Source organism: Gordionus sp. m RMFG-2023, chromosome 1 (assembly GCF_954871325.1).
Source record: "Gordionus sp. m RMFG-2023 chromosome 1, tfGorSpeb1-WG-v2, whole genome shotgun sequence".
Taxonomy (NCBI): domain Eukaryota; kingdom Metazoa; phylum Nematomorpha; class Gordioida; order Chordodea; family Parachordodidae; genus Gordionus; species Gordionus sp. m RMFG-2023.
In genome coordinates, this window is record NC_088775.1 from 64,155,991 (window position 1) to 64,300,169 (window position 144,179).

The following is a 144,179-nucleotide window of genomic DNA, read 5'->3' on the forward strand; positions in this document are numbered from 1 at the left end:
AATGCAATAAGTTATAAATCAGGGCCATAAATACGGTTGGGCAACATTTCAAATAAGTTTCTGCCAGCCTACCCGCAACGGACTTTTTTTTTAATTCGTTTAAATTAAAATAAATTGTTCAAAAAATAAGTGTAGATTTGAGAGACATGGAATCATGCGAGCCCAAAAAGGCAAACACCAATAAAATCAAAACTATTTTAATATTTTAAATAAATATTAAATCATTATACTTACTTTAACACTACTTATATAAACGGAACACATATTCATTTTTACAAATAAAAATTTCGGGGATGGATGAGCCTTACCCTAAGAAAGGTTGAACTTAAACATGAGGTTATGGTGATAACTAAGATTTGTTCGTATTTTGATGAAAATTATATAACTTATAAAATATCTATGTACTTGAAAATAATATTTAAAATCATAATTTCTGCTCATTATATAAAATTAAAAATTGATGGCTCAAAATAGTTCAAACCCTAGTTTTTCTCGCTTATACATAAAATAGTTATTAGGTTGTTTTAAAAAATTACTTTTCAAATATACATAATTAGTGTTGAAATATCCGATTTGGGTCGATTTAAAAAAAATGCCTGGTTACGATTTTAGCCAAATAATGTTACGCAGGCCTATAAATTTTGCTCATAGATAACAGAAAAGTTTGGACCTCTATTTACCAAATCTTGAGTCTTATATAATACTCTTTTGGCTAAAATTTTGACCAGACCGTTTTTAAAAATAGACCCGAATGGGGTCTTAGTAACACTAACCATAATATTGTGTTATAAAAATTTTAAAAATATATAATTATTTATTTACCTTTTGTAAATTTAACTATTAAAGTTTATACTAGACTAAAAAGGGTTTGCAAGAATCCCTGTTCTAAAAGAACACCAGTCACCTCTAATATGCAAACTTTATCATCTAATATAATAGCATAATCTTAGAGTTAGTTATACAAATAACTATGTCCTAATATAGACTAAATATACATATTTACAAAAAATAGCCCCTCCCCATTGGTACCATCTTGAAGAAAAGATTATAAGATAGAGGTCTGTATAATATATTAGAATATTCAGAATTATAAGAATTCTTTTTTTTTCTAATTTCAATTAGTGTTGTTAAACGGATCGATATAAGCCAATTTTTAAAAACGGCTAACTCAACAATATAGCCAGGAAAATTTTGCCATAACGTCGAGGTTTCGCCAATAGATGTTCAATCCTATGTGCCATCGATGAGAAAAATCTTTAGACTTGCATAATATATTTCTGGATAAAATATTGAGTTAGCCGTTTTTTAAAAATCAGTTCAAATTGACCGTTTAACAACACTCATTTCAATTATTTTATTTATTTTAAAAAATACAATGATATATTTATAAAAATAAATAAGAATAAGAAATCCGTCATGAGTTCCAGGTAAAATTAAATAGTTCGCGGGACAGAATTTATCTAAATTTTTATACTAAAATCTTAAAAAATTATAGCCTTGAGGATCTAAAATAGAACCTATTAGGATAATGAAAATTTGATGGGTCGTGATATTTCTGACTTATGACCTTTCAGTTGTTTTAATAGTATCATTTGGGTTAGCTGAGAGACAGATGAATTCCTAAATGAATTGCTTACCGAATTTGTAAGAATTTGGAGCTAAAAACAGATTATCTTACTTTATTTATAATCAATAGTTAGGCACATAGGCGTAGTCAGAATTATGCTAGACGGAGGGGAGGGGGCTATTAGGTTGATGTTTCTCTACAAACTTTATTAGAGGTCTTTAAGACCACATATTGCAAGCATTTGGCTATGTTATATTTTTTAAAGATATTTTGGGCTTTCACTTTTTTTATAAAAATGCCTTTTCTCTAAAATTTTGAATTATAGTCATTATTTTAAAAAATTATTAACTTTTACTTATCTTTCTTCAATAGTGATACAATGTATACATTTTTGTGGGAGAGGGAGGTTATGGAGGGGGGGGGGGTGTGGGGGTGCCTCTAAAACTATTAATCGTTAGAAAATTAGTATATATCGTCAACTGATCATCATAGTATTTATTCTATATCCATTTTTTTAATTTTTCAGAAGAGCATTTGAAAAATATGTTTTCTTTTATTTTAAGAAGGGACCTGAGTGAACAGAATTGTTGCACTTGGGGTAAGCTTTTATAATTTTCTGAATAGCAATTATAACAGAACCTTCGTATTAAATCGCGAAAAAGAAAACCGAACAGATATAATTTTTTTGAACCTGTTTTAACCTGTTTTGTTTATATATAAAGTGTAAATTAAAGGCCATCAGGCGCGTAACCAATGGGGGAAAGGGAATATCCCCCCCCCATAGCAAATTTGCCTGTTCTCGTAAATATCATTTAAGCTAATAAAAAATTTCCCCCTACACACCTTGCCCCCCCCCTTCCTCATCTGAATTCTATGTATTAATTAGAGTGTTGGTAAATAAAATTCATGAAATATGCCCCTTATGCAATAAATCTACAAATATTACCAAAGCCAGAAAGTTTCATATCCATGGTCTCCCATCCTCCAGATGTCGAGGTTCAGGTCTACCAAGTATAATGCCGATCCTCCTCCCTTCAGTCTATTAAATCTAGCCAGCCCTCCCTTTCCTATTGGCGCTTCTGATTTGTCTCCCAATCAACAAACTCCCAACATACAATCATGGGCCAATAATTTTTTATCTCTACCCAACTTTCTTACCATATCTCGCATGCCACGGGGTGCTCACAATTCTTTTGCAGACTCCTTCAACAAGTTAATCCTATTGACAGTAAACAATCCGGGAAACTTTTCCAATTGGAAAAACATACTATGTTTTACCAATCTCATCCTTAAAATCCCTGATAATAAAAATATCCTATTATCCAAACATATTAAATCATCTATATCCCTGTTCAACCCGGATTCCAAACAAACCACTACACCTCGTAACTTCCTTTCAATCCACTTTCCATTGCCCGGGGCTAAAATAGTTTCAAACAAAATAAATAGCCTTAATATAAACTCAGCTCTCCGGACTATGACCTCTGAAGACTCCTTAGCTCCTAACAATGAGTCTACCTTATAAGCTCTGCTTCTAAAACACCCTATATGTGATTCAGAATTTGCCTTCTCAAGCCAAATCGATCATATAGCCCCCGAAATCAGTATTGATGAGACAATCAAAGCTGTTAGATCTTTTAAAAGAGACTCTTCCGGAGGTCTTGATGGCATTCGTGCTATCTTCATACAAGACATTTTAAAACCCAACATTTCTTGTAGAGCTCTTTTACAGAACCTTATCAGGTTACTAAATATAATTCTTAATTGATCCCTCCCATCACCTATCCTTCCTATTCTCTTTGGCGCCCGCCTTATCGCTCTCAAAAAAAAGGATGGGGGTATTCGCCCAATAGCTATCGGGTCGTTTTTCCGTAGGACCTTTTCTAAGATCATCGCTTCACGAATAAAGGAATCCCTTTCTTCATTCTTGTCGCCACTTCAACTTGGGTTTGGTGTTCCTGGAGGCTCTGAAATTTTCGCCCACCTTGCTCGTTTAACTATAGCTAACTGTATACTTGATGACGTGGTCCTTAAACTGGATTTCAACAATGCATTTAATATTATAAAACGCCAACACTTAGTTCCTCTATTTTGCAACCAATACCCCGAATACTCTACATACATCCTCCACAGCTATTCGAGTCATTCTTTTTTAAAATACAATGATAATTTAATCGTATCTCAGGAGGGAATTCAGCAAGGTGACTCCTTAGGCCCAGCCCTCTTTTGCATCGGAATCCACAAGATTATCCAGGATATTCATTCTAAATCTAACCTTACTTTAAATTCCTGGTATCTTGATGACGGCATTGTCTCGGGCAACCTCTTCTCAATCATGTCCATTCCCCTCATCATTGAGAATCTCTCTCATATAACTGGACTAACTCTTAACCTCCCCAAATGTGGGATTTGTTTCTTAAATCCCAATTCTATCCCTTCAGACATGGCATTTCACGTCATCAACGTAAATGAGATGACTCATCTTGGATCACCTATAGGAGGTGAAAAAGCCATCGAGACATTTTTAAACAAATCCCTCAATAATTTATCCCAAATTAAATACATTATTTAATTACCTCCCAGCCCATCAATCTTTTTTTTAATAAAAAATTATTTCAACATACCTAAAATCCTTTATGCCCTGAGATCCTCTTCGATCTTTAAATGCCGTGACTTGCTAGTTTCTCATGAAACCCAAATTAAGGGTCTTCTTGAAAACATATTAAACCTTAAATTTTCCAATTCATCTTGGCTTCAAGCCACTCTTCCCAGCAAATCTGGTGGTATTAGTATCCGATCCCCGATACAACTTTCCCTCTCAGCCTTTATCTCATCTCGTCTTGTTGCACAATCTATAATCGACAATGGATCCACTCCTTCAGACACTGACCTCTTACAGGCCTTCACCATCTGGGACAGCAACTGCTCACCCACCCCTTGTCGTCTGGCTTCCAGCATTCAGAAAGATTGGGATGCTCCTCTGATCGCCCGTTCCGTTGAATGCCTTATTTCGAACAGGCCCTTTGAGAACAATCACAATATATATGCAAGCTCAGGTTACGAATGGCTCAAAGCCATCCCCAGTTCAAACCTTGGCCTCCTTTTGTCAGTAGAACAGCTACGCATTTCCATAGCCCTCCGCCTTGGCTGTAATTCTGTGGTTCCTTCCATTTGCATCAACTGTGGCTATCCCATCGTATCGAAAGCCTACCATCCCTTGCACTGCAAGTTCTACCATGGACGACAACCGCGCCATAAATCTATTAACAACATCCTCCTAGCTGCTCTTAAAAAAGTTAATATCCCATCCACCCTCGAACCAGTGGGCCTCTCAGACGAAAACGCCATACGCCCCGATGGCATATCTCTCATTCTCTGGACTAATGGTCTTCCCCTAGCCTGGGACTATACCTGTGTTGATTTTGCCGCCAAGTCCAACCTCTCATTTTCTGCCATCGAAAAGGCCGAAATCCTAAAAAAAACAAATATGCTTGCCTCATTAATACCGTGTTTATCCTTATCGTTACCAATACCCTAGGCATGTTCGGAAGTGATGCTCTCAATTTCATCAAAATATAGGAAAAAAAAATGAGACAGATCTCAGGGGACCTCAATAAAGAATTTTACCTTCGTCAGCAGATTTCCCTGGAAATCTGCCGGTCCAATTTTTTAAGCATTCACTCTTCTCTAGGGTGATTTGCACCCTTTTTTTAAACATTTTATAATTTTTATTTTATCCCATTTCTCATTTATACATACATATTTTTTATTCATTTTTATTAGATTTTTTATATATATTTTTTTAATTATAATTCGTAAATGAAAAATTTGTGAAAATTTGTTACTTAAATGAAACTATATGATACATTTTTAAAAAAATATATATATATCATTATAAGGAAGAATTTGAACGAAAAATTAGTAAAATAACAACTTATAATTCAAATTTTTTTTAAAAAAAGCATTTTAATTTTTAAAAAAAAATGAAAACCCAAAATTATTTTTATAAAAATCTAATATATCCAAAGGCCTACAATAAGTGGATCTAAAGATCTCTAATAAAATTCATGGGGAAAAATTCATCTAATAGTGCCCCCCCCCCAAAAAAAAAAGAAGAATCCTTACGCCTATGAAGACCATATATTTAATAAGTAACATTTCCTGTTGAGTTTATATAATTTTTTTACGATGATTTTTAAAACTTCGCTAAAATTTATATATTTTTTCAAGAATTTTTTATTGCATAGCGGAAAATATACATTACAATTATAATTGACAAATTTTATTTTAATTAAATATTGTGGAATTTGGAAAATATATTGATTATAGGTTCAATTTTCAGTTTTACCGATAATTCTTAAATATTTATTATACTCTGTTTTAGTGTAAAATTCCTGGCTTGAGGATTAGAGTGCTACATTCGATAGTTTCAAAAATTGTGTTTATTTGAAAACTATTGCTAATTTACTTTATTAAAACATAATTGTATTTCAAACTTTTACTGCAAATATTATTTTTACATAATCAGAAAGATAGCACTTCAATTCTCTAACGATTAAATGTAAATAATGTAATTATAATATTTACAATAAATACTTGATAGTATGTACAATCAAATGATGTTTCAAAACAACTTTCAACTTTCTAAAAATATAGAAGATGGATATCTGTTAACACATGCAGCATACAAAAATAATTGTGCCCTTTTGAAGAAAAATTTTGCCAATCCCAATTTTATAAGTAAAAAATTAATTTAATTTTAAATTATTTACAACAAAACGATTGAATAGGATTATATAGTTTAAAAAGATCACAGGCGAGGAATATATTTTATAAATTTTGTTCACTCTCCGATATGCTTTCATCTATATTGCACAAAGGGATGCAATCGAGTATAAATGAATGTCGATATCAACTTCAAAATAGAAGATGGAATTGCCCGAGGATAGATTTACTTAATTCAAATGGAATCATAAATCTAAGTTTATAGTTTAATTTATCAAACAATATTTGTGTATTTATAGGTAAGAACTTTTGAATACAAGTATGATAATTAATTACAGGATAAGTTTAAGAGTTTTATTTATTTTAACTTAGGTGGGAGTCATAATTTTTTCCTGAGGTAATCGAATAATATTTTATAATGTCGCAATACTTTATTTAAGAAATAAAGTTTAATGATGATTATTACTATTTTGATATTTCTAGTGATAATTCATTTTCATCATGCTTGCAAGAAGACAAATAAGAAGTATAATTTTATGGGCTGGTCAAACATATTAAATTAACTTCTATTTAAGTATCCAACTCTAAAAATTTATTCATAGCTCAAATTTGTTTTACTAATTTTTGTTTTATGTCCAATATCTATTGTGTATCGTTTAATATAGGATTTTAATTCCATTTTTACGTGAAATTAAAATAGGGTCAAAAATCTATACTTATGGGACTCCCATTTTACAAACATGGCGAAATTCATACCAAATCACCAAAAACTTTTATTCCCAACTCGATCATTTAGATTTTTTGTAGAGTATATGTTACAATGGTTACTTTGAATTTAAAAAATCACCAATTATTTAATGGGATAACTTTAAAGTTATATCTTTTCCTAATATATTATACATTATTTGGTGATAGAGCTGGGCAGGTCTTCCGGAAAAAAGAATCTAGATAGATATCTTTATATAAAAAAATGGATCTTAGATACAGATACTAGTATCTTATATAAAATCTCAAAAAGATACAAGATAAAAGATACTTGTATCTTTTGCTAAGAGCATCTTAAATACAAGATAATTTTACAAAATTATCACTACCAATTAAATTAGAATAGTTTAAAATACAATTTTTATTATTTATTTGTGAAGAACATGCTTATAATAAGAAGCAATATTTACAATAATTAATAAAATATTTAATGACGAGTTAATTATAATAATCAGGCATTTGAATGTTTTACCCCATTCATAGTATAGTCAGAGGGAGACTAGTAATTTTAATGGGAGTTGAAATATTAACTTGCAAAAGAGTATTTAAAATAGATTAAATAAAATCATTATTTTATAAGATAATCTATTTTTCATTTATCACTAAGCCTTTGCTGTTTAGGTGTATTTAACATTGTGCCAATTAAATAACCTTTTACTGGAGCTGATGAAGGGATTGCAGTATTTATTTTCAAAACATTTCCTTTATGGAAGGATACTAATTAATCCCCTCTAATGTATTTCGATGGTCTTTAACATAATTTAAAACCTCCAGCTCAATATTATTTGTATTATTAAACTCAGCAACATTTGTTTCACCAAAAAAAAAAAAAAATCATCGTTAAATCATTAGTGTTATCGTTTCAACTTGATTATATTTTACTGGTCTACATTTAGGGATTCTTTTGGTAATATTTTTTATCATCTGACTCAATCTATTAGTTCCTAAAATATGAATGATGATGCCAAAAAACCCTCATTATTTTCATCATCATAGGAAAAAAATTTCTTAAAACTTTTGCCCATACCATCTTGAACAGCTTTTAATAAGGCTAGATAATATTGCAAACTTAAATTTTTAAATATACATAATTCCTTTTAGACATAAATAGTATGGACAATTATTCTACATAAGATGTACTACATTGCCCTTGTAGTTTGTTTAATGCAATTATTCCTCAATATAAACAATATCCGTTTAAATCATTTAATTTTACACCATATTCAATAAATGACTTGACAAAATTGGATGTATTATCCAAAACAGTAGCAATTAGTTTATCAGAAATCCCATTCTCTATAGACCATTTCCATTAACTATACAATTTTATTCTTCTACATGACAATATCTTGATTGCCTTTCAAGAGTTTCTCGTGTAATCTTTAAAAATAAATAAAATATATATATTGACCAGTGAGCTGAAAAATTTCCTCTATTCTTCTCTGCAAAGGCCTCCTTGAAGAAATTTTAAATGATCCAACATTACTAAGAATATCATAACAATATTTATCTATACGTAAATTATATAACTTTTCATCTTTTAAAATTCAGACTGTTCATGTAAACCCTTGATAATAAATGCACATATCAACTTATCAATGGTGTTTTTTAAATTCGCTCTCCTATAAAATTTATAGGAATAGTTAATATATAACAAACTGATACATATTTAGATATCGCCGGGGTGGCCTAATGGGTAAGATGTACGCTTGGAAACAACTTTCAAGTTTTTCTTCGATGACTGATGTGTAAAGACATATGGTATGATGAATTTCGGAGCTTAGAGATGACACCCCGGTCACCGACAGGCCTGGACAGCCGGGTGCTAAGGATACCTGTCCAATAAAGAAAAATGAAGAAAACAAATGGAAATATGAATAAGATAGGGCGTTCCCTTCAAGCAACGCGCAGGGTGTAGACCTCCATCTTGTGAAAAGTAAAGTAAAGGTCAAAGCAAAGAAAACAAGATTAGCAAGTTTGAATATTGGGACGCTTAAAGGTAAGACGAGAGAATTGACATCAATGTTGAACAAGACAAAGGTTGACATAGCGTGCATACAAGAGACGAAATGGAAAGGACAGAAGACTTTGATGATTGGAGACGGGTATAAATTGTACTATAATGAAATCCTCATTTGTAGAAGTCAACAGGATCTCTGATAGACTAATGAAGATAAAACTCTGCATTGGTCAATCAATACTACACATCCTTTCATTATATGCTCCTCAAACGGGTTGCAAGGGAAAGATTTTAAAGCTTTCCTCGATGAAGCTGTAATGGAAATCCCTAAGGATGACCGTGACTTAATTGCGCATGTGGGGAAAGCAAGAGATAGCTACAAAAGGCATCATGGTGGTTTTGGATATGGAGAAAGAAATGATGAAGGAGAGCATATACTGAAATTTGCGCAAGCCTTCGACCTTGCCTTAACCAACACCTACTATAGGAAAAAGGATAGTCATTTAATAACATACGAAAGTGGTACAAGGAAAACACAGATAGATTACATACTAATCTCTCACAGAAGATTAAAAGATGTAATAGACTGCAAAGTCATCCGAGGAGAAGATTTAATAGACACTGCCAAATCGACACTAGGCTTGACAAGAGGGCAACAAATCATACAAAGAACTATGGAGCCAAATCTATGGCATACGTTAACATGTACGAAGATCTACATACCAAAGAAGGGCAAAATAAATACAGATTAGCCAAACAGCTAGAATCTAGGGATATAAACGGAGCTCCGAAAGTAATCAAAAATAAAGATGGGAAATTGATAATAATGAAAAAGAAATAATGAGTAGATGGAGAGAATATTTTCAGGAGCTTCTCAACTTTAATCCGCACATACTGCATCTAGACGAACACTCCCCATGTCAAAACCTTGTTCAACCTATAACAGAAATAATCACATGCCTCAAGCATATGAAAAACAACAAGCTAGGGGTCCAGACGATATTCCAATAGAAAGCCTTAAAGCACTAGGAGATGATGGAATACATCTCTATACAATAAATACTTGGAAATGAAGAGGTTCCCCAAAAATGGAGGCAGAGCTATCTAGTTCCTATCTTCAAAAATAAAGGGGATCCACATAATTGTCAAAATTACAGGGGCATAAAACTAATTCTAAAACTATACGAAAAAATAATAGAAAAAAGATTAAGAGATATAATCGAAATAGGAGAGACTCAGTTTGGCTTTATGCCTGGAAGATCAACAACCGATGCTATCCACGCAATTAGGCAAATGAGTGAAAAATACAGGGAAAAGAACTAAAAGCTACACATGGTCTTTCTCCCCAAGAAAACCTATCTGGTGGGCGCTACGCCACAAAAAGGTTCCCGAAAAATATATAAGAATAATACAGGATATGTATATGGGCCATAAAACAATGGTCCGTAGCACAACAGGTACTTCAGCAGGCTTCACAATACATCAAGTGTCGGCTCTCAGCCCACTTCTCTAATAGATGTATTAGCAGTCTATACCTCAAACAGTCCCGTGGAATATGATATTTGCAAATGACAAAAGAATCCCAAAGGGAAAAATTTACAGTTCCATAATACAACCAACTATTCTATATAGTTCGGAAACATGGCCAACCAAAGAATCAGACGAGAGAAGTCTACAAACTATGCAGATGAGAATGCTGAGGATGATTGCTGGGGTAACAAGAAAGGATAAAGTGAGCAGTACAAGAATACTAAGTAGTTTAAAGGTAGTGTCCATTAAGGCTAAGTTAATGGTAAACAGACTTAGGTGGTATGGGCACACAATGAGAAGGCCTATGAACAACATAGGAAATAAAGTTAAGAGTTTGGAAGTGATGGGCAAACGTAAAAGAGGAAGGCCAAAACTCAATGGAGCCAATATAAAGAAGTATAAATTAGATAAAAGAGATTGTATTAATAACATAAAGTGGAGAGAGATGTTGAAGGAGCTTACCACCAGAAAAGGTGAAAGCTAAAGAGGAAAAAAAAACATATTTAGATATATATATATAATTGTTTGAAATGTTCCGAAATTTTTTTCGATTACCAATCGCTTGATATTGAGGTATGATAATACTTGGGAGTTTAGTTCTAATCACTTGTTTAAAAATTTAAGATAGTATTTTATTTAAGTTTAGTTAAAAATTTTGGGTTGATTTATTTTTTAATCAGGACAATCATATAGAATAAAAATCAAATTTTAAGATATAAAAGAAAGGGCTTTTTTATATGCAATTATGTCGAGTGGATTATCCTACGAAATTATTCGAGCTTGTCGCAAGGGAAATCTGCTAGCAAACGTTTGTGGTTGTAACAAAGTATCACTACTAAATGTGGACCCTGAAGTAATGCTGAATAACAGACACTCAATCATACAACACAAGAGTAATCTGATAAATAATTATCGATCACTACACAAATTTCTTAATAATGAAAGTTTGCATCACAAGAATATCATTCCTTTTTTGAAAAATGGAAATTTAAGAAGTATGACCACAAAAAAAATTATATTTCCCAAGAATATGAAATCTAGGAATGATCTAAAATTTTATCCAGAATTAACGGGCTTGGTTAGAAGACTTAAAGTTAAAAAAATTTACGCGGAAAATTTGAATATATACAGAAGGAACATTGGTACCAACGAATCTAAGGCAAATAAAAGTAAATTTAATCTTGTTCAAATATTTTTTTGAAATTTTTTTATTTATATCTAAAGTTGACAAAGAAAGAGAGTCAAGTGAAGAAATTTGGCAATGGGGTGGATGCTCAGATGATATTAATTTTGGACAAAGGTTAAATAAATATATTCTATCTTCTTTTGAGGATAGCAAAAATTTTGATGGCTTAATAAATATACACAATGAAAGAGTAGGACGAAAAGTATAAAAATATATCACAAAATGAATAATCAATCCAAGCTCATATTAGGTTTTAATGACAACGTTAAGCATAGTTTGCAAATGTCATGGAATTTCGGGTTCATGCGCTTCCAAAGTATGCTGGGAAAAACTCAGCGAATATAGAAAAATTGGCGATGGTTTATTGGAGAAGTATGAAGGTGCGATAAAAATAAAAAAGGAACGTTATTATGGCAAAACAGTGGCAGATGACACTCAAAGATTTTTATATAACAGTTTAAAAAGGCAAAATATCAGAGCTGTTAATTTTTACCTCCAAGATCATTTCACGATCAAAGAAACAAAAAAACAACTCAGTAAATTGTCAATAGGACCGTCAAATGGAGTTATACCCCAACATTATACAATATTTCGTTCTGTTAAGAGTATTCCATCAATACCAATTCCGCCGAGCAAACGAGATTTGATTTACCTCGAAGAATCGCCAGATTTTTGTGAAAAAAATGATGGTGTAGGAATTATGGGAACCCAAAATAGATCTTGCCTATACGATAACAACTCTTTGAATAGTTGCAATCTTCTATGTTGTGGAAGGGGTCATTATACAAAAATAATCAAGGTAGTTAATAAAAATTGCAATTGTAAATTCAAATGGTGTTGCAAATTTGAATGCGAAACTTGTATAGAAGAACAAATTGTTAATTTTTGCATGTAAAATCGATTTTTCAAATTATTTTAAAAATTGCAATTATCTTTATTAAGTGTTTTTTATGTTAAAATTGCAATTATCTTTATAAATGTTTTTGATGTTAAAATTACAATTGTCAAAATATTTAATTTTATGTAAGGTCGGTGTTTTCTATATGTGCAATAAATTTTAATTTAATTTTATTTAAATTAATATTCTAAATATTTGAATAAAAAAATTAATTATTAATAAAACTATTACATACAATAAATACAACCAACTATGAAAAAATGTAAATAAATATATTTATTCAATATTATTCCCATCTTGATTTCTTTCTCTTTTCACCTGTAGATGGCGTTGATGCTTTATTTGAATTATATGAGAGAGAATTCTTTGGCGCTTGTATAAAATTGGGAAAAGGATTGTCAGTGGCGGGTGATTTCCATTTAATATCTTGTTTAGACGCTTGGAAATGGTTTTTATATTGGGCCTTATTTAAAAAAAAAATTGAATATAAGATTTGAACTTGATTGAAAATCCATGTAATCTGAAATGCATATTATGCCATAACCTTATATAATCTAATTTTTATTATGATATTTCTAAGAATTAATATAATATTATGAAGTCACAATCAAATGTAAGGATGCGAAATAATCAATTATGCCAAGAAATGATTAAATATTTTTTTAACTTGAAAAGCAGCTTTGATATTGTTCACTCTTTCAGAACCAGGCCCTATGTTATTCGCCGTATTTGCCACGTGAGTACGATGGTCGCTAGGAAAGTTAGCGCTTAGATGTTTAGAGCCAATGTTTATCTTTTTTAATTTGCAAAAATAAATATATTTAAATTTTAAAAAAAATAATGAACCATGTCAGTTCCTTTATAACCCAAACCAGCTCCGCCTATTCTTTTGACGTTGTTTGTGGGTTTCCCATTTTTACCAAATCGAGTTTTCTTAAACCAGGCACTCTAAAAAAATATCATTTTATAAAATTGACAAAATAAAGGCACAAATGTAACTATCATTATTAGTCTATGTATATACAGAAACAAATAATGATTTTAAAATATATAATTATTAGATTAAAATAAAATATAGAAAAAAAATTGGCCTATTCATCCTGGCTTCGCAAGATAAATTATAAACCGAACAGTGGCGTAGCTACGGGGGTGGTTTTCGGGTTTGGACCCCTCCCAGAACAAATTTTTTTTTAGATTATACGTTTAAAAGACTTAAAAGTGACTTTATATCAAATAAATACCATTAATATTTATAATTTTCTGGTTTTGATGTTTGTGGAAGGATATTATACTACTATTGAAATTATTCTGGATAGTATTATTATAAAGAATAACATATTATTTATGCATTTTAAAAATATATTTATTATATATTGTCGAAGATGTGGTTATGATTTTTAAGATAAACCCGGCCAAAGGCCGGACGATTTTTATATGTATGGACCCCCTCTAAGAAAAATTCCTAGCTACGCCACTGAAACCGAACATCGATAAATTAGATTTTCATAAATTTTACTTTCATAAATATTGTATTTCAATATAAAATCCCATTTAGAGAATAATGTGTTAGTCTTAATTTATAAATCAAAAATAATAAATTATATCAATTAAATATTAAATATATTTAAATAGTAAAATCTCAAAATAAACGCAACTCAACATTCGTGTAAGATTTTCAAAGTTTGCATAATCTATTTTCATGTTTAATATTTTATCTGTTAATGTTTTGTGTTTATAATAATTTTTCTAAGTTACACTGCATTTATAGTAAACGCGTTATCTTCGTGCGTTGCGCTTTTAACGCAGCGTTATCTTCATGCGTTGCGTTTTTAAAGCAGCATTATTACAGTTTATTCAGTTTTAAATCCTAATTTAAGATAAAGCTAAAAGAGAGATAATTATATTATATATCGTATCGCATATTTTTTATCAACGCGTCGCAATATATGTTTTTAAAATTTTGTTATAGCTAAAGCTCCATATTTATAAATTTATACCTATTTATTGACTTTTTTTTTGTAATAAAGCTGTGTTTAATAACGCATATCTATTATGATTATTTAATCTAATCAAAATCGTTAGTAAGCTAGGAACTAATAATAATTTTTAAAATAATTTTTAATTGTTAATATATCTAGAATATTTTTAATATTGTTTATTTTTACTTCCATTTTCCAGAGAAGAAGAAATAGAAATAAAAAGGTTAAAAAAGGCACGAAAATATTAAACAAATAAATGATATTTTTAGATCAAATTGAAGAACGAAATATTAAAGGTTTTACATAAAATAACTAAATTGCAAGAATGTGTCTTCAGATGCAATTTCATTATTAAATTCTATAGATCAGTCACAGTTTATCTTTGCTGTACAAAAACCAAATTTAGAATTGGTTAAGGTGATTGATTTAGCTGAAAATATATACGAAGAAATAAATAGGATGAATGTAGATCAATATTTTCATCATATTTAGTTAAACGTTAAATTTAAAGACAAATCTTATGACGACATTAATCAAATCTTGACACGTGCCGATAAAATTCAAAGAAAATTAAAAATCACACTATAATAGTATTTGATAAATTTTTCGTATAATATTGTATTAGTTAATTAATTGTATACATGATAAGACCTTATAAAATTTGTTTTTAATTATTTTCTAGTCAATTATTGCAATTAATATATTCAATAAATTATACATTGTATGAAAATTTTATAAGCTGACGCTAGTTTCTAAAGCAAATTTTATAACAAAAATTATACTTAAACTTATATATCTAAAAAAAAATTCTTTATAATTTACAAAAATTAAAATAAATTGGGTTATAAACTTTATTTCTTTTCAAATATCCATAAGGGTAAATTACTAAATAAAAGCTAATAAAAAATCTTGATATGACTATTGAATTATGAAAGGTTTAATAAAATAGATGAAACCTCCCCCCACCCCCCAAAAAAATCCCTCTCCCAATACGCCTATGTGTATATCGCTCTATAAAAATTTTCTCTCAAATGTGCGGCTCATCCCAAATAAATTTCTCAACCCTCTTATAAATTTGTATGAAAAGTATTATATTAAATAAATATTACAAAATAATACCCTTTTGCTAACTCTTCTCTTCAAAATAAGAAGTGTAATATTACTTGAAGGGCCAACTCCATCAACTCCGGCGGAACAATTTGACTAGCGCCTTCTAGATTTCTAACTAAATGACCAGCAAACTCTTTATCCCTTTTGGTTATGAATGTTATGGCTAAGCCCTTCAGCCCTTGTTATAATATATTTTTATAAAAATAACTCAATTAGATCATTTAAAAAAAAATAGTATTAAATTCGTAAGTTCACTCATTTGACAAAAAAATGTTAAGAATCCAAAGTAATTTAAAAAATTTAAATAGAACAGTAATTTGGTGAATCTTTTTAACATAATAAATCCTAAGAAATTAAAATGGGGTTAAGAATTATAATATAACAGCAGCGTTAGTCGGGAGGGGCAAAAACGTGCTCAGCCCGTCTAGATAATAAAAGTAAACAGTCAAGATCGGTTTTTACAACGGTCTGTTAGGTCATATTGTTAATCTTTATTAATTATATTAAAATGAATCATTGTTCCTTGATCTATACCAAGCGGACCTAAAATCTCACATATTTTTAAAACAATCTTCGGTTAAGTCCGGTAATTGCAACATGATCCTGTCTTTGATATTCACTAAGACTATAAAATCTCGAAGCAAGATTTAAGTCAAGAGCCGTTTTTAGACCATTTTACAAAAAGTATGATTTAGATGGTTGTTGGAAATCAATTAAAATCACTAATTTAACTGAGAAGGCTAATTTCCACGGTAATAGTAAAGTAGGGGAGACTGGGGTTAGTCGAACCGATTTTTACAAAATTGGCTATAGCTCCTGGTTTTTATAGATAATATAAAAAATAATATATGACTAGATACCTAAAACTATACTCTATAAAGGTGGATTATAAAAAAATTTAAGAAAATAATCATTTTTTTTAAATTTTATTTTTTGTAAAGGTGAAAATTTTGTCCAACAAGCCCAATAGCAGGGTAGGGCACACCACTTCAAGGGGCTACCTAAACCATTGATTTTTTTAGACTATAATAAATAGAAATGCATTTTTATTTATTAATAATGATACGTATAGAATAATTTTATTGTTGAAATGTTCAAAATATCATAATATTAATAAATTGAAGCTAATTATATATAAAAATCGAAACTTAATTTGAGTTAATTTAATAAACATATTGGATATAAAAAAAAAAAATCTTAAGGAGAAATTATGACTTCTTGGCATAAATCCTAATTACCAATCATAAACAGCATGAAATTGCCTTTCTAAGATTTAAAATTTTTTAACATTATTAACTGCCATAATTTACGTGTATGGCTTAGCAAGCCTCGCTAGCTCTAAATTGACAAATCATGATTGAAATGATATCTAAACATAATAAATACTCATAAAACTTACCCAAATTATAGAAGAGTGTTTAAACTTTGCTATAAAATTTAATTTACATATAAATGATTATATATTTTAATAAAAATTAAAATTTTGTCATGTAAAAATCTTTTGAAAATTTCATCAAAATTTAATTTCTTAAATAAAATTTTTAATAATTATTTCAAAAGATTTTTTGTCTATAGATGTGAATAATAAAAACTATATTAGGATAAAATTTTAACCTTCTGGTGTATTTAATTTTAAAATGAGATTAAGTGGTTTGCCAAGCCCCGGGGTCTACCTAACCCAGTCTCCCCTATCTATAAAAATCATAGACTTTTACAAAAAGACAAATAGCAATCATCAATGAAAATTTAATTCAAACACATTCCACATTTAAAATTAAAACGAACATCAAGGTACTAAATCATAAAATGAGTTGAGGCTTATAAAATGTCAACAGTGTTCTAAATGTAAATATGAAGAGAAAACGAAGAGGGAATTAAATATATATTACCGGCCCGGCCTGTGCGTCCTACCCTGTGGGTGTGTGTATCAATGTCCCTAGCAATGTCATAGTTAATGACCGTTCTGACGTGCGGGATGTCCAAACCACGAGCGGCCACGTCGGTTGCTACCAAAAGTCGCATTTCGCATTTTTTAAAAGCCAATATAACGCGGTTACGCTCCATCTGCAACAGGTCCCCATGCAATAAACCCGCTTAAGACATAGATATATATTATAAGTAGAAAATGAATAAGATATATTATTCAAATTTATAATATTTTAAAAAATCGTTAAAGAAATAAAATATTTGAGTGTTTACATAAAAAATATTGATTTGATATGAAAGCCAAACTAATTGAAATAAATTTCACATCTCTCTTTAGACTATTAATAAAACCTTTGAAAAGGAGAACTATGCTCAACCTAAGAAACAGAGATTTGTACCCATATCTTAATAAATAAATCATTAATCATAAATATGAAATCGTTTTATTGAAGCACTTCAATTTTAGTGAGTTTAGAAACAAATAAATTAGAATGCTATTAAATTATTATGCTTTCTAATAAAACAAAATTTTTACTATAAGAAACATGCAACAGCAATGTTATGATTATTTTTCATTTTTTATAATTTCTACCCTAACGCCATATTTACAGTTACATAACTTATACTTACAAATAACTTGTAAAAATTTATTCGATATAATTAAAAATTAAATCCTCTAATAAAATTATTTAAAGATAAAAAAATATCAATAAGAAGATTGTTAATTTTTTCAAAATTCAATATATCTAGCCTAGCAATATAAATACCTTTAAAATCATTTTTTGCTAAATTAGAAGCGAGTTCCTCAGCGTTGATTTTCTTGGTAACAAATATAAGAACTGAACCAGCTGTAAAAATCAAAAATAGTAATTATAATTATACTGATATTGGGTTAGAGGTTGCACGGACAGGTTTGAGTATGGCTCGTCCGAATGGATTCAGTTCATAATCGGTATGGCAGACAAAAAAATAAGATCAGGACAGAGAGCCAAAACTGGTCCGACGCAAGGACGTGTACATTTAATTTCTGGATGTATAAAATCGAACCAAATCCGGTACAGGCCCGGGTGTTCCGTCTTTGGATCCGGTCAGTATTTTAAACATAATTTTTACTTTTTTTTAAAATATATTTTTACATTATTTTGTTTAAAATAAGTGAAATTAATAAACTAGTTACAACCCAAAAGAAATCATACCTAGATGAATAAAATATTGAATACTGCCCATTAATTATATTTATTCTACTGTTAAGATATAACTAATAAATTTAAATATATTATTATTGAATTAAATTCTATGTATAAGATAACAAATAAATATTTTTTTATAAGAACTGATACCGAACCAGAACAGATGAATAAATTTTATAGGATACTGTCCTGGAACAGGTAAAAAAATTGTATCCAGTGCATCTCTATCAATTTTTATAAATAAAATAAAATATTTATTATAAAACACACTTGATAGATATTTAACCAAATTCTGTTTTAAAAAGTGCCATTTTCCACTATTCTCAACGAAAACTTTTATTTGTTGAAGGACGTCCTCGTTAGCCTGTCCTACGTGCTCACCCTGAATTACTTTAATGGGGTCAATACATATATCGCGAGCCAGTTTTTCGATTTTCCTTTTAAATGTCGCGCTAAATAAAAGGCCTGTACAAACATAAAAAAGCAACTTTTATATAAATATAATTTTATTATTTAATATACTCTCCTATACTATATAATATTATGTAATATTTTATAATAACTACATTGAATTTTCTTTTTTATTCAAACATCCTATATTTTAATATGTATTTCAATCTAATAATTTGTGGTGTATTGAAAAAAGACACTATAAATTAAAAGAAAATAAATTTGAAAAGGAACACTATGTGATGTAAAAAATATAAACAGCGGTCCCTCCACCCCCAGGATAGTGCCATGAGAGATATTTTAAAATTTCAAATATCTTTTCCAACTCTTCTATTTTACCTAAATATTTTTAAAAAATGATAGACTAACGGGCCTAAGGACCCATTGGTGGAAATAAATATGGGAATAAAGTGAAAAGTCGTGGTACTTTCTAATTTTTGACCTTTCGGATGTAATGATCGGATTAACGTTTGGGTTAGAGGAAAATTGGGAGACACAAATTAAATCCCAAATAAGATGTTTTCCTTTAAACCAAGGAATGTTTGAGAGCTTATCTAGTTTTTCCCATCAGACAGGGATAAGTGAACGGGTTTCAGGAGATTTAGATAGTTGGTCAACCCTAATTTGTTCGTGATAAGTAGCTCCTAGAATATAAACAGGTTAGACCATGTAGACTTTTAGGATCAGAGTCGTTCCCGCACCCTTTACATTTATGGAGTAGAAATAAGTAACAGCCTAGTTAATATCCTATGGTCACCTCCAGCTCCTTGATATCAAGACTAAGATTGGCACTTAGGGACAGCTTCAAGTCATTCATGACCAGAGTTTTGTACCAAGTCTTTGAGGATTGGAGTGTCTTCAAAGGAGGGATTAGTCCCTATCAATTTCTCAAGGTTATCATCCAGAAGAGGGTAAAGAAAGTTTCTTTGTGCCAACAACTGAGGAAGAGATTAAAGGCATATTTTTTTTACTTTCTCTAAGCTTGCTATTATGGGAATAAGGCCAGGGATTCGAACGGAACCGGAAAAAACCCGAGTTTTTGAAAAAAAATTCTGAACCTGAATTCCGTTTAAAAAATTTCCAAAACCCCGAACAGAATACGGGAATTTTTTTGAACCCAGGTTCAATGGATATTGTTATTTGTAAAATTGTAAATACAAATATTAATATTAATAATTTAATGAGATTTTTTAATATTTAAAATTTATTTAAATAAACGGTATAAATCCTTAATTATTGTATATATTACATGATGATGAATATATTTGTGCGAAAAGGCATCTTAATAATTTATAGAGTAGCATTAAACCTATATCTCCGCCTATTTTATCTTATATGATAATAGTTCGGATGAAGTTATTGAACAGATTTAGATGAATTTTACAAGTTAAGGAAAGACAGGGGAAAATACTTAAAAGAGGGCCAACGATTGCAGAGGTATTGGAAAGATAATGATTGAATTTGGCGATTTGAAAAGATTGTATAAGAAGGAAAATATTTCCATTTTTGGGAGTCTGCTAAGCTACAGCACTCTGATTTATATATTTTATCTAAAATTTTATTTGAATTTAAATATTTTAATATTAGCGTTGAAAGATCTTTTTCACATTTGAAATTCATTCTTTCACTACATAGATCGAGGATAAGCAAACAACTCTGAGGTATGCTAACAAGTCTAAATAAAATTTTTAAAATTGATACATGACTATGCTTTGTATTTTTAAATATATTTTGCCTATAAATAAAATAAGAATTTTATTTTTTATACTTATGTCTAGTTTTTTAATTGATTTAAATATAGATTTTTTTTTATCAAATCAAAAATTCCTAAACCCGAAATCAAATCCGGGTTCAATAATATTCCCCTTACCTGAACCCGAACCACTGGATAAGACCATTTATCGGTGATCCTAAATAGGAAATTGACTCCCGATCAATAACCTAGAAATAATTAAAAATATTTAGATCCGTTTAAAAAAACTATATCCATATTTAAAACAAGACCTATCACTTTAGATTCATTTCAATGGCTTCCAACAAATTAGCACCTGAGAGTTCCGTCGTCAGGTACCAAAAGTTAAGGTCAAGATTGAATTTGGACTTCATATTAGAAACAACGTCATGAATTTTTAGGCAAAATAGAGTAAGCCTACCCCTTGCTGAATATACTCCTCAAAATTTAAAACCTTATCCCAAAAAGAATTCTGACCATAACAGGAATAAATTGGAATAGTCACTAAATTTTTCAAGAAATTCGAAGAGAAAGCAGGTCTATACAAGGAATTAAAAACATTTTTCTTAATTTAGTTACTTTGTCAGCTTCTTTATTCTCGTCATCAGTGCGAGGAGGTTGTAAGTAAGGTTGTGATTGTGAGTGCTAGATATAGATAATTGAAACTGACTGTACTTATGAAGGAAAAATTTATGTCTATATCTTCCACAGTCATCGGCACATATAGAATTTCTTAACCCTATTCTGGCTAACTTTAAGAAACTGGGATTAAGACACTCCAATCCTCAAATACTTGGGACAAACTCTGGGCATGAAAGGTTTGAAGCATTTCCTAGTGCCAATCTTAGTCTTTTGCTATCCGATGAAGAGTTGAGGGTGGTCATAGGATATAGACTAGGATGTGACCTATGTCTAAAGGATAAATGGAAAGGATGAAAGACTCTGATTTTAAGGGCATGGTCTAATCTGTTTATATTATAAAAGACGATTCAGTTGTCATAGAGCTATTAACTCTATAATCTAGAACAAATTAGGGTTGGCCAACTACCCAAACCTCCTGACCCGTTCAATTACCCCTGTCTGATGGGGAAAGACCAGATGAGTTGGCAAATATTCCTTAGTTTAGGAAAACACCTATTTGGGATTTCACTTGTGTCTTCTCTTTTTTTTCCATTTCAAGCTATTTTGGAATGCAAAATAAAAAATATTTAGGTCTCAGGAAGACTGCGGCTCGGGTGGCATTTTTTAAACCTATGCCCGACCCATTTCCGCCTAATTTAAAAAAAAGAAGCATATAGGTGAGAAATCGCAAACCATAAAATATAAATTTTATTCTCTATTCAATTTTCATCAGATTTAAACATTAAGCAATAATTTATAATTTAATGATGTTTATTATAATAAATGAATGAAAAAAAGAATAGTAAATATTTTCCATCTCCTAAATTTACTAAACTTTGCTTCTTTATTAAATTCATTTTATAATATGATATTCAATCAAGAATGAAGAATAAGAAGGAAATATAACATGAATATATTTCGAGTTATGGGCCAAGCCCATATTTAACTAATAATGTTACTGAATGGATAGAATATTGGTAAAAAAATATTCAACTATTGTTAAATGTCGCGAGCAGTTTTATTTAACACTATATATGGGATTGGGGCTTATCGGATAGGGTATCTTAGCAGAGAGAGAACTAGTGTTGTTAAATGGCTCGATTTGAGTTGATTTTTAAAAACGGCGAACTTAATATTTTAGCCAGAAAATTGCCTAAGCCTCGAGATTTGGTTGAAACTTTTGTGCCATCTATGAGCAAAATCTTAAGGCTTGCATAATATTTTTATGGGTGAAATATTAAGTTATAGTGAGCACAAATTGAACGTTTCAAAATGCTAATAAAAAAACGTAAACGCAGCTATGTTTAAATTGAAAGGTTAACTTTTATTTTTTCAATATGAAACGTTTAAATTCCAAACAAAAAAATGCTTGCCCTATATTTAAAGAGAAACAACGGAAGAAAGAGGTGCAAAACGTCGCTAATATATGTTAAAAAATCTATTTTCTGAATATATTAATTTAAAAGGGAATTTGACAAATTCCCAATTTTATAATTATACAAGAATGAGAAGATCAACCTTTTCAATATTCTCGGGTTAATATATGATGATATAAATCCAAAAATTACTAATTGTAACAAGCAAATTGATGCTGAAGACAGATTATTTGTTACCTTGAGGTAAATAAATTTAATTCATTAGTAATCATTTATATAAAAGATATATAATTACGAGTTTATACTTTGTACAATTAGCATATAGTTCAAGGATTTCAAAATCCTGTATAGACTACATTGTGAAATCGGTGTACACAGCAATTTAACACTTATATATTATATTAAATCAAAGATAATATTCATTTATATTATAATTTTAGATTTCCCTTCAATCAGGATTCCCAAATTGTTTTGAGGCAATAGATGAACATATCTTTATCAAGATCCCTCCATGTAGTGGCCTACAATTTTCTGACTTTAAACATAGATTTTCAATTAACCTGTTAGCCTTATAGATATCAACGGAAAATTCATTTCTATAGATGTAGGAGCATATGGAAAGAAGAGTGATGGTTGAGTATTTATATTTAGAAATAGCTTTCTATATATAGGTTACATTATATTAATCTTAATATAATGTAAAAATATAAATAATAGAATTGGTGTACCATACACCTAATCTGCCTGCTCCCAATCCTTTTCCAGGTTTTAATGATTGTAATGGTTGGGGGAGTATAACAACAAAGGAAAGAAGGAAAGGGAATTCAATTAGGTTATCACAGTTCGTTATATAGAAAGAATTTTTGTGGAAATTATTTAAAAAATTTGAGCTTCTGAGTAAGCCAATAGAAACTGACCTAGCTAGCATAGAAATAGTCATAAAAACCATCTTACCCAACTTAATCCATAATCAAGAAGGATCAGCTTCCAATATGATACAGGTACCACAAATATTTAAATTGAAATATCTAATTATTAAAATCATATATATTTATAATATTATTAAAATTATGTAAGCATCAAAATTCCATTCTTGCCTAGAGAAAATAATTCTTCTTCAATGGAATCAAATTAGAAATAAATTTAAGGAATATTTAAATTATTAAATTTGTTTATTTATATTGTAATAAAATTATTTATGAAAATATTTTATATTAAATTCTTTTATATATTTAATTTATTTAATATGCACAATTATGTTAATAAATGATAAAAATAAATTATTTGAATAGTATTATATAAAAATTTTATTAATTTTATAAATATATCTTGCAATATAATACAAAAATATAAAATGTCAATATAAAAAACAAAAATATCACATGTAAATATAAAATATATAATTTCACATGTAAATATAAAACAAAAATATCACTTTTAAAATACAAAAACATCATTAATATATAAATAATTTATATAATGCTATTAAATATATCTAATGCAGATTTATTGGTTGGTAAAGTACCATTTGTCTTTAGTTGATACGGGAATCTTAAAACCTCAATTTCAAATAATAGTTGGTTTTCTAAACTTAAAGCTTCTGCATCCTCTATAAGGTCATCAATAAAATGCCTAAATAAAATATAAATGAATTAGAGATAAAAATACTGTTTCCCAGATGGGTTTTCTTCCAATACATTTATTAACCTGTTAATATCCTTTGGCACTTTATGTTTTATCGTGTTTGAGGGTACACAACATCTTAAATGAAAGATGTTGATCTAACAACAACAGTCCATTGCATAAAATTTATCTATATTCTTGTGGTGTATGTGGGAAAGGAGTTGCTTAAAATTCAATCCAATGCACCAGATGCCATAAATGGGTGCATAAAAGATATAGCGGGGGAATAAAAGGGGTACATATTACTAATAACGTAAAAAATGATGATTTTGATATTGGCACTGGGTTAACCCTGAAGTTTTGCTATTTGGGCGATATGCTAAACGCAGATGGTAATTTAGATTCTGATGTTGCTGCAAGGGTCAGACAGGCATGGAAGAAGTTCAGAGAGATGTCGTCTATTCTAGCATAAAAACGTCTCTCTGAAGTTAAAGGGGAAAGTTTATGTAGGCTGTGTGAGGATTTGTTTAGTTTATGGTAGCGAAACATGGGCAATGAAAGCTCCCCAGGAAGTCAAATTGGAAAGAACAGCGATGAGAATGATTAGATGGATGTGTGGGGTATCTGAGAGAGAAAAAAAACTAGGAAGGAATTGTGAGCCAGAATGGAAATAAAAGTGATTGAAGCGGTAATGCAAAGAATTAGAATAAGATCGTTTGGGCATGTGGAACGTAAGACAAAAGATGATTAAGTAAAGAGATGCACCTTGATGGAAGTAGGAGGATCAAGACCTAGAGGAAGTCCCAAGATAACGTAGGTAAAGGTGAAGCGTATATGAGAAAAATGAATCTTACAAATATTGATGCTCAGGACGGTCATCAAAAATGGAAAGGAAAAATCAGAGGGGAAAGTTACCAACCTACGTAAACCTGGAAATCGCCATAGATGGAGTAAAAGAAATTCTAATAAAATAAAGATAAAACATTTTATTATAACTGCCATTTATAATATTGTAAAGGGGGGAATATAAATATACATTTTACTTTGACATAAATGCATATTGATTATACAATGACGAAGAAATCTACAATCTTCCATTAACGATCAATAAGCTGAAAAATTAAATTATGCTAAACAATATCAGCATTCAAAAAACTTACAGACTGGTTATGAGTAACAGAAAATTAGATTCATTCTGTATACAAAACGCAAAAACTCACATACCTTTTTATCCGGCACTCTTGTTCATTAAACACGATTTCCCTGCTTTTTGAACCCGATGGCCTCCCTAGTTCTTATTTAACTGATATTTAAATTTCAATCTTTTCCTTAGATATAAAACACTGGTATCAAAACCAGGAAATTCCAAGGTTAAGCTAATTAAATGATTATATTTAATATTCCTATATATTTATAACTGAAATCAATAACAGATAAATGTTCCATAAACGAATGTTTTTGGTTCCATATATCTAGTGTTGTTAAACGGCTTGTTTTGAGCCAATTTTTTAAAACGGCCAGCTCAATATTTTACCCAGAAAAATATTGCCTAAGCCTCAAGATTTCGATAATATATAGACCTTTGTTCCTTCTATGAGCAAAATCTTCAGGATTGCGTAATATTTTCTGGATGAAATATTGAGTTAGCCATTTTTTAAATCGGCTCAAAGCGAGCCTTAACAATACTAATATTATCTTGTCTGGTTCAATTATTTCAGCAAATCTTTTTGTACATGGGCTAAAAATATTATTGTATCATTTAATATAATTATTCTTACTGTTGCATCCATTCTATCACTTCAAAATTTAAAAACGCTTCAAAAAACGCAAGATATTTTGTTTTAATAAATAATTTAAAATACAAAAAGGAAAGGTGCCCAATTTAAAATTTTGTTTTTTGAAACGTAGTGTTTGAAACGTCCAATTTGTGAGCACTAATAGACCTTTTTAAAAATTTGCTCAAAGCTAGCCGTTTAACAAACTCTAGATAATATATAAAGATCTTTTTAGACATCACACACAAATCAATAACGAATTTAATTATTTATTAATGTCATATATTTTCAAACTTTGTCTATCAGGACGAACGTGATTAGTTATTGAACGAACTTGCGGTTCTAATTAAAATTATGTATAATAATTGTTATAAAAGGTATCTAAATCTTTAGACATTATCAGGGATCATAACTCATGTAATTTAATTGAAGGAACTTTCTCTCTCTCTCTCTCTTCCTTCTTTTTTTCTAGCTGACTTGGTATTTAAAGAAGTTAGGGCATATACGGGTTCAGAAATTTAAAATTGTTTGGGGTAGGGCATTTTGAGACCACAGACCGATATATGGGCAACCTATCAAACCCGGGGTAATATGAACTCGGGGGTTCGACCACTTTTAGAAAATCGGGTTTCGATTAAGTTCCTTTATCATATTTCCGCGAAATAGAGTTTAAAATTCCCGAAACCCGAATTCGGGTCCAGAACTCTGGATCACCGTTATTTTTTTTTATCTATATTAAATACTATGATTAGAAAATTATTATTTTTGTTTACCAAATCCTAGATCAAACATTCTATCGGCTTCGTCTAATACTAAATAGGTGACCTTCTCCAAGCTCATAGCCCTTTTTTTGATCAAATCAATTAATCGACCCTTTTAACCAAAAACCACAATATAATTTTAAAGCAATTCAACCTATTATATTTTTGCTCCATTTTAAAACAATCTAATAAAACATATTTACAGCCAACTTTTTCTTTCTTCAAAAAAATTACTTTTTCATAGACTCAAATAAGACTACTGTCATGTGTAAAAAGAATTCTTCAAACTGTTTATATATAAAAATATATAATGATTTCATTTAGGGGTGTACCGATACCACTTTTTGGAGGCCGATCCAATCCGATATTAAATTGATATCGGCCGATTACCGATCCAGTATCATATCTAATTTTGTAGTAAAGATACCAATGGTTTTAATTTTTAATATACTTTTTATTAGTATAACATCTATAATATATATACCATAACTTATGTCATTTAAATATATTATAAGATCAGTTTTAGTTTATATTCAATTGCAATTTTAAAAGTATATAAAATATTTTCATTGTTAAATCACTTTTATATAATAAGTAATAACATTAATCTATATACATAAGTGATAAACAATTATATTATGAAATTTGAAATAAATATTTAAAATATTATTGAAGATTTCTTTTTAAAAATACCAATATTTCCAATTTATCAAAGGTCAGCCTGCGGCGATGGTAACTGTCAATATCACCAGCTTCACTAAAAACAAATTCTGAAGAGATTATCGCACACTTTTATTAACAGAATGCGCAAAAAAAATAACAATATGGCAGAAAGTTTATTAATTAATTATAATTATTAAAAAAATATACATAAAAATGGATTTCGATTTTATTTATAAAAATAAATGATTTTAGATATAACTTTTTTTTAAAATTTTATTTTTGTTAAAGACGCCTTTTATATCGGATCGGATTGGAAAATTTTATAATATTGGCCGATAACCGATATTTTAAAATGGGTGAAATATCGGTACATCCCTAATTTCATTTGTTATCACTGTTTTATAATATAATAATATTTATTTTAAATTACCATTCTCATTTATTATATTCGTTTAAACCAACCCAATGATGCAAAATTTAGTATTAAATACTCTAAAATACGATACATTCATGCATTTTTTTTGTTTGATATTGCCAAACTCATATCCAATATACAGAAAGATTTAAACTAAGTTAAGTATAGCTTAACAATCCTGACTTATGAAGATAAGAAATAATAAATTTAAATATATTAAATTCTTAAGATAAATCCAAAGTGGATAAAACAAATAAATTTTAGTTATAAATTACCGGAGTGGCCACCAAGATGTCGCAACCAATTTCCAAAGCCTTCTGTTGTTCCCACATATTACCTCCCCCATAGGCACAAATAATTTTAAAATCATCAACAATTTCATTTTCATCGATAACGATACTATTTTTAACAGTACTATGACGAGAGGCCAAATAGGGGGTAAATTTTTTGCATTCTTGGTACACTTGTATGCATAATTCCCTAGTTGGTACGAGAATTAAAGCGATGGGACCTTGACCTGCCTTCAGACCTTCCTAGTTATTGTTATATATTTCGAGTTACATATTTTCCTTGTTTGATAATTTATATAATTATACACTTATTTTCATAATTATCTATTTACAGCTAAGACCTGCAGAGGTCAAATTTATACAACTTGGCCCGAATTTAATTTTATTATTATCAAACCTGGCATATGTTTTAACCCATCAATACTCTGGTGGGGTATATGAAACCCCAGGCATGCTAGAAATGATATTACATAAAAACGGTTAAATACTATGATCTGGATTCTTCGGTAGCTTCATCAAATATATCTTAGAATCTATATTCCAAATTTCATATATTTCGGTTTAGTAGTTTTTAAGATATAAGCATTTTGTGACTGGTTGGGGTTTGTGAGACCCCACCAGAGTAAATTTGTATGTTCTATATTTTTTTTATATTTGAATGTATTAGTGTAATTTTTTTTACAATGAAGAATAAAGATCAATATTATGAATTATCATGATTATATGATGGATAAGTTATTTTTTTAATTTTATATTTGAAATTTAAAAAAAGTAAGCTTTTTTTAAAAAATTTTGGCACAATTTATAATCCTCATCATCTTTAATCTAGGCTTAAGAAATAAAAATATATAAATATTTTATCAAGCTTAAGGTTAGATCTATTTCATATCCAAATATCAAATGAAAATAATGAATATTACTGGAGATATATACATTTGAAATTGGGGTCTATTAAACCCCACCCGAGTACTAACGTCATTTTTTTCACCGGAGTATTGAAGGGTTAAAACCATTTTTGCCCCAGTCGAAGTTATTCGTTTTATGCCCGACCTTAATTTTTAAAATTATGTTATTTTAAATAATTGTTAATGTTTTTTTTAAATTTATTTTAATCGGCCCAGTTCAAAAGTTGTCATAAAAATCGATTTCCCCAACACGAGTTTATAATTACTTTTTTTTACTTTCAAGTCTGGTCCAAATTTTATTATACCAAGGTCTACTATGGGCCTGCAAGTCTCTGATTTACAGACTTACATATCAACACATTATCTAAGTTTTCATCTCAACTTGCTTCAGCGCGTAATATTATAACATACGCTTAGCAGGAAAATCCCATCTATAATTTATATTGGACTAGAAGATTAATTTTAAATTAAAATAAATAAAAACTTTTTTTAAATAGTTTTACAAGGACTTCCTAATTTTTTTTAGTAGAATAAATCAAATAACTTAAATCAAAGTTATAGGAGAAAAATAAATTAAGGTTTATAAAATTAAAAACGATATTATTGAATTTAAATAAGAAGCTTAATAGCGTTTCCAAATTTTTGCTTCAAATATTCAGTTGGCATGGTCCAAATTTCTATAAAATTTTATTCATGCGTTTTATAATATTTTGTTTAAAGAGGCAAAGATATTAGAGTTTATATATTTTTTTAATATTTAAAAAAATTTTGAGAATTGTAAAAAATATGTTTATATAAAAACAAAATTTTAAAAAAATCAAAGAGATTTTAAATTGCTCGAATTCATTTAAAGTTTATATTTTGTTTTTAACGAATGAATAGATTTTATTTTGAATATACCTGATCCAAAATATGAATAATCATCGGTAAAATATAGGCCAAAGTTTTTCCGGAACCAGTTTTAGCTATCCCAATCAAATCTCTTCCACTTAAAATTATTGGAATTCCCTTTTTATTAAAATTTATTTTTATAAATAATTTGTTTATATGAAATAAACGTGAGGTTAAAGAAATAATATATAAAAATAAAACCTCTACAAGGTGATCATTCAAATGAAATAAACTTTTTGGTAAACAAAGGGAGTAATGTTTAGATAAAACATTTCTAAAATAATTGATTTAGGCAGGGCTACCCGACCTAAAAAGGTAAGATGGAGGTTTTACCATGTAGAGGTGCTTCGACTATATTTAAAATAAGCATCCTTACTATCTATGCTCTCGTTTATAAACTTTTAATATTTTAAATTTGTAACCCCTAAAAGAATTTAAAGGGTGCAGGTTATTAAATAAAATATCACCTGAGCTTGAATAGGTGTAGGTTGGGTAAATTCGTGTTTCCTCAATAAAGACATGATGCTTTGATCGAATCGAAAATGGGCGAAGCTACATACAGGCTTTGGGGGAAGAACCCCGGTAACCTATTAAAAATCCATTTTTATAATAGGACAAAATGTCCCCGGATTAAATTCCCATATATTATTTTATTGAATTGAGAAAAACAAATAACTAGTACCTAGAATAGATGTAAGATAAAAATATAAAATGGTGGAAATAAATCTAGCCCATCGGATTTCTCGGGTAGTTGGAAAGGACCTAATTAATATCTGTTATCTTATTAAAAATATACTGGAAAATATTTCAAATTTCGTCAGTAACAATATGTGTATTTTAATAAGGAGGTATAAAAATATATTAAAATTATTAGAATTTAAAGATATACGAATTAAAAATTGATAAGCGGGTTAACATATAATTTAAGTTAGTTATTTTATGCATGATATATAGTCTATTTAATATAGTCAAAGATACACTGATAATCATGGCATTGGTTGGTATCATCTCATATATTTTATTCTTTAATGATACCCTATTATTAAACCCTATAAAGGTTAGTTTAGTTAAATAATTTTTCGAGAACTAAAAATAAATTATCATTCAAAATATATCAAGTATTTTACAATTTATCGGAAAATTAGTTTTTTCAAATTGATATTTTTTTAAAATGATTTAATTACTTCTTTATATTAGTGAACATTTTATAGAATAATTTTAGCCGTGGAATTAAAATGTTAGCACATTATTATATATTTTTAAAAAAATTGATGAATTAATAAAATATGGTAAAGATTATGTATATTTTTTCAGTAATTTTTATTGCCAGATATCTGCGCTATCGACCCGATACCATAATCAAAAAAGTGGTAACACTATCAGTACATTTCTGAATATTGTATTTAAAATGAGAACTCAAATTTCTTATAATAAATTAAATAAGGACATATTGTCCGGGGACGATCTATCTTAAGAACATTTTATTTGTCCACAAAAAATTTATCCAGTAACGATTATAATTTGGTTTATTATTATCTTATACTCAAGAACATTTCATTTCTTATCAGGCCTGAATTAGCGCTAAAAAATTGCAAGTCTGGCCTAAAAATTAAAATTTTTGCCCAACGAGGTTTAAGTAAAGGCTTGGTTGGTCAAAATCCAATTTCTAGTGGGCTCTGATGTAGCCGACAGCCGGCCCATGCAGAGATCTACTTTCTATAAGCTAACTATTCCATCTTACATTAGGAAAATAAAAAAAAATTAAATTATTGAATGGCATGTTCCCTATAAACTTTTCATCTTATGCAGAATATCTCCGTAAAAAAAATTTGGAAATATTTGCTAACTTTTAAGAATTCCAATCTACAAAGCTCAAATAAACCTACTATTCATATTATTTTAACCTCTCAATTATCCTTCGCCTACCTTATTGATTTTTTAAAATTAATTCGTGGGAGCACTTGATTTCAAAGCCAATAGTATATTTAATGAATGTTTTTTACTTGAATGCCCAATTTTTGCTTTAGTTCCTTAACTTGGTCATCATTTAATTGTGCAATATCGGGTGCTTCTTCGTAAAAATCTTTGTTAAAGGCTTTATACTTTATAAAGGAATGGTCGATAGGTGGTAGCGGGTCTATTATCTGATTAAAGATAATTTTTTAAATGTTTTGTTTTGTCATTTTTTTTGCAGCATATTATATTTTTTATTCAATAATAAATATTTAAATATCAACCATCATATATTTTATAAACTTTTTCTTTTATTTATCAAAATATTTTTGCAAAAACGATGAGTCGTCAAATCGACCAAAAAAACGAGATTTTCGGACGGCCATCTTTAAAATGAACGAAACTTGGCCTGGTAGTTTTCTATTTTGTATAGTAAATTCAAAATTTTAGAGTGCTAGCTCAGCCAGACCCAAAGATATACAAAAGTCGAAATTGCGAAATGCGTCATTTCATTAAATCTTGTTTTTCTTAAAAATACTTAAGATAGAGTTACAAATTATATATCATTTTATAGCCCTTAACATTTTACATTGGAAAATATCAAAAAAAATTAAATATTCTAAATGTTTTCTTATTTCCGGTAAGAATTAAAAATTAACATTGTTAGGAACGGACTTTTTGGGAGATGTTATTATTTTATAGAAATGTTTATTACCTTTATTCTAAACTATTTAATAAAAAATCTCGATAGCCATTTTTGTTTTTTAATTTTATTTGAATTTTTATTATTTATACAAATAAAAAAAGATAATATAGATGATTAATATTTTTAATAAAAATATAAATTGTATTGGAATTAAAATTAAAAAATCAATTGAGTATAACCAATATGATGTTCTGGGGAGATATATAAGCAGGCAGTACATACAGTTAATTATTATTAGGACGCTATATTGTAAAATAAACATATTGTAAAATTTTATATTCAAACTATTATAAAAACATATCTCTTATTTTTATCCAATTTTATTTTGCGTTTATTAATAGAAATATCTGAGGCCATAATTTGTAGATATATCCTTTCACTTTTGTGGATCTACTATCGTTATTTTTTTTGATCAATCTATTCAGTAAAGCCAAGTAAAATATATTTATGCTATGACGGAACAGCTGCACAATATAAAAACAGAAATAAATTTATAAATATGTGTTATCATGAATCAGATTTTGGTGCAGCAGTTGAATGGTATTTTTCAGCTATATCCCATGGAAAAAGTCCATGTGACGGCCTTGGCGGAACATTAAAAAGATTAGCAGCACGTTCAAGTCTTCAGCGCACCAGTTCTGGACACATTTTAACACCAGTTAATTTATATCAGTTTGCAAAACAAAACATGCCATCAGTAAATTTTACATATATAACCAGAAGAGATTAAACTACGAAAAAGATTCAATTTAGCTCGCCCCATTTCAGGAACTCTGGAATTACATGTTGTATTTCCTTTGAGTTTATGTTAACTTAAATCAAAAATATATTAATATGCAGAGGACTTTCAAATTAACAATATCTCATATGCCGCTAATTTGTCTTTTGCCGATATTAAAGGATTCGTAACATATGTTTATGACGATTTTTGGTAGAAAGCCATAGTACTAAAAAAGAATGAAATTACTGGGGAGATATATTTTCTTTATATATTTCCATGAACCATCACCATCCTTCTTTTACCCCACAATTGAGGAAAAGATATGGTTGCCCATTAATCAAATAATGTAGATCGACGTACCTACAAATTATCGCCTCAGGAAATTCTATTAATAAGCGCAAAATGGCATAAGATTAAAACAAGAGGTATTTTTTACAATTGTTTGTATATAAAATTTTAAAATATAGCGTCCTAATAACCATATCTGTAGGAACTGCTTCCTTGCTTATTGTCACATGACATCATATTGATTATCTTCAAAAGATTTTTTAAATTTTAATACCAATATAATACATATTTTTAATATAAAAATAATCAAAATTTAAATAAAATTAAAAAAACAAAAATGGCTATCGAATTTTTTTATTAAATAGTTTAATATAAAGGTATTAAACATTTTTAGAATATCAGCACCCAAAAAAAACCCTTCCTAACAATGTTAATTTATTTACCGGAAATACAAAAACACTTGGAATTTTTTTTTTCGATATTTTCCAATGTAAAAATTTAAAAGGGCTATAAAATGATATATAATTTGTAACTCTATCTTAAGTATTTTTTTAAAAAAACAAGATTTAATGAAATCATGCAATACGCGATTTTCGACTTAGAAGTCGTATATCTTTGGATCTGGTTGAGCTGGCGCTCTAAAATTTATATTATATTAACATTTACAACATAAATAACTAACATGCCAAGTTTCATTCATTTATGAGATGTTCGGCTGAATCTCTGGTCGATTTATTAGAGATCTGCTTCTGCTGGTTGAAATTTTTTTTAAAAAAATCATATCAAGCCAGAAAAAATTTATAATGGGTTACAGGCTGGGCAATATATGGAAAAAAATTTCGGTCTGGGTCGGACAATTTATAAAATAGCAGGGTCTCTTTTTGTAAAATTTTAATAGGCCAGCAAAATTTTGATATATTTTTTTAAATTTCAGCAAATATTTTGATTATAATACTATTTGAAAATAAATTATAATATGCTTATTTTTTTGCATTTTAAGTGCTGTCTAACAAAAATACTAAATCTGAAAATAATATAGTAAATTCGCATTAAACAATTTATTTATGAAGATATAATTCCAAATGCACATACAGATACAAACAAAATTTAATATAAAGCCGTTTTTGTAGAAATAGATAGACATATAGGAGAGATATTAGAGGAAAAAAAATATATATATTAAAAAGGTGATGGCCGGAAAATTTGTATAAAAAAATAGAACAGACTGGAGTGGACTTTTCGTAAAACTTTAATGGTTTGCCAGGTCCGACTTTTAGTTTAAAAAATGGCCGGGCAAATTTAAAAAAAAATTGAAATGGGTTAGGCCAGGTAAAAAAACTACAACGGGCTGGGCTTGATAAAAAAAGTATTAACAAGCCAAAACAAGGCACGTTTTGAAATAAAATTTATTAATTATATAAAATTACGTGAGTTAAGAAATGTAAAATCCTTGAATAATTTAATCCCTTTATTGGGAGATCATTAAAATTATGATGTTCTGGTATTGAAGGCAAATATTGGCGAATTAATTTTTATGCAAATAGAAAACGATTTTTAAAAGAATCAATTCATAAAAGAAAACCTTTAAACGTTCGGGTACAATTGGATTTCCATTAGCATCATATTCTAATTGGAAATCATCTTCTATGTAAGCAACACCGGCCATTGGATTTTCTTCCATATATCTAAAAAACGATTCTTGTTCATCCTCATTTTCAATGTCTTCTCGAAGACCTCTAAACATGTTTTTATGTCATAGAGATTAAACATAGATCTTAATATAATGTTATAACGATATAAATAAATCTAATACTTATATAACTCAATACTCAAAAGCTTAAATTTTATATAAAAAATCAAAAAGTGAACTTTTTCAAATATTAATTAATTATTAACTTAAACCTAAACGTTTAGCGTATAAAATAATATTAATTAACCGTCTGATTCGAAAATATAAATATGGGGAGTTATATTTTATCTCAGAATCCAACATCTATACTTAACAAAATAAACCATTAATAAATAATATCAGTCTTTTTTTACGAGTTGTCTCAATTACAAAATATATAATTGGCAATTAACAAAAAAAAACTTGAGAAAGATTTTAATGACGATTTAATCTTGCTTGTATTAAATATAAACAAATTTAAAGAGCCAAGCAATTCGAACATAAAAAAATTTTGGGTCAGGCGGTGAAATTTATAAATAAAAAATCAGGCAGGGCCTCACAAATCTTTGATTTTTCGTAAAATTTTAAAAGCCAGGGCATTAAAATTTTGATATATTATTTTGAATTTCAAGCTAATATAATTTTAAAACAATTATGATGGATGGGGTAATAACAGATAGTGCAAACTGGTCAAATAAAAAAATTTAAATTTCTTAAATTGATAAAATAAAAAATGTCAACAAAAAAAATCAGGCACTTGTCTTTTCTTTTACTGGGTTGTATTTCTTTTAAATCTTTAACAGCTTGTTTCTGTATAAATAAATAACATTAAAAATAGATTATATAATATATAAATCATACAAACAGAAATAAAAATTAATAAAGAATAAAATAATTTCTAATAAAAATTACCATTGTTTTTTAGAAATATTATCTTGTCATAAAAATATAGTTATAATATCTTATCTTAAAATTTATGAATAATTATGAAATTGGGAAAGTAGCATCATGAATCTTTGTATTTATAATACTAAATATACAAATACTTTTTTGTATTTTTTTGAATAATCTATAGAATATTTAGTATTTGTATTTTAAATACTAAAGAATATAAAGCGTCTTGTATTTATTATGATTTCAGTAAATACAAATACTTTTAATTTTATTATCATAAATTGAATTATAATTATAAATGTATAATACATAATATCTATCTAAATATTAATTTGTATTCTAAGTTAAATAAAAAAAAATCAAAATCTTAATATCATTTTTTAACATGGGAAATGTTCTTACTGAAAGTGAAAGTAAACAAATTTTTTGATATCAATCTATCTAAATATTAATTTGTATTCTAAGTTAAATAAAAAAAAATCAAAATCTTAATATCATTTTTTAACATGGGAAATGTTCTTACTGAAAGTGAAAGTAAACAAATTTTTTGATATCATGGCACAGTAGACAATGTTTCAAAATCCAAAATAAATAATAAAATAAAAATACAATGCAATTGCTTAATTAAAAATAAAACAAAAATAATAAATTGAATGTTTTCAAACTCCTTCAATTTTATGCTCTATTATGGCGGTTCCACGTCTTTATAAAGAAACCATTATAGAGAATGTATTTTATAGAGAAACATTTATAGAGAAAACAATTATAGAGAATGCATTTATAGAGAATTGTTTTATAGAGAATGTTTTATAGAGAATGTTTTATAGAGAATGTTTTATAGAGAATGTTTTATAGAGAATGTTTTATAGAGAATGTTTTATATAGAATTAATTTATAGAGAATGATTTTATAGAGAATGGTTTTATAGAGAATGTCGATTATATAGAATGATTTTAAAGAGAATTACTTTTATAGAGAATTATTTTGTAGAAAATTACATTGTAGAGAATTATTTTGTAGGGAATTATTTTCTAGATCTTGATTTTATAGAGAAATATTATATATGGGACAATTATAGAGTTCAAAAAATTTATGCGGGATTTGAAAAATATATCAAAATTAACATTTTAATAATACAATTCAGTTTATTCGTTGTATTTTTTCTATGACTTTATTTGTTTCAACAATGGTTTTTTTGTAAAATCTTTTTAGTTCATATCAAGGTTTAGCTTGATTATTAACTCAGCTAAACCAAACCTGAAACGATTTGTTAAATATGTATTAACCGTTATCAAAGTGAATCTAAACTGAACCAACCATTTTTTAAATTTTTATATATTGCATTTATATGTCAGCTACCTAAATTAGCCTATAGAAGGGTTCTTAACTTTACCCTTATGGATATAATATGACGGACGAGAATCTTGATTCTAATTTTAATTAAGAAAAGGTTTTAACCAGTTGTTTGGGTAAAAAATATGTCACATTCCCGTTCGTTCTGCGTTTTAAGAACACGTTTCTAAATATAATTTTCTTTCTATTTTATTACACAAATTTTATTCATAAATCTTTTTAATATAGATAACTAAGAATTCATTAATCTCTAATAATACATATTTAGATGTATGCGATGGCTTTAATATATTGAGTGTCGAAAAGTGCCGATCTCTATTTGGGGTTCCACAACCAATATTTTTGATTTAATAGAAGCACCATAATTTTGTCCTACCTAAAAAATTAAAACCGTCAATTGAAGGTTTCTATATAAATTGTCCCATATATAATATCTCTCTATAAAATCAAGATCTAGAAAATAATTCCCTACAAAATAATTCTCTACAATGTAATTTTCTACAAAATAATTTTCTATAAAAGTAATTCTCTTTAAAATCATTCTCTATAAACAACATTCTCTTTGAAGTCATTCTCTATTAAGGACCTTCTCTATAAAATAATTCTCTTTAAAATCATTCTATATAATCGACATTCTCTATAAAACCATTCTCTATAAGCGAATGTATTATAGGGAACGCATTACCGCGAATGCATTATAGCGAGTATAATACAGCGAAAATATTATAGCGAATGCATTATCGCGAATGTATTAGCGCGAATGCATTATAGCAAATGTATTATCGCTAATTCATTGTCGCGAATGCATTATCTTAAATGAATTACATCAGTTGCGATATCGGGAATGGAGTTTGATGAAAACTACAATTTTATATTTATCGGCCTTTAGACAGACTTAGTTGAACCTGGAAATTAAGTTAAAGTCGGGCTTGGGTCTATTTTTTTAAAAAATAGGGTTAAGGCTTTTATTTTTTTGACTCAAAAAATATTAAGATTCTAAGCAATAAAATAGATTTCTCTAAAGATTAGGGTGAAGGAATTAAATTTTTATATTAATTGATTGTTTAAATATGCGTTTAGTTATATTTTTCAATTAAATTTGGGACAGGACAGGTTCAGGCCTAAAATTAAAAATTATGGCTAGACTCCTAAAAATAAAGATTTTGGATGGAGGTTTGGCCGAAATAAATAAAATTTGCAAGGCACTAAGAAAAAAGTTTTATTTAAAACATTGAGCCAAACAGATATTTAAACCTCGGATTTATATTATTCTTTGACAAAGCATTTAATTAGTGAGGGATTTAGTATGGACTTGATAAGCATTTTTTGATAATAAATTTGTATAAAGTTCTCTTATTGTTTAATCAAAAAGACAAGGTCAAAACTTATCACAACAAGACATGAAACAATATTCAGCATCATAGGTAGATTGTCGAATTGAATTGCTATCCATCTCAGTACTTAATTCGTGTAATCTCTGATGATGAAATTGCCACTATTGTGACTCAGGAATTGGGGAAAAAATAGATCATTGATTTCCTTAATTGATTCTTGCTAAGTTCTTGCTTCCTGACGAGTCTTTTTTCTAATTATGTGATCAAAGACAAAATTGTATAAAAATGGATATAGAAATATAATAAATATAAGTAGAGCTAAAATTGAATGAATTGAACATGCCTCATATATTATTAAAAATAACTTAGCTATTTTTAACACAAATTATAGTATATTTCCATTTCAGTTCAGTTGCTATATTTTATTAATCTGATGAATGTCATAAATTTTATTAGAGTGGCGATAATAGTGATTGGATGTTACTATCATCGCTGAAGATGAGAAAATTTAATGGAATAAAATATTTACTTTGTGAGTTGTACTTCAAGGAGTAGATACCTAAAAAATCGGAAGGTGGAAAATATCTCTTTTTTACATTTTCTATGCCTTCATATTTTTTTAATGTGTATTCTTCAAGACTAAAAGAGGTTTAGAAAGATTTAAAATAAAAGTTTTAAAGGCAAGCATTGACGGATATTAAAATTAATTAAACAAGCTGAAGCGAACTTATCATTTATGATTCCACTTTTTATAGTAGAAAGCTAGGCCCTATAAAAAATATATAAGTAAGATATCTGTCGCAGGAAGCGTAGATAATGAAAATCCTTATGTTATGCTGGAAAATAAAAATATTGCTTTAATCATGAAAATTTTTTATTAAGAAACACCCCCCCCCCTTCTCAACAGAAAAGTTTGAATAAATAATTAGCCCCATTGAAAAGAAGAAATTTAAATATTAATGATTATTATACTTGCTTATAACCATATAGACCGACTACCAATAATAAAAAGACGGTTAACCATTCAAACAATGTTAAACAGGACCTTTTACCACAGGGGAAGGGGTTATAACTCAAGATTGGCATTGAAATTAAAATGGGTAGTTTGTATTTGGAATTCCGTTGTTCTAGTTTTGATGTGGTATAGGAAATGAGTGGAGTGGGGGAAGAAGGGTGTAGTATTATAATATATGATGCAAAATCTTTTGATAATTAGGTATTTGAAATATCTTCTAAGTGTAAAAGAGTTAGTAAAATATTGTGCAATCTGCTGCAAATATCAAGCTTCGATATTTTCTAAAGAAAGACATTACAATGAGATGGAAATCAGTGTATATCATGATACAAAGCTTCTTATAATCATATGATGAAATACAAGTTTGTCTGTGAACCAACCATATAAACAAATTGGTATCAATAAATATAATCCCTATATGTAAATAAAAAATTTCTTATACATATTAAAAGTCTGATCTTCGGAATGTTTAACAAGTGCAAAAAACCTATAAAAAAACATTTTAAACTTTTTGATTCATCTCTACACTGCTAAGGAGTTTAGGCTTGTAATAAGAAATTTTTATTTTACTAAATTCAATTTAGAGAAAAAAGTATATTATTTTAAATTTTGTCAATGTATAAATTTTAGGTAAGGGTTTGAACTATCATTTTGTATTTTGTAAATTCAGATACAATTATTTTCGGACCTATGACGATTTTGACAGAAATTGAACCAACCACCCCCTGGTCTTCCTTGCCTACCCTGTGAATATTATAGACAGTACTCTAATGATCTTTTAACTAAACTTAATTTTGGTAAGGCGATAGTTTGATGGGTATTGTTTTATTTTTTGTTATTATTTGCATTTAAAATCATTAATTGAGTGCGTTTTATTAAATTTAAAAATCTGATTTTGCCAGAAATGCACCTGAATAAGTGTAGAATACCAACCCTTAATGTTGCGCAATCGGTTAATTTTAGGCAATTCCAAAACGGTTAGCAAAGTTTTTAGGTTAAAAAATCGGCTAAAATTAGGCTTAACATAAAAATAGGCGAAAACTAATTATTCAAAAATTAGGCATCGGCTAAGGAGCTCGGTTAATCGCCCGTCATATATCGTTACACAATAAATATATAAAATAATTTTAATAAAGGCTAGGCTTAGTGTTGCATAACGCTGACGGGCGATTAGCCTAGCTCCCAGTCCCTACATTTTGTCTAATTAGTTTTAGGCGATTTTTCGGTTTAATCAAATTATGTTTAGCTGATTTTTAGGCTACTAACACTACTTATAAATTTCAGATTAATGTAAATTAAAATTTCTTCAGAAGTTCAATATAAGATCTTCTGAAATTTATAGGGTGGGTATTCTACACATATTATAATGCATTTTCGGCAAAATAAGATTTAAAATTTAATAAAACGCATTCAATTAATGATTTTAAATGCTAATAATACAACAAAATAAAATTATTAAATACAAAAAAATTTTAGTGCAATCGTATGAAATTCCCAGGGTAGATTCTCTTCGGAATTGGTAAAATCAGATTTATTAGGGAAATTATAAAAGCGCACTATAAATCAGAGACCTACAGGCCCGACCTTAAACCCGGGCCGTATTTTAATTTTTTTAAATATACCGGAGCCGAGCCTAGAATTTTATTTTTTTAAATACACCGGCCTGGTCAAAAAAAGCTTTTTTTTAAAAAACTCAGGCAGGGCCATATATTTTAAATCACCATTATTATCTAGGCAAATTAAAAATATATAATATATTTTAAAAAAATCGGGGCCGGCCAAGCAGATTAAAATAATGCACAAAGCAACTAAATATTGACAAAATTTTCTAAAACAATTGGCGTAAGGCTGCTTTGTTGCTAATAGTTTTTTTTTAATAGCTATTCTACTAGTTAAAGCAAAGCACTAATAGAAACTGATAAAGAAGGAAACATTTTCATAATTTTAGCAATACTACTTCTAATTTATCAGCGTTTTTAAAAAAAATAACAACAGGAAACTCAAAAATATTATCATAATTATTCATAAGCAATACAAATCAGGAAGGTGAATAATTTTTTTTAAGATTATTTTTTCCCTTTTTTTATTCAAGGGTTCCGAGAATTTATATGACGGCATCTGGCTTGTTTTTTTGAGAAAATTTATTTCTAAAATAATACTTAATTCATTTTCTATAAAATCATTCTCTATAAAATTCTTCAATATAAAATTATTCTCTATAAAATCCTTCTCTATAAAATAATTCTCTCTAAAACAATTCTCTGTAAAATATTCTCTATAAAATAATTCTCTGTAAAACAATTCTCTGTATAATATTCTCTATAAAATCATTCTCTATAAACGACATTCTATATAAAATCATTCTCTATAAATGAGATTCTCTATAAACGACATTCTCTATAAACGACATTCTCTATAAACGACATTCTCTATAAACGACATTCTCTATAAACGACATTCTCTATAAACGACATTCTCTATAAACGACATTCTCTATAAACGACATTCTCTATAAACGACATTCTCTATAAACGACATTCTCTATAAACCACATTCTCTATAAACGACATTCTCTATAAACGACATTCTCTATAAACGACATTCTCTATAAACGACATTCTCTATAAACCACATTCTCTATAAACGACATTCTCTATAAACGACATTCTCTATAAACGACATTCTCTATAAACGACATTCTCTATAATTGTTTTCTCTATAAACGACATTCTCTATAATTGTTTTCTCTTTAAAAGTTTCTCTCTCTATAAACGAGATTTTCTAATCATTCTCTATAAATGAGATTCTCTATAAACGACATTCTCTATAATTGTTTTCTCTTTATACTATATACAATAAATTCTCTATAAAATCATTCTCTATAAACGATATTCTTTATAAAGGTCATTCTCTACTATTGTTTTCTCTATAAAAGTTTCTCTATATTTGCATTCTCTATAAAAGATTCTCTGTAAAGACAGGATACCTATTATGGCAGATGCAATTTAATACAATAATATTATTTACATAATTATTATATTTGAATTTAGAAAATAATTAATTTTGATTTATGTTTTAAAAAAATTTATTATTGGTATAGTATATTATAAAAATCTATTTCCAAGAAGTATTTGTGGATAAATTAGTACTGTAAGATAGTCATTACTAATTATATTACTTTTTTGAGGAAAAGGAAAGCCATTTGTTATTTCTTTCAAAAGGTAATGAATAATGTGTTTCATTTTTAAGTAATGGTAACTAGGGTGTGAACCCTCCTTCTAAAAAAGGGTTCAATTTCGGTTCTGTTTCAGTGAAATATTTCTGAACCAGGTTCAGGTGGGTTCCGAATTTGTGGTTAAGGTTATAAAGTTAAGAAGATAACAGAAACATCAGTTTTTTATATATTTATATTACTATATTTAGACCTTACCATAAAATATATTATTATAATTAGAATATGTTTGTCATGATATCTTCCAAAATTAAGTGATTTTTAATTCCTAACTTTGACAGAGCATTGCAACTTACAATTAATAAAGCTATTTTATCTTGTGATTATGTTCTTTTCTTTGGTCTAACTTTTAATATAAAGAACAAAAATATATATTCCTAAAACATATATTATTATCTATTATTAAAAAAATACAAAATATGCTGGATTTTAAAAATTTTACATAAAATGGAGTACTCTAAAATATAATAAAAAGAATTCCATGCAATATAATTTTCACCAAAAATGTCTTTATATTGAAAATAAAAAATTTATATTATGTTTTAAATAATTATATGTTATTTTATATTTAATTTTAATATAGTTTTATAAAATAAAAAAAAAATAGAATATTTTCTAAAAAAAATTTTAAACTCTGAACCCTAAATTTTAAAAATGGGCTCAGGTTTGGGTTTAGTTCAGTAAAATATTGAGGCTTCAAAGGCTGATTCAGGGTTGAGAGTCTGGTTCACAGCCCTGCTGGTAACTCAATATGTTACTTTAAATTTTTCCTTAAAAAATATATATTTTACTTTAATACATTTTTCCTAAATTTTATAAATAATTTAAGCCTAATTTTTAAAATTCGATTAACCACCAATGTTCTTAGTTTTTATTTTATTTATTACATTTTTGTTATTGAATTTTATACATGTTATTAATATTGAAACAATCAAGGTATGCTAATTTATATTCTTATAATTTATTTTATAAAGGATAAATACTTATTTCTTCAGACGATTTAACTCTACCCTGGCCCCATAATGAAATATTTTTTATACCAATAAAGAAAATTAAAGGCACCAAATTTATATTTGTAAGTGTAGATTGTGCTCCAATATATTACAACCTCAATGTTCAGCAGCTCAAATCTAATAAACATGATGGTAAAATATGAATTAATTATGATAAAGGTGTTGTAATATGTGTTTTAATATTCAAATCTACTTTAAACAAAAACAAGAAAAACAAGAAATGTATATGCAAATTATTATATTATTAAATTGAGGTTATGTAAATGTATATTAAAGAAAAAGGATATATATTTGAGAAAATATCATGCGATAAAAACTGTTTATTTTTTAACTTGAAACTTATTATTTTTTGCATATAATTTTTAGTCTTTTACTTTTACTTTTTCTTTTATTTTTGGTTGTTTTCACTTTATATTTAATTATAATTAATTATTAGTATATAATAAAGATTTAGAATTAATATTTTAGTATTTAATTATATTTTTATTTTATTTTTTTAAATTCCAACTTTTCTACATCTGACAAGTATAAAAAATGATAAAGATCTGAATGAAATTTTGAGGATGATCCTTCTATGTCAGTTAAATATGTTTGAACAAAATTTTGAATAACAATTGTTAAAAATAATAAAAAATTATCACAAATATTGTTTTTGTGTAATGTTGTTATCTATGGGGAAAGAAAAATTTATTTATATTTTGAATTTTTTAAATAACAAGTAACACATTCCTTTTATCATAATGTACAGAGTAAAACATTTATTTTTTGAAGTAGTAGCACTAATCACTAATTTAAATGTTTTTTTAGAATTTTTAATAAAAATGTATTTGTATTCAAATTTTTCTGATGTGTGTATTTATATTCAAATATATCCTTGGATAATTTGCCCAACCCTAATCTTTGGTCACAATGAAAAATCTTAGTAACTGACATTTTTTTAATCCCCATATAATCATCTAACTCATACTTTAATACAAGAAATATTTTTCATTGTTAATTAAAATAGTTTTGTCCTCTTGAACAATTTTAAAATGTTATTTACATCAATTTTTGACATAAAAGCTTCCAGTGGATCAATACTATCATCATCATCATTTGCATCCATGTTAAAAGCAGTAGGACTTCCAGGGGCTGGTATGTATTCTAATTCTTCATAATCCGATTCAGGTTTCAAATCAGGATGAGTTCTTTTCATTGCTTTAGTGTTAGCTTTTTCTTCATCACTGTCAGCTTCAAAATACCTTAGAAATATATTTTATAATAGATTAAAATTTATAATTACTCTTCCTCATTGCGATGTCTATGCTTAATTAATTTGTTGTCTCCTGTTAAATAATCAAAAGGTATATCAGCAGATGAATTATATTTTGTATCATATGATTTTGGAGGAGGTACACCTTGGTTTAAAACATTTGGAGAATAATAAAAGGAGCTTGGATCAAAATTTGCTCCAGTACCTTATATATTTTAAAAAATATTAGAGGCTTATTAAGATCTTTTACCTTTTTTTTTTATATTTTCATCCTCATTCTTTTTAAACATTTTACTTATGAATGAACAAATCTTAAAGCTCCAGTAATGTTGTTAAACAGCTCAATTTGAGCCGATTTTTAAAAACGGCTAACTCAACTATAGCCAGGAAGATATTAAAGTGTGGAGATTTGGCCAATAGATGTTCAATCATATATACCATCTATGAGAAATCGGATAAAATATTGAGTTAGTCATTTTTTTAAATCGGTTCAAATTGAACCGTTTAATAACACTAGCTCTAATTGTCATTTTGGTTAGTGCTAAATTTTGATCGATTAAGTAGTTAATTTTTAGTTTTCTACGGGCAATATTTCCATAATACACACAAATTAAAGTTATAAAATACTAATAGCCAGCGTAGATCAGTGTTTACTTGTTTTTAAGTTATATTTCAGTTTTCTTAGAAATCTAATGTTAACAACTTGATGTTATATTTTTAAATGCAAATAAATAGTTATTTTTTTTTTAATTTAATGTTGTACCTAGCAGAGTTGGGCAGTACCGCGAATGCATGCATCTAAGATACAAGATATAAGATCCTTTTGTATCTTGTACTCAATATCTTTTTGACATTTTTAAAAAATACTAGTATCTATATCCAAGATCCTTTATTCTGAAAAGAATCTTGTATCTTTTTCATTTTCAGTTTCCTGACAAAAGATACAGATACAGATTCTTTTTAATATTATGCTTAAAATGTCACATATCACAGTATATATCTTATTTTCTTCGAGAATCCTGTATTAATTTCCTTATTTTATTCTCCTATTTTTAATATATTGACAATCAAAATTAGCTGGAAAATTTACAACTCATATTAAGGTAGATAGATAAAAAATAACAACACCAAAAAAGAAATAAGTAAAGATTATATTTTATATATAAATGTTACTCGATAAAATATCATTACCAATTTTATGTAATATTTTTTAATATGTAGGATTATTAACTCTCATGGTAGTGAAGAAGAAAGTATTCAAATTTAAATTATGGTAATAAGTTCCCCTGAATCGAATCCCAGTCTTAAAATTTTATATGGAAAATTTTTTAAATAAAAGTTTAAAAAAAATAATGTACAGGCTAGATGTAAAACCTGTATAACAAAAAAAATAATATAAGGGTTCAACACAAATTTTTAAACAACTTAAGGTATATTGTATATATGTGCATAAAAGGGACATAGGCTATCTTAAAAATTCGAGTTTACAATATTGTCTACCTTTATTAAAAGCTGCCCAAGATGGTACGAGCAAAAGAATTTAAGAAATTATTTTCCTACATATGAATATAATGATGCTTTTTTGCCATCAATTTTACATCCATATTTTAAGAACTTATGGATTAAGTAGGATGATAAAAAAAATATTTTTGATATATATATATTAAAAGAAGCCCTAAATGTAGTACCAGAATATATAATCAAGCTCAAACTATAACAACAATAAATTTAACATGTAATAAAGTAAATGATTAATTTTTTTATGGGGGGGGGGGGGGAACAAATGTTGCTGAGTTTACAAATAACATTGAACTGGAGGTTTTAAATTATATAAAAGAAAGTTGAAATTATAAATGCTTAATTATTATCCTTCAATTATATAAATTTTTTATAATTATAAAATTGCAATACCTTGATTAGCTCCAAATAAAAGGTTATTTAGTTTTCGCACAATGTTAAGTACGCCGATACGGGAAAGGTCTAATGATAAATTATTTGAAAAATTTGATTATCTTAAAAAATAATGTATCTATTTTAAATACTCTTTTGCAGATTAATATTTCAGCTCTTATTAAAAATACTAGTCTCCCTTTCTTATCTATGCTAGAATGGACTATTACCAATATTAAAATGCCTGATTATTATAACTAACTAATCATTAAATATTTTATTAGTTATTGTAAATATTCCTTCTTATTATATGAGTATGTTATGTTCTTCACAATAAATTATAAAAACTGTATTTTATAAACTATTCCAATTTAATTGGTAATGAATTTAAAAATATATTGTATTCAAGATACTCTAATTAAGCAAAAGTTACAAGTTTCTTTTATCTTGTATCTTTCTGATATTTTGAAAAAGAAATTAGTATCTGTATCTAAGATTCATTTTTTCACAAAGATTCTGTATCCGTATCTAGATTGTTTTTCAGGATAATCTGCCCAACTCTGGTACCGAGTATTTATTCCCCATGAAAGGGAGAAGGGAGGTATCGACTATCATAAATGTGGGCTGAGGGGGGGGGGGGGGTGCTCGTTTTTACGGAGTATTTTAGACATCTTTAGGGTATCTAAAATTTACAAAAAAATAAGAATATTTACTCTTGGTTAATAAAGACAACATTAGTCTCATCTCAAAATAGGCGTGGGTTTGTAAAAAAAGAATTGACTTCTTCTGTAATGTTTATTAAAGGAAGGTTCAGTTTCTAAGTTTAGATTAAACCCTGGTTTTATATTTTCATTTTAATTACGTTATAAATTAATCCTAAATTTATATAAAAAATTTTTAATATGCAACTTTAACAAATTTTTTAAAAACAAGGCGACGGAAGCCATCTGTTTCTTTCCATTTATAAGTTGAAGAACGAATTTCTCTGCACCTCAGCATAAGCGCGACTTTTCTTCCAATTTATTTTAGGGGATGGAAAGTGACTACGCCACAAATGGATTTCCATAATACAGGATTAAGATATTGGATCTTTCTTTTTATCATATCATCAGCGTCTACATGAGCGGGAGGGGTAGGAACAGTTTGCATTCTATTTTTTGAGGAGGGTAAAGGGTATGCGGTTTTAATGGGGGTAGGATAAATTTTTTGGAGGGTTATCTATTAAATTTGAGATGAAATAGGACAAATTTATTGCTGTAGAAATTAATACTTTTATTATAGAACTATTATAATACAATTCATAGACCAAATCTATATATTGCAAACAATCATATACATTGTTTTCCAAATTCTGCATTTAAAAGGTTTAGATATTTCAGCAAGCTCATAATGCTATAATAATGAATTGATTGTAAATAATGGAGGTTTTAATTGAATTTATTATCTAAAAATAAATCCTTTATATTTACAAAATATTGATAGTTGGTAGTAGAGATAGATTAATTTAAGTTATTCTTAAATTCTCTGAAAAGATTATCATTATAATTTAAAAAGTGGAAATAATTATGGATAAACATCGCCGCCTAAGATGACAAATTTTTTTTAGGGGGGGTAGGCAAAAGTTTTTGAAGGGGGTTTGCATCCAGTGAAAATTCTGTCATGTAGACACTGCATATCATAGATAAATAACCAGTATATAATTAATTTTGAAATGAATCTACAATTTTAAAATCCACTTTACATACCATCAAGATAAAAATAATGGTTGACAATTTCGTATATATTATAATAGTATAATGAAAATTATAATTTTTACAGCAACACATTTTGCCCTATTTCATCTAAAAATTTAATAGATAACCTCCCAAGAAATTCATTCTACCTCTAGTGCACCTCCTTAACTGCTTACCCCCTATTCCTAAAAAAATTGGATGCAAACGGTTCCTACCACCACTGCTCATGTAGACACTGAATCAAACATAACAAAATTTTACAGGACCGGTTGACTCTCTATATTGGTTAGTAAGAGTAGATTAATATTCAAAATGGGCAGAGGTAGACCTGATGAGCAGATCCGCGAAGGAGATGATAACGAGATTAAAAAATGGTTTGTTACCTTTGGGGTACCGGATATTTACAGAATTTAAGCTATATTGTGGGAAAAACAATATTTACCATATTCGTTAAACGTCATATCACCCGAAGACAAATGCAAGCCTAACGAATCATTCGGACCTTGAAAGGAAGGTATTATGCCAGTCGAGAATTTATTAATGACCCGCAAGTAGCAATGATTCAAACTGTAGCAGCGTATAGGCTTGGAGAACATAGTTTGACGGATAGGACAACAGCGAAGATTATGTTTGGTCATCATAGAAGAACAAGTTGAGATTGGGCTAGACGAAAGGTAAATAATGAAATAAATACCTCTAATGATAAATAAGGAGAACATGACACACACAGTGTTAGAGAATTTGGTCAACATGTATGTATAAGAAACGAAACCATTAAGAGCGGGATAGAAGGAATAATCTAAGATATGATGGGTTATATTTCTATGTAATAAAGAGGACAGATCACATACTGCGAAGACATGCTGACCAGTTAAGGGACCGTTTGGTAGAAGATACTACAGAGAGAGTGATGGCAGATAGCGATAAGAGGGAGTGGGATGAGACGCCAAAATGAGGGCGAACACACAAATAGACCTGTGCGCCGCCGGTATTTTTATTCACGCCGGAAAAGCCGCCGATTGAGATCAGCGGCGCGAGCCGGCTCGCCGCCGATTTTTATTATGGCGGCGGCGCGACGTCTGTAATTTTTAGAAAGCATATTAATTATATTTATATATTAAATTATTATTATTTTAATTTGAATAGTAACATTAAATCTAATTTATAATTTGTTTCATTCCAGCCCTTATTATTTTGTGTTTTTTAAATATCTTTTAAAAGTATTATTTAATATATAATTTTTTAAAACTTTATTAGAAAGGTTAAACTAAATCAAATTTATAATTTGTTTCATTCCAGCTCTAATTATTTTGTTTTTAAATATCTTTTAAAATATAAACTTAATATACAATTTATTAAATTAATTATGTAAAGCTTGATTTTGAAAGTTAATAATCTAATTTAATTTGTTTCATTTTAGCCCTAACTATTTTAATGTTTTTATATATCTTTCTAATGTTTAAAATAAATATGAAATCTAATAAAGCGAAATTATGTTTTGATGTCTGCTTAGATTTAATGCCATTTGATTCTATAAACAATAAAGGAATGACAGACTTTCTAAAGGTTTAAAATTTATATAAAATGATTATTAAAAAATAAATTGTTCAAAAATTAGAAATATAAGATAATTGATTCCTCGTCAGAATTGCCAAATAGGACAACCATTAGTCGGGATACACTATACGATGTTTATTTATCTCTGAAGGCGCATGTTTTAAATTTGTTTGACTCTGGACCAAAATTTTGTTATATCACTTTTGATTTGTGGACCGATCATTTCAAGCGTCGAAATTATATCACATTTAGTCTTCATCATTTAGATGAAAATTTTGATTTAAAATATTTTACCCTCAACTAGAAATGTAACTCAAAAGCATACTGGGGAAACAATATTATCTGATATTGATAGTATTGAAGAGGAGTTCCATTTAAAAGCCAAAATAGTAACTGATGCTGGTGCCAATGTCAAAAGAAGCGTCAGATTAGGGGATTATGAGCATCATTTATTCTTAGGGCATGGACTTCATAATTTGGTTACAGTTGTTGGCATAAAAAAAGTTACCAAGATTGATATTCTCATTAAAATAATTAGAAAAATTATTTCAGCCCTCAGATATAGAGTAGCTGATTTGGAATGTGAAATTGAGGCTGAACATGGTAAATGTCTGCAGTCAATTTATGAAACAGGTAATATCTTGGATATTGATGATTCTGATCTATACCTTACCATTTTGATATGTCTGATTAATCGGATAATAGAAATGGCATTGCATTAACCAATCCAATTAATGCAAAAACTTTAAAAATAAATTGCCCAACCCGCTAGCATAGCATATTATGCTAGGAAGTATTTGCATTGTAAACAAAATTCCTGTAAATAATGTTCTAAATAAAATAGGAAAACAATCTTTAAAACTCTTTAATAATGAATAGGATATGATAGATGAGCTTTAAGTAAATCCATTCCGAGAGTCGGTGGAATTTCTTTCCTCCCAAAAAGGATCTACAATAAACTCAGGGTTATCATTTAGCAGTGAAATAGATGCTCATATACAAATTAATAAATCTGATTGCTCAGATATAATATGCTTAAAAGAAAATATGAAAAAAAAGCTTGACCATAGGTTTCCGATCACTGAACTTCAAGTTATTTTATATTTTTATTAATAAAATTATATTCTAAACATTAGATATTAGCAACTCTACTTGATCTAAGATTTCAAAATCCTAATATTGTTTTACAATATTTAAATTCAAATTCTACGAAATCATTGCAATTTCTAATACGACATTTAAAACTTTTAGTGCATGATAGAAATGCTCAGCGTGAAATTCAAGTCTAGGATGGTACATCATGCTCTTATATAGCGAAATTAGCTCGAAAACATTCCCTTCCTATTAACGATTATAACAATATTACTAATCTTAAACAAGAATGCCATATTTTTCTCAGCCAGAATATTATTTCAGAAGAGGATGCATTGCTCTTGGAAGAAAAGGCGACTGGAACTTCCTATGCATGCCAATTTAGCTAGGAAGGTACTTTGCATACCTGCAACCAGTACACTCAGCAAAAGAATTTTTTCCATTACTGGATTAATACTCAATGCTAAAAGGAGTTCTTTATGTCCTACAAATCTTGATAAAATACTGTTTATTCATGACAATTATAATTTTGCTAAATCTGAATTCTGACTTATCATATTTCATACTTCATATTTTGCCTGCATTCCAAATTTTAATTATAATAAAAATCAATAGGATATTTCTTATATGTGTTGTTGGTATGACTCTGATTAAGTAAAAATAAAAATACAATTCCTTAGTTTATTTCTGAGAATGAGAAAATACATAAATTTAAATTGGAGTGAGACGGGAAATAATTTAAGATCAATTAAACTATGTTAGCAATGTGTTAGAAAAGATCGCCTACATAAATTATAAAAAATGTAATACATTAATTTATAAATTAAATTCATTAAAAAATATATTGATTTATAAATTAAATTCATTAAAAAAAATTTTTAAATAAATATTGCGCCGCCGCCGCCGAAAATTTAGTAGGCGGCGGCGAAATCGGCGCGCCGCCGAACGCCGATAAAAAATTTTTAAAAAACCGCCGCCGTTGATTGAGACATCGGCGCACAGGCTACACACAAGCCACGAAAACAAATGCTTGAAGAGATATAGGCGTTCTTCTCAATTAATAAAGGAGAAATGTAGTAATAGGAAAATATTGTAATACATTATTTATACATAGACATGTGCGCCTTTGGTTACGCTGAAAATGCCACCGTTTATAAAAATCTCGGCGCCCCGCCGATTTTCATATCAGCAGCGCATGGCTGGCTTAGAAATTATTTTAATATTTTATACCTTTTTATTCTAACTAGTAGAAAGCCCGTCAAAAATGACAGGGAATGAGATTTTTATTCATTTTTTACGATAGATGTCATGCCAGATTCAAGCTCACAATATTAGGAAGCATCCAAGATCTTATAATTATAAAAAAGTTTATCAAGCCTAGCTCAACCCTTAATAATTTGTAAAAGATATTCCCAAGTCAGGTGCAAGCTAATATTAATTTTGAGATTCCAAGCACAGTCCTACCCATTATAATTTTGAAAATTTTTTCCCGCCTTGGAGATAGTTAAATTTTTAATATCATCACATGAACGGGAAATATCTGATTTACCAATTAGTCTAATATGGAAAAAAAACATGTAAATTCCGTATTAAGGGAAACTGGGAAGGCCTGGCAACCACTTATTAAAGAATCATGACAAATAAAATAAAATAACCGACTCTTATACTTTTTTGTAATATGATCAATTAAAATTATATCTAAAAAATATGTTGTTTATTATATAAGGTTATTGTTGTTTTTCAGATGAAATTAATGTATGTCTTGCATTTCTGAAATTATTTGTCAAAGAATTTATAAGGGATATATATTTTTTTATGAAGTAAAAAAAAATGATGTCTATTTAAATTACAAAAATGCCATTAAACACTAATGAAACTTATATGCAAATTATTTATATATTTTTTAAGATATTTTTTTTTATTGACATATAAATTTAGGATAATTTTTTTAAAAAATAATGAGGAATATTTATTATGTATTTGATAAAATTAAGAGCAAATCCTTGTTGACATTTTAATTTGTGACAAAATAAATCTGGGCGGTCGTCTGGAGAGAAATTAATTAATGTATAATTTTATATCATTTAGGGTTGTAGATGAAAGTAATGCAAAGCAGTGTACAAAACACAATACGTCCTGATAAAGATGATATGCCTATGCCTTGAGATACTTGTAAAAGAAGAACGCAAAACAATATTTCTGTCAATGTCAGCATTGGTATCCCCCTCTAAACTAGAATCATGAACGTCAATGTTAACTAAACCATAAAACGGTCGTAAGTATTGTTATAAAGGCCATTACAGAACTACTGCATATTTTTCTATTAATAAAGTTGATGAAATTGGCTGTACTGTACATTTAAGTTTGAACACGCAAAATGATATTTCTGTCAATGTCAGAATTGGTATCCCCTTCTAAAATAGAATCATGAAAACGGCAATCTTAACTCAACCATAAAACGGTCGTAAGTATTGTTATAAAGGCCACGACAGAAATACTGCATATTTTCCCATTAATAAAGTTGATGAAATTGGCAGTACTGTACATTCAAGTTTGAACATTCCTCTAAATATTCATGAAAGTTTCTCAGAGAATCGGATAAAGTAATATTTATAATAACTCCTAGTGAAGTGAATGATAGTACGGAATTTAATGCTTATATTTTTTAAAAAATAGAGAGAGGTGGCATAGGGATTTTGGTAGTGGTGATATTTGGAGACAACTGGGTGAAAATAAAATAAACATATAAATATAAAACATAAGATAAAAAAAAACAAAATAAACCTCCAGGGAGTTAATTTCAAGCTTAGTTCTTTATTATTTTGGCTACCAGTAACTTTAGAACGGGCAAGGCGTTTGTTAATTCGTCATTATTTTCATTGCTTATCTTTAATAGATTCATCATGTTTTGTAGCAATGTGAGGGATTAGGGTTAGCCTAGACAAATAAAGAAATCAGGCAAAAATATAAATAAACTATTGTTGAAATTAAACAAACATTAAAATAATGTAAAACCGGTATATGGGTCAATATTAGATGCATATTTCTAGTAGTTGGAGGGCTATCATTAAAAAAAATTGGGGGGGGGGACTTATCAAGCCTATTATGATATTCTATAAGTTAAAAAATTAACATGATGAATGTAATGTTATTAAGATTAAGGTTAATTAATTGTAAGGTAATTAAAAAATAAGATTAAAAAAGGGGGGAAAAGAAGGTATAAATTATTATATTATAAAAATAATAAAAATTAAATTAAAGGAATTGATAAGGTTTTGAGAAATAGTGGTTAATAGATAATAGAGATAGAAAGAAAAGAAAGAGTTATTTATAAGGATTGGAGATTATAAATAAGTTAGGATAAGGATATTTAAATATTTGAATATACTTGATTATCTTCTTAATTATTGGTTATGAAAGAAAAATATGAGTATAAAAAATTGTAATGTAAGTACTGACAAAAATTTTGAGTATGTTCAAAATAAATATACAAGTTGAGTATTTTGTAGAGATTTCATTAATGTGTAATTGATAATATAATATGAAAATTGATAAGGTAAACTAAAAAATAAAGAAAGGATTAAGTGAAATATTAGCTTGAATCTTTTTATTCATATCATTTATTTCATTCATATTTAGAAAGTTGAGCGAATATTGTAAAGACGATTTTTCAAATCTCTCAATCGATGTTAGATATGTGTACACCATCAATTCTCGAAATTCTATTAATCTGTTTTTATAAAATAAATAAATAAAATCAACAAATAAAAAATATCAAAATAAATACCTACCGATGATATGACGTAGCGATGACATGACGTCACGATGACGTAGTGAGGACATCGGAAAATTATAATATAGATAATTGCTCAACATTCCTGTTGTAATTTTTTTTAATGTCAAACAGGATTTCGATGAATTCTTCTACATATTTTAAAATCATAATTATTGACGTCATTATAGAACTCAATCCATCAAAAATCTAAAATTCTAAAAGTTACCATAATTTTACATATTTTTAAAATTGATGCATCTACATTAAATAAATCTATAAATAATTTTAGTATTATAACAGTAAATAATAAAAATAAAAATCATTTGTGTGGAAGTCATTTGGTTTCTTACACTTAAAAAGAGATAATAAAACAATTTCCATAAATTCTGACAAATTTTACTGTAATTGTTGCTTAAAAGATTATTGTAGACTCTGATGATTCAAGTAAGCCATTTTCACAGTATCATTTTTTAAATATTATTTCTTCATATTAAGCCAAAATCTTAATAAATTAAAATATATGTTTTGTAAAATATAATCTAGCTATAAAATTTAAAACTTTTAATCAACATTACCACAGGAAATTTGCTAAAACACTTGACTTTTGATCATAATATTAAAGAAGATACTTCATCAAAATCGCAATTTAAAAAAATATTTTATATTCACACCAAAATTCCAGACAAATTCTAAAACCTCTAAAAATGCCTAATAAGAAACTATGTGTTATTATGTTGTACTGACTTATTATCTTTTCAATCAATTGATAATATAAAAATGAAAGATTTTTTGAAGATATCAAATTTATAAATACTAGTAGATAGCCCGTCAAAAATGACGGGGAATAAGAATTTTCTTCTTATATTTATGCTAGATGTTACCTGTTATTTGAAAATTATATCCAATTTTATTTTTTTACACCCCCCCTACCCTTCAGGCCAGGTTCAATCCATTAAAACTAAGACTAAATACTATGGTTTGAGTAAGAATAAATTTAAAGCTTTTACTTGATAATACCAATATGTCAAATTTACTGATCATTTATACATAATATTTAATATTAAAAAAAATTCCCAGGTAAAGTACAAAGTCATAATAATTTTGAAAAATTCATCCAAGCTGAATGAAAGATCATAATAATTTTGGTTAGTGTTGTTAAACGACTCAAGTCGAGTTTTTAGTCAAAAAATCGGAGTCGATAAGTCGACTTGTTTTTACGACTCGAGTTATGAACTTGAGTCGTGAACTCAAGTCGCGACTCGAGTTATGAACTTGAGTTATGAACTTGAGTCGTGAACTTATGAACTTGAGTTATGAACTTGAGTCGTGAACTCAAGTAGCGACTTAAATTATGAACTTAAGTCGTGAATTAAAGTCGACTCAAGTTGTGAACTCATATCTATATACTTGAGTCGACTAGAGGACGAATAGTTTTATGAACTTCAGTCGACTAGAGGACGAATAGTTTTATGAACTTGAGTAGACGACTAGAGGACGAATATTTCAAATTAATTATTAAATAAGATATAATTTTTTTATTTTAGACTTCCTACTTGAGTCGTAAATAGATATAATTGAGTCAATTAGAGGACGAATAGTTATATAAATTTGATCGACTAGACTCTAATATATTTCAAATTAGTTATTTTTAACTACGATATTTTTGTTTTCTAAATTTAAAATTAGATAGTCGAGTAATAATGACTCCGTGTCGAAGTATCAATAACTCGAATCATTTTTACTACTTGAGTTCTGTACTTGAGTCGTCAACTCAATAAATAGGATAGGGTAATTTAAATTTTATGAAACTCTATTACTTATTATATAAGTGTTATTTATTGGTTGGTTTTGTAGGGGCTTGGATCTTAAAATCGACTTAACTAGCTATGAGCTCGAACCCCTAGCACAGATTAATATATCTTAAGTTGATTTTTCTTGACCTTATTAATATATATAAATATATGGTTATTAGAGGTATCAATCGCTAGCTAATTAGATCTATTGAATAGGTAGCAAACCATGTCTAGATGAGTGAAGCTATTTCTACGTAGGTCAGGAATTATTTTATCAGCACCAAATATTGATATGATAATGGGTGGGTATCAAATAAGTATAGTTCTACCTTTATATGGTGTATATAATTTTGATCTGGGAGCGGGGGTAAAAAATATGGTCTCAAATTTGTTCGTGAAAAAAATTGACATGTCTATATCTTAACATTTAATTATTAAAAGATAAAAATATCTGCTAGATTACCAAAAATTAGGGTTTAATTTAGGTTCAGGATTTTTAAATTCTATATAACGGAAATTTTGATAACATGAACTTAATCGAAAAAATCAATTCCTATAAAATTATTGGAAATAAAAAAAGGTTGCTCGTAACATCAAAAACCGTTTGAAAAAACGTTATGTATGTAAATTGTCGTATTTATTATTACCTCTGATTGAAATTGAAATATAAAAGATTATAATCTTCAAGGATGAGGTAATAAGAGGCAAATTTTGAGGATTAAGATGTTTAATTGATATATATTTTTTTAAAAAACTCATAGAATTTATGAACCCCAAACTATCTTCTTTTTTTTCCTGAAATAATGACCTGAATTTTAGTAATTTATTGATTTCTTCAGGCTTGTCTATTAAAAAAAATTATAACTCAAATTTAGTCGACTACGCTTTGAAAATTTTTCATTTTATTTATTTAAATCTTTATAAATCATGGTAAATAAAATTATACAATTACAATAAAAAAATCGAATAAAATATATTAAAAAATCGAATAAAATATATAAAAATATCGACTTGTTCATCTTCATTTGCCAAATCTTTTTCTTCCGGAAAGCTTCAAAATAAATATAAAGATATATTGGAAAAATTAAATAATCATTAAATTTTACTAATTTTTTTGGGAGAGAGGAGAGAAGGTAAAATTCTTGTTTAAAGTTTAAAAAAATATTATTCGGACTAAATATATGTTAAAATGGTCTAAAAACACAATCACAACAAAGTATACATTAATATTTACATTTATTCCAAAAGATCTACGTCCCAATAACTCAGGCACAGGCATTGTTTTAGGGTTTGTGAAGCCATCCTATTTCTTTTTTTTGTAATACAATCAACCGCCCTGCTGAAAGTCCTCTCACTTGCAACACTTGTACTTTGTTGAGCTAAATAATCCCTAGCCATTAACGACAAAGTGGGATATGTTTGTGCATTATTTCTTTAGCTTCGAAAATTAAATCAGGGTGGCATATCTTTATATGATTTTTAAGGTTGGCTAAAAAATATTAAAAATTTTTAATAAAGGATTTATATAATACTTGTAGCCGTATGAAGACTGTAGATTTTATCACAGTAGACACATTTCCGTCGAGATTTGTTAGGTGTGTTTATAAACATATCTTTAATATTGAAATTATTATTTTGTATTATTGAAGAAGAAGACGTATTAGCTTCTGAAAAAGAGCTTTGAGTTTGACTCAAGTCATTGTCCTCTTGATCCTAATAAAAATTATGTTTTTAGTAATAAATAAAATATCATAGACCTGCCGGGCGTAGGGCCGGGCCGTATTTCAATTTTTTTAAATATATGGGACCGGGCCTATAAAATTTATTAATAGATCCGGGCCAGGCCGGGCCTAACAAATTTATTACTTTTAAAAGCTAATAAAAGATTATAAATATTTTGATAGATCATTTAATTTAAATAAAACTTTTTGATAAAAAAATATGGTTTTGTTAATACTTGTTCTATATCTGTTTCTGTTTCCATTATCATCATATTGAAGAAAAAATAAAAATTTTAATCAAAAAAAACTATAAGTACGACGATGTTAAAAAACTTTATTTTTATATATTTAACTTAATTCTTAGTATATAATAAATATATTTTTTAAAAGTAAAAAGAAAAAAGTTTTTTTTATAATTATAAAAAATTATTATATACTAAATAATTCTCTGAAATAATAAATTTAAATTCATTAACGCCTTGCTGGCACCTAATCATTTAGGGGGGGGGGGAATAATTTTATTTTTTTGGATCAAATTTAATGTTTATTATTAAAATTATTTTTTATATGCCCAGCCCCAGATGTTTTTTGTTAAATATAAATTTATTTTAGTTAACAAATGGGGAAGGGGGGGGAGGTGGTGTATTTTTATTTTACTTCGTTCCAACATAATGATGAAAGAAAGGAAAAGTTATTAATTTTTAGAATATACCAGACCACCTAAGGAAAGAAAAGACATTAATTTTTATTTTTAGAATATATATAATACAATACCCATATTTTTATTTAAAATTTTGTAAAAATGTAAAATTTATAATAAAAAAAATCAAGACAATAATTTTCCATATTATCAGGAAATAATTTCAATACATATCGTTTTTTTCAAACGGTTTTTGGGTAACGTATAGATAGTTGCAAATTACTCGAGAAAATTGGTTCAGGGGAAAAAAGTAAAAATGAGAGGAAATAACGGAAAATCAAAAAATAACCACAAAAATACGCTTTAAACCTTTCAATAATATTTTTATTGAATAAATTAAATTCGGGGAACTAAGGGAAAATAATTTAACAAAAATACACTCTAAATATTTCATTTTTTTTAAATAACTTACAAGATGTATTTATAAATTACATATAAAATTCATGGCATGTTATTGATAAGCATCAACATCAACATTCTCATGGGATGTAATTGTAATATTATCACTTGATATTGAATTTTTAAGGAAGACTTATATCCTTTCAATATTTGCCTTTTTTTTGAAGTTACCAATAAAATATCATTAAATTTTATAATTTAATTATATGTTTTGGTTTTTTGATGATCTTCTTTCAATAAAACGTATTTGGCATAAATTTTTAATAAACAGATTCTAGCCATGTGCTGCACATCCAAAGGATTCAATAAATTCCTAACTTTGTAAATCGTCATAAATTAATTAAAAACCTAGGTTTTGAAGATGATTTTTGAATACTTTTTAGTCGGTCAATTGACCGGTCAAAATCAGTCAATTGACCGCAGGAGTATTTGACCTGGTAAAATACTCTTAAAAAATTTGAAGAAATAAAAATAAAATATAACGATATAAATATAGTACTTTCTTTCCTTTTCAATTAAATATAAACCCTCTCCCTCCCTCCCTCTTTACTTTAGTAATAATTTTTTTTTCTTCCTTTCTTATATTATTTATAGCTTGGGGCCAAAGTTTTTTTATAAATAAAAAAAGTATTTAAAATGAGAAAATTCTCTAAAAAAAGTATTTAAAAATAAAAAAAATATAAAAAATATATATTAAATAACAAAAAATAAATTTTGATAGAATTTCTAAAAAACAATTATTAATAAATTAAATTTTTTAGAAATTTTTTGAGTGATAGAGTTAAACAATAAATAAATTGTTGCCAATTCAATAGGTCTTTTAATTATCGATTGATACCTATAATAACCATATATTTATATCTATAATAAGTTCAATAAAAAATTACTTAAAATATATGGGTTTGAACCATAGATCTGTGCTAGGGGTTCGTGCTCATAGCAGATTTAGTCGATTATTAGAGCCAAGCGCGAGGTCTGGATATAACATTATCAAAATTTAGTTTCATAAAATTTAAGTTAACCTGTTAATTTCATATAATGAAAAAATTTCAAAGCGTACTCGACTAAATTTGAGTTATAATTTTTTTTAATAGACAAGCCCTTACTGTTTTGAAGAAATCAATAAATTACTAAAATTTAGGTCATTATTTCAGGAAAAAAAAGAAGATAGTTTGGGGTTCATAAATTCTATGAGTTTTCTAAAAAAATATATACCAATTAAACATCTTAATCCTCCAAATTTGCCTCTTATTACCTCATCCTTGAAGATTATAATCTTTTATATTTCAATCAGAGGTAATAATAAATACGTCAATTTACATATATAACGTTGTTTCAAACGGTTTTTGATGTTACGAGCAACCTTTTTTTATTTCCAATAATTTTATAGGAATTGATTTTTTCGATTAAGTTCATGTTATCAAAATTTCCGTTATATAGAATTTAAAAATCCTGAACCTAAATTAAACCCTAATTTTTGGTAATCTAGCAGATATTTTTATCTTTTAATAATTAAATGTTAAGATATAGACATGTCAATTTTTTTCACGAACAAATTTGAGACCATATTTTTTACCCCCGCTCCCAGATCAAAATTATATACACCATATAAAGGTAGAACTATACTTATTTGATACCCACCCATTATCATATCAATATTTGGTGCTGATAAAATAATTCCTGACCTACGTAGAAATAGCTTCACTCATCTAGACATGGTTTGCTACCTATTCAATAGATCTAATTAGCTAGCGATTGATACCTCTAATAACCATATATTTATATATATTAATAAGGTCAAGAAAAATCAACTTAAGATATATTAATCTGTGCTAGGGGTTCGAGCTCATAGCTAGTTAAGTCGATTTTAAGATCCAAGCCCCTACAAAACCAACCAATAAATAACACTTATATAATAAGTAATAGAGTTTCATAAAATTTAAATTAACCTATTTATTGAGTTCACGACTCAAGTTCAGAACTAGAGTCGTAAAAATGACTCGGGTTATTGCTACTTCGACACGGATTCAGGATTACTCGACTATCTAATTTTAAATTTAATAATAATAAACAAAAATATCGTAATTAAAAATAACTAATTAATTTGAAATATACTAGAGTCTAGTCTATAGTCGATCAAATTTATAGAACTATTTGTCCTCTAATTGTCTCAAGTATATAATTCCTATTTACGACTCAAGTTGGAAGTCTAAAATAAAAAAATGTAATAAACAACATATATCTTAATTAAAATTAATAATTAATTTGAAATATTCGTCCTCTAGTCGTCGACTCAAGTTCGTAAAATTATTCGTTATCTAGTCGACTCAAGTATATAGACATGAGTTCATAACTCGAGTCGCGACTTGAGTTCACACTTGAGTTGTAAAAATGAGTCGATTATTGCGACTTCGACTCGGAGTCGAAGTCAGGAGAACTTGGTAGTTGAGAACTGAAATAAAACATTAAAATAATCATAATGAATTTAAAAATACAATAAAAATCAGATTTTCATGGGCCTTGGTTTTTTGATCAGGTCGAGCCCAGGCCTGCAAAATAACTTGTTTTAGGCCAATGTCTGACCCATAGTTAATAGTAAAAAAATTATCAAACGTCAAGCTCATAATTTTCCCCAAGCCCAGCCCAATATAATTTATAAAAATATTTTCCAAGCCCAGTCCAACTCATAATAATTTTATAAAAATTTTTCTCAAAAAATTTTTCCCAAACCTGGAGATATGTAAATCTCTGGATCCGACAAAATGGTAAGCTTAAAAAGTAGGATCCTTAATGTTATATTAATTTAGTTATATTAAAAATGTACTTTGTATATTTTTTAGTTAGTTAGATAAAATATTCATAAGAGATAAAAGGACATATTGTGCAGCCTGACAAAATGGATAGCCTTAAAAATAGGTAGGATGATTAAAATAATATAAATTTAATTAAAAAGTTAAAAAAATGACTTGCCTAAATTATTAAGTCTTATCAGGAGATAAAAAGTGATACTTTTGAATTATTCACTATTCATTTAAATTTTCCAGAATTATTTTATGTTTGTTTATAGATATATTCTTAAATATTATTTTATATTTATTTGTGCGCAAAAGTCATGCGAATGAAACAAAATAAGATAAGGGTGATTTATTTTGTGAATATTTATAGAAATGGCCCCAAAAATAAATGATTAAAATTGGAGGAAAAGGAAGAATAAAACTATTTACATTCCTACGTTACGTTTAAATTTATCTGTTTTCAGATATAATATTTTAACCTAGATAAGTATTTCCTTATTAAGTTTAGAATTTACTATTTTAAGATAAGAGTGCACTCGTTATTCATTTCCTCCGTTCATTTCCTCCGGATGTTATATTGGAGTTGAGCAAAAGCAACATTTATTATTTAAATTCCTCAGTAGTTTAAAAGTATATGTAGCCGTTATATTAAAATAAATCCATTGTGTTAATTAAAACCATACAGCATCCTAAATTATATCATTATTAGTCATCAATTTATTAATTTTAGTTACACAACAGTTTGGCTTAATTTTAATAATTCATAATCTAATTTATGAGATAGATGAGACATTCAGTCTAGTTTAACACAACTTAGTAAACTTATTCAAATTTTTAAAATTTTCAAACCAGTAAAATGTGATGAGAAATTCAGTTTAATTTAACACAATTTAATAGACTTATTCAAATATTTAAAATTTTCAAAACAGGGAAATGTGATTGAATAAGGCAATTTATATCAAATAGTTGCTTGAAATTTTGTGATACTTAGTGAAAGTAAGTGTTAAAGAGTAACCCAGTTTACACTGGTCATAATGTTTTTGAACCACATAAGATCAACCTGCATTCTAATTTCCTATTTTTTAATTAACACTTTCTTGATTAAATTTACACAACGCTTTAACCTAATTAAAGATTCTTATTCTAAATTTATAAAGTAGATAAAACATTTAGTATAATTAACTTAATTTAATATTCTTATTTAAATATTTAAACTTCAGAAAACAAACAGATATAAGTGAATAAGGCAATTATAAGGATTAATTGCCTGAAGATTTACAATATACTTGTATGATCCATAGCCTTCAGCTCATTGGCGTACGCAGCGGGGGGGGGGCAGGGGGACAAATCCCCTCAAAGCCAAAAAATGCAGATACCGGATATATTTTTCGAAAATATTATTGTTTTTATTAATTTATATTTGTTAATATTTATTCGTATCTCATAATAAATATATATTTAATATTACATTTATTATCACATTTATCTACTAAGTTATTTTATCAATTAATTTCGATTTCAAGTTTTCCGGCGTAATATTTACTTATTATTTTCAAATTTTTAGTGGCGTAATATTTATCTACCATTTTCAAATTTCTAGTCAAATAATAATTATTTCTGAAATTTCTTGTCCAACAACAGGGAAAAAGAAATAGCAACCTTGTCCAACGAGATAGTCTGCCATCAAGCAGTAACAGCTTTTAAGGAGTTAGAAGAGCCAATTATTTGCTATTACTGAAATATCACATGGCCTGAAAGAAATATTTCCCCAGAGGCAAGTAAATTATTGGATTTAATGCGTATTCCAAATTTTACTTCTCATTAGAATGTATTATTTAATTATACAACTATTTTAAGTATTACTTTTTAAAAACATGACATTGACTTGATTCAGGGGCGGACTGGAGACGATACGGCCTAGTGGGCATTTTTTTATAGCGGCCTCATTTATATGGGAGCTTCGCCCCCCTACCCCCTATTTTGCAGGCCTTCGGCCCGCATTTGCCCGGCCTTCGGCCGGGTTCCCTTAAATGGCTTCTTTAAATTATATATTTTTATTACTTGTTATTTTTTATAGGTTCAAACAATTTACATTTTAAAAAAAGAAAAGAATAATGACACGATAATCATATATTTTATTTTAAAAAATTGCACATCCAAAATCATATTCATTGAACACATAAAAAAATATTCATTGCACATATAAAAAAATATTCATTGCACATATAAAAAAATATTCATTGCACATATTAAAAAATATTCATTGCACATATTAAAAAATATTCATTGCACATATAAAAAAATATTCATTGCACATATATATTTTATATTAGATTTAGGATATTGCACTATAAAATCAAATCATACATCACATGTTAAATATAATATAATACATACTCAAAATATAAAATCAATTAATTATACATATAAAATTATAACAATTATACAATATTGAACAGAGAATAAAATTGTTGCACTTATAAAATTAGAGATCATATTGTAATAGATATAAATAAGATTTAAATAAATGAATTAATAATATATAATTTTTATGTTAATAAATCTCTCATTAACTTTGAACCTTTGCGTAAATAAACAAGAATATCTTCTATTTCAATCTGCGATAATAGTTCTCGTTCAACTGACATCATTAAAAACGCTTCTAATTTTTCTTGGCCTATATTAGCTCTCAGCCTTTTTTTTATAATTTTCATTGCTAAATGTTCTCTCGCAATTAACCTGCGTAAATGATAAAGTTAAAATGTATTCATACGCCAAAAATAATTAGTGTATGCACTTGTATGCATATTGTACCTCTTAAGAATTTCATACACGCATATTAAACAATTGTTACATTTATCACACTTCGAGTTATTATCATATTGTAGTATTCCATCTTCTTCATTCGACTCCTCACTTGTACATAAGATATCATCGTCCGTTTCATTTAATTCTGCTATTAAATCTTTGAATACACTATAAAATGAACACAATTCGTTATGTAATTTATCACTCGATATATTTGCCAATTGCGCCAGTTTTTCCAAGGCCATTTCAGAAATACCTTTACTATTTATGTAATCAAAATGCCTTGGATGCAAATATCGCACATTCAAAATAAGCTCTCTATTTGCAGAAAAGCGTTCCGACAAACTGTTTATAATTTGATCAATTATAGGACGAAATACTTCAACCCTATAAAGGTCAATCGATTCTTGAGGACGTTTATCCTGGCCTTCATCACTATATATTCTCTTTGCTCGTCCTATTCGAATTTTTGGTAGAGCAGTCTGTACACAGATACTCTCCGTAAGCTATAAATATGAAAGTGTTTCATTTAAATCAGAAGCCATTTTTATTGCTTTATTTTGAATTGATGTAATAGTTATCGATGACACAGAAGACTTAGCATCTTCTATCATCTTCCATGCCGACAAAATATTTAAATTTTTGGTTTGAAGATACAATGACAATGGCCCCATTATTTCAAAAATTTCTAAATATATTACAGCTGTACTAAGAGTCTTAAATTTACATAAATTATCTATCAACGACTGCGCTTCTGATGAGGTTTTTGCCTCAAATGATTTATTATCTATTATAAATCGAAGTGCACTTATCGTTATTGGAAGTAAGCTCTCTTTGCCATATGTCCATTTAAGAGCTTTTTCACGTGCCCACCACCTTGTCTCACCTATTTTTTGCAGTCTTCTCAGTTTATTTTGGCCAGTTGAGTTATTCTGTTTCACCCAAGCGTCCATCCTTTTATATGATTCACCAAAGAATGTTGCTAGTCTGTTCAATAATCCAAATAAAATTTTGCCTTCATTATTATCGCATGAATCACATATGCAGAGATTTAATATGTGACTATAACACCAAATATACAAGCTACCTGGAGCCTCTTGTCTAATAAGAGCTTGCAACCCAACAAATTCCCCCCGCATATTTGCAGCACCATCAAATGATTCTCTAATTATATTTCTCATTTGAATTCCATGTTTTAAAAAGCATTCACTCAAGATATCAAAAAATCCTTTTCCAGAAGAGTTCGTAACTTTTGTAAGTGCAAAAAGCCTTTCTGTTATTTTACCATTATATATGTATCGTAGGCAAATGGTTGCTTGATCATAAACGCAAATGTCTTGAGTACTATCCATTTACAAACTAAACCGTTTGTTACCAATCTCCTTTTTTATTAAATTCCTGATTTGATCAAGAACAGCATCAATAACTTTGTTGACAGTTGTTTTTGACAACAAGGTTATGAGAAAACCTCTTCCCTTCGATTTGATTTATTAGACAGTTTAAGCGTATCTTTTCTACGTTTGCTTTTTAAAATAGCCTTCTCTAAATGATCTCTAAGTATTTGATCATTCTTTGATATAATACGGATCATTTCCAGGAAATTGCCATGATTTAAATTTTCATTATCAAAGAGGCTAAGTGTTTCGGTAGCATTTGATCCTCTGTATGGTAAGTTTTGTTTACCTAAAAACTTTATTATCTCAAATATTTGTTTTATTATGTGGATATTGTTATGAATTTGTCGATTTTTTTCATTTAATATTTTAACGCTAATTGAATTATTAAATGACTAGTTTTTTGAAGCTCTGAGGTAGGCCTCAACAGCACTAATATTCACTTTTGAATTTTCATGAGTGCATGTGACGAAAATTTGTAGAGCCTGTTGTGAAAGTGTTTTCACATACTGCAAATGCCAGGCAGATTGAGCAGTACACAGCTTGGGCTTTATTGCATATAATTTTTTGGTAATCCATTTTCTAGGTATTTTTTCACTCATTACCATTCGATAATATAATTTATCATATTTAATGTTTATTGGTTGTATAGGATGTTGCATTAAAAATCTAAGTTTTTGAGGTATAGTGGCTGTTAATTGCAACTTAAAATTTTCATGTGTATGCATATCCAATTCTCATAATCCACATTGAGAAATATCTGAAGGCATTATTGATGTAGTTGCTTCTGACAAGTGTGAGGATAGTGGCAATGATTGAACTGATGCCATAATACATGAAGATGTTGCAGATAAGGTAGTTGTTTCAGGTAGTGGTGAATGGGAGGCAGTTGTTGATATCTCTAAAAAAATAGTTTATTTACATGAAGTAATAGTATTTGAAATACTTGGTATTGATTTATCAAAAAAAGATAATTTAAGCTGTTTTGGATCAGCACCAGCTGCTTTGAGACCAGCAGCATTTTTTTTCTTAATTTTTCAGCTCCACCTTTAAATTTCCTTTTGGCATTTCTATGCATATATGAAAATATATCAATTCAACTAAAATAAAATTTATTATAATTTTTTTTAAAGAATTGTATTTTAATATAAAGCATAAAGTAATCTGTTATGTTACCGGCCAGTAATAATAATAAAAAAACATTACTATCTTTGGGTTATGAAATATAAATAATTTTTTTAAAAATATATCAATTCAACTAAAATAAAATTTATTATAATTTATTTTAAAGAATTGTATTTTAATATAAAGCATAAAGTAATCTGTTATGTTACCAGCCAGTAATAATAATAAAAAAACATTACTATCTTTGGGTTATGAAATATAAATAAGTTTTTTACTTTTGACTATTTACATACATCTCAATTTACGTTTAAAAATAGTATATAAAGTTGATTCTTTTCTTATATTATGTTTGTTTGCTAATGATCAGTAAATTGTTGTAATACAAATATTAGGCGCACAAAAGTTTCCTCTACAATAAATTAATGTATAAAAATATAATATAATAAATTAATGAAAACTTAACTCTCTACTCAAGCCCAAGCTCAAAAGGATCAATGAATTAAGAACAAGATAGTTTCCTATATTACAATAAATTAATGTATAAAAATATAATATAAATTAATGAAAACTTAGCTTTCACTCTACTCAAGCCCAAACTCAAATGGATCAATGAATTAAGAACAAGAAATACAATCAATCACAATAGTTTCCTATATACAATAAATTAATGTATAAAAATTAATATAATAAATTAATGAAAACTTAGCTTTCACTCTACTCAAGCCCAAGCTCAAAAGGATCAATGAATTAAGAACAAGAAATATAATCAATCACAATAGTTTCCTATATGCAATAAATTAATGTGTAAAAATATAATATAAATTAATGAAAACCTAGCTTTCACTCTACTCAAGCCCAAACTAAAAGGATCAATGAATTAAGAACAAGAATATAATCAATCACAATAGTTTCCTATATACAATAAATTAATGTATAAAAATTAATATAATAAATTAATGAAAACTTAGCTTTCACTCTACTCATGCCCAAACTCAAAAGGATCAATGAATTAAGAACAAGTCCTATATACAATAAATTAATGTATAAAAATATAATATAAATTAATGAAAACTTAGCTTTAACTCTACTTAAGCCCAAGCTCAAAAGAATCAATGAAATACAATCAATCACAATATTTTCCTATATACAATAAATTAATGTATAAAAATTAAATAAATAAATGAAAACTTAGCTTTCACTCTACTCAAGCCCAAGCTCAAAAGGATCAATGAATTAAGTAGAAGAAATACAATCAATCACTATAGTTTCCTATATACAATATATGAATGTATAAAATTTAATATAATAAATTAATCAAAACTTAGCTTTCACTCTACTCAAACTCAAACATAAGCGTTTTCACTTCCTTTGAAAAAAAAAACGAAAAGCACGTGGTAAATGATATATAGCGTCAAGCGACGTAATTGATATTTTATGCATTCAAATATAGTAAACGACATGATAATTCTTCTCAGGGAATGTTATATTCAAATAATAGATATCATTAAAAATAAATAAATGATAAGAGAAAATAATGTGAACAAAATAATGTTTTTTTTTCCTACCGGCCTCTTTTTTGATATTTTCCTCTCCTCGGCCCAATGATATATATAACATAGATTGGCGATTCATTCATTAAAAACGTCCTCACATTGCAAACAGCTGTAGCGCCATTTTGTAGCTTGAACGTTGATCAAATGCCTCATCATTATTATTATTATATATTTAAATTCTCTATATCAATACAAAATAAATTCTCACCTCAACTGATGATTTTAGCAAGTTCTTCAATTCTTTTTATTAGTAATCTAAAATATAAGACTCAAGATATACATATTTAAAAAGCTACAATACCACCCTTCATGCAAAATATTCCATACCTCTATCTATTATACTCTCAAAAAATCCACCAAACTCCAATTAACCTTACCACCCAGATTCCTTTAACCCATATGGATCAAATGCCTCGATCATTATTTTTAAATTATCTATATCAATACAAAATAAATTCTCACCTCAACTGATGATTTAATCTAAAATATAGGGGGGGGGGTGCCTTTGATCGTAAGACACTTCATCGTATTTTTCGTCCAACTCGTCCAATTTGTTCAAAATGGAGATTAAAAAGTTTGAAGTGATAAAAATGATATTAATTCATTTGGAATGGTAAAATTTAATTTTTAATGTATTATTATTATATTTAACAGGTTTGGAATGGTAAAAATGTTATTGATTCATTTGGAAAGGTAAAAATGTTATTAATTGAAAAATACGATGAAGTGTCTTACGATCAAAGGCATCCCCCCCTATGTAGCTGGTACTTTTATAATTTTATGTAATATAGTGGCTTATAACTTAAAACAATAATCACTCATAAGTTTATGTAAAAAATAGACCTGTATAGATAAAATCTACAAATTTTGTTACTAATAAGAGAAATAGGTGCTGTTAATTTTTTTATTTTGTATTATTAATTTTATTATAAAGGAAGAACTAAAGATAACTCCAAAAGTATATACTATTAAGATTCTCTTCATAGTTGATCATTTGTTTTGTTTTGATTATTTCATCTTAATTATAAATGACAAATAAAAAAATATCTTTTATTTTTTTTCAATAAATACATAATGTAATAATATCATTTTTTGCTTGAGTATAAATTATATTATATAAATTATTTATTTAATAAAGTATATTTAATAAGTATTTAATGATATATATGTATAGGCCTTGAAAAGGAAAAGATATTGCAACAGTTCACTTTCATATTATTTTTGAGTACATTTTCGTCATTTTTGATTATATCATCACCTATAAAAAATTAATATAATTAATTAGCATAGATAATATATAAGATCATAATTTTTATAATATGCCTAATATCTGGTCATTCCTTATACAATATAATTTTTATTTTTAATATATATTTTTTCCGAGTCATGGCTTTCCTGCTCAATATATGGAATAATATTATCAGGATCCATACTAACGCCAAGCAATTTACCCATTTTTTTATTAACAGCACACCACAATGGCTTTGCATATTACTCCAGTTTCATTTAAATTGAGCAATGCATCTATCACTAAATTAGCTAGGATATCTGAATTTATTTTTACAACTAGAAAATAGGCTATTGGCATTTTCCAGCTGCTATTAATACAGGTCACCATAAGAAATAGGGCCTTTGTTGCTTCTGGACATGATTCATCTTCTTTTGTTGATTTTGTCCCACCACCTAAATCAACATAGCCATGATATTCTCCTTTGTGTTTTTCAAAATCTATTTGCGTTTTAATAGAATATAAGAAAAATAATATATCATAAATGGAAACTTTTCAAAAAATTATCTTCGTAGACTAGTTTTGGCAATATTATATATGTATTAATATTTCATGCATAATGGATATCCAAACTACAAAATGGCGCACAGCTGATTGCAATGTGAGGACATTTTTATCATGCAATTAATGAATGAATCGCCAATCTATGTTATATATATCATTGCATCGGCCTCAAAATCGACATTTTCTCGCGGCCTCGTGGGCAAATTGCCCACTGGATCTTATGGCCAGTCCGCCCCTGACTTGATTAAGAAGATGAGAATAGCGGAGAGCATTTTATCAGAACTCAAGGAAATTAGGGCTAATGTTGTTGAAGAATTTCATATTATATATTTTATTGTTGAGTCAAAAGTAGAGCTATACATGTAATATTTGTCTCCCTCGACTTGTAACAAGGCAAGCTCATCGTTAAAACATTAATATAGGATCAGTAGAAGAGTATATCTTAAATACAGATACATTTATAACCCAAATAAATGAATTTTTAATTCATCATGCAGCACTTACTAATCTGCAAATATTACTTCCACAAAAGCCTTCCCAACCTTTTTCAGATGGTGATAGAAAAAAAAATATTTGTTAGATATTTATTATGAAGATGTTAAAGTATCTTATGATGCCTTACGAATAACTATGTTTACAAGATTAACTATGGTTGGTATAGTCCCAAAAAATGCTATGGATGCTCTCATTATTTCAAACACATTTTAGATTAAATTCCCAATGTATTAAAATAAAATTTTCAGGCCCAGCCAGGATTTTTTAAAAATAAATTATATTTATTTTTGATTTTTATAGCTAATAATAACGATTTCAAATATAGGCTGTTTTAAAAAATACAGCCCGGATTGGGTGTTTTTTTAAAATAATTCAAGCCCGGCTTGGGTGTTTTTTTAAAAAAATTTCGGGTGCCCGGGAATATTTAAAAAAATTAAAATACTGTCCGGCCCGGGGGCCGGGCCTGAAGGTCTTTGAAAAACATACCAAGTTGTACAACATCTGAAAGTAGATTGAAAGGTTTGGATCTTTTGAATATTTATAAGCATTTGACAAGCAAGGATGAGATAATTGAAAAATTAGCTCAATCACAACGAAGATTGGATTTTACATTGTAAATGTATAACATACAAAATGCAATTATTCCTAAGAAACATTTTGTGTAAAGGCTCAAAAAATTCAAATTTCTATTTTGGGTCATTTAAGTGATTTTTTACATATAATTTTTTTATAATTCACATTAATTTAAAATTGTGCATTAGAAATAGTTATTAGTCCTGATAAATTTATGCTTGATATTTTTAAAAAACAATAATATTTCTTAAAAAATTTTATTATCCTCCCCCCAAACCAAATTCCTGCGAACGCGCCTGCTTCAGCCTGTTTCACATGAAAATCATAGAGTGCCCTTATTTAGATAATTTTTTAAAATTACTGGCACTCCGATTTCAGAATTCAAGGAAAATAATTATGTTGAACCATCGTCCAAGCAGTATTATTTATAAATATCTATCCATTTTTGCAAAATCAAATGTGATAAATCGCTAAAAGTAATAATCGCTAAAAATAATAAAAAATATAATCTATTTAAAAATAAATTAAGACTGTTGGTAGGATCATCTGTTTGTATAAAATAAATAAATAAAATCAACAAATAAAAAATATAAAAATAAATACGTACCGATGACATGACGTCACGATGACGTAGTGAGGACATCGGAAAATTATAATATAGATAATAGATCTACCTTTATGTCTTTTTTGTTTTATTGAAATAGCATTGGCTGCTGAGGAAGATTTACAATAGTTGAATTTCATAGCCATTCTAACAATAAGATTACACATAGACATGAATGATTTAAATAATATTGGATAATTCATATTTGTCCTAATCATCTATGTTTCTGTGTTAAATTTTTAACAAATATATTTCTTCTTGATAAATTCTCCCTAATTTGTTTCTAATATAAATTAAAGATCATGATTTTCTGTTATACTTTTCATAATACTTATTTTAGAAATATCAAGTTATCAATTCTAATTCTGATTTGCCAGACAAGACAACACTAAGCCCGACTGCTATTAATAATGTTTACCTATCAATAAAAGCACATGTACAATAAGAAATTAACTCAGGGCCAAAATTTTGATAAATTACATGCGATATGTGGACAGATCAATACAGAAAAAGAAACTATATTACATTTACACTTCATTTAATAAATGATAATTTTGAAGATTTACTTTACTTTAGCAACTCATTATATAACCCAAAAACACACAGGTGAGACTATTCTAATTGAGATTGATAAAATAGAAGAGGAATTTAATTTAAAAAAGAAAAATTCAAATGGTCACTGATGCTGGGTCTAATGTTAGAAAGGGTGTTTGATTAGGTGAATATGAATACCGCTTATGTTTGGGTCATGGTTTACACAATCTGGTTACAGTGGATGGTATTAAAAAGGTACCCTTTGTTAAAAATCTCATCAAAAGAATTATAGAAATTATTGCTGTTCTAATATATAAAACTGCAATAGTTGAATTTGAATTCGAGGCAGATCAAAGAAAATGCCTAAGTACAATAGGTTTAACATCAAACATGTTAGATCATAATAGCACTGATCCATATTTAGATACCCGATTTCAAATTGGCAATTCCATTGATAATGATAACAATATTTCCACGCAAAACCTAAAAATTGAACGTCCCAACACGTTGGCATAGTATATTAATTATGCTAGAAACCATATGTGGATTAAATAAGAATATAATTAATAATGTTTTGAAAAGAATTGGGAAACACTTTCTCAAATTATCAAACTATTAATCTGATCTGGTAGAAGAACTATTAGCATTTCTCTTAAAAATTAAAGAAACTGTCGAATTTCTATCAATACAAGGGCCTACGTTAAACTTGGCGTTACTTTTTAGAGGTGAAATTGAAACACATTTAATAGTAAATGACAGTGATAGTTCTGAAATCATTTCACTTAAGGAAAATATGCTAAAAAAACTTGCATTACGATTTCCGGTTTGTGATTTTCAAGTAATAATATATAAGTACGTTCATTTATTTAATTCACTTTTTATTTAAAAAATTATCTAGGCATTGGCTTCTCCTCCTTTAGATCCAAGATTTCAAAAATTGACAATTGTGTCATAGTATATAGTAGAACAAGATTGCTCAGCTTCTGAAAAAATATCTTAAACTTATATAGAATGATGATATTCAGATAGTAAATATAGCTAAGGATCGGAGGAATTATTAAATTCAAATTGACAAAATTGGCAAATAAACATTCAACTAATATAAATTATGATTCCACGTTAGGTGACTTAGAACAAGAATACCACATTCTTCTTTGATGACGACATTCACAAGATATGGATGTTCTAAATTTTTGGAGAGAAAAGAAGAGTGAACCAATCTTTCCAGCACGCCAAAAAAATTTTTTGTATTCCGGCGACTAGCACACCCAGTGAAAAAGTTTTATCTACCGCTGGATTGACGTTGAATTCAAGGAGATCATCCGAAAATTTAAATAAAATTAATTTTATATATGAAAATTATAAAATTACGAAATCGATTTTGGATTTATTGTGAGTTTTCTCTTAAATAAAGATTAAAACATATGCCGAGATATCTGTAGAATAGTGTATATTTATTTTTTTTTAAAAAAATTATTAAGCAATTAAAAAAATTTATTTATAAAAATAAATAATTGCGCCGATTTACGCCGCTTTTGCTGACGGAGGCTAAAAATCGGCGCGCCGGGGGCAGGCGACTAGATTTTTAAAAATTGTGCCGGCCACCGATAGTTTCGTACACGCACAGGTCTATTTATACATTATGAATTATTTCGTCAATTAGACATGGTTATAATATATTTATGATTTATAATATTGGGTAAGGTTAACTACTTAACACCCATAGTGTTATGTATTAAATTGTTTATTTTGTTATTTTTGTATTTTTTGTAAAATGTTTATTTTCATGATTAAATTTATTTTATGAATTTGCATAGAAAAAGAAAATGCGATTGGATAAGGAATAAAATAAAAATATTTCAGTACTTTCACTAATACATTATAAGAATGCCATAGTCAATAAAAAGTCTAACGGATTCAAATCTGTGTTACAAAGATTGGTACGACTTATTTAAAGAATTTAAAAACACACAACCAAGAAGTTTAATATCATCATAAAAAATCACTGTATTAACAATAGATGATACTTACAATATACTGGTAAATTTATGTGCACCTGATGGTCCGGGAAACAAAATGGTATTAGATAATATTTTAATCAAATTTTTTCATCCCAGACCTAATATAATTGTAGAGATATATAATTTTTATCAATATAATCAAAAAGATGAGGAAAAATTAATAGACTATATATAAAATCTTAAAAAATTAGCAAAGACTGTGAATTTGGGGAATATTTAAATACTGCAATAAGAGATAAATTCACATTCGGAATAAGAAATACCAAAATTTTACAAAGATTATTATTATCCCAGGATGACATAGACATAAATAAGGTCATTCAACTAGCTAATGTAGTAGAAACAGCTATAAAAAATACAAAATGTAATTAAAATTGACCAGTTAGAAGAGGAAGAAGATAATATAAATATAATTAAAAAAAGGTTAATAATGATAATAATAAACAATCAAAATCATATAATAATTATAATACGAGCTATAAAAAACCAAACCCCTGCCACTCCTGCGGAGGAAACCATAGAAGAGAAAATGGCCTTTTCAAGGATGCCACTTGTTATAAATGCAACAAAATTTGGCACATGAGTCTGTAGAAAAGAAATAGTGAATTTTATTAATAATACAACAATTGAATATAATTCAGAATTTTGGGTGGATATCGAAATAAACAACAACGATATCACAGAATTAAATTAGATATTGGAGCTGAGGTAAGCACAATAAACGTAATATGGAAAAGGGAACTTAATCGTCCTGGATTAACAAATTGTATGTTTGAACCTAAAAGCTATACAGGAACCAATATACCACTATTAGGTCAGACTGTAGTAAAAGTACAATATAAAGGACGGACATTATAACTACCTCTCATAATTACAAAAGGATATACAAAAAATCTAATTAGAAGAAACTGGATAACTAAATTTCCAAAAATGATTGAAATACCTGAAAAGGCCATAGAAATGAATAACTTTAATATGTAAAATAAATTTCCTCAATTATTTACCAAATAATTGGGCTATTTAGAAGATTTTAAGCAAATATATATAAGAAAAATGAGAAACCAAATTTCTGTAAATCACGTCCCGTACCATACGCTTTAAAAGAAAAGGTTGAAGAAGATTACAGATTGTTGTTATATTTATGATTATTCCATTTTTTACAATTACGCGATAATTTGAATAAGAATTATTTTAATATATAATTAGTTTGTTTTTGAATATTGTTAATCGAGTATCGAGTATCGACGATTGTAAATTAATATTTAGAGATATTTGAATATTTAGTTTTTGGGAATATATTATTATTTGATGAACTTTAATATACTTTGAATTTTTTTTTTTGCATATTAAAAAAAATGTATATAAATAGACATAAAATTTTTAAATAAACAAGTTTTTGTTTTGTAATTTATAAAATTTTCAGTGGTATTTGTTAAAATACGGAATAGTAACAGTGTGGTAATTCGTTCTAGAAAAAAAAGTCGTAAGAATTATTATTAAATTAATAAATTATATTAATCTTTTTCTTATTATTTATTCCAGGTTTCATTTTGATTTTATTAAAAGTCTCTCCCTTAAAGCCTTCGACAAATATATTACAATTAAAATACGGAATTGTAACATTGCTATAAATAGTAACAATAGAAAGGATTAATCATTCACCTTATGCATCACCCATAGTAATTGTTCAAAAGTAAAATAAAACATTATGAATTTGTAAGGATTTTAAAAGAACTATAAGTCAAAATATTAATATTGATTCATGCCCAATACCAAGAATCCAAGATTTGATAACCAGTTTGGGAAAAGGAGAGGAATTTCCAATATTGGATCTCTCAGATGCCTTTTCAAATTAAAGTGGGGGAAGAGCCTCAAAAATATCTTGTAATCAATACGCATAGAGGAGTATTTAAATATACAAGATATCGACTTCTAGCAATATTTCAACAAGCCATCGAGAATGGTTTTGAAGGGGTAGCTTGTTATTTAGATGATATTATAATAACTGAGAAAAATAGGGAGAAACACGAAACAAATTTTAAAATATTAAAATGTCTAATGGAATCAAGCAAAAGATGAAAAATGTAAATTTTCAAACAAAATGTCGAGTACTTAGGACACAATAGTTCAAAAAACGGGATTACAACTACAGAAAAATACTGAGGCAGTAAATAAAACCATCAGAACCAACAAATTTAAAACAATTACAATAATTTCTAGGGTCTACAACATACTATTCAAAATTAATTTCAAATTTTGCAGACAAAGCCAAACCATTATACAAATTATTAGAAAAGGCAGTAGTTGGAGATTGACAAATAAATGCAAAGACGTGTATAAAAAAATAAAGCAAGAAATAAGTAGTACTCCAATATTTCAACATTATACGTAATTACGCATTATACTAGCAACAGATGCGTCAGCCATAGGAATTGGGGTTAATATCACATATTAAAGGGCGTAAGGAGAGACCAACTGCATTCGCCTCAAGAACGCTAAATGCAGCCAAGAGAAAATATAGCCAAATAGAAAGAGAAGCTCCTGCCATCATATTTGGGGTTATAATATTCAAAGAATTTATATATGGAAAAAAGTTCACATTAAAAACAGGCCACAAGCCATTAATGAGTATATTTCATTCAAGAAAAGATATACCAACAACATCTACTGCCAGAATACAAAGATGGACTTTATTATTAGCAGATTAACAATATGAAATAGAATTCAAAAGTAATCGATAACTAGCCAATGCTGACATGCTATCCCGATTTCCTATAAAAGGAACCACAACATCAAAAGAAGAAACATTAGATCAAATATAGGTGGGAGAATAAACACCTAAATGCAAGCAAAATTGAAAGAAAAACAATGCAAGATGATGTACACTCTAAAGTATACAGATATACAATAAACTATGATACATGTTTAAAGGGTATAGCCAAAGAAGTGAGGAAATCACAATAGAGAGAGGTTGTTTACTGTGGAGAACCAAAATAATCATACCACAACAATACTGAAACAACGTGTTAAATATGATATATAAAGGACATATTGGATTAGTAAAAATGAAGATGAGATCAAGACAATACGTGTGATGGCCTAATATAAACCAAGATATAGAAACATAGGTCGAAAAATGTAAAGAATGCCAGGAACAATCAATTTAAAATTGGCCAAAACCACTAAAATCATGGCACCGAGTACATATTGATTATGCTGGACCATTTCAAAATCATTATTGGTTGATAGTGATAGATGATAGCAGTCGCTGGCCAAAGATAGTTCCATGACTAGTACTACATCCGAAAGCACGATAAAAATATTAAGAAATATCCTTGTCAGATTCAGATTTTCTAAGATGATCGTTTCTGATAACGAGCCACAATTCAGCAGTAAAGAATTCAATGATTTTTGCGAAGAAATGGAATACAATTAGTGCACGGAAGTCATACCATCCTCACACTAGCAGCATGGCTGAAAGCTTAGTTCGAACCTTTAAACAGAGCATGATAAAAGAAACGAGGGGTATTTAGATACCAGTTTAGTTATTTTTCTTTAAAATTGCAAAAATAAACTAGGCGCAATAGGAAATCCGAAATACTACTAAAAATTAAACCAAGAAGATTGTTAGACCAAATATTCGAACGGGGGAACAAAAAGGAGAAGTTAGAATACTACACTCAAAAATTCGAGATAAATGGAAAAATATGGTCACGCATTACAATAATAAAGAAAAAAAAATGGGAAACCCATTATTAAAAGCATACTCGGAAGGGTAAAACGATACGACATACTGAACAATTAAGGAAAAGATCCTAGAATATATTAACTGAAGAGTACTAAGTAGACCGAAGAGATAGTAAACAAAGAGGACGTAGTAAACAATAACGATGAAATAAACCTAAAGGAGAGGGAGGAAAATGATACAAATCAAGAAGATGAAGGAAGTATTATACAAGTTAGATACAACAAGTCATGATCGATACCCGAAAGGAATATGAAACCAATAAGATTTGGGATAAATATTATGTATTAAATTGTTTATTTTGTTATCTTTGTATTTTTTGTAAAATGTTTATTTTCATGATTATGTTTATTATATGAATTTGCATAGAAAAAGAAAAGGCTATTTGATAACGAATAAAATAAAAATATATTTCAAGAATTATTTCTAATAATACATTACACATAGCATCCATTATAATTAATTTCCGCAATCGAAGATTGAACAAACCTGTGCATGTATAACGGGCCGGGCCTTAGAAATTTTTTAAAATACTAATTTATCAATTTTATGTTGAATTTTTTATGTAAAATAAAAATATGTGATTTTATTTATAGAAAGTAGACGCTGTATAACATATATCGTTTATTTTAAGTAATTATAAAAATTAATTTCTATATTTAAATAAATTCAGGCCGGGCCGGGCTTGAAAAATTAGGCCCGATGCTGATCACTATGTATAGTTTTGTTTAAGGGGATTAAAATAATATTATATTTTATCATAATTTTAATCAAACATCTGTTAAAATATAAGAACATAAAATTTGTAATTTATATTTAAAAATAATATATAAATAATATTTTAATATCTTTACCATTACCATTTAGATTTTTATTTGCATAATCACTATTATTAAATATTGCTAAAATTTAATTTTATTATTTCTTTCTTCCTTTTACGTAAAATGATTGTGATTATATTTTAAAAATAAAACAAATTTACTGTAAGTATGCTAGTGATTCTTTTTGATTTGCAATACCTTAATAGCCTAATTTCTTTATAATGTCAATTTATCAAATTTTAGTATACTTCTAATTAATTATTAATATAAAATGATTGACCTTTATTACTTTTATTGGTTTATATTTTCACACCATATCTAATAATATAATTATTATTTTAAAAAATCATTCAAATGGTTTTACATGTATGGTTTAGCAAACCCCGCTAGCTCTAAATTTACTAATCATGATTTACATAATATCTCGACATGATAAATACTCATTAAACTTTCTCAATTAATAAAAGAGTAACTTTTCTATAAAATTTATTTTATATATAAATGATTAAATATTTTAATAAAAATTAAAATTTTGTCATGTAAAAATCTTTTGAATTTTTCATCAAAATTGTATTTCTTAATTAAAATTTTATTAATAAATTATTTCAAAAGATTTTTTGTCTATATATGTAAATTAACAAAAGCTAGGATAAAATTTTAACCTTCTGGTGTATTTAATTTAAAAATGAGATTAAATGGTTCCTGGGTTTTACTTAACCCAGTCTCCCCTACTGATTAATGTGGGCACATTTTTCACCTTATGAATCCACTTTTGCATGCAAGTCATAAATATAGTTCCATTTAAGACGATAAATGCTGTGCTCCTCTAAGTCAGTAGAATTCTTTTACATATATTAAAAATATACTGACAAGTCACATGTCTGCAAATAATAACTAATCAGGGAAAAGTGCTGTTAATATTACTAAAAATATTGAAAAAGATTATCATATTATTGTAATTTTTCTACCTTTTCTGATTTAATCCGATTTAAGCTGTTTTATATCATTATTATATGCATTCTAAAAATACCTCATTTTTTATGTAATATATATTTTTATGCAATGCAATATATCCCAATTTGTTTTTAATTTCTAAATAGCTCTTATATAGATAAAATGTCTCGATATAAACTATTAAAAAAATAAAAAAAATAATTTCAAAATAATCTTGCCTCCAACATTTGGAAAAAAAATTCGATTTTATTTTTTTTCCAATTTTAAGGTGCTCCCTATTATTTTTTATAGAGTAAAGCACAGTCAGGTTGATATTTTGGAATATTACCAAAATCATCAGAAATGACCGGCATTCATAGGAATAAAAGGCCATAATCGATCTCAATTAAAGATTGGATTTTTTTGTAGATAATTAATAAGATATGAGATCAAATATGCAACATTAATTTGGTAATAGCCTGAAAAAAAGTAAGGCGAAAGTTTTGAAATACCAAAGAAGAAATGGTAGAGAAACCTAATTTTTACAATAATCGATAATGTTTAGAAATCTGTTTATTTTTATCTAGACAATAGCATCGAAAAAGATTCTACAATTGAAAAGGAAGCTTAGGAATTAATGCTGTCACCTAGGCTGCAGAAATGGTTGCTTTTAGTAAATAACTTAGAGTTTGAAATAAGATTCAGAGCAGGTAAATAAAATGGTTTACCAGATATATAATCAAGACTTTGCCTTAAATAGGAAACAAAAAAATAGAGTATAAGTAATGGTTTAGAACAGTTGAATGTAGAATAAGAAATAATATAATATTAAGAGCCTTAAAATTTGATACAAGAAAGAAGTTGGTTCGCATAGAGCTTGTAGATAAAATATCCAAGCAGAATAAAGAAATAGTTTTTTTTGAATGATACTAATTATGAGATAAAAGATTTCTGAAGAGAAAGGAAAAAAAAATTTGTTTATAATTTTAAGTAATGGAAGATGAATTTTGTTAAAGTGCAAGAGTTGTAAGATCGGGTTAAATCCCCCCCCCCCCCCCCCATTAAAATATTATACAAAATATATAATATAGACAGATTCATATTTTAGACATCAATTTTTCTTAAAAAATTTAAACTCCTATAGAAATTTTTATGTCGTCGCCTCTAACAAGAGGTTTTTATCATTATAAGAATTTGTTATCATTTATTAGCAGTTGTTAGAAACCATGAATAATAGAGAAAAGTGAGAAATGCACAATAGATTACGGGAGATTGGTAGAAACAAGTAACATATGTTGAACAAGATAAGCAACAAAAGGTTGAGAGACAAAAGACAATATCGTTTACAAGGAAACTTAAATCCTTTACAAGAGATGGTTCGAACTAGAGGATGGCGTGGGCCTAATTTTTTATTCCAGGCCCGCCCGCTCACGATGGTAATAAAAAAATTCACGCCCATTCACGCTTACCACTAAAAAATTTTCGACCCGACCCCCGCTCACGAAAGGCAATATTTTGATTCACGCCCGTCACGCCCGAAAATTCACGGTGTTTTTAATTTCTTCTATTAAAAACTTAAGACTTTTACAATTCGGATCTAGAATTAAGACTACCTTATGTAGTGGCTAAAAAAATCTTGTTATGTTTTTTTAAGGTTTTAAAAAATCTTGTTATGTTTTTTTAAGGTTTTAAAAAATATTGTTATGTTTTTTAAGGTTTTAATTATTATTGTATCACTTTCAGAAGGTTAACAAAATTTTACTAATTTTTGTTTCCATAGATAAACTTCATTTATTGTGGGATGAGAATCTGCGCTCAGATTATCCGAGCATTCTTTAAATATTGATAAAAATTTATCTAACTCGCGGATGTTGTTGATATCAATTGTAGCTAATATATTTATTTCTTGCTTGCTAAACAAGTACACCTGTATTTCAGAATATGATTTTAAGAAACTCTCTATCATGATATATACAGAGTTCCATCTCGTTATTACATCTTGTTTAAGGTTGTGGCTTAGCTTGCTATTAGCTGTAGATTGTTTGAAATATTGTAATATTTTTTTTAAACCATTTATTTTTAAAGCTATTTCAGTTAAACAATTGTCAAAAATATAATGCATAATAATATTTAGTATATGGCATATACATGCTAGCATTTCGTCATCTTTGAATACACTTATAAGATTTGCTTCGTTATCAGTCACAAAACTATACATAAATAATTTTATACTTCTCTGTATTCTTATAGAATTGAATTGACTTACTTTTAATATTGTCGCCTGTTTTCATTTCCCTTATGGCCAAAATAAATGTTTTTAATTCAAAATCCTTGATGATAATATGTCCTTGTAATGATTAAAAAACTTCGATTTTTATAGTCATTCATCCAAAAATCAGTGGTTATGGACAAGTAATTATTATTGATCATGCTTTTAATCTTAATTTCATCGTATATTTTTGGAGATATAATACTCATGAGAGTTTTCCGACTCATAAGTATATATTTTATATTTTGTTGCCCAACACCAACATTTTGGCCTAATCTTTACAAATGAAATATAACTGTCTTTTCTACAAAATGTTTAAGCAAAATTTAGCAAAAAGTCTCGTGGTAAAACACCTAAACATAAAAAGAAAATAGAACTAGTGGCATGATTACCGGATGTTGTTTATGCGGAAGATTTTTTGTTTTCAAAAATTATTCTTTTTTAAAAAAGGAACTAAATTAAATTAGAAAATATATATTATAATTATAAAATTGCAAATTTATAAAGAAACAATTTTAAAAATTAAAGTAATTCACACGAAATTTATGTTCACGCCCGATCACACTCGGGAAATATTTTTGGGAAGGCTCGTCACGCCCAGTCATGCCTAATTATTTAAAATTATTCGCACTCAAGCTGTGACCCACCATGACACGATGGGTCACGTGTTATTTCACCGCCCGCGCCCATCTCTAGTTCGAACCAAGCAAAAGAGATTAAGATAAATTGTCATTAGTTAAATAATATCTTAATTTGATTAGTTACATTTTATTATAATTTTATATCCTTTAGTTTTTACATATATTATATTATATTATGCAATTATTTATGAGAATTTAGGATTTATTACTGATGGGCGGTTATATTTTTTTGTTATTTAGAGATCTACAATTCCCGGCTATTTTTGAAAATAATTTCGGTTTGGACTATAAAACATGTTGAAATAAATGGGTGTGTTTTAAAATTCTTGCAAGAAACAAGGCGCCAATATTTTAATTAAATTAAAATTTTAATTTTTAAATAATAAATTTCTATCTACAGTATTAATATGATTTGTTGTAACACATTTTCATAATGTGAAAAAACATTCTTATATAGTTAAATAACTTTCCATAATTATTGTAAAAACATTTTGATATAAATTAAATTTTTTAAAAAAATTTTGATAAATGGAAATAAAACGTGTAAATTGGAAGTATAAAATAAAATTTACTGATGATGATGATGGTATCGTGTCTATGATGTTTGGTCGATGTAGTGTCGTTTTTTTATGTAATTTCCTTGCTCGTAACTTGCCGTAAATAACTGGAAATAAAACGTGTAAATTGGAAGTATAAAATAAAATTTACTGATGATGATGATGGTATCGTGTCTATGATGTTTTTGGTCGATGTGGTGTCGTTTATTTTGTAATTTCCTTGCTCGTAACTTGCCGTAAATAACAGGAAATAAAACGTGTAAATTGGAAGTATAAAATAAAATTTACTGATGATGATGATGGTATCGTGTCTATGATGTTTTTGCTCGATGTGGTGTCGTTTTTGATGAATTAACTTGAAGCTACAGAATTTAATACGTCCTGATATACGACATTAAGAGTAAATACTCTATTATCATTCAAAAGTGTGCCCTGGTTTTTTGTAGGTAATATTTTTATTTTCATATTTTTTTTAAATCTGCAACGTGTTAAAGCGACATAGAGCTGACCATGGGAAAACACAGGTTCAGGAAGAAAGAGGCCGACATTGTCGAATGTTTGACCTTGACTTTTGTTTATAGTGATAACAAAAGCAGGAATTATAGGAAATTGGCGTCTTTTTAATATGAAAGGCAACCGGGAATCGCTCGGGGAAAAATCAATTCGAGGAATAAAAACGCGATGGCCATTATGCGTCCCTGATAATATTTCAGAATCTATGAAATTGTAAATTTTTGATAAGAAGTCGTGTCCCATTGCATAAGCCTCTGCTGGGATTCATGTTACGAAGAAGCATTATTATTGTCCCAACTTTAAGATTTAAAATATGAGGAGGCATTCCTGATGGGGTTTGAGAATGAAGAAATTCAATGGGGAAATTAAGTAAATCCTCAGGATTATCTGTTTGTATAGAATCAGCGCTAAAATATATCCTAGAATTTCCTGGTAGTTTTTGAATAATTTCGTTATTTAAATTTAGGGCTATGTTATTTTTAGTGGTTAATATAATTTTTTTTGAAAATAGGTTAATATCAGATATTTGTATGGAGTTTCCATATATTTTATTGATTAGTGAATTTTCTAATAATGAATTTGGGATTTCAATCGAATCTGGAGGAAGTAAAGGATTGGAAACATTTGATAAAGATTCTCCAACATTCAAAAGCCAGGAATTACACTCAACATCTTCAGAAGATAACCGCATATTTTCATTCAGGTGGAAAACTTTAAAATAAACCCATAAATCAGAAGACTTAAGACTTAAGACACGATTCAATAATATCTGCTTTTGAACTGTTTGGAATGACAGGTAAAGTTTGCCTAAAATCGCCGCCCAATAATATAACTTTACCACCGAATGGGAACTGTGTTTGCATTATATCTTTAAGTAATCTATCGATACAGCGTAAAGCGTATTTAGTCATCATTGTGGCTTCGTCGATAATAATTAATTTGGACCTTTTAATAACAGTAGCATCAGGGGAATGAAGACTCATGCGAGATACAGAGTTATCAACAATCGGAATAGGTAATTTAAATCCACTATGTATTGTTCTACCCCCTTTTAAAAGAATAGCGGCCATGCCTGTTGTTGCAAACGGTAAAACTATTTGGTTGCGTCCTCTAATGTAGCACATTAGGGTATTATACTAAAAAGTTTTTCCCGATCCACCTGGACCATCAATATAAAAACAACGCTGAGGAAAATCATTATTTTCGATAGATTGAACGATTAAATCAAAGGCTGATTTTTGTAAAAAATTTAATTTAGTAATTAGTTTCAATGCCTCAGCTGCCTCAAGATCATTATTATAAAAATCATCCTGAGCTATTAAAGTAGGAACAGGCAAATTGAAATTACTACAACGAAAACCATGGTCGTGCAATACTTTTTCTATATCTGATAAGGCCATATTAATTGCAATAGAATCTGTATGGGTATGTGCGAAATCTTCTATTATATATTTTTTTAATTTTTCCCAGAGGTTATTTGGATTTTCTGGCTGATAAAATACAAATAAAGGCAAAAGATTGACGCAACTGTATGGGCATTAAAAATGTTGACGCATCTTCCATAAATGCTTCCCATTCCTTGTCATCAACCAATAAATTTCTTTTAAAAGCCGCCTCTTTAAAAGTATTATATAAAACTCCATTTACAGTTCTCAAATATTCAAAACTAGTGGCGTCAACAACATGAAGTAATAATAAACGTAGGAAAAATCTCTCGCCGGATTTAGGATCAACAGTATACATCCTTGAAATTATATTGTTTTATCTAAGTTTCCACTTATTATCGCTGAAAGTATAATGATATGGTATAGTGACATATAAATATTGACGGGCATTAACATCATTTTTATTTAATTCAAACCAGGCAGTTAATGTAGTATTTCTGCTGGCAGATTTCTCTAATGCCTGACGTTCTTGTCCTTCTATAAAATATATCGGTTGATGAAATGGCAAGTGTATTGCTAATCGATTCATACCGTGAGATCGATCATGCATACGATTTTCTAATAATCTCCACATGGCTTCACATGCACTTACATATCGGGCATTTATATGCATTCTAATTTCATCATGAGATTGAAGCGAATTAGTTTTAAGATCTATATTAGCGCAGTCGTATCCTTTGTAAACGTACTTAAAAATATATTTGACGGATTTTATTGATGTACATATTTCAACATTTATGTGTGCATTAAATTTTAATAATAGACATTTGTTATAAGGGATTACATATCGATTATCAATTGGCTTACCTCCGACATGAATAAAACCCTCATATCTACGTTGATAAAATGGATATCGATTCGCATTGTGTTGAGATTCTTTTTGAAAATCTTTCGGAAATTTTTTTGTACACGAACCATTTTCCATGCATGATGAGTGAGGATTCAAAATACCACATGTTCCATGTATCATAAAGCGAGTTACAATATCATATAATCGGGGTTCGATATTTTTATCTGGGATTTCAGCTCGAACAAAATTATCTATACACTCGGTTGTTTCAATTTTATTATTTTCGCTTAATATAATGAGCAGATGAGCATGAGGTATTCCTCTCTTTTGAAATTCTATGGTATAAACATACGCCGAACATTTGCCAAAGAAATCTTTTTTAATAATATCGTGTAATAATTTAGATAATTTTAAATGAAAAACTCTAGCTAATAAATCAGGTCTATCCGAAGGGTTCTGGCCTTTATAAAGATTTTCTTTAATTTCCCTCCAATTGGGATTGCATGTAAAAGTTATAAATAAATCAGGCTTACCAAACTTAGAAACGATAGCCATAGCATCATGATATCGTTCACGCATGTTTCTATCGGACCCCTGAAAAGAAGAAGGCAAAATAACGGCTTTTCCTAGAGGTAAATTAGTATTATCATTTGCTTTAGAAATATGATCCATAAGCCCTGAATATTCCTCTACACGTAATTTTGATTAGTTTAATTTTATATAATTCAAATTATTAGCTTCGACTTGAAGGTAAGAATCAACAATATATTGTTGTAATAATCGCCCAGCATAAAGAATAGGATTAAAAATGTTAGCACGAATAGCTAACCTTGATATTTTAAATGTAACATAGTTATATTTGATCTTGTTCCCTTGTTAAATGGCCCATTAAATTTCATATCCGTATGCCATCCATGATCACCATAAGGAAATAGTAAAGGATACACCATAGGATCTAAATTTGGGCTAAGAATATTTAAGATAACTAAATTTGAATCATCATTTCGTGGATAAACTTTAACATCACGTTCAAAAGGTGGTTCTCCATCATCGTTATTAAAAATCATTGCTACTTCATCAATAGTAGGAATCAGGGGTTCGAACCGAACTGAACCGAACCGCCAAACCGGAATGAACCGTTATGATTTTCTGAACCGTAACCTTAACCGAACCGTTATAAAGAAAATATAAAAAGAGCGAACCGAACCGTTATAAATATTTTGAACCGGTTTAAACCTGTTCAAAACGGTTTTAAAAAATAATTAATTTTAAATTATTAATCTAAATTTTAATTTTCCTTGGGGGAAGTTTATAAATTGGTGATTTCTTTTCAAATTAAATATTTTTATATTATCAACATTATATATCAATTAATACCAACCAAGTTTATTGTTTTTTTCTTTAAATACTTATTTTATTAGAGATTAGGCTAATTATCTGTTAATTAGATAAGATATCTTAAAATCACACATAATTATTCTTGGCTAAATTAACAAGTTTATATATATAAGTTATTAATAAGCTTTAATAATAATACTTGCTAATAATTTAGGAAAAAATTAAATAAATCTACTATTAATAACTAACATCTAATAGAAATCAAGTACTTTTTACATTCATTTTTATATTATATGGTTTATTTTTTATCTCATTATAAAAACTTGGATCATTGAATTTAAATGACAATAAATACAATGGTCAGCAATATTTTAATGATATGATAATTTTTTATTTATAATCATATTGTTTTTTTAAATTCAGAATTCTAATATTCATTAAAGTCATTATAAATTATTTATTATTAAAATAATATTTTTAACATTTGAAGAAAGAGAGATCGCCAGAAAATATCTTTGTAAAACTTGGAACTTGATACAAAGTCTGAATAATCAGAATATTGAAATTCTAAATACTATGCCTACGTGTTCGCATTCGAAAGATAATTTAGATGATGATTTTGAAGATTTATTAAAGTCGCATAAAAGTCTTAATAAGAATAATTCTCAGGGCATAGAAAATTATAATAAATGTATAGAAATAGAATATATAATTCGATCATTTGATAATATAGAGAGATTAGAAAAAGATACTAATCTTTTGAATTATTGGGAAAATGTAAAGAATAGTATGCCAGAACTTTATAAGTTAGCTATAGTGTGAGCAGTTCCAGTTATGCAGGTATCCGTAGAAAGAGCATTTTCTAGCCTTAAGTTTATACTCTCTGCGCAGGGAACTAAATTAAATCCTGAAATATTATAAAATATTTTAGTCATCCGTTCTAATTCTCTTTTTAAACATAAATAGTATACCTTTTATTATATTTATGTGTTATTTTATTCATCATTGTATTTACTCATGTTTGTTTTTATCTTATTTATTTATGAAATAAAAAAAATTAATTTGTCTAATTTATATTTACTAAGTTTAATAAAAATATCTATTAGATTATCATGGTTAAATTAAATAAGGAATTATAAATTGAAAAGATTTTTCTCTAAAATTAATATATACATGGTTAATGATTAATTTTTTTTAAAATCAAATTTATAAAAACCGGAACAAACCGAAATGAACCGTTATAAATTATAAACCGAACCGAACCGATATGAATTTTTTTTAAAAAAACCGAAATGGAACAAAATCTTTATAAAATTTTAAACTAAAAACCGGAACAAACCGAACCGTTATGCTTAACGGTTCGAAACTCTGGTAGGAATATTAAATCTTCTTCTATCATTAGCACGATCACGGCGAAAAATCATATTTACCTTTGATATAGGACGGTTTTCTAACCGATATTTCATTTCTTCGGCCTTCTCAACCTCACCCAATGTTTGAAAGCTAATAGCATATGGATTTATTTGACGAATTAAAATATCAAGTTTTTTTAATAAATGAATATCACAGGCTGAATTTTCTTTTAAAAGTACACGATTTTCAATAGCCTGAGATGTTTCAAGAACATATAATTGTGCATATTTTGGGGAAACGCCGTTAGGAGGATATAAATGTGAAGTTCGATGGTAAATTTGACCATGAACCCTAAAACAGTATGGGCCTTTATTTAATAAATTATCATTTTTAGCCCCCATCGAGGCAAAGGCCAAGGAGCTGTTGTATGAGCGGATATTCTGAGAGAAATTTTTATAATAATGATTGTCTAAATTTGAAAGTAAATCTTTTAAAAAATCTGGATATTGTAGAGAAGGCAATAAAACACGACCTTTGTGGCAGCAATTTTTAAATTTTCCATTAGATGGTTTTTCAGAAATAAAATTTAATGCATTACGATATGGGCATAGAATATTTAATGGCCCACAGTAATGTTCAACTTGTTCTTGATTTTCAGTATCTTCAAGATGATTGGATGTTGAAGCAATAATACAATTTGATTGTTTAATTCCAGTATCTTCAAGATGGTTGGATGTTGAAGGAATAAGACTTTGCTCGTGCCTTTTCTTGCTACGACAAAGTGTCTGTCTCTTTCCTTTCTCCTTATGTTGATTTATTATTAAAATTTAAAAATATAAGAATTACTCAATTTTATAAAAATAAGTTTAGTTTAAAATATTTATTATTGTGGACATAAAATAAAATTACTAAATATATACTTCATAAACATATTTATAAAAAATAATGGAAAATATTAGAATAGCCCCTCACCTAATTGTCATAAATGATACCTTTTATAATAGAATGTCAATCAATTTATATATATATATATGTATTTGTTTATCTAGTGTATATATTTAAAGAAATGTCAGTCATTTTTTTGATATTAGAGAACAATATATATTGTTGATTTTTTTTATAGATCATCACTTTGTAATTTTTATGATTTTTTAATTTTAAATAAACTTTTGAATTTTTACTTACTGTGACTTAATAAAGATATAGATCCAAGTTTCAGTTCCGTGTTTACTTTATTTTATAATTCTGAATTTAGCTCTTTAATTCAGTACTTTTTCTTTCTGAGTTTATTCTTATATTAGAATTTAGTCTCATCATTTTTTTTATATAGTTAAACATTTAACCATTGTGTTGATTTTTGACATTTTGTTGACCGCGACTACCAGGATAGTTTCGATTCCAGGGTTATTCGGTATTTTAAGGTAAAAAATATTGTATTTTATATTTTGTATCTCTATTCAGAACACAACGCAATCACCTTTTTGTGTAAATTTTTAGAAATTTAACACGACCGTTTTAAAGTAATATAAATTTTTCATATAATGAGATGGGCTTTATATTTAATTTTGATAGTGAGCCTAGCTTCTTTAATAAAATTTCGGAGTATCCGAGTATTAATTATCAAGATTTGTATCAAATGGTTGATAAATTTGATGTGAATAATTCATTAGTGACAGTTTTATTGTTGGTCATACTGTATGTTATATATATTGTAATAAAATTTTTGTTTGGAAAATGTACTCTGGTTGCGACCAAAGTATATGATAATTGGAAAATAGACACTTCGGTGTCGGCAGATTGTTGGAAAATCGGTCTTGGAAAGTAGTTTAAATGGAATTTTAAATGAAATCAAGAACGACAGACCTGAAAAGGTGGAAACGATGAAAGATAATAACGATGATCGTTCGGAATTAGTGGAGAAGTCAGTAGTTGACCTCCAGGAATTAAAGGATATAAAAGAATCTATTAAAGATATTTATAGTGAGTTATCTAAATTGATTAACATGAGTAATCAAGGGGACAAGAAACAACTCGGTGATAGAATTATTTCGAATGGAAAGAATTTTCCAAAGATTGTTGCGGACATAACTTGTAATCGGTGCGGATACAAGGGACATTATTCTAAAACCTGTGTTGTTAAGGAACAGAATTTTAGAATGGGTTTTCCACTGCAAAGGTCTAGTGAAGAAAATTCCAACGTAAGGAAAATTTCATGCCTAGATGTAAATAAAGTTGAGTCGTTGCGATTGAATTATGGCAAATCCCGTTTGTGTTTTAAATGTAACAACCCGGGACATGTAGCCATAAACTGTATCAAATGAGTATATGATTGCAAATGTAATCATATAGTAGGTAGGAGATCGGGATGGAAAAATGATAATAAAGTAAATAACCATGCTGAAATGAGATATAATTCTCGTAAAAGCAATGGTTATACCGAAATTTTTTTAGTCATGATGATAAAAATAATAAAGTTTCTAATGATTTTAAATGGGAGAAATATCCTAGGGGTATTGTTAAATATTCCGATGAAAGGAATATTAATACTTCCAGATGGGAAAAATATCCCAGTTATATTGCAAAAAAAAATATGAATATTGTTAAGGAACCACTAAATTCCGAGTTGAATTTATGTTCAAATGAGAATTCTCATGAAACTGATGTTTCAAATGAGATTAATATTGATCAGTCAATTAAAACATATGATATTTTAATGACTGAGAGATTAGTCGAACCTTGTCCTTGTCCAAGAGTTACCGTAAGAGTTGACTCGAGGGATATTGACATGTTGTTCGACACAGGGGCTAGCATTTCTATAATGTCTCGAAGAAATTATTTTAAGTATTGGCCTAAAGGTAAGCTCGAGAAAGAATCTATGTGTGTCAGACAATTTGATGGGTCTGAGATAGTAGTTTTGGGAAAAACTAAATTGGGCGTAATTCTCCATGATATCACATTTTTCCTAGATTTATGGGTAGTAAAGAAAGATGTGGAAACCATCATGGGGTGGGATTGGATTGTTCAGTTAGGCCCTTTCAGTAATTATTAAAATATTTTTGCCCTACATAATGGTTCGGCCATAATTAAACCGAAAGACCAAAATATTGCTTATAACGCTCGAAAAAATATCCATGAAATAGAAGGGAAGGATTTAACCGTAAAACAAAATGATTCAACCCGTAATTCTGATAGGTATGTAAAGTCCACGGAATTAATGGTTGAAAACAACATTAGCATTGATGAAACCCCAATGGTTGCTATTGGTATTCATGAATTACATAAAATGAGTGAAAATATTTCTCGTTTAATGAAGAAGTAGGAAATAATTTTCGAAAACAAATTAGGTTGTCTTAATGATTATCAAGTAGATATAAAATTAAGGGAGGGATTTTCACCTATTTTTCTAGCGTGTCGACGAGTTCCTTTTGAATGGAAAAAGGAAATTGACGAAGAATTGGATCAGTGGGTTAAAGTTGGCATTATTGTTCCAGTGGAATATAGTGTATGGGCAACCCCGTTGGTACCGGTTAAGAAATCAAATGGTAAATTGAGACTCTGTGCTGATTTCAGAGTAACCGTTAATCGATGGGTAGCAGAAGTTAAATATCCTTTACCTCGAATTGAGGAAATTTTGGCCCAGTTGAAGGGAGCGAAATATTTTTCAAAGGTTGATTTTTCGTCAGCCTATTTACAATTACCTTTGAGGGAGAGATTCGTAAATTATTGACGATCACGACTCCCAAAGGGTTGTTCGCTTTTTGTAGATTACCATTTGGGTTGAGTGTGTCAGCGCCTATTTTTCAGCGCACCATGGCGTCCGTTTTCCAAGGACTAGAGGGTGTATTTTATTACATGGATGACGTGCTAATTACAGGGATGACGCCTGAGCAGCATAACCATTGTCTGGAGGAAGTTTTTAAAAGAATTCATGGTAAAGGCTTAAGAGCCAGTAAAGAGAAAAGCATTTTGGGCGTAATGGAGGTCGAATATTTGGGCCATCAAATAAATGGGATTGAGGTGAAGCCATTGCAAAAAAATTTAAAAAATATATTAAATTTGAAACAGCCCAATAATAAGGCTGAAGTGCAGTCCTTTTTGGGTATGGTAAATTACTATCATCGTTTTATAGAGGATTTTGCGAAGGTAGCTGCCCCGTTATATGAGTTATTAAAAAAAGGTGTTCATTTCGATTGGAAAATGGAGCAACAAGAAGCATTTGAAATTTTAAAGGGAAAAATTGGGGAAGAGCCAATTTTAGTCTGTTTCAACAATGATTTAGAAATTATTTTAGCTGTTGATGCCTCCAACAAAGGTGTTGGAGGAGCCTTATTACATATAATTGATGGTGTGGAAAGACCCATCCTTTTTTTTCCCCGAGTTTTTAGGGATGTCGAAATGAGATATTCGGTGATTGAACAGGAGGCCTTGGCCGTGATTTTCGGTTTGACGAAATGCTGTGAATATTTGATTGGTAAAAAATTTGAAATTTTTACTGACCACAAGCCGTTAATCCACCTTTTCCGAAAGGATAATAGGGAGTCTCCCCGGTTACAACGTTGGTTGTTATTAGTGGGCAGTTTTAATGTGGAAGTTAGATATCGTCGGGGCAAAGAAAATCATTTGCCAGATATTTTGTCCAGGTTGGGTTCTGGCCGGAAGTAAATGATAGTATAAGCATTGATAGAGAGAAGGCCTTAGTGCGTTCTCTGTCTTATATTTTAAAAGGGGGTCCTACCAATTGGGAGGATTTGAAAACCAATACGGCGAATGACAAAGTTCTAGGTCAGATAAAATTAAGTCTAACAGGAGATAAACCTTGGAAAAACAAATATGATGCATATAAAAAAATACAGAAAGAATTATCAATTGTTGATGATTGTATTATGAGGGGAAACAGGGCCGTAATTCCTTATAAATTACGGAGTAAAATTATAAAATTATTGCACGCCGGTCATCAAGGTCGAGACAAGATGAAATCTTGGGCTCGAGAATATGTATGGTGGCCTGGTATGGGTAAAGATATTGAACGGATTACCAGGAAATGCGTTCCTTGTAATGCCTGTGCCCCTATGCCCCGTAAAGAGGTAGGGCAGTTTTGGCCTAAATCAAAGAAACCTTGGGAACGTATCCACATCGATTTCTTTGATCTTGATAAAAAAACATATTTTTTAGTGGTAGACTCGTATTCTAAATGGATAGAATATGCAGAAGTACATAGATATACCACAAAAATTGTTGTTAAAAAATTAAGAGAATTATATGCTCGGTTCGGTTTTCCGGACACGATAGTGTCTGACGGGGGTCCCGCCTTTGTCAGTGAAGATTTTAAACAGTTTTGTGTTGAGTCACAGACAAAACACATTCTAGCTCCACCATATCATCCCAGCTCGAATGGACAAGCTGAGAGGATGGTAGCCATTGTTAAAAATTGGATTAAAAAGGCTGGAACCCATAAAGAGGAGGCTTACATGTCTCAATTATATACCTCAATTCTCGCAATCGAGAGGGGGTTACGCCTGTTGAGTTATTTTTAGGTAGGCGAACACGGGGTCCTTTGGATTTCTTAAAACCAAAGAAGAAGAATATTACCTCAATGGAAGTAAAATTAGGGGTACGGTTTGCTGTGGGACAAAAAGTGTGGGCCTGATTGTTTGACAATCGAGCAACCAAATGGGAAAAGGGTCGGGTCATATTGAACCGGGGTTCGAAATTGAGTGAAATTTTGTTAATAACAGGGGTGACCGTGATTCGTCATCACGATCATGTAAGATTGGGATAAATAGGAAGCGTCTTAATTTGTGATTTGGTTCATGTCAGTCAAGGTTCCGAATAAGTGGTCATATTCGTAATAATTCAGTATGCCCAGGTTTGGGGGTCAGTTTGATTACAATTATAGCTCAATTTTGACAGGTTCATTAAAAGTTTTTCTTTTTACCATTTTAATGATATTGGAAAGTTTTTTTTTTCTTGCATGGGTGGCTTTAAGGAATGTTCTTGAATCAGTGTAATTTTTTTGTAAATATGCTTATAAAATGGAAAGTTTTTGTTTTTAAATGTTATTAAAAAAATGTTTCGTGATTGAATAGACAAGTTTTGTTTTTGTCTTTTATTAAATGAATAGAAAGTTTTTTTTAAATGTAATGAAAAGATGTTTTCGTGATTGAATAGACAAGTTTTGTTTTTATCTTTTATTAGATTAATAGAAAATTTTTTTTAAGAGTATTCAAATAGCTGGTGATATTAATATTGGTCAACTTAAACATTTGGTAAGAAGATGGTTGATGTATTAAATATTTGTTTCTCCCGGTTATATGGTTGCAAAATTTTTCAATACTTATTTTTAAAAGTAGTAATGAATATTATTAATTTTGGGGGATTCGCGTGAGTGAGTTAGAATGTTATGTTATTTGTTTCACTTGACGCTTACACCAGGGATATTGTAATAATATTATTGAGAAAATTAAAGCACATGGAATAAATAGTTTTTGTTTTGATATAATGTGCTTTGCGCCGTAAATAGTGTGCATAAAAATAAGTTTTTTTGTGAATAAACATTATATATAGAAGGTTTTTCTATATTTTTAATCATAAAATTTTTTTTTTTTAAATAAATTAAATTAAATTTTTTTAGATTTTAATCATAAAATTTTATATAAAAAGTAATTTTTCTTGGTGTAAAATTTAAATTTTTTTTAAAAAAAGAAAAAAGAAGAAGTTTTTTTTTAATCTCCCGTTGCATCTTATATCCAAATATTCCAGACTATAAGTTACATGGAAACTACCAGCTGCTTAATAGATCTGTGATCGTGTTACATTCAAGTCACCTTAATACCCAAGAACACCGGCATGACGGTACAAGCACCGACGTCGCAGGATAATTCTATGATGTCCGGGGGGCTCCGTAAAAGAAAATGCTTCCATTGTCATAGCGATGACCACATTCGGAGTCAGTGTCCAAACCTAGGTAGAGATGGACGACCGCCTCTAGCCCCAATCAATGACAATGCCGTGGGACGATCGACCAAGCATTATCGAAGGAGAATGGTGGACTCAACGCAAGGGCCAGCTACATGTTCTCCTATGCGACCGGCTCCGTCGGCCAACAGGGGTGCTCTAATTGGCACCTCCAGTGGTAGTTCCAGCAGCATATCAAACCCCCCCATCGACAATATTCTTCAACGAGCTGTCGATAGTATTCACGGGCCTACTCCGACGACGTCCGCCTTTTCTGCGGAAGCCCCACGTATCGATGATATGGAGTTGTGGGAGAACCAATTGCTGTCGTGAGGACTCCCACCAAATCCGTTGCATCCCGGCCCTTGTTAAATATATATATTTTTTTTTTGGCGTGCCACAGCCCATAAAGGGGTGGCATGTCATAAATGATACCTTTTATAATAGAATGTCAATCAATTTATATATATATATATGTATTTGTTTATCTAGTATATATATTTAAAGAAATGTCAGTCATTTTTTTGATATTAGAGAACAATAAATATTGTTGATTTTTTTTATAGATCATCACTTTGTAATTTTTATGATTTTTTAATTTTAAATAATCTTTTGAATTTTTACTTACTGTGACTTAATAAAGATATAGATCCAAGTTTCAGTTCCGTGTTTACTTTATTTTATAATTCTGAATTTAGCTCTTTAATTCAGTACTTTTTCTTTCTGAGTTTATTCTTATATTAGAATTTAGTCTCATCATTTTTTTATATAGTTAAACATTTAACCATTGTGTTGATTTTTGACACTAATAAATATATATTTCGAAATCACATCTTATAAGATAGGAAAAATCTGATTCCTCGTCATTCTTGACGGGCTATCAGCTAACATACAATATAAATTAAAAAATATAAAATTTACTCTATAGGATATTGAAATAATGCCTTGCTGTTTAGATTTTGGTCGTATGAAACGTTCCATTGTTTGGTTTTGTTGAATGGTCTCTTGTGTAGGAATCTAAAAAAAATAATAAAATAGTATTTTAATGGCCCACAGTAATGTTCGCCTTGTTCTAGATTTTTAGTATCTTCAAGATGATTGGATGTTGAAGCAATAATACAATTTGATTGTTTATTTCCAGTATCTTCAAGATGGTTGGATGTTGAAGGAATAAGACTTTGCTCTTGCTTTTCTTGCTACGACAAAGTGCCTGTCTCTTTCTAGCTTTCTCCTTATGTTGATTTATTATTAAAATTTAAAAATATAAGAATTACTCAATTTTATAAAAATGAGTTTAGTTTAAAATATTTATTATTGTGGACATAAAATAAAATTACTAAATATATACTTCATAAACATATTTATAAAAAATAATGGAAAATATTAGAATAGCTCCTCACCTAATAAATATAAGATAGGAAAAATCTGATTCCTCGTCATTCTTGAGGCTATCAGCTAACATACAATATAAATTAAAAAAATATAAAATTTACTCTATAGGATGTTGAAGCAATAATGCCTTGCTCTTTAAATTTTGGTAGTATGAAACGTTCCATTGTTTGGTTTTGTTGAATGGTATCTTGTGTAGGAATCTAAAAAAAATAATAAAATAGTATTTATAAAAATTTTAACTTACATTGCCTATGAGATAACCTTAAAAAACTTATTTAATATTATATGTATTTATTATGTAAGTTTGTTTTTTGTGCAGGAATCTAAAAAAATAGTATTTATAAAAATTTTAAATTACATTGCCTATGAGATAACCTTAAAAAACTTATTTAATATTATATATATTTATTATGTAAGTTTGTTTTTTGTACAGAAATCTAAAAAAATAGTATTTATAAAAATTTTAACTTCCCTAAATCTGCCACTGAACGTGGGCAAAACAGATAAATGAATTTTCAAATATAAAATAAGATGCTCAGATAAAACGTAAGTATATATGAGGTATATTTTACCCGCTGTCTTGCTCTTTTTCTATAGAATACTTAAATATCAATTGTAGCTACTGTATAAGTCGCATATATAACTTAGAAGATTTCTATACAATATGACTATAGAAACATAAACAGTAGTAGCATAAAATTAAATTATAGCAGAATAGCGATGTTTGACATAACTGTTTCTAACATGTCATATTCAATGTGCCTTTACTTTTTTTCACTTAGTACAAAAGTTACTTTATAAATAGTATCATCTTTTATTATCATTACAATTTATATGTTAGGTGATAGATGGGAGGGGGGGGGGGGTTAAGCTTTCATTGATAAAAAAATTCTAAGACAGACAACAATATTCAATATTTTATTGGGTTACAAAACTAATACCAATACAAACCAAAATATAAAACTAATACCACTTAAGCCAATCTCAATAACTGATAAATTCATCTAAAAGTAGAGATATATACATGTTTAAAAGCAATGTCAATATTATTTACAATTATACGTCATTACCTATTGATAATATATTTTATTAACCCAATCAAATAAATAAACCAATGACCAGTTAAAAAAATATAAACGATGTCCAAAATAACATATATTTTAAAAAAGTAAAAATAAAAATTTAATTAATACAAATATTTTATATTTTTAAATTTATTTCGGGTAAGTGTGAAAAATATTTCCTTATATATCTTACCCAATGATATATTTGCAAAATATATTTGTGCAATTATTGGTGCAATAATCATTATAATTCATAAATGTTAAACAACTTATTTTTATGTTTTTAATTTATTATAAATTTATCTACAGTATTTGATTTTTTTGTGCAGGAATCTAAAAAAGTTTTTATAAAAATTTTAACTTACATTGCCTATGAGATAAGCTTAAAAAACTTATTTAATATTATATGTATTTATTATGTAAGTTTTTTTTTGTGCAGGAATCTAAAAAAATAGTATTTATAAAAATTTTAACTTACATTGCCTATGAGATAACCTTAAAAAACTTATTTAATATTATGTATTTATTATGTAAGTTTGTTTTTTGTACAGAAATCTAAAAAAATAGTATTTATAAAAATTTTAACTTACATTGCCTATGAGATAACCTTAAAAAACTTATTTAATATTATATGTATTTATTATGTAAGTTTGTTTTTTGTACAGAAATCTAAAAAAATAGTCTTTATAAAAATTTTAACTTACATTGCCTATGAGATAACCTTAAAAAACTTATTTAATATTATATGTATTTATTATGTATGTTTGTTTTTGTGCAGGAATCTAAAAAAATAGTATTTATAAAAATTTTAACTTACATTGCCTATGAGATAACCTTAAAAAACTTATCTAATATTATATGTATTTATTATGTAAGTTTGTTTTTGTGCAGGAATCTAAAAAAATAGTATTTATAAAAATTTTAACTTCCCTAAATCTGCCACTTAACGTGGGTAAAACAGAATAGATAAATGATTCAAATATAAAATAAGATGCTCAGATAAAACGTAAGTATATATGAGGTATATTATACCCGCTGTCTTGCTCTTTTTCTATAGAATACTTAAATATCAATTGTAGCTACTGTATAAGTCGCATATATAACTTAGAAGATTTCTATACAATATGACTATAGAAACATAAACAGTTTCCTATCCTATCCTATCAAACACTGTGGAGACATCCCACAATTAAGTGGGCACTCCACCACCCCATAGAGGGCGTCTCCAGTGCAGTGAATTTGCATTCACTGTTGGCAGAAAATTTACCCTACTGTCTGGGCCCGTTTAATTTAAAAGGAATGACGGTACCTCTCGTGAATAAGCAGAGATTCACAAAAAAATTTTTGATAGTAATTTACCCTACTATCAGGGCCCGTTTAATTTGAGAGAGCTTACGGTATCTCTCACGGAACAGCTGACATCCGTTAAGAGAGACAATATTAGATAAATTGATGATTAGTAAGTAAAAGTGAGGCAAAAGAAGGAAAAAAGATAAAAAGAACAAGAGAAAGAGACTGTGTAATGTTTTATTTTTTGTTGTCTTTATTTTTTGTTGTCTTTATTTTTTATTATTTTTTTTATTTCTTTATAATTTTATTGTATTATTATAATAATTAACAATTAAACTTAATATAAAATAATGAATATAAAGAATTATTGGTAAAATAAGAAGTAAGTGTTGGTTTTTTGGTTGTTTGAAATTGAGAGTAAAATGAAGGAGTTAATCTAGGATGGCTTGGTTTAGCCAGGATTTTAAGTCTGATTTGTTTTGTGATATATTGATAAGAAATAGATTACTGACGTTATTAAGTTTTAAAATATAGAGAATTTGATCATACCAGGAATTATGGTATAAGTGGTATTGTTTTTTCCTTTTTGAATTGAAGGGATTATGAGAGATAGCATCTGAAATGGTGCTATTGTGATTATGTCTGAGAGTATGACATAGAAGTTCAATTTTTCTATAAGTTAGCAGTCTGTAAAGAGGGAGAATGTTACATGTATTTAGTAGATTGAAGTTTGAAATAATAAGTGGATATTTTATATTTAGAATATTTCTTAGGGATTTGTTGATGAAAATTTGAGTTTTGTGTAGATTTGATCTGGAATTATCCCAAGATTCAATTCCATAAGTTAATGAAGGGATAATATAGGATTTAAAGATATGAACTTTAAATTTGTTGGAGATAAGATTGGAGTGCCAAAATTTGTTAAGAGAAAAAAAAATTTTTGAGGCTTTAGAAATAGCAGATGAGATGTCTGGTTTAACTGAACCTTTGGAATTAATTGTAATACCGAAATAATTAAATGAGTTGTTGAAAAGGAATGTTTGATTGTTGAAGGATAGTTGTTGAAATTTAGGTGAAGTAGATAAGAAAGAAGTTTTTTTAAAATTAATTTTTAGATTGATAAGTTGGAGATTGGATGATAATGTTGTTAGAATGTGGTTAATATAATTGTAATCTTCTGTAATAATACAGATATCGTCTGTATAGCAAAGCCAGTTGACTTTTGAGAAGTTGCAAGAATGAATTAGATCACTGATTATTAAATTAAAAAGAAGAGAGGGCAAGGGGCAGCCTTGTAATTCCGCATTTAATTTTGAAAAAAGGAGAGACTATGTTATTATGTTTGATGTTAACAAGACTATTTTCATATATGAACATTATAATTTTGATAAAGTGTGGATTAATTTTATATTTAAATAGGATGTGCCATAAAAAATCGTGTTTAATTGAGTCGAAAGCTTTAGAGATATCTATGGAGATTATGAAGGTGTCTATTTTTAGAAGATGAGCTTTTTCAAGTCTTATCTTTAAGGCCGTGATTAATTCTACTGTGTTACGACCTTTTCTAAAGGAAGCTATAGAAGTATGAGTGTTAATTTCGATAGTTTTTTTGATGTGATTGAGAATGAAAGTTGTGAGGATTTTGTAGTAGGGGGAGGTTAAGGTAATACCTCTATAATCGTGGATAGAGGAAGGGGTGGAGATTTTTGGGAGATTTATGATAGTGGAATTACACCAGTTGGGTGGAAAAGTGACTGAGTTCCATATATTATTTAAGGTGGGAAAGAGAAGATTGGTAATGGTTTCTGGGAAGATTTTTAAAAGTTCATTATGAGTATTGTCTGAAGATGCTTTATGATTTTTTAAGTTTTTTATTATTGTGATAAATTCGGTCTTGTTTAGAGGGAAAGGAGGGTGTGAAAGAATTTGAGTTGAGGAAAAAGTTTTGGAAGAGGGGAATTAGGAGTTGAATAGAGAACGGTAATGGTCTGTGAAGATATTAAGTTGGTCTTCTGGGTTTTTGATTGAAAAATTCCCAATTTTTAAGTTATGAATTTTTTTTCATTAGAAGAAGTGATAAATTTGAGAATTTTAAAAACATCATAAAGGTTGTTAGAACGTTTAAATCTGAAATAAGGTTGAGTTTAGATGAAATGTAATTACGTTTGTCTTTTTTTATAGATTTTTTGATTTGGTTTAATTTGAGTTTAATGGAAGCATTCTTTTTTAATTTTCTTCTATTTTTGGCAGGTAGGGATAGGATTAGTTGGGTGGTGTGGGGACTAATCCAATCTGGATAAATTGTTTTAATATTTAAATAGGAATTGGCTTATTTAATGATAGTATTCTGAATAGATTGCCATGAATTGTCAGTGGAAATTGATTTTAAATCATTGTGGAATTTGGTGGCTAATGAAGGAATAACTAAGTTATTTACGTTATAAGATTTTTTATTTGAGGGGGAAGGTTGATTGATCTTAGATTTGTTAAGGTTTTTCAATAGGTGAGGTTTGATGAATAAGGGAGGAAATGAAGGAAGGATATTCTGAAGATTTAGCTGGTGCATAGATATTAATGAGGTGAATTTTTTTACCTTTAGAATTTAATGTAATACTAGCAATTCTATCATTGAATGGAATGAAGTTTGAAATAAATTTCAGAAATGAGTCTTTAATGATGAATGCAACACCATTGTGGATAGTGGAGAGGTTAGAGTTGAATATTGTAAAACCTCTTAATTTTTTTTTATATTATTGGTAATAAGAGATTCTTGTGTTAAAATAATGTTAATATCATATTGATCAAGGAGTTTCCTAAGTATAGTTATTTTTGAAAGTAGGCCAGGAATGTTGTAGGAGTAGATTGTTAGATTTTTGGAAATTGACATAATATAAATTTTAAAGTAAATTGTAAAATAAATTTGAGCTTTGAGATAGAAAAAAAATGGGGAAAAAATAAGCAGACGATACTTGGAAAATTGAAAAAGCAAAAAGCAGACAAGAGAAATGATGAATAATAAAATATCCATGAAATTGAGTTTTAAGAGAGGATTAAAGTTAAATTTTGTTTAAGAAAGAAGTTGTAATTATATTAAATATTGATTTATATTATTTTATTTAAATTAAGTTAATAAGATTAATGTATAAAAAAAAAATTGTTAAAAATTGAAATAAAAGATAAATAAATAATTTATAATGGTACTTGATAAACTTTATAGTAGCATAGGTAAAGAATTGGGGAAGGTAAGAAAGAATTGAGTTATAATAAATTGGTTGAGATAAATTAGTAAGTAAAGAAGAGAAATTATTTCTTTGAATCTAGAAAAAATAAAATATTTAATGAATAAAAGTAATAACTTGACAGAGATATATTATGGGTTATGTATAATCTTCAGCAATTAAAAAAGAGTCTCATTATTCACCCAAACATCTTCCATGCATTTGAAAGAAACTACTGGGAGTTCAAATGAAGATATGGTATTCCATTATTTCTCGGAGGTGGCGATTTAACCTTTCAATATTTCCATCTGAAGTTTTTTAAAATTTCAAGCATAGAAACATAAACAGTAGTAGTATAAAATTAAATTATAGCAGAATAGCGATGTTTGACATAACTGTTTCTAACATGTCATATTCAATGTGCCTTTACTTTTTATCACTTAGTACAAAAGTTACTTTATAAATAGTATCATCTTTTATTATTATTATAATTTATATGTTAGGTGATAGATGGGGAGGGGGGTAGGTTAAGCTTTCATTGATAAAAAATTCTAAGACAGACAACAATATTCAATATTTTATTGGGTTACAAAACTAATACCAATACAAACCAAAATATAAAACTAATACCACTTAAGCCAATCTCAATAACTGATAAATTCATCTAAAAGTAGAGATATATACATGTTTAAAAGCAATGTCAATATTATTTACAATTATACGTCATTACCTATTGATAATATATTTTATTAACCCATTCAAATAAATAAACCAATGACCATTTAAAAAATATATAAACGATGTCCAAAATAACATATATTTTAAAAAAGTAAAAATAAAAATTTAATTAATACAAATATTTTATATTTTTAAATTTATTTCGGGTAAGTGTGAAGAATATTTCCTTATATATCTTACCAAATGATATATTTGCAAAATATATTTGTGCAATTATTGGTGCAATAATCATTATAATTCATAAATGTTAAATAACTTATTTTTATGTTTTTAATTTATTATAAATTTATCTACAGTATTTGATTTATTTTGTGCAGGAATCTAAAAAAGTATTTATAAAAATTTTAACTTACATTGCCTATGAGATAACCTTAAAAAACTTATTTAATATTATATCTATTTATTATGTAAGTTTGTTTTTTGTGCAGGAATCTAAAAAAATAGTATTTATAAAAATTTTAACTTACAATGCCCATGAGATAACCTTAAAAAACTTATTTAATATTATATGTATTTATTATGTAAGTTTGTTTTTTGTGCAGGAATCTAAAAAAATAGTATTTATAAAAATTTTAACTTACATTGCCTATGAGATAACCTTAAAAAACTTATTTAATATTATATGTATTTATTATGGTGTTTTTTGTGCAGGAATCTAAAAAAATAGTATTTATAAAAATTTTAACTTACATTGCCTATGAGATAACCTTAAAAAACTTATTTAATATTATATGTATTTATTATGTAAGTTTGTTTTTTGTGCAGGAATCTAAAAAAATAGTATTTATAATAATTTTAACTTACATTGCCTATGAGATAACCTTAAAAAACCTATTTAATATTATATGTATTTATTATGTAAGTTTGATTTTTGTGCAGAAATCTAAAAAAATAGTATTTATAAAAATTTTAACTTACATTGCCTATAGATAACCTTAAAAAACTTATTTAATATTATATCTATTTATTATGTAAGTTTGTTTTTGTGCAGGAATCTAAAAAAATAGTATTTATAAAAATTTTAAATTACATTGCTTATGAGATAACCTTATAAATAAGTTTTTTAAGGTTATCTCATAGGCAATGTATAAAGTATAAAATGAAATTTACTGATGATGATAGTATCTTGTCTATGGTGGTTTTTCTCGATGTGGTGTCGTTTTTTTGATGCAATTTCCTTGCTCGTAACTTGCCGTAAATAACTGGAAATAAGATGTGTAAATTGAAAGTATAAAATAAAATTTAATGATGATGATGATGTTTCTCGATGTGGTGTCGATTTTTTGATGTAATTTCCTTGCTCGTAACTTGCCGTAAATAACTGGAAATAAGACGTGTAAATTGAAAGTATAAAATAAAATTTACTGATGATGATGATAGTATCTTGTCTATGATGGTTTTGCTCGATGTGGTGTCTGTTAAAAAAATATCTAATTATGTTTATATTGTAATTATATTTATATTATTATATGTTTTGTAATTCAGTATTGTTTTTTTTTTGAAAAGGGCGGTTCGATTTGGTTTATGAATGCGTGTTTGATATGGTTAAGCTATGATGATTTTTATTGAATAGATATATTATAGATTTGAATTCCTTAGCTCTTGTAGGATTATCTGCAAACATTTTTTTCATACTAATGTTCCTTCCTGCCTATTGCCTCAAAATACTTCTGGCTTTCCGTGATTTATAGGAGATTAAATCTATTTTGCTAATATGATCTAAATTGGCTTAAAATTGCTATGATAGATAGATAAATTATAGATATATATAGAAAGAACAATATATTTGACATCAATTAAGACAAAACCTTTACATTTCCACTTTGAAATATAATGCTATTTAAAATAAAATATAATAATATAGATGGCGCTAAATATCATGGAGATTACAACTACAATTTAGCATAACTTAAATATCCGAATTTGTTAATATTAATTAAATATTATTAAGAATCACTCCCTTTTTAAGTAGGACAAACGTCCTATAACTAATAAAGAAGTTCAATATTACATAATATATTAACAAAATTATAATTGACTATTATCAGGTACAAATAATTGACTTGATAAGGCACGAATTTTTTAAAGAATTCTATTGGCTAATCGTGTGACAGTATATTTTAAGCCTTATTGGCTAATCGTGTGACAGAATATATTTTAAGCCTTTTATTAATATAGATTCTTTGTAAATAAAATATTGCACAATATAAATCAATTACAAATTCAATCATTTAAAGGAATGCATCGAATTCCCTCTTCAATAAATCTTATGGTGTGAGAATTAAAATTTGAAAAATTATATGTAAAATAATTGGCTAAAATACTCGTAACAATTGAAATAACTTCATTTCGATTATTAGGTTTAGGAGAATTTGATCTATATTGATTTTTAATTACTCCGAAAAAATTTCTATCGGATTTAATTACGGTGAATAGGGTGGCAAAAATATGATATTTGGATAATTCTCACTAATTATCCTCGCTCGATGTATAGGAGCATTATCCATTATAAGTAATGAATTTGATGGTAAAAGTGCGAATAATTCATCCAGGTATGCCTTGAATTTTATCGCAGTAAAAGCCCCATCTATTATTGTGAATTTTTTCAATCCACTTATTCCTATTGTGCATATGACTGATATATTATTCCCCTTGGAGGGAGGTAATTTAACAGATGGCCGTTTCCCCAAAGGTGCCCACCCATAATGAGAAATAATATGGGTATTAAACCCTGTCTCGTCCAGGAAGTATGCATTTTCAAAAGAAATATTTATCATCTTGTCGCAATATTCCTTTCGAATTTGAATTACATCTGGAGAGTTTCTCCTATCGGGTTCTTTCCCAACCCTTTTCCGACTCCAGCCCATTAATTTAATGCATTTGGATATAGCTGACTAGCTCAACCTTAGATGTGGCGGTAAATGTTCTATAATATTTTTGATTGTATAGCCGTTATTATTACCAAACAATTCAGCTATATGCGATTGAAGTTCTGTAGTGTCTTTCTTCTTCCGCCCTCGTTGTTTTATTATATAATCAGATAAAGGGTCGTCGTAATATTCAGGAAAAGTTTCCCGTTTGAAACGATAAACCGAACCAATGGATAAATTTAGATCATGGGCAATTGTCTTTGCATTGGGCTGATCATCAATTGGTTTGCTCAGCCATATTTTAGCCAATTCCTTTTTCATCGCTCCAATTACCATTTTTTTTCTTCAAACGAATAGGATCAAAATTTGGTTGCTCTTGAATATTCGAATAACATCGATTTGTAATGTCAGTTAGACATCTAAGGGAATTTGATGGGATAGGTGAATAACTTTGGTATTTATTTGTTATTTCAGATAACCCCCCGAGAGAATTAAAAGTTTCATTAGGTGTATCTAGAATTTTATATATAAGGTTAGTAAATAATAGAATATTATATTAACAAACCTGAAACTGGAGATAGATTCAAAATACTAGCGATAGTAAAATTTGACATTTAAAAAAATGGAAATATAGTTTTTATAGAAAAAAAATTATAAATTATAAAATATAGAAGTTTAAAATTAAAATTGTCGCAAATTTAAGAAAGAATTATTATAGGTTTTAATTTAAGTTAATTACCGGAAGTTTTTAAAAATATAATGTGTTTCTCAAAATTTTCTTTCAAGTTTTTAAAAGTTTTTTTAAAAAGGATGTTTTTCTCAACAAGTTTATACAATAATTACGGAAAGTTAAATTGAAGTGTCGGGGCTTCCGTTATGGGTAGAATGGTTAATGCCACATCTCGATGATTTTTGGTATGCGTCATTTTAGGAAATTTTAAATTTATTTAATTTTAAAACCAAAAAAAAATAAGAATTATCTGAAAACCCTAAATTCGAATTTTCTTTCACTTATGTTTATTAAGAAATTATCAAATTTCTTATCCTGATTTCCATTCTTTAGATAACTAAAAGTAACATTAATATATTGTAATAATACTTTAAATTTAAAAAAATTTATAATGCATTTAAAAAAAAAATTATTCTAAAAATCTTAGAAAATTTTTATTCTCATTTTCCCACTTAAACTTGGGTCCAAAACATAAAAAAATTATATTCGATATATAACTTTGACGTAAATCTTCATTATAGTTTAAAAACTCTTATTATTAAAAAAATTTTAAAAAAATTTTATCAAAATGTTTTTACAAATTATGGAAAGTTATTTAACTATATAAGAATGTTTTTTCACATTATGAAAATGTGTTACAACAAATCATATTAATAATAGTTATCCTTATCCTATTGTGTGTTATTTTTAATAAATTTTTTTATCAAATTAAAAAAAAATAACCTTATGCGAAGCAATGTTATAAATTGATATAAAATAAAATAAACAAATGTTTTAATTTTTAATATAAAAAATTATGAAAAATTTTGATTTAATTAAATATTTATCATTCATTTTTTTATATAATGCAATAGATAATGATGAAATTTCAACTAATGAAGTAAATTTGAATAGTAGACCAGGTTTATTTCCTCCAATAATATCTTATAGAATATATCGTATTTAAATTATGTAATATATTTTTTTTTATTACTACAAATTTATGCATCAATAGAATTACTAAATGGCTCTTTAGTGAGCGTATATTTGATAGCTCGACATGGAGCTAGAGCTCCAAATGAACATTTCCTATACCCAAAATACGTTTTAAAATTAGAGAGATGGCCAAATGGTGTATCACAATTAACTGATAAGGGTTGCAATCAAATGTTTCAAATGGGTCAACAGTTCCGAATTCGTTATGGTCAAAATTTAAGTTTAAAATGGAGTATTTACAAAGGAATAAAATTTTCAAAATTATCATGTAAATCGAAGGATGTTGCTTTAAAATTTGATCCCGTGACAAATGTACACATGGTTTCGAGTAATAAAAGCCGAACAATAAGCAGTGCTCACGCATTCTTTAAAGGATTTTTTTCTATACAAGAATCTTGCGACTTCCTTAAACCATTCCATAATTTATCGAAAAATGATATTAGAGAAGTTTTGGATACTGGGACTCGTCAAATTTCAAGTTGGATCCGTGATCATTTGAACATCGTTCCAATCAAATCCTATAACACGCGTAATAAGTCATTTCCTATAGATTTTCCATTTACAGTATTTAATTATTTTACATGTTTAAATTTTTCAAGAGAAATCGATTCAAATAATCTACTCAATGAAAATTCGACACTTTTAAGTTATTCTTTAAGGAATCGAAAATTAATGGAAATTTTATCAAAGAATTCCGGGTTTGAATTAGACGAGTTGGTAGTTAATGCGGCACGAATAGAAGATTCCCTCGCTTGTGATTTTGCCGAAAATCCCGAATTTCTTCCTGATTGGATAAAACATTCAACACATCCGCTTATTTTTGAAAAAATAACCCATTTCGCAGATTTAGCTTGTGTTAACACGGTTAAATTTGATCGAGAACTTCAAAAACACGTTATTGGAGTATTGGTAAATTATTTGTTAAGAGACATGAAACGCAAGATCGAAATCATGGCATACTTTCATAAATTTAACGATTCTATAATTAACAAACCAATTAAATACATAAAAATATGTACTATTTATCCAAAAAACATTTCTAAATGCGAATTTCGGGCTGCATTAACTAACCCTAAACTCGACACCAAGATAATTAATGTATTTATGGCGCATGATTTTACTTTATATGCCTTGTTGACATATCTTAATTATTCATACTCTCTAAAACCGGCTTTTGGTAGTGCTTTTGTTTTCGAATTATGGTTCAATGACAGACTTAATAATTCTAATAATCATATCGATATAAGCCATTTCACGCTGAAATTATTTTATAGGCAATCAGATGAGGAAGAGTTGAAACATATTGAAAATGTGAAATTAGTCAAATTTATTGAATCATTCCAACTTTTAGATCTCTCCAATTTAGTTAGATATCTTAAATTTAGTTGTTAACTTTTTTTTCTCCATTTATTTTAACTTAATTATTTATATTATTTTGAATAAAAAAACTGATGATTTTATTTAAATGACGTCATTTATAAATTGGAAAATATACCATATGTAAGTTAGCGTCCCTCATGTGTCATTTCAATTTTAAATCATTTTTTGAGCTCATTTTAATAAAATATGATTTTGTTAGGAATGTGATTCCGCATAATATAGAAAACCTTTCTGATTTTTATAAAATTTGTCGTGAACTTAATATAATTCATATTAATTTTTCAATAGATTTTTTTATATAAATTATGAATGATTCAAAAATAGCTAAATTGCCTGAAATTCAAAGGATAGGTATTTTAAACAGGCTGGAATACATTTTCGATAAAATCAGATTGTTAAAGAATAAATTCAAAAAATGATTTTAATGCTGAAGAAATAACATATTGAGGCTAACATATTTCATGGACACATTTAGAATGTAGTAAAATGGTCAAATTATATATATCTCCTTTTATTACTTGTCTAAGTAAGAACAAGAATTTTTTTTTTAATTGATACTTGCAATGATAAATTTTTTAAAAATATTGTAAAATTAATTGTCCACATTATAATACATAGTTGGTCTTAAGCAAGGTTAGGCAAATGAATATAATAAATGTAATATATTACAATAACTCTACATATATATTTTTTTAAATAGTTTCTGATAACAAGTGTTATATTTAGGTCCCCAGAAGATCGAATCGAATAATAAGATATTCGATTCGTAAATTTAAGATCATATAATTGCATTATTTGTAATACGAATAACGATTAATTCGATTTTTTAAAAATAAAAACGAATTTTCAGAGATTTTGTTTGATAACAAACAACAAAAAACATTTTATTGTTTAATTCATAATCGTACATAAGATAGAATTATGATAGAAATAACTATTTTTTAAATAAATTTTAAAAGGCTATTCTTTCGAGCATAAAGTTTTCCTAATTGTTTTTTCTTTCCAATTTTTCATAATCATATTTGCGCCTATAAAAATAAATACGAAACTATTATTTCATGTATTATCTTACAATTTATATTTGTTTTAATAGTTTTAGAAAATTTTAAACAAAGCCATATCATAATAAAAATTTAAAAAATAGCTACCGCAGGTAGAAGTTTGCAAAGTTATTTTTTCTCAACCCGAGCCCGAATTCAAATTTTTTAACCCGATCCGAACCCGACTAAATTTTTTTAAATTTGAGTGTGAATATGATAATATCCAAAAAACAATTAAAAATTATGTGTATCACCTTAAATAAAAGTTTATTTGACTGCCATAATATAATCAATATTTATACTAAGTTGCACTTTATTTAAATTGGAAATATATACCTTTTATTCAGTGTAAATATTAAAAAAGTAGAAACACAATCGAATTTAAAAATTATTACGATTATACAAAAATAATGTGCATGATAAAATGAACATATTATAAAGATATATCAATAACATCAGTGGCGTAAACAAGGGGGGGGGGGGGTTTAACCGAAACATTAAAAAAAAAATTTTGTATAGGTCTATATGTCGATATCGTAAAGTTTTACTTTACGGTAAATGGAACTTAACATTCCACCCTCCAAATAAATCCCGCCGAAGTTTTCCTTGGACATGTTGGGTGGAAACACCATTGACGTTCATGATAAAATTTTCTAAATGCTTAGGTATTTGTTTGATTCTGATAGGTCGCCCGTTCCCCAGAGCTAGTTCTTCAATTTTGCATCTTTTTCTTCTGTAGATAGAAGCGATAGGTCTACTGATAGCCTGGGTGTATTTTGATCATTAATCCTTGTTATCGAGGATCTTTTTTTATCTGATCCAGGTGTCTGCTTACTTTAGTGTCGCCTGCGTTTATTCTATAAGTCAAATTGCCTTCTCTGTCTGTGATTATGCCTCTGCCCCATTTGTTATCTTTGAACGTTTTAAACCATACTATCACCGAATCGTTCTAGCAGACGATATTACTTTCTCCATTGAATTGACGCTTATTTTTTTGGTTTAAGTAAATCCCAAGTGGTTCTTGTCGTATATGGGAACAACAATTTGCTAGGTGGAATTTCCGTTACAGCGGCGTGTTCCGATAATAGAACAAAAACCTCAGGGGATCTCGTCGATTTTGTTATAAACCAAGTTTCTTTTCATGTGCGTCTTAAACGTCCTTATCATCTCTCGCCAGCCCATTAGATTGCTGGTGCTTGCTGACGTCAGTGTGCGCTTATCCATAATCTTTGCAAAACTTTTCGAATAATTTACTGATGAAGTTTGTGCCATTATCCGCCACAATTTGTTCAGGTAACCCATACAAGCTCATAGTTCGCATCAATTCGATGACAATCTGTCCAGCCGTGATATAATTCATCGATTTAATTATGGGGAACTTGCTGTAAGCATCCACTATCACCAGCCAATATTTTTTTGAAGAAATGGCACTGCGTAATCGATATGCATTCTTTCAAAGGGTTTATTAGCAGCTATCCATGCCTGTTGATTTTTTTTGGATTTTCTGCCCATTCATGAATCACAATTCTTTAAGTCATTGTCTATGTCTGTGTCGATGACGGACCACCAGATATAATCTCTGGCCAATAGTTTTGTCCTGTGTGCCTCAAGTGTCCTCTATGAAATTCCTGCAGCATTCTCATGTTGGATAGTATGATAACTTTTAATTCGTTGTAAAGGCAATCATCATTAACTATACTCAATCTGTTTTCCATGAACTTTCAAGTTTCATTTTGTATGACTTTGCCTTTTCTTATATCACTAATGACGTCCGTGATCTCTTTGTCGTTTTGAATCTCTAGGACTACTTTCTCGAACTTTATCGGTATGTCCCATAGCTCCTAACATGGCTCGTCATCTTCCTTCACGTACAACTTTTCATTGTCCGCAGCTAAAGGAAATAAACAGTCGGATACCACTTTGAGCTTGACCGATCTATGAACTTTTCTAATCGTGAGACCCCTCACGCAATGTTTCATTTTTGAAGTCTCATCCATGGCAGTGTTATCTTTTAAACCTTTAGTCAAGATGTATATCAGCGGTTTGTGGTTTATAATAGAAAACCTCACCCCAATGAGATATTCTTGGAATCTCTTCACGGAGAATATTATTTGCCAATGCTTCTCGCTCTATATTAGTGTAGTTGACCTGAGCTTTCAACAAAGACCTCGAGGCAAAAACTATAGGTCTTTCCTTACAGTATTTTGCTATGTGAAATAGCACTGCTTCCAGTCCTTGTTTGGATGCGTCGATGCCAATAGGTAAGTTGGGGTTGAAGAAGCTTAACGTTGGTGGTTGACTAAGATTTCAATTCGTTGAAGCTTTTTTGTGACTTTGATCCCAAGACCATTTTTCTTTGTTCACTATTTTGTACAATGGATCAGCCAGGTTGGCGAAGTTGTTCAGAAATTTTCGGTAGTAGCTGGCGATTCTCAAGAACGTGGCAAGCTCCTCTTTAGATTTTGGTTCCGGCATGCTGGCGATGGCTTCAATTTTGTCATTATTCGGGTGTATGCCTCCAGATGGCCTAAGAATGTGATCCTGTCCTTCATGAATTCACTTTTACAAATGTTAAGTGTTAATCTGTTATTTCGAATTCTTTCAAATGCTTTTTTGATGTTTTCAATATGTTTTTCGTCGCTACTACCAGTTTTTGGCAAATCGTCAATAAAAAAAATGACATCTTTAAGGTCGTTGCCCGAACGGTAGCTTGGTGAAGCGAAAGTAGCCCTTGTGGGTAGAAATCTTGAGTAGATCTCTGGAGTTTTCTTGTATAGGAATCTTAAAAGGCTTGCTTAAAATCTATTTTGGTAAATTTCCTGCCTTTAGCCAACTTCAATCAGATGTTTATGCACTGTATCGGGTATTTGAAATCCTCTATAGCAGGGTTTATAGTGTCTTTAAAGTTCTCGCACAACCTCATAGACCGTCTCTCTTGAAAACAGGTGTCAGTGGAATTGCCCATCTAAAATACAGGCTCTATGATATTTTAAAAACCGGAATTTTTAAAATTATATTTTTATTTTAATTTTTTTCAAAACTAAATTGATAGTAAGTATAAAGATATTGTAAATAATGGATTAAGAAGTAAATGACAAACATAAATTTAATAATTTGATGTATTTTTTTTGGTTTTCGGTTAGAAAAATTTTATTCGTCGCGAAAACATTTAGGGGGAAAAGGTTAACATTTTGTAATTTTGAATATTATTATATCATTGTACTCAGAATTAAATTTCCTATCTAAAAATGCTTAGATGTATTTTTTTACATTTTCGGTTCGAAAAGTATTTTTTTTTGTCGCCCAAACATTCAGAGAGAAAAGGCTAACATCTTATGCGTAATTTTAAATATTATTAAAATCAATGACATTAATACTATAGACTGCTGATCGTAATGCTAAAATCAAATATGAAGTGGCAAAAATTGAAGTGACTGGTGGCCATTTTGTGTATGGACCTCCAAAGAAACATATAAATTTTAAGATTTTTATTATGTTTTATATTTATAATATATAAATACATTTATAATATATTCTAAATTATTGTTTATATATGTTTTACTAGATGAATAAAAAAACATTTTTAGAGCAAGCAAATTATGGTTATACTGTTTTGATTATTGCTTAATGAATATCTTTAAGATTTATTTAGAGTAATCAAGTTAGAATAAATACCCTTTATAGTGATAAGAATATAATTAAACATTGTGTTCTTTATTAACATTTACAGAGTAAATAAAGGTGATGTTTAATACTTAATGAATATTATTAAGATTTATTTAAACTAATCAAGTTAGAATAAATACTGATAAATTCCTTAATTAATAATTCAGCCAATGATAATAATTATATGTTAGTAAAAATTAAAAACTATGGTGGATTGATAGTACCATCACAAAGGGCATCAACTTTATGCCAACTTACAGAGAACTCATTAAGGGCTTTTGAATAAATGAATGCAATAATTAAAAACAAAAATTAGAATGCTTTTCAAAAATATTAACCTGCAAGATCATATGTATGATCAAGAGGTAGGAATAAGTTATTATCAAATTATAATAAGACTTATTATAAAAAGGTATTTACAATCATTACTTGATTTAATAAAAATTTATATACAGATACCTACATATACATATGCACCATTATGTAAATAAATTAAATTGGATGTTAGGTAAAAACTAAACAAAACAGTACTTTTTCAAGGGCAATAAAACAAGTAATATAAAAATATGTTATTATTTATAGGTGAAGGAAAATTTATGGTGAAAATTTGTAGGAAAAAATTTTACACTTTATACCATCTACTTTATTGGTTATGATAATACATTTATTTTATTAGATGTAAATATAACATATATATATTATTTGTATTTATTATTGTAAAAATTTAAATGATTATTTTTTCGCGATATATATATTCATTATTGATTTTTGTGTTTTTGTTAAATTTAAAGAAATATATTTGGAAATGGATAGTTATTAATTATTAAGGAATAATATAATTCAAAGGAAAAAATAAAAAGGCTTATAAATTATAATCTAAAGGAATTATAAAATATAATCTCAAATTATATCAAGAATTTTTTTTTATATAATTCAAAATATTGATCAAAAATCATGTATATTCAATCTTGTTTTCTGAGCAATCTAAAAATAGAAATATGTGATAAATTTCATAATAGATTCCAAATCACATGTTACATAGCTCTTTTTCGTAGGAAATCTGCAATAAATAATTTTTACAAAGAAAATAGATTAATAATATAAATTGCATCTTCATATATTAAATATATTATATTAAACTCTGACAAAAATTAGAAATCAATATTTAATTTGAGATATCATATTATGAAAGGAAATTTTGCTTCCTGAACAATATTTTTGGTTACAGCCATATGCCCATTGGCGTACGCAGCGGAAGGGGGAAAAGGGGGACAACCCCCCCCCCCCCCCCCAAAGCCAAAAATGCAGATGCCGGATATATTTTTCAAAAATATTATTGTTTATATTAATTTATATTTGTTAATATTTATTCGTTTATTATCACATTTATCTACTAAGTTATTTTATCAATTAATTTCGATTTCAAGAAAATAATCCGTAATATTTACTTATTATTTTCAAATTTTTAGTGGCTTAATATTTATCTACCATTTTCAAATTTCTAGTCAAATAATTATTATTTCTGAAACTTCTTGTCCAACAGGGAAAAAGAAATTGCAACCTTGTCCAGCGAGATAGAGTCTCTGCCATCAAGCAGTAACAGCTTTTAAGGAGTTAGAAGAGCCAATTATTTGCTATTACTGAAATATCACAATGGCCTGAAAGAAATATTTCCTCAGAAGCAAGAAAATTATTGGATTCAATGCTTATTCCAAATTTTATTTCTCATTAGAATGTATTATTTAATTATACAACTATTTTAAGTATTACTTTTCAAAAACTGTCATAATTGGGAGACTTTGATTTGTAAAATTTGATTTTTGGTAAAGTCAGTATGTATTGCATTTGATGAGTCATTTTTATTTTTATAATTTTATGTTTTAGTTAAATTGGTGAGTCATTGTTATTTTTATAATTTTATGTTTTAGTTTAATCGCGTTAACATTTTATTTTTAGATTTATAAAAGTTAATTATTGTAAAGTCATTATGATGATGGGGTTTAATTATTTATTTGTGATGATTATTGATTCCCTATAAAAGGGAAGCGAAAGTTGTAAATTATCAATTCAATTTCTTTTTTGAATTCATTTTTTTTTTGAATTCATTTTTATTAATTTTTTTTTTAACAATTAATTTTTTTCGATAATCATTATAAAATTATTGTTTGTTTTTTTTTGGTTTGATTATAAATTTATTTTGGATTGAAATAAAGTTGGGATTGCTCGAAATCATTGTGGTGGAAAATTTTAACAATAGAATAAGAAAAACTTTACACGGTCACAACGTAATAGTTGGTGCCGTGACTAAACAGCAAAGGTAAAAACAATTGTTTTTTATAAATTATTTTTGGGAAATATTTTTGTGGAGTGCTGTGGTTGATAAGACCGTCAATTTGTAAAAACAAGAACCGTCAAGAGCAAGTACCGTCAAGAGCAAGTACCGTCAAGAGCAAGTATCGTCAAGAGCAAGTACCGTCAAGAGCAAGTACCGTCAAGAACAAGTACCGTCAAGGACAAGTACCGTGTGTAATAAGCGACCGTTTGATTAAGGAGACTGTCAAGAACAATTACCGTCAAAAGAGGTGACCGTCAAGTGAAAATTTTCAAGACAACGTAGAGTACACGGAAGTGCTGCCAAAATTTTTGCCTATATAAATCTATTAGACGAAAATCCGAAAATTTATTAAAAAGGTAGAATACACGGAAGTGCTGCCCAAATTTTTGCCTATATAAATCTATTAGACGAAAATCGGAAAATTTACTAAAAAAGTAGAGTACACGGAAGTGCTGCCCAAATTTTTGCCTATATAAATCTATTAGAAGAAAATCCGAAAAAGTTTATTAGAAGGCAAGATACACGGAAGTGCTGCCGATTTTTTCAAAAGACGTCATTACACGGAAGAGTTTAAAAATTCGCTGAAAGTATTGATTTTTTTTTTAAAATTGGTAAATGTATATGTGTATTATTGGAGTTTTTACCTTATTGATTTTATCTTATTGTCTGACTTTACAAGTAGTTAAGATATTTTTGGTGAAATAAATTATTAATTTTTTGTGAATATTTTATAAAATATAGTATTGCTAGATTGAGTTACTTGGGAAATAGTTTAGGAAAAATTTAAATACATAAATATTTTAATGAAGAGTTTTAAAATTACGAAGTATGTGGAGTTGCAACATAATGTACTGGGAGCGGTGGTAGTGTTGATGATATGGTTGTGTAGTTTATATTTTGGAAGGAGAATGCGAAGAGAAAGGAGTATTAGGATTCGTGGGCAATCGTTGTGAAGGGCATAATGGAGAGGATGATAGATTGGGGAGAGTTACGTGGTTACCGGTTCAAGAAATAATGAAGGGTTGGGTCAATAATGAAGAAATTGACCGGTTAAAGAACGAGAGGATAGATGACAGACATTTGGACGTATACCGTGGACGTCAAGACATGCCGAGGCCGTTCAGGAGTGGGGGACAGAGAGGTCGGAATGGTAGATGTTATAAATGTGGGGAGATGGGTCATATTGCGGTGAATTGTAGAGATGTCAAATGTTTTGCGTGTGGGGAGATGGGACATATTTCGACATATTGTCCGGGCAGAGCAGAGAGAATACGTTGCGCGAGTTGGGAAGATTTGGACATGTGTTAAAAGATTGCCTAGTGGGAAAGGTAGAAACAAGGGCAGGTTTTCCACAGAGAGGAGAGACTTCGGGGGCCGTGAATATGAGGAGTATGACGGAGATAGCTGGAAAAGGAGGAAAGGATATTGAAGAGGAGATGACGTGTTTCAAATGCCGAGAAAGGGGACATTGGGCCAGAGATTGTGATAAAGATTGACTATATGATGGGAAGGAGAGTAAAATGTTGACCGTGGCGTTAGGAGGAGGCAAGAAAGAGTTGAGAGTTAAAATGTTGCAGCAGGAGGTTCAAAGGGAGTTAACGTATCTGCCGAGTCCGAGGGTATGGTTCGATATAAACGGGAAGATGGTATCTATGTTATTTGATACCGGAGCAGCTATTTCGGTGATAGGATATGAGGATTTTAGAAGACTTTGGCCGAGTAGTAAAATAATTAGAGACGTTATGCAAGTGAGGCAGTTTGATGGATCGGAGATGGAGATGATGGGAAGAGTGCATATTTGGGATGTAGGGAGAGAAGGATGTAAAATGTTGGACTTATGGATAATTAACCGAGACGTTGAGCCGGTGATGGGGTGGGATTGGATTACAAATGTGGGGCCGGAGTATGGATTTTGGGGAGTATTTGCGCGATGGGGAGTATTTGTGGCGATCGAAGAAGATATTCGGGAAGACTTGATAAATATGGTCCGAGAGAATGAGGAGGAGAGAATGTCGGGAGGAAATTTGGAATGGATGGAGGGCCGAGATAATATTGAAGTAGACGAGGGAAGATCCATGTTTTGGGGGGAAAGCGAAGGAAATGGGAGGGAAGATATGTTGGGAGAGGTCCGATTTATGTAGATGGAGAAATAAGAAATGTCCAAGACAATAGATATGGAGTATTGAGGCCGCTGGTTAGTGAGAGGAGTGAGAATTTTGTAGAACAGGGAGTTGCGAAAAATTTGTGGGAGTGTGGAGAGGGAATAAAGGGTGTCCAAAAGGAGGTGGAGAAGTTAGTGGAGAGGTATGGAGAAATATTTGGGGAAGAGTTGGGTTGTCTAAAGGGTTATGAAGTGGAGATTCGGATGAAGGATGGATGCGTACCAAAATTTTGTGCTGTTCGTAGAGTACCTTTTGAATGGAGGCAGGAGGTAGAGAAGGAGTTGGATCGTTGGGTAAAGGAGGGTATCGTGAGTCCGGTTGAATATAGCGAATGGGCGACGCCTTTGGTACCCGTAAAGAAGGCCAATGGGAGTTTGAGGTTGTGTGCGGATTTTCGGGTAACGTTGAATCCATGTGTGGCGGAGGTGAAGTATCCGTTACCCAGGATAGAGGAGATATTGGCCAGTTTAAAGGGGAGCAGATATTTTTCGAAAGTGGATTTTTCGAAAGCGTATTTGCAATTACGGGTAAAAAAAGAGAGGCAGAGGTTGTTGACTACAACAACACCAAAGGGCTTATTTGCTTTTAGAAGGTTCCCGTTTGGGTTGAGCGTATCGGCACCTATGTTTCAACGGACGATGGCGGTAGTTTTTCAGGGATTGGAAGGAGTGTTTAATTATACCATGATGTAAAAATAACAGGGGTTACTCTAGAGCAGAACAATCAAAGGTTAGAGGTGGATGAGTATTTGCAGCGTGTTATTGGAGTGGTGGAGTCTTTTCAGCGTGTATGCAAAAGTGGGAGTCCGAAATTTTTTTTTAGTAATGAAATAAATTAAAAGGATTTTAGGTTGTAGTTACTCTTAGAAGAAGACGATGGAGGAATAATAATTATGGAAATATGTTTGAATAATCGATGGTCAAAGGTGTCCACTTACAACAATAACAGAAGAATTCCTAGGGGTGATCAAAGGGATTGGGGTCTCAAGGATTGGTTAAAGGGGGGAGGTATCATAATTGGGAGACTTTGATTTGTAAAATTTGATTTTTAGTAAAGTCAGTATGTATTGCATTTGATGAGTCATTTTTATTTTTATAATTTTATGTTTTAGTTAAATTGGTGAGTCATTGTTATTTTTATAATTTTATGTTTTAGTTTAATCGCGTTAACATTTTATTTTTAGATTTATAAAAGATGATGGGGTTTAATTATTTATTTGTGATGATTATTGCTTCCCTATAAAAGGGAAGCGAAAATTGTAAATTATCAATTCATTTTCTTTTTTGAATTCATTTTTTTTTTGAATTCATTTTTATTAATTTTTTTTTTAACAATTAATTTTTTTCGATAATCATTATAAAATTATTGTTTGTTTTTTTTTGGTTTGATTATAAATTTATTTTGGATTGAAATAAAGTTGGGATTACTCGAAATCATTGTGGTGGAAAATTTTAACAAAAGAATAAGAAAACCTTTACACGGTCACAACATAATAGACATTGACTTGGTTAAGAAGAGAATAGCGGAGAGATCAGAACTCAAGGAAATTAGGGCTAATGTTGATGAAGAATTTCATATTTTATATTTTATTGTTGAGTCAAAAGCAGAGCTATACGTGTTTAATATTTGTCTCCCTCAACTTGTAGCAAGGCAAGCTCATCGCTAAAACATTAATATAGGATAAGTAGAAGATAATATCTTAAATACAGATACATTTATAACCCAAATAAATGACTTTTTAATTCATCATGCAGCACTTACCAATCTGCAAATATTACTTCCACAAAAGCCTTCCCAACCTTTTTCAGATGGTGATAAAAATAAAATATTTGTTAGATTTTTATTATGAAGATGTTAAAGTATCTTATGATGCCTTACTAGCTGAATAATTATGTTTATAAGATTAACAATGGTTGATACAGTCCCAAAAAATGCTATGGATGCTCTGCATTATTTCAAACACATTTTAGATTAAATTCCCAATGTATTATAAAGGTTTATAAACTCTTCCCATTAGTAAACTAATGAGAGAACATTCTCTTTTTTAAGAAGAATAACAGAGGCCTGCAGAAGTACCATTTGCAGGGCACTGCCCGGATTTTTTTTAAAGATTTTTTATTTTTTTTTTAAATTTTTAGGCCCGACTCGGCTTTTTTTAAAAAAATTTTCAGGCCCGGCTTGGGTGTTTTTTTAAAAAAATTTTGGGCCCGGCTCGGGTATATTTAAAAAAATTAAAATACTCCAGCCCGGGGGCCGGGCCTGCAGGTCTCTGAAAAACATACCAAGAAGTACAACATCTGAAAGTAGATTGAAAGGTTTGGATCTTTTGAACATTCATAGGCATTTGACGACAAGCAAGGATGAGATAATTGAAAAATTAGCTCAATCACAACGAAGTTTGGATTTTACATTGTAAATATGTAACATATAAAATGCAATTATTCCTAAGAAATTTTTGTGTAAAGGCTCAAAAAATTCAAATTTCTATTTTGGGTCATTTAAGTGATTCTTTACATATAATTTTTTTATAATTCACATAAATTTAAAATTGGGTATTAGAAATATTTATTAGTCCTAATATATTTATGTTGATATTTTTAAAAAACAATAATATTTCTTAAAAAATTTTATTATCCCCCCCCCCCCCCCAGACCGAATTCCTGCGTACGCGCCTGTGCACTGCAATATATTACCATTTTATTAAAATATAAAAATATATTAAATTTTATAACAGATTTCAAATAACATGAAAAATATTTAATTCAAAATGATAAGTATTTTACTCTGGATATATTGATTATTCTAATATTATACGCTCTGGTAGGCAAATCTTTTAGTAATAAAAAATATAAGTCATTTCAAGTTTATACAATATATTTTTCCCCACTTTGATCTTTGTTATTGAATATATAAATAAAAAATACTAAATTGAATTATTTTTAGTAAGATAACTTATTTATAAATAATGTTCATATTTTTTATTTATATTATTATATTATATTATGAAATTAAATATGATTATATTCTGAAAATGGAGTTATTTATTTAGGTTTTTTAATGAAAAAAAAATGATATGCTGTATTGTAATATTATTTTTGTTACAATTAATTAATGATTTTCAAGCCCAAAATTTTAAGCAAAAAATATTTTTTGAATTTCAATAAGATCTATGAACATATTTTGATTGATAAGAATTTTTTAATCTTCTTTGTAAATAAATCTTTTTAGGAATTCTTTTGTGAATTTTATTATAAATAAACAATTTTTAGGTGAAATCTTTTATAGTTTTTTTATTATCATTTTTGTAAAATTATTTTTTTGTATATTAAAAGAGGTGAATTTTTATGATTTTTTTTTATATTTATGTTAAACATTTTTATAGTATTTTATAGTATCTTTTTAAGGATAATATTTTAATGTGACAATTGTCATATTCGTTATTTTTTAACATTTTTGAAATTTTTTGACACAAAAGGGTAAAATTATAATTTATATTGTAGAGATGTTAAATTAAAAATTCAATGAAGATGTTCTTTAAAAATGACAATTATCATAATCGGTTTTAAACCTATTAGATTTTTTTGACGCTAATGGGCAAAAATAGCTATTTTTAACATGTTAAATTAAAATTTCAATTAAGATGTACCATATAAAAGAGACAATTGTCATAAACGTTTTAAAATTTTTTTGATGCAAATGGGCAAAAATAAGTATTGCTAACATGTTAAATTAAAAAATTAGTAAAAGATGTACCATAGATAAGTTACAATTATCATAATCGTTATTTTTAAAGATTTTTAAATTTTTTTGACGTAAATAGGATAAAATAAGTATTTCTAACAATGTTTAAATAAAACTACATTAAAGATGTACCCTGGATAAATTGACAATTATCATAATCGTTATTTTTAAGGTTTTTTGAATTTTTTTGACCCAAATGGGTACATAGATTGTAAACATGTTAAATTAAAATTTCATGAAGATTTACCATGGAAAAGTGTCAATTGACATAATCATTATTTTTTAATTTTTTGGAAGCAAATGAGCAATACAGATTGCTAACATGTTAAAATAAAATTTCAGTAAAGATGTACTATAGATAAGTGACATTTGTTATAATCGTTATTTTTAAGTTTTTGACGCAAATGTGTAAAAATATTGATTGTAAACATGTCAAATTAAAATTTCATGATGATGTAGTATAGAAAAGTGACAATTGTCATAATCGTTGTTAAATTTTTTTGACGCAAATGGGTAAAAATATAGATTGTATACATTTCATGAAGATGTACCATAAAAAAGTGACAATTGTCACAATCGTAATTTTTAAAGTTTTTTGAATTTTTTGACGCAAATGGGCAAAAATATAGATTGCTAACATATTAAAATGAAATTTTTAAGAAGATGTACCATAGATAAGTGACTACTGTTATAATCGTTATTTTTAAAGTTTTTTGAAACAAATGGGTAAAAATATAGATTGTAATCATATTAATATAAAAACTCACGTGTTTATTTATAACTACAAGTAAATATATTAAAAACTCTACTATATCGCCGGCCCGTGCCCTATTTTTTTTAAAATAATTTCGGTTCGGGACTAATATTTTCTATAAAATTTAGGACCGTGGCGGTCTTAAATTTTTAATTGAGTTATCATTATATTTTGTCAAAAATATTGATAAAATTAATTCTTGTAAGAAACAAGTCGCTTAATATTCTTTCTCTGTATAACAACTGATTAAAAATAAACTAGAAAACAGTAAGGAATTCAATGCTTCATCACAGAATCCGAGTATATATAATTTTTCTTTATTAAATACCATTTAGTTAAAATATCTATTTCATATCTGACTTCGATAAAACTTAATTTATAAATTTATAAAAAAATTAAATAAGGACGCATTTTTTTTTACTAAATATAATCTTTATTTATGAAATAACATACACTTTATATTATATATTAGTGCTGTAAACATTTCTAAAAATCGAACGCGTTCGCGTTCAACGATCATTGACAAAAATCGAAAGCGTTCACGTTCACTTTAAAAGGAAAATTTTATGATAAATTTTTTAAAAATTTAATTAAATATAAATAAATGTCCTATATGATAATATAGTTTTATTTTGATAATATAATTATAATACAATAATAAACGAATAAAAGATATTTTAATTTATAAAAATAACAATTGTTTTCCAAAATTTTTATCGGATAGAGAGGAACGCTTGGCAGTTAATGCGGCATTAGCCATACTAATAACTTGCTCTACAGGGGCAGATGAGGGGATTGCCGTATTATACTTAATTAACAACTCTTTTAATATGAGGAATTTATTAAACATTTATTGTTTTGTCCTTGCTTCAAAAAATTGAGATAAGTTACCCTCCTCCAATCCATCCTTTACTTACTCGTCAAAAAAAGGACTCGAAATTAGTTTTGTATTATCATTTCTAGGGTTTTCATTGCATTTTTTCAAAAGGGCTATAAGTTTATTTTTTATAGGTTCGTTATGTGGAAGTTTTATCCAAGGCCCTCAAAGCTTGTAAAGTATGTATAATTGCAGAAAGAATATATTGATCTTCATATATGTTCAAATCTTCAAAAAAATAAAATATATGTAATTAATTTGACAGTAATAGGTTTAATACCTTTTACTAATCCTATTTAATACTGCGTCTATCAATGGTTCACCATATTTTAGGCCACTAATTTTTTTTAATTTTAAAATAACTATCGTTATTGTTGGGGTTCAAATAGCCCAAATGCATTTTTTCTTCAAATTTAATGATTTTACTTAGTTATATTATATAAAATAAAATAATCAATATTACAATCAAATGTCGTTTTAAATTGGAAGTTGAAGAATTTAATTTGGTAATTATTGAATTAGTTCCTTCAATATAGGATGCCACTGTAAAATATATATCATATTTGGGCCATGGTAATGTTAATTCATCTGATTTTGAATTTTCAGAATCAGATGATTATGCTGAAATAAAATAAAATATCCATACTTATACTAATCTATTAAATTAAAATATAAACAATAATATTCAAATTAATAAACTATAATAATGGGGTGTTAAAAAAATTGAAATGTGAAAAAGGAAAAAAAGTTGCTTATAAAATTTAAGACTTTTTTTCTTAAAAAAATCGGATTAATATTAAATTTTTCAAGTAAATAAAAATAAAAAGTGTTTTTTAAAATTGAACGAGCGTTAAGTTCGTCATAAATAAAAGGAACGCCATTCATCATTTTTTTCAAAAAAATGAACTTCATTCAGAACGCGTAAAACGAACTTCGTTCACGAACATTATTATATAATATATAAATAAAATATGATAAAATGTTATATGTTTCCTAAAAACTTCCTTTAAATTTAAAAAATTTGTATCCCATAAATTCATCAATAGGCATTGTTTGAGATTTGTAGACGACATTCTATCGTTTTTTCGAGGAATCGACAGCTCTGGAAAATAGTCTTTCGCTGTAAATCGATGTTGTTTGTTGCTTTAAATAATCTCTAACATGTTTAAAATCTATATTTTTATCCATTAGCATAAAAAAAATTCAAAAAACTTTAAAATAACAATTATGACAATTGTCACTTTTCTATGGTACATCTTCATGAAATTTTAATTTTACCTTGTTTACAATCTGCTGATTTCATATGAGAATCGTTGTAGTCTAAAATTTCCATGTTGGTTTAGTATTAAATTTGTAGTCTATAATAATTTTCTCTATTTTATTCATTAGCGAAACATTGGACATAAAAAAAGTAATTTATAATCACAGGCGCATAAAAAGAAATCGCAATACATAATCACTGAAGTTTTAATTAAAAAAATGTTCTTTATTTATCAATTGCAAAAATAAATAAATCATAAAAAAATAATCAATCGTAAAACAAAAATAAAATGTTCCTCGTTTAAAATTGAATTTTTTCTTAAGTGATAAAATAATAAAAAATGTAAATTGTAAATTACGATTAAATAAATCAATAATAATATAAACTAAAAATAAAATCTTTTTTTTCCGTTAGGTATAAAATAAAATAAAAATTTTAAATCAATATATCTAACATTCCACCCTCCAAAGAAACCCCGCCTAGGTTCCTTGGACATTTAAAAAAAACGTTCTAATGTTATTGATCTTGTAAGCAAGTTTCTCAAATCTTCGCTTAACGGTTTGCCTGTTGTCCATTTTGTTTAGTTAACTTTATGTCATTAGCTTGAATCACGTTTTGTTTCCTCATAGTTATGTTTCAAATTGTCATTATCAACTCCTTTAATAAGCTGCTGTAATACTTAGTTGTTATTATCATCGTAGTCTATTGTCATTTGTGATTATTATTATAGTCATTTTTATATAATATTGAATTGGAATGAATGAATATTAGATTAAATAAATCGGATAAGAATGTCGTAGTGTTGTTAATCGGCTTAGCCGAGTCGGCTCGAACAGAGCTCACTCAAATTTTGGGTCGTTTTTTTCGACTCCAACTCAAAGTTTTGGTCGTTTTTTACGACTTCGACCAGAGTTCAAGCCGAAAAAAACGACTTCGACCCAAAATATGGGTCGTTTTTTTCGACTCCGACCCAAGTCCAAGCCGAAAAAAACGACCTCGACCCAAAATATGGGTCGTTTTTTACGACTCCGACTCAAAATTTGGGTCGTATTTTTCGACTTAAACTTGAAGTTTGGGTCATATTTTTCGACTCAAACTTGAAGTTTGGGTCGTATTTTTCGACTAAAACTTGAAGTTTGGGTCGTATTTTTCGACTAAAACTTGAAGTTTGGGTCGTATTTTTCGACTCTAACTCAAAGTTTGGGTCGTTTTTCTGACTCAGACTCAAACATCGGGTCGTTTTATTCAATCCGACCCAAAATATGGATCTTTCTTTTTAAAGACGACTTAAAGTTAGGGTTGCTTTTTTTCACCCCTAACCCAATATCTAGATCATTTTTTTCGACCAAAAGTCAAATAACATTTAGTATATATTAATATTATAGGCGGGAAAGTTACCTAAAGCTTCTTTAAATTATAATGCTCTGATTAACTATTCATCATAGTTATATTTTAAAATTTTTAATTGATGTACCATAGAAAAGTGCCATTTGTCATGATAATTATTTTTGAACTTTTTTAAATGAAATAGATAAAAATATATATTCTAAACATGTTAAATTAAAAATTCAGTGAGGATGTATCATATATAGGTGACAAATGTCATAATCGCTGATTTTGAACTTTTTCAAATTTTTTTAAAGGAAATAGCTAAAAATATATATTCTAAACATGTTAAATTAAAAATTCAGTGAGGATGTATCATAGATAGGTGACAATTGTCATAATCATTATTTTTCAACTTTTTTCAATTTTTTTAAAGCAAATAGCTAAAAATATATATTCTAAACATGTTAAATTAAAAATTCAGTGAGGATGTATCATATATAGGTGACAATTGTCATAATCGCTATTTTTGAACTTTTTCAAATTTTTTAAAGGAAATATCTAAAAATATATATTCCAAACATGTTAAATTAAAAATTCAGTGAGGATGTATCATAGATAGGTGACAATTGTCATAATCGCTATTTTTGAACTTTTTCAAATTTTTTTTAAGGAAATAGCTAAAAATATATATTCTAAACATGTTAAATTAAAAATTCAGTGAGGATGTATCATAGATAGGTGACAATTGTCATAATCGCTATTTTTGAACTTTTTCAAATTTTTTTAAAGGAAATAGCTAAAAATATATATTCTAAACATGTTAAATTAAAATTTCAGTGAGGATGTATCATAGATAGGTGACAATTGTCATAATCGCTATTTTTAAACTTTTTCAAATTTTTTTAAAGGAAATATCTAAAAATATATATTCTAAACATGTTAAATTAAAAATTCAGTGAGGATGTATCATAGATAGGTGACAATTGTCATAATCGCTATTTTTGAACTTTTTCAAATTTTTTAAAGGAAATATCTAAAAATATATATTCTAAACATGTTAAATTAAAAATTCAGTGAGGATGTATCATAGATAGGTGACAATTGTCATAATCGCTATTTTTGAACTTTTTCAAATTTTTTTAAAGGAAATAGCTAAAAATATATATTCTAAACATGTTAAATTAAAATTTCAGTGAGGATGTATCATAGATAGGTGACAATTGTCATAATCGCTATTTTTGAACTTTTTCAAATTTTTTTAAAGGAGATAGCTAAAAATATATATTCTAAACATGTTAAAGTCATTTATCTATGATACATCCTCACTGAATTTTTAATTTAACATGTTTAGAATATATATTTTTAGATATTTCCTTTAAAAAAATTTGAAAAAGTTCAAAAATAGTGATTATGACAATTGTCATCTATATATGATACATCCTCACTGAATTTTAAATTTAATATGTTTAGAATATATATTTTAAGATGTTTCCTTTAAAAAAATTTGAAAAAGTTCAAAAATAGCGATTATGACAATTGTCACATATCTATGATACATCCTCACTGAATTTTTAATTTAACATTTTTAGAATATATATTTTTTCCTATTTCCTTTAAAATAATTGAAAAAAGTTCAAAAATAGCGATTATGACAATTGTCACTTTTCTATGGTACATCTTCACTGAAATTTTATTTTAACATCTTTACAATATATATTTTTAGCTATTTCCTTTAAAAAAATTTGAAAAAGTTCAAAAATAGCGATTATGACAATTGTTACCTATCTATGATACATCCTCACTGAATTTTTAATTTAACATGTTTAGAATATATATTTTTAGATATTTCCTTTAAAAAAATTTGAAAAAGTTTAAAAATAGCGATTATGACAATTGTCACCTATCTATGATACATCCTCACTGAAATTTTAATTTAACATGTTTAGAATATATATTTTTAGCTATTTCCTTTAAAAAAATTTGAAAAAGTTCAAAAATAGCGATTATGACAATTGTCACTTTTCTATGGTACATCTTCACTGAAATTTTATTTTAACATCTTTACAATATATATTTTTAGCTATTTCCTTTAAAAAAATTTGAAAAAGTTCAAAAATATCGATTATGACAATTGTCTTCTATCTATGATACATCCTCACTGAATTTTTAATTTAACATGTTTAGAATATATATTTTTAGATATTTCCTTTAAAAAAATTTGAAAAAGTTTAAAAATAGCGATTATGACAATTGTCACCTATCTATGATACATCCTCACTGAAATTTTAATTTAACATGTTTAGAATATATATTTTTAGCTATTTCCTTTAAAAAAATTTGAAAAAGTTCAAAAATAGCAATTATGACAATTGTCACTTTTCTATGGTACATCTTCACTGAAATTTTATTTTAACATCTTTACAATATATATTTTTAGCTATTTCCTTTAAAAAAATTTGAAAAAGTTCAAAAATAGCGATTATGACAATTGTCACCTATCTATGATACATCCTCACTGAATTTTTAATTTAACATGTTTAGAATATATATTTTTAGATATTTCCTTTAAAAAAATTTGAAAAAGTTCAAAAATAGCGATTATGACAATTGTCACCTATATATGATACATCCTCACTGAATTTTAAATTTAACATGTTTAGAATATATATTTTAAGATGTTTCCTTTAAAAAAATTTGAAAAAGTTTAAAAATAGCGATTATGACAATTGTCACCTATCTATGATACATCCTCACTGAAATTTTAATTTAACATGTTTAGAATATATATTTTTAGCTATTTCCTTTAAAAAAATTTGAAAAAGTTCAAAAATAGCGATTATGACAATTGTCACCTATCTATGATACATCCTCACTGAATTTTTAATTTAACATGTTTAGAATATATATTTTTAGATATTTCCTTTAAAAAAATTTGAAAAAGTTCAAAAATAGCGATTATGACAATTGTCACATATCTATCATACATCCTCACTGAATTTTTAATTTAACATGGTTAGAATATATATTTTTTGCTATTTCCTTTAAAAAAATTGAAAAAAGTTCAAAAATAGCGATTATGACAATTGTCACCTATCTATGATACATCCTCACTGAATTTTTAATTTAACATGTTTAGAATATATATTTTTAGCAATTTGCTTTAAAGAAACTCAAAAAAGTTCAAAAATAGCGATTATGACAATTACCACTTATCTATGGTACATCATCACTGAAATTTTGATTTAACATGTCTAAAATATATATTTTTCTATTTCATTTAAAAAAGTTCAAAAATAATTATCATGACAAATGGCACTTTTCTATGGTACATCACTTAAAAATTTTAAAATATAACTATGATGAATAGTTAATCAGAGCATTATAATTTAAAGAAGCTTTAAGTAACTTTCCCGCCTATAATATTAATATATACTAAATGTTATTTGACTTTTGGTCGAAAAAAATGATCTAGATATTGGGTTAGGGGTGAAAAAAGCAACCCTAACTTTAAGTCGTCTTTAAAAAGAAAGATCCATATTTTGGGTCGGATTGAATAAAACGACCCGATGTTTGAGTCTGAGTCAGAAAAACGACCCAAACTTTGAGTTAGAGTCGAAAAATACGACCCAAACTTCAAGTTTTAGTCGAAAAATACGACCCAAACTTCAAGTTTTAGTCGAAAAATACGACCCAAACTTCAAGTTTGAGTCGAAAAATATGACCCAAACTTCAAGTTTAAGTCGAAAAATACGACCCAAATTTCAAGTTTGAGTCGAAAAATACGACCCAAATTTTGGGTCGAGGTCGTTTTTTCGGCTTGGACTTGGGTCGGAGTCGAAAAAAACGACCCATATTTTGGGTCGAAGTCGTTTTTTTCGGCTTGAACTCGGGTCGAAGTCGAAAAAAACGACCCAAACATTGAGTCGGAGTCGAATAAAACGACCCGAGCTTTGGGTCGGGGTCGCGACTCGCGGCGTTTTAACAACACTAGAATGTCGGAATAAGAATTTCATAAAGATATATATATATGTATTCGCATTTTATATTTATCTTAACGTTTATTTAATGTTTATTTGGCGCTTGTTAGTTATATCACCTTTTAGTAATTTTAATTTTATATGTAATCATATTTATCTATATTACATTTGAATTTGGATAACGTTGAAATTTTATTTATAAATTACAGTTTTTGTTGTTAATGAAATATATTGATCCAAGAAGAAGAATAGAGCTTCTCTCTCCTTAAAATTTCAAGGAATTTTTAAAATTTGAATCCTTTCATCTTTAATTGAAATAAGATTTTAAAGTTCTTACCTTTACTTATTTCTTCATAAATTTTATTCTTAAAATATGATTCAGATTCAACTATTTTCAAAATTTTATATATGGGAATTTCTTCCACTTTATTTACACTTTATGCGTTATATTTATATTATTATCATAGTTTTCTTTAGTAACTAGAATTTCTTTAAATAATATACTATCACCAAGAATTTCAATCATTTTATGGATGTTAATTTTATGGATGTTAATTTTATGTGTATTAATTTTTTTATTTATAAGGTTTGTACCATTGTTTTTACAGTCATTATAATGTTCTTTTAAGATTTCATTATGTGATCTTATATGTATATTTGTATTATCACTGTTTCCTTAGTTACTATAATTTTTTTAAATAATATACTATCATCATAAATTTCACTCATTATATACATGTTAATTTTATGTGGACTAATTTTCTTATATATAAGATTTATGTCCTTATTATTGTCACGGTCATTATAATGATAATTTTCCTGTTAAATTTAAATAAAAGCATGAGCTTTTTTAATAGAGCGTCTGAAGACTTAAACTCCTCATCTGTCGATATGGCCCTAAATTTGCTATAGATACTATCGGGTAAATTATTAGAATAAAATAGCCGTAAATCTACTGTTCTTCAGCAGCTTGTTACGAAGATATCGTAAACTTTTTAAATTTATAAATGCATATCCTTTAAATTTGGGAAAAGACATTTTCTTTTTATAAAAGATTTACTATATTTATGTAAAAATTTACTATGTAACATTTTTTATTATTTATTATATTTTTTATAATAAATACCTTTTTACTTTATATATCCAATCTGATATGATAATAAATGTTTAAGTTCACCTTCAAAGAAAAAAATGAATAATTTCCGTTCACCTTCAAAAAAAAGTAATAACCCTCGGAGTCCGCTAGCCACCCTGCTGATTTTGTATAATATTTGTTGTAGTTTAAAATATCCAAGTTGATTTAGTATTAAATTTGTAGTCTATAATAATTTTCTCTATTTTAATTAGCATTAGACATAAAAAAAAGTAATCAATAATCACAGGCGCAGAGAAATAGCAATACATAATCACTGAAGTTTTAACAAAAAATGTTCTTTATATATCCATAGAAAAATTAAAAAAAGATCAATCGCTAAACAAAAATAAAATGTTCTTAGTTTAAAATTGAATTTTAACTTAAGTAATAAAATAAATAAAAAAATGTAAATTGTAAATTATAATGATAAAATAAAAAGATAATATGAACTTAAAATAAAATCTATTTTTGCCGTTAGGTATAAAATAAAATAAAAATTTAAAATCAATATAACAATATATCTAACACAATATATATTTTTACCCATTTGCATCGAAAAAATTTTAAAAACTTTAAAAATAACGATTATGACAATTGTCCCTTTTCTTTGGTACCATGAAATTTTAATTCAACATGTGTACAATCTATATTATAACCCATTTACGTCAAAAATTTTAAAAATATTAAAAATAACGATTATGACAATTGTCATTATCTAGGGTACATCTTCACTGAAGTTTTATTTAAATATGTTAGCAATACTTATTTTAGCCCATTTATGTAAAAAAAATTTAATAAACTTTATAAATAACGATTATGATAATGTCACTTATCTTACATCATAACTAAATTTTTAATTTAACATGTTAGCAATACTTATTTTTGCCCATTGACGTCAAAAAATTCAAAAAACTTTAAAAATAACGATTATGACAATTGTCACTTTTTACATCTTAATTAAAATTTTAATTTTACATGTTAAAAATACATATTTTTGCCTATTAGTTTCAAATATTTAATATGTTTAAAAATACCGATTATGATAATTGCCATTTTGCCCAGTAACATCTTCATTGAATTTATAATTTAACATCTTTACAATATAAATTATAATTTACCCTTTTGTGTCAAAAAATTTCAAGAATATTAAAAAATAAGGAATATGACAATTATCACATTGAAATATTATCCTTAAAAAATAAAATAACATAAAAAAATTTAACATAAATATTTTAAAAAAAATTCATTTAAGAAAAACCACCTCTTTTAATATACATAAAAATAGATAATTTTACTAAAATGATAAAAAAAACTATAAAAAATTTCACCTAAAAGATTGTTTATTTATAATAAAATTCGCAAAAGAATTCCTTAAAAAAGATTTATTTACAAAGAAGATTTAAAATTTTTAGAAAAACAAAATATGTTCAAAAATCTTATTTAACTTCAAAAAATATTTTTTGCTTAAAATTTATTGTAACAAAAATAATAAAGGTCTTTTTCAACTTTGAAAATTAAAAACCTATTTATGATAACACCGATGAAAACCTTTAAATGGATTAGCCCTATTATATAAAAATTTGATTCTAGATAATTAGCCAAATCTCAGAGAAAGGTATATCTCTATTTATAAATTCAAATCATAAATAATTATAATATGTTCTTAGTCATAAAATTTTTATATGCAAAACTTAATTATAATAAATTCTTAGTCATAATATTTATATATTTTTTTATAATTGCATTTGCAATAAGAGTTATCTATATTTTGATATGATCATTTGTATATATTATAATTGTTAAATTATATTTAAATAATAATTTCAATCGCCTATTAATCATAAATTTCGCCAAAGTTTTGTTATTATTTTCTATATGCTGGCTATTTAAATGATTAGACTCTAATAAAGCATAAAATAGTGGCAAATTTTGGAATTAGTATTTCCAATTGTTCAGCCAACGTTAACAAAGATGATATAAGGATAACTATTGAAAAATTAATATTATATAATATTTTCTAGGGACCAGGTCTAAGGTCGGAGGAAAAAGAGTTTTGGGGCGAAGCAACTAAAAAAAATCTTAACCCCCCACCCCCCCCCCACCCCCCCGAGGGTCGAGATGATCTGCTGAGAAATTAGAGTGATTATTTGGTACTCTTTTTTTTATTCGTTTTCATTTGATATTATTACCTATATAGAACGCTTATGCTAAAGAATTTTTTACAGTTCTGTCCCCTAGGATATAAATTTCATCAGCAAAAAAATGTATGAATATGTAAGGGTAAATAAATAAAAAATTAACACTTAATCCTTTTGCCCGGTGTCATATAGGTTAGAAAAACACAAGGCTCGGCAAGATTTTTTGCATAAATTTCCATCCCCAGAACGTTTAATTATTTGTCCAGCTCGTTAAAATATTTCAAAATTTGACCGCCAGTTACAAATTTACAAAAAATTTAGACCGGCTCGATAGAATTTTATTAAAAGTTCGTCAGGACCCGAATTTTTTCGTACAAATATTCCTGCACATATTTAATATCTGTATTTAATTTTCCCCCAAAGTCAATTAAGGCTTTTATATCTCTTCTCTTTGGATATTTACTTCTACAGCAACCCTTTTATAAATCATTATTTTTGACATCTGTATTGTGTATTTGTTATTGGATCATATCATAAATAACTTGTTTATTTTTTAGTTAATATACTATGTATTTTAGTTAAACAGCTCTTAAAATACAAAGAAATTAACATATTATTATTTATTTCATATAGTAAATTATAATATTATCTTGAAATTCAAAAATATATCAAAATTTTATGCCAGATACGAAAACTGAGAGATTTGAGATACTTGATTTATTATGTAAATGGCCTGACCCGATTTTTTTTTATCTAGTTGCCAGAACTGTAAATTTTTTACGACACTTTATCGGCCCAGGCAAGTATAATTTTTTACCCCACCCGTTTTAATTTTTTAAAAAATTTCCAGCTCGGCCCGCGGGCTGGGCTTTGCAGCTCTACTAGGTACATTTACATTTTGTTGATTTGAAACATATTCAATTTATTTTTTGTCCCTTGTTGATTGATGTTTAAACATATTTTTTAGCTGGTCATATTATATGTTTATTTTCAAGAAAATCCTGATTTTCATTCCATTCGAGAAAAATAAAGAACAGAAGCCTTTAGTGATGTGTCCTAAAAAACGTGGCATTAAAAAATGAAATCAACAATAACAAAAAACTAAAATAATTATAAATTGGAAATGAAATGATTTGTTTCCATAATTTTCCTAATCCTCTCTTTCCTCAGAATCAATTGCATAACACGTTTAGGTTTTCAAAGTTCCGATTAAGGAACATCAACTTTCTAGAGGAATAAGAAATTTAAAAAATAATAATTATCCATTTTATTATTTACCCAAAAAATCTTTGTAAAAAACCAATTAAGTAAATTTAAAAAAAAATTGAAAAAATTTTCGTTCCAGAACTTCAATAAACGTGAAATGGAAAGGAAATAAAACATAATTTTATTGCCAGAACGACGGAACAGGAAGGTAAAAATGTCTTTGTTTCGGATCCTTTCTTAAAAGCCAACTCTTTTTTAATGTAGGATTGTTTTAAAATATGAAACTTAAAAATATTCACAAGAATTTAAACTCATACAATAGCTAATAACATAAGTTTTCAAATTCAACTTTAGTCTGATCATTTATAAATTTTTTTATTATTATTTAATAAAATAATCGTAGTGGCATTTCAATGTAAGGTTGAATAAGTCAAAGATCTACTAGGTCATGTCTCCCTCAAAGTCGTGGCATCTCCATAGTTTGTAGACTTCTCTCGTCAGATTCTTTGGTTGGCCACCGGGCAAATTTTTTAAAAAAACTATAAAATCTTAATAGATCGGACCCTGCAGTTCTCTAGGATATATATGATAAGTGAATGAAATTTTTTTACTAAGAATCATTGTTAATTATTGTATATTCGGTCTATTTCAGTGACTACATGAACGAGAGAGAATGGTAGGAGCAATTTTCCTCCATATATCTTAAAGAAAATAGGGTCTAAGGTGTAAATCCCTACGTGTTACCTCCATATTATTTTCATGTGTTAGATTCAGAAGACAATATAGATTTAGTGTAACAATAAAACCACTGTATGTAACATTACTGTTCATTTGATTTTTTTTTTGTTGAAACTAATAGAAATATATACTATTTATTTTTAAATATACATAAAACCTAATTAAAAAAATTATAATTTATAATTATATAATTAAAAATAAAATTCTATAATTGAGTCCCCAAAAAGGAACCATAATTGAGTCTAAAATCTTCTATTTGAATTTTTTGTCGAATAGTCAATCCACCTTTAGATTGCATTCAACTCCTTCAATTATCTGACAGACTTGGTGGTCATGAATGGTTAGAATCACTTTCTAGTCGCAACCTTGGTAATATCTTATCAGATGAACAACTGAGAGTAACCATTGGTTTACGTCTAGGTGCGCAGCGTCTACATGACAGGATTTTCACTGGATGCAAACCCCCTTCAAAAACCTTTGCCAACCCACTTAAAGAATCCCGCCGCCTTCGGTGGTGGTGTCTTCTTATCATTATTTTCACCTATTTATTTATTGATACTCTTTTCAAAGAATTTATAAAGGATAACTTAAATTAATCTATCTCTACTACCAACTATCGATATTTTGTGAATATAAAGAATTTATTTTTTAGGTAATAAATCAATTAAAACCTCCATTATTTACAATGAATTAATTATTATGCCATTATGAGCTTGCTGAAATATCTAAACCTTTTAAATTACATTTAAAGGATAGTTTATTTGGAAAAAAATGTGTATGATTGTTTGCAATATATAGATTTGGTCGATGAATTGTATTATAATAATACAATAATAAAAGTATTAATTTATACAGCAATAAATTTTGTCCTATTTCATCTCAAAATTTAATAGATAACCCCCCAAAAAATTTATCCTACCCCCATTAAAGCAGCTTACCCCCTACCCCCTCAAAAAAATAGGATGCAAACTGTTCCTACCCCTCCCACTCATGTAGACGCTGAGGTTGCAATATAGTACTGCCTCATGCCTGCATCAAATGCAAATCACCCGTTGATTCAAAGGGTAGACATGGCTTAAATTGTATTTTTAGTCAAGGGCAACATCAACGCCACTCAGCTGTAAACCATATAATAAATAAAAGTTTAACAGCTGCACACATTCCAAACAATCTTGAACCATCAAATTTATCTCAAGTAGATGGTTTAAGACCTGATGGTATGACAACCATACCTTGGGCCCTCGGCAAATCACTCATATGGGACTGTCTCATTATTCCCTTCAAACATAAATTTCAATTGAATAACAATGGCAGAAATTAAAAAGACAAACAAATACAAAAATTTTAAAAACTTCAAATTCACTCCAGTAGTGACTTCTACTAACGGGCATTTTTCGCCTTCAAATGTTTTTAAAAAATCTTGGTAATAAAATACGACTTTTCACTAGTGTTGTTAAAAAACTGAGTCAAGCCGGCTTAGCCCTAAACTCAGCCAGTTTTTGAGCCGAAAATTAGACTCAGACTCAAGCCGGCTTATTGAGCCGGCTGAGTTGGCTTGCTCGAGTCGGCTCAGGAGTTGGCTCAAGCCGGCTCAGGATTTGGCTCAAGCCGGCTCAGGAGTTGGCTCAAGTCGGCTCACAAGTTGGCTCAAGCCGGCTCAGGAGTTGGCTCAAGCCGGCTCAGGAGTTGGCTCAAGCCGGCTCAGGAGTTGGCTCAAGCCGGCTCAGGAGTTGGCTCAAGCCGGCTCAGGAGTTGGCTCAAGCTGGCTCAGGAGTTGGCTCAAGCCGGCTCAGGAGTTGGGTCAAGCCGGCTCAGGAGTTGGCTCAAGCCGTTAGCTCAAGCCGAAATTTATTTATTTGTGATTAGTGTTGTTAAACGGCTGATCCAAATCCGCTTCTTGGCTTACTAGTTTTATTAAACGGCTGAGCCAAGCCGGCTTCTTGGCTGCCATGCCGGCTTATCCCTAAACTCGGTCAAATTTTGAATCGAAAATTTGACTTAGACTCAAGAGTTGACCTTGACTCAAGCCTACTTTTAAGCCAATAATTAATTTATTTGTGATTAGTGTTGTTAAATGGTTGACCCAAGCTGGCTTCTTGGCTTATTAGTGTTGTTAAACGGTTTAGTCGTAATTTGAAGCCTTTCATTGATTTTAAATCAGTGATGTAATAATATAACTGTAAGGTATTGAATGTTTTTCCTAGGACTATTGCAATTTATTTTACTATCTCTCAGCCAATATTATCTTTAGAAATAAAATATTATGTAAAAAAAAATAATAGCATAATTTAGGATTTGATATAGAAAACGGTTTTACGCAGGCGCACCCTACCTAAGTAATAATTACACAAATTTATACAAAATAGATTAACATTTTTTATAAAATAATCATTCCTTAAATAAAATTCTTTATAAAAAATTCTCTATAAAATCATTCTCTGTAAATTAAATCTCTATAAACGACATTCTCTATAATTGTTTTCTCTGTAAAAGTTTCTCTATAATTGTTTTCTCTGTAATAGTTTCTCTGTAATTACGCGATACCAAATATTTTCAATTATTATTTTATAAATGAAAAAAAATAAATTAAACATAAAATTACAAATAAAAAGAATATTAAGTATTGTTTATAAATTTTTAAATGTGGTTTATTTTAATATTAATTATTATATCCGATAGCTGCAGAGCCGTTTGTTGGCCAGTATTTCTTAAAAAATATTTAGATATACATATTGTCCGTGCTTTGTATATTCAGATTTTAGTTTTTAAATATTATATATTTTAAGAAAATATTAAAAACAAAAAATATCTAAGATTTTTTTTCTTTAATGCCGCTTCATCTATTTTACTTAAATACTTTTTATGTAATTTATTCAGGTAAAGAATGCATATATTTATATATTATAAATATAATAAGAAAGCAGCAGTTATAAACCTGGCAAGGGCAACCCATACATCATTAGTTTATCTCAAGTTAATAAAAATAGGAGGCTGACATGTTTGATATAAATTATTAATTTTCTCCTTTAAAATCATAAACTAATATAATAAATTATATTTATAGTCAACCCTTAGTAATATAGGAAGGGAGGGGGTTGGGAAGAAATTTAAATAAATAAATATTTTTGTAATTAAAATCAAGGGAAAAAAATGAGACAGATATCAGGTCACCCCAATGAAGGATTTTACCTTCGTCAGCAGATTTCCCTGGAAGGAAATCTGCAGGTCCAATTTTATAAATATTCAAGCTTCTCTCAGATGATATGTACCCGCTTTTTTTAAAATACTTTCTCAGTTCTTTTTTATGTATTAAATTTTTTTTTCCAATTCATTTTTTTAATATATATTTTTAATTATGTTGTGTATATTTCTCATTGCGATTTAATATACAAAAAATTGTTTTATTATATTTTTAAAATTCTTGGTTAAATCTTTTCCATTTTTACTTATATACTTAATTTGATATCCAATTTTTAAAAAAAAATAAAAAATAGCCACTAAAGTTATCTTCACTTATTTTTAACTTGAAATATTTATTTTAATTATTATGATAAAAACTATTAGGCCAAAATAAATCTAATATATGATAAAATATTTAAATAATAAAGCTAACAAATATATTATTTGACCGTTCTTATGCAAGAGTCTTTCCAACATACCTAAGGTCCATAAACCCTATTTGATTATTGAAATAAGATATTTTATATCAGCGCAAAGAACACATTTTTTCATAAAATTTATTGATTTATTTGTATATTATAGTATAAACAAATATATAATATACTTAAAATTTATATATAAAAATCTTCTTTTAAAGTTAAAAAATTAAATTTCCATGATTTTAATGACAAACATTCATTTAATTTTGTAGAAGAAATTCGATTTCTTTTCTTTGTCAATGTGTCAACCGCACGTGAAAAGGTTCTTTCACTAGGTACAGATGTTGATTGTTGGGAAAAGAAATCTCTAGCCATCATTGCTAATTTGGGAAATCTTGTGCTGTTCGAACTCCACCAATCCAAAACATGGATTGTAGGTTTAGCAACAACCTCTCCAATATAATCTTCCATCTCCTCTCTCGCTGGATCTGGATATTGATATGCTTCCCTTAAAAGCGAATTATAAAAATATATGACTAAATATAATAAATTTTTGTATTTACTTTCTAAGGTCATTAAATATCGTTACCGACATAAGATTTGATGGATTAAGCTCGTTATCGATATCATAAACATTTAAATTTTCCGGATTATATTGGTTATATAAAATATCCAAATATGTAGCTTTATTAAGAAAAGTTGGTATATATATTTTTTATTCGAGGATCTAGGAATGCACAGACATAATTTGCAAAAGTTGCCATATGTTCTGAATATATTTTGCATTTTTCTTTCATTTTAGAAGCCGCTTTTTTTATTTGAGTGCTTGCATTTGATATCTCTGTGCGTTCCAGTGACGTCATTATTGTATTAATGTATAATACAGATAAGCCTACCGTGGTTATTGTTTCGGAGCTTATTTCGTTTGTTATCTTATAAAATGGATATAAAAATGATTCGAGTTCCTTGAGAAAAATACTATCCTCATTGTTAATGTGGTACTCATCATCAAATTTTTTGCAAAATTTAAAGACCGCATCAATATTCTAAAAATATAAAACATTATTAAAAAATAAAATTTATAATTAATAATTATACCTGATTGATTGAACGTATCATTAAATATTTACTGTTCCATCTGGTAGCCACATCTATTGGTATTTTCGTGCCACCACTTAAGGTTAGGAATTCTTGCATCATTTTAGGACTTCTATGTATTTTCCTGACAAATCGGTCTACATTTTCTAATAGGGAAGAGAATGAATCTAATCCCTCTTTCACTACTATATTCAAAATATGTGCCAAACATCTATGGCTGTAAAATTCTTTACTATAATTTTTCATATAATATTTTTTCATGTATTCGGATGCCAATAAAATATTGGAAGCGTTATCATGAGTAATAGATGTAATTTTATTAATAATATTAAATTTTTCTAGGAAATCTATAATTATTGCACAAATCTCCTCACTCGTATGTGGGTGAGGTATTTCGATAAAATCTAATAAATAATTTTTGGGTGACCAATCATTATCTATATAATGGATTGTCAAAGCCATGTATGATATAGAATTTATACCGGTCCACAAATCAGTCGTAATAGATAGTTGGCTCTTCACCTTATTAAGATTAGCAATCATTTGATTCTTGGCTGTTATATATATTTTAGATAAATATTTGGAAGCGCTTTGTCTACACCAAATTTTTGCGTATTTATTAATATATTTTTAAATGAATCACTGTCGAATGAATTGATAGATATATTTTCATCAACAAAATATTTGAGGATTAATTTATTAAGATTTAAATTTTCACTAGGTGAAAGTATTTTAACTCCAAACAAAGATGAGGATGCATTCTGAAGACTTTCATGTAAGGCATTCGGATGAAATCTTTTCAAATGATTTTTTAAATTACTAGATGCTGTACTAACTAGGTAGTATTTATCGCAGAACCGACATTTTCGTCTGGTTTTCTTGGGAGTCATTTTATAATTATTTCCTATCATAATACTATTATCCGATCTAGATACTTTATATCCTTCTTCAATTTCCCTTATTGGACTGGACATAGGCTGCGTCTAAATATTATTCAAAAAATTAAAATTATACATTTACTAAAATAAATAGATGTAAAATTTAGAGATCTTTTATTTTACTTGAAAGACAATTTTATATTTATCGGTCATTTAGTTTAATGTGGAAATTAAGTTAAAGATGGGCTTGGGTCTAAAAAAATTTATTTTAAGATAGGGCTAAGGCTTTTATTTTTTTGACTCAAAATATAAAAAAGATTACTAATTATTCTCATGTTAAAAACTATTATTAAATTGATAACTTGCTTCCTTATTCTCTCGATGATCTGAAACCATTCTTTAATCTGTTTGCCTTTTTAATAATGACATGGGTAACCAAAATAGTTTTTGCTAAAATATCGGGTTAGCCATTTTTAAAAATCAAGCCATTTAAGAATACTACCTATAAGCTAAAAAAAGTAGTCTAAAGAACAGCTGTTAGATAATAAAAAAACATTATAAATAATATATATATTTTTTTTCATCTTCTAGATCATTACCGTTTACATGAATAACGAAGATTATGGACTCCTATATATTAGCTATTGGACAAAAGAAATCGATTTAGATTAATCATATTTAAAATTAAAAAGTATCTTTTAGTTAGTTTGGATGATAGGAATTTCCGAAGATGACTCTCATTCGAAATCTTAAAAAACAATTTGTATATCTAATTTTAATTTGTTTTATATTCCATTTCCCTCAAATAAATGGAATTCGAAAGAAGATTTATCTACCCTAAAGCCACTCCTTCTTTTCGTATTTTATTGCGTAGATAAAGTTCAACGTTTTCGATTAAGTAAAGATGTAATTAATAATAAAAAAAATACCTTATCTTATTTTAAAAATTGATTAGAAATCAGATCAAAAATATAATTATAATTAGTGAATTATTCTTCTTAAAAAAAACTTATATTGCGTAGTGAAGATTTCGGCTAAACGAAAAAATTGATTAAAATTCAGATCAAAAATATAATTATCATTAGTAGTAAAATAAGTCTTCTTAAA

The 144,179-nt window shown here is 28.0% G+C and overlaps 6 protein-coding genes and 1 long non-coding RNA gene across 7 annotated transcripts; 1 reads left to right on the forward strand and 6 right to left on the reverse strand.

Annotated features, from left to right (window-relative positions):
* Window positions 1-12,884: 12,884 nt before the first annotated feature.
* Window positions 12,885-46,058, reverse strand: LOC135930988 (ATP-dependent RNA helicase DDX42-like). The gene is made up of 18 exons (XM_065467822.1): window positions 46,019-46,058; window positions 45,799-45,973; window positions 45,559-45,757; window positions 36,433-36,485; window positions 35,589-35,742; window positions 32,342-32,482; window positions 30,806-30,925; window positions 30,348-30,455; window positions 28,528-28,785; window positions 27,187-27,286; window positions 26,708-26,755; window positions 19,107-19,301; window positions 18,414-18,494; window positions 17,610-17,813; window positions 15,774-15,898; window positions 13,478-13,579; window positions 13,299-13,424; window positions 12,885-13,094 (listed from the first exon to the last, which is right to left on the reverse strand). The coding sequence occupies exons 1-18, from the start codon at window positions 46,056-46,058 to the stop codon at window positions 12,918-12,920; spliced, it is 2,406 nt and encodes an 801-aa protein (XP_065323894.1). The 3' UTR covers window positions 12,885-12,917.
* A 13,002-nt stretch (window positions 46,059-59,060) lies between these two features.
* Window positions 59,061-67,383, reverse strand: LOC135928487 (zinc finger MYM-type protein 1-like). Its single transcript, XM_065464954.1, has 5 exons — window positions 66,733-67,383; window positions 66,038-66,537; window positions 65,821-65,962; window positions 59,141-59,321; window positions 59,061-59,074 (listed from the first exon to the last, which is right to left on the reverse strand). The coding sequence occupies exons 1-5, from the start codon at window positions 67,381-67,383 to the stop codon at window positions 59,061-59,063; spliced, it is 1,488 nt and encodes a 495-aa protein (XP_065321026.1).
* An 18,414-nt stretch (window positions 67,384-85,797) lies between these two features.
* Window positions 85,798-86,292, reverse strand: LOC135928494 (uncharacterized). The gene has a single exon (XM_065464962.1). The coding sequence runs from the start codon at window positions 86,290-86,292 to the stop codon at window positions 85,798-85,800; it is 495 nt and encodes a 164-aa protein (XP_065321034.1).
* Window positions 86,293-86,341: 49 nt separating this feature from the next.
* LOC135928506 (uncharacterized) lies at window positions 86,342-86,725 on the reverse strand. The gene has a single exon (XM_065464971.1). It carries the CDS (start codon window positions 86,723-86,725, stop codon window positions 86,342-86,344), a length of 384 nt encoding a protein of 127 aa, XP_065321043.1.
* A 637-nt stretch (window positions 86,726-87,362) lies between these two features.
* Window positions 87,363-88,903, reverse strand: LOC135928516 (uncharacterized). Its single transcript, XM_065464979.1, has 2 exons — window positions 88,666-88,903; window positions 87,363-88,525 (listed from the first exon to the last, which is right to left on the reverse strand). The coding sequence occupies exons 1-2, from the start codon at window positions 88,901-88,903 to the stop codon at window positions 87,363-87,365; spliced, it is 1,401 nt and encodes a 466-aa protein (XP_065321051.1).
* Window positions 88,904-98,523: 9,620 nt separating this feature from the next.
* Window positions 98,524-106,398, reverse strand: LOC135923010 (uncharacterized). The gene is made up of 3 exons (XR_010571102.1): window positions 106,294-106,398; window positions 98,975-99,073; window positions 98,524-98,712 (listed from the first exon to the last, which is right to left on the reverse strand). It is a non-coding gene; the product is annotated as an uncharacterized LOC135923010 (long non-coding RNA).
* Window positions 106,399-109,577: 3,179 nt separating this feature from the next.
* LOC135931880 (uncharacterized) lies at window positions 109,578-111,224 on the forward strand. The gene is made up of 2 exons (XM_065469187.1): window positions 109,578-109,685; window positions 109,778-111,224. Exons 1-2 carry the CDS (start codon window positions 109,580-109,582, stop codon window positions 111,148-111,150), a joined length of 1,479 nt encoding a protein of 492 aa, XP_065325259.1. The 5' UTR covers window positions 109,578-109,579; the 3' UTR covers window positions 111,151-111,224.
* Window positions 111,225-144,179: the final 32,955 nt, after the last annotated feature.

What these genes read in the sequence shown, in the direction of transcription:
- LOC135930988 (XM_065467822.1), bottom strand. Translation starts at nt 46,058, where the DNA reads ATGTTTAAAAAGAATGAGGATGAAAATATAAAAAAAAAAG. An exon ending in AGACATCGCAATGAGGAAGA is followed by an intron (nt 45,758 to 45,798) that starts GTAATTATAAAT and finishes TATATTTCTAAG; the next exon opens with GTATTTTGAAGCTGACAGTG. An exon ending in TTTGGTTAAATATCTATCAA is followed by an intron (nt 18,495 to 19,106) that starts GTGTGTTTTATA and finishes TGATTTTTACAG; the next exon opens with CTGGTTCAGTTCTTATATTT.
- LOC135928487 (XM_065464954.1), bottom strand. Translation starts at nt 67,383, where the DNA reads ATGGATAGTACTCAAGACATTTGCGTTTATGATCAAGCAACCATTTGC. An exon ending in TTAAGACTCTTAGTACAGCT is followed by an intron (nt 66,538 to 66,732) that starts GTAATATATTTA and finishes TCATATTTATAG; the next exon opens with CTTACGGAGAGTATCTGTGT. An exon ending in GTGTATGAAATTCTTAAGAG is followed by an intron (nt 65,963 to 66,037) that starts GTACAATATGCA and finishes TCATTTACGCAG; the next exon opens with GTTAATTGCGAGAGAACATT.
- LOC135928494 (XM_065464962.1), bottom strand. Translation starts at nt 86,292, where the DNA reads ATGCGGTTATCTTCTGAAGATGTTGAGTGTAATTCCTGGCTTTTGAAT.
- LOC135928506 (XM_065464971.1), bottom strand. Translation starts at nt 86,725, where the DNA reads ATGTGCTACATTAGAGGACGCAACCAAATAGTTTTACCGTTTGCAACA.
- LOC135928516 (XM_065464979.1), bottom strand. Translation starts at nt 88,903, where the DNA reads ATGATTTTTAATAACGATGATGGAGAACCACCTTTTGAACGTGATGTT. An exon ending in GTTACATTTAAAATATCAAG is followed by an intron (nt 88,526 to 88,665) that starts GTTAGCTATTCG and finishes AATTACGTGTAG; the next exon opens with AGGAATATTCAGGGCTTATG.
- LOC135931880 (XM_065469187.1), top strand. Translation starts at nt 109,580, where the DNA reads ATGAAAAATTTTGATTTAATTAAATATTTATCATTCATTTTTTTATAT. An exon ending in AAATTTGAATAGTAGACCAG is followed by an intron (nt 109,686 to 109,777) that starts GTTTATTTCCTC and finishes ATGCATCAATAG; the next exon opens with AATTACTAAATGGCTCTTTA.